The 117842-nt window shown below is 36.5% G+C and overlaps 13 protein-coding genes and 1 long non-coding RNA gene across 19 annotated transcripts; 4 read left to right on the top strand and 10 right to left on the bottom strand.

The window, feature by feature from the left end:
• Positions 1 to 17475: 17475 nt before the first annotated feature.
• On the bottom strand, positions 17476 to 21586 carry LOC130744844 (uncharacterized). The gene is made up of 3 exons (XM_057597006.1): positions 21442 to 21586; positions 20396 to 21399; positions 17476 to 20013 (listed from the first exon to the last, which is right to left on the bottom strand). The coding sequence occupies exons 1-3, from the start codon at positions 21584 to 21586 to the stop codon at positions 17476 to 17478; spliced, it is 3687 nt and encodes a 1228-aa protein (XP_057452989.1).
• A 2318-nt stretch (positions 21587 to 23904) lies between these two features.
• Positions 23905 to 28799, top strand: LOC130746455 (probable GTP diphosphokinase RSH2, chloroplastic). The gene is made up of 6 exons (XM_057599083.1): positions 23905 to 25162; positions 25256 to 25441; positions 26388 to 26848; positions 27250 to 27408; positions 27490 to 27841; positions 28300 to 28799. Exons 1-6 carry the CDS (start codon positions 24440 to 24442, stop codon positions 28591 to 28593), a joined length of 2175 nt encoding a protein of 724 aa, XP_057455066.1. The 5' UTR covers positions 23905 to 24439; the 3' UTR covers positions 28594 to 28799.
• Positions 28800 to 30591: 1792 nt separating this feature from the next.
• On the bottom strand, positions 30592 to 31310 carry LOC130746456 (uncharacterized). The gene has a single exon (XM_057599084.1). The coding sequence runs from the start codon at positions 31098 to 31100 to the stop codon at positions 30726 to 30728; it is 375 nt and encodes a 124-aa protein (XP_057455067.1). The 5' UTR covers positions 31101 to 31310; the 3' UTR covers positions 30592 to 30725.
• Positions 31311 to 32186: 876 nt separating this feature from the next.
• Positions 32187 to 33212, bottom strand: LOC130742806 (uncharacterized protein At2g29880-like). The gene is made up of 2 exons (XM_057594906.1): positions 32838 to 33212; positions 32187 to 32760 (listed from the first exon to the last, which is right to left on the bottom strand). Exons 1-2 carry the CDS (start codon positions 33189 to 33191, stop codon positions 32278 to 32280), a joined length of 837 nt encoding a protein of 278 aa, XP_057450889.1. The 5' UTR covers positions 33192 to 33212; the 3' UTR covers positions 32187 to 32277.
• A 6494-nt stretch (positions 33213 to 39706) lies between these two features.
• Positions 39707 to 44455, top strand: LOC130746458 (E3 ubiquitin-protein ligase SPL2). Its single transcript, XM_057599086.1, has 6 exons — positions 39707 to 40144; positions 40786 to 40887; positions 42246 to 42416; positions 42622 to 42743; positions 43163 to 43282; positions 43527 to 44455. The coding sequence occupies exons 1-6, from the start codon at positions 39803 to 39805 to the stop codon at positions 43810 to 43812; spliced, it is 1143 nt and encodes a 380-aa protein (XP_057455069.1). The 5' UTR covers positions 39707 to 39802; the 3' UTR covers positions 43813 to 44455.
• Positions 44456 to 44855: 400 nt separating this feature from the next.
• On the bottom strand, positions 44856 to 46931 carry LOC130746457 (protein NODULATION SIGNALING PATHWAY 1). The gene has a single exon (XM_057599085.1). It carries the CDS (start codon positions 46824 to 46826, stop codon positions 45198 to 45200), a length of 1629 nt encoding a protein of 542 aa, XP_057455068.1. The 5' UTR covers positions 46827 to 46931; the 3' UTR covers positions 44856 to 45197.
• A 3116-nt stretch (positions 46932 to 50047) lies between these two features.
• LOC130742807 (mitochondrial intermembrane space import and assembly protein 40 homolog) lies at positions 50048 to 51591 on the bottom strand. The gene is made up of 4 exons (XM_057594907.1): positions 51392 to 51591; positions 51257 to 51288; positions 51052 to 51177; positions 50048 to 50540 (listed from the first exon to the last, which is right to left on the bottom strand). The coding sequence occupies exons 1-4, from the start codon at positions 51480 to 51482 to the stop codon at positions 50361 to 50363; spliced, it is 429 nt and encodes a 142-aa protein (XP_057450890.1). The 5' UTR covers positions 51483 to 51591; the 3' UTR covers positions 50048 to 50360.
• Positions 51592 to 56724: 5133 nt separating this feature from the next.
• On the top strand, positions 56725 to 84035 carry LOC130746459 (protein FAR1-RELATED SEQUENCE 5-like). Of its 6 annotated transcripts, none has more exons than XM_057599088.1 (6): positions 56725 to 57108; positions 57207 to 57238; positions 57315 to 57370; positions 79508 to 83220; positions 83322 to 83374; positions 83473 to 84035. In XM_057599088.1, exons 4-5 carry the CDS (start codon positions 80959 to 80961, stop codon positions 83349 to 83351), a joined length of 2292 nt encoding a protein of 763 aa, XP_057455071.1. In that variant the 5' UTR covers positions 56725 to 57108; positions 57207 to 57238; positions 57315 to 57370; positions 79508 to 80958; the 3' UTR covers positions 83352 to 83374; positions 83473 to 84035. The 6 variants fall into 6 exon arrangements, 2 of the variants coding, with proteins under 2 accessions (XP_057455071.1, XP_057455070.1); XR_009022130.1 differs by lacking the exons at positions 79508 to 83220; positions 83322 to 83374; positions 83473 to 84035 and adding exons at positions 58698 to 58820; positions 58938 to 62394; positions 73933 to 74514 and having other exon boundaries at positions 56916 to 57108; XR_009022132.1 differs by lacking the exons at positions 79508 to 83220; positions 83322 to 83374; positions 83473 to 84035 and adding exons at positions 62334 to 62394; positions 73933 to 74514 and having other exon boundaries at positions 56773 to 57108.
• On the bottom strand, positions 70737 to 71542 carry LOC130746461 (auxin-binding protein ABP19a-like). The gene has a single exon (XM_057599089.1). The coding sequence runs from the start codon at positions 71507 to 71509 to the stop codon at positions 70883 to 70885; it is 627 nt and encodes a 208-aa protein (XP_057455072.1). The 5' UTR covers positions 71510 to 71542; the 3' UTR covers positions 70737 to 70882.
• Positions 84036 to 88086: 4051 nt separating the features above from the next.
• On the top strand, positions 88087 to 91156 carry LOC130742808 (ubiquitin-like-specific protease 1A). The gene is made up of 9 exons (XM_057594908.1): positions 88087 to 88550; positions 88645 to 88723; positions 88940 to 89374; positions 89650 to 89833; positions 89922 to 90011; positions 90094 to 90231; positions 90317 to 90441; positions 90525 to 90683; positions 90796 to 91156. Exons 3-9 carry the CDS (start codon positions 89364 to 89366, stop codon positions 90815 to 90817), a joined length of 729 nt encoding a protein of 242 aa, XP_057450891.1. The 5' UTR covers positions 88087 to 88550; positions 88645 to 88723; positions 88940 to 89363; the 3' UTR covers positions 90818 to 91156.
• A 4635-nt stretch (positions 91157 to 95791) lies between these two features.
• On the bottom strand, positions 95792 to 96618 carry LOC130746462 (auxin-binding protein ABP19a-like). Its single transcript, XM_057599090.1, has one exon. The coding sequence runs from the start codon at positions 96567 to 96569 to the stop codon at positions 95934 to 95936; it is 636 nt and encodes a 211-aa protein (XP_057455073.1). The 5' UTR covers positions 96570 to 96618; the 3' UTR covers positions 95792 to 95933.
• A 3989-nt stretch (positions 96619 to 100607) lies between these two features.
• LOC130742809 (auxin-binding protein ABP19a-like) lies at positions 100608 to 101538 on the bottom strand. The gene has a single exon (XM_057594909.1). The coding sequence runs from the start codon at positions 101496 to 101498 to the stop codon at positions 100869 to 100871; it is 630 nt and encodes a 209-aa protein (XP_057450892.1). The 5' UTR covers positions 101499 to 101538; the 3' UTR covers positions 100608 to 100868.
• Positions 101539 to 105075: 3537 nt separating this feature from the next.
• LOC130746463 (auxin-binding protein ABP19a-like) lies at positions 105076 to 105965 on the bottom strand. Its single transcript, XM_057599091.1, has one exon. The coding sequence runs from the start codon at positions 105889 to 105891 to the stop codon at positions 105262 to 105264; it is 630 nt and encodes a 209-aa protein (XP_057455074.1). The 5' UTR covers positions 105892 to 105965; the 3' UTR covers positions 105076 to 105261.
• A 2620-nt stretch (positions 105966 to 108585) lies between these two features.
• LOC130746464 (uncharacterized) lies at positions 108586 to 115547 on the bottom strand. The gene is made up of 3 exons (XR_009022133.1): positions 115427 to 115547; positions 111737 to 115094; positions 108586 to 110847 (listed from the first exon to the last, which is right to left on the bottom strand). It is a non-coding gene; the product is annotated as an uncharacterized LOC130746464 (long non-coding RNA).
• Positions 115548 to 117842: the final 2295 nt, after the last annotated feature.

The raw sequence follows: 117842 nt of genomic DNA on the forward strand, positions 1-117842 counted from the left end.
TTAACAATAAATCTTCTAAGGAAATTGACCTTTCCCAATAGCGACTGTAGTTGTTTCTTGCTAGCTGGTGGACTTGTGTCGAGAATAGCTTTGGCTTTGTTCTTGTTAATTTTGATGCCTTTCTTGTGCACCACAAAACCCAAAAAATCACCTGCAATCACACCAAACGCGCATTTAAGGGGGTTCATTTTTAAGCCATGCATCCTCATTCTTTCGAATGACTTCCTCAGATGCGACAGGTATTCATCCCTGGACGGGGACTTCACCACTATGTCATCGATATAAACCTGCATGAAAGTTTCAATAAAGTCATGGAAGATGGTGTTCATTACCCTTTGATAGGTCACGCCAGCGTTTTTCAAACCAAATGGCATGACCACCCATTCATATGTCCCTAAGGCACCAGGACATCAAAAAGCTGTTTTTGACACATCTTCCTTGGCAATGAAAATCTGATTGTAGCCAGAATATCCATCCAGTAAACTTAAGTATTCGTGACCCGCTACTGAATCCACCATCATTTCGGTTATGGGCATGTGGTACTCGTCTTTGGGTGTGGCAGCATTTAGGTCTCGAAAATCTATGCAGACTCTCATCTTACCATTTTTCTTGATTACTAGAACCACATTAGCTAGCCACTCGACATATCTGGTCGTTCTAATGAACTTGCATCTTAGCAATCTTTCGATTTCTTCTTTGATTTTTACCAGGACGTCTGGATGGAATCTCCTGGGCAGTTGTTTCACGGGTTTTTTATCTTCTTTGATTGGCAATTGTAACTCCACCAAGTCTCGACTTAAACCAGGCATCTCGTCGTAATCCCAAGCGAAACAATCTTTGAATTCTTTAAGTAACTCTATCATTTTGCCTCTAAGTTCTGGGTCGATCAAGGAACTTATGTAGGTTGGCCTCTTCTTCGATCCATCTCCCAGGTCTACTTCCTCCAAAGGGTCTTGAGCCTCCATCTTCGTGGCATCCACTAGGGGTTTTTCGAATCCCAGAGGGACATCATCATAGATGCAATCTAACCTCAAATCACACACGTCCTCTATGGCCTTCTCACTTGGCTCATCTAAACACGAGCTATCCTTTCCGTTTCGAGCTGACATTTCGACAGGCAAAACTGAAGCTTCAATTTCTCCTTTGATGGCCAGGTTTTCGGCCACTTCGTCGGCCTTTAGAGCCGTTCTTATCTTGTTTTCGGCTGCGTATGCCGAAATTCGAGCCAAGCTCGAATTAATCATCATTATGTGGTGTTGCCACATTGGTGGCAGTTTCATCACTTGCCACTTCCTTGGCGGCACACTCGTCTTCTTCACTATGCCAACCACTCATGGCATCCACTTTGCATGACTCATTGAGATGCAGTCCTCGAACTGGGTCCAGTGTCACTAAGTATTCTGCGTAAGGGTTTAAATATTGATTGGCTACCGTATCAAGTGGAGCGATTGTAGCCAAATTCTTCTCAAAGTTTTTCTTGTCGACATAGCCCGCTTCTGCCAAGTAGTAACTTTGATCAGCTTGTACATTCTCGACAACTCCATCTGCTTTCCAAATGGATATTCTCTGATGTAAGGTAAAAGGCACTGCCCCTACTCCATGGATCCACTCTCTGCCCAATAGCAGATTATAGTTGGCCTTCGAGGGCACAACAATGAACAGTGTAGATCTGCTCACTGTTCCCACAGTTATATTCAGCATGATTGCACCCATGGAGTTGCTGGTCTTGCCTTCATAGTCTGAAAGGACCATGTCATGGGGAATTAGATCTGCCTCCGTCTTGCCCAACTTCTTCAACATGAACCTAGGTATTAGGTTAATCGCAGCACCACCATCGACTAGCACCTTGTTGACTCCTTTGTCTTCCACTTTGGCCCACACAAACAAGGGCTTCAAGTGACTTTTCATATGCTCTGAAGGCCTTTGGAAAATGGCCCTCTCATCTTCAACAGCTCTTCTCTACATGACATAATAACATAAAGGGTTATCATCAGCCTCTTCTTCGACATAATAATCTTCGTCGCCTTCAGTGACCTCGGATATTCTGTCGAAATCTGCCGGGAGAATGGATACTATGCAGACGATGTTGAGGTCTTCTCCATCACTCTCGTCGAAGTCTTCTAGCATGTCTTCATCTTCATCTTCATCCTCAGCAGCCACCTTTACCTTTTCCTTGGTGGGGTTCGGTAGGGTCATTCCTTGTTTAATGGCTTGGTCCAGATGATTGATGATGGAAGCCACGCTTGGCTTGTCTTCTGGAGCATCTGATGGCTTGATATCCCACAGAGATCGAAATTTGCCACCTCTTTCTCGTTCCGCTTTCCTTTTCCTTAAGAACCGTCGAAACTGGGTCCTGGTCATCTACTCTGGCCCATAGTAGTTCCTCGAACCATAGGAATAGCTCCTCGATACCTGAGAGTTGTTAACATACGAGGATCCTTGGCCTAAGTCGATTTTCTGCCACCTCTGCCTTGGCTTTGGTTTAGGGGGTGCTGATCTAAACCATTGGTTTTTGGGTACCTCAGCATTGGGGAGGTAAGTCTTGCTTTTCCCCTTTTGGTCTTGGCCCCTACGGCCATAGTGCTCCTGGCTGACCATCTCTTCTGAAGGTATGAAAAACGGTAGAAAGGGGGGGTTTGAATAACGTTTTCAGAATAAAACTTCCACCTTAAAGATTTTAACAAATCTTTCGAGAACAAAGTGCTTAAGATAAGAGATAGAAAAGCACACAAGGATTTTATCCTGGTTCACTTGATAAATCACTCAAGCTAATCCAGTCCACCCGTTAAGGTGATTTCTTCCTTCTTAGAATGAAGGCAATCCACTAATCAGGTAAATGTTACAACTGCTCTTGAAACCTACAAGTGACTAACAATACACTGACTTAGCTCACACTAAGATTCACTCTCTTAGTCTTCTCTAGGATCCGATCAAACTTGATCTCCTAAAGGTAACTAAACAACTGTTTAAGAAGGAATGTTTACAAAGAATTTGCTTCTAAAAAGCTAATAGTAAACACAATGAATTCAGATGAAAGAATGCTTAGAAGGTTTGAGTATAGCTTGCGCGTGTGAGATTCTTCCAACCGCATCTTTCAATCTTCAGCCTCTATTTATACTCCAAGGATTAGGGTTTGAACGCTGCATTGGAATGCTACCGTTGGAGGGCAGTTCTGGAAATTCCAGCTTCTGCTGTGGCTGAGAATGTTAGGTAGGTCGTCAGGATAGTATATTTGCTTTTGAACTTGGATAGTGACTTGACCTTTAAACCTAGTAGACTTCTGATCAGGGGAAGGCTTCATGTTGGAACTTGTGAAGCTCGTTGATCAGAGTCAGAGGGAAGCAGAGATCCTCTGACCGTTGTATCTTCTGATTCTGAACTCAGAGGGAAGTACATGGTCTTCAGAGTCATCTTGCTTCTGGACATCAGAGTTTCCACTTTTCAGCTTCTGGATCTTCTTCAGAGTCTTCTACACCATCAGAACATCTGAACCTTCAGAGTGTCTGGGTTGTCAGAACGTCTGGATCTTCAGAACTTCAAGTGACTGAGTCCATATCAGAGCTTGTAAGGCTTCAGATCTTCTGAAGCTTTTCTACTGTTCAGAGTGAACATAGATGTTGCGACAGAGCCTGTAAATAGCACACTCAGAAAAACACGTTAGAGCACCATAATTGTTCATACTAAAATGTTAACTTGTAATCATCAAAACATAGAGTTGTACTACTCGATCAAAACTTGATCTTACATCTTCATGAGGATAAGTCAATCTTCTGGCTACAGGTGCCTTCTGTTGGTAATGCTTCTTCATTTCAGAGTCTTGATAGGCCTTTGCGGCTGACTTGTCGAAGACAGCGCTGCATCTAGGGCACAGCATGACTTCCTTCTCTCCGTCTTGGCTTCGAGATAGGAATTCGACAAGGGTTTCTCCGGCCTTGGGGTAGACTTCCTCCAGACTTACATTTTCAGCTGGCTCTTCGACTGCTGCTTCTTTGGCCTCTGACTCTCCAAGAGTCAAACCCAAATCAAGTTTCTCAGCAATATTCACCATGCAAATGTGGAGGGGCTCCACGTAATTGGCTTCGACTTTCTTCAGTAGATCTGAGTCGACTTTCGCTTGACCTTTAGTCTTTTCGCCATACTTGAGCCTGCTAGAATCCAGCGCTCCTTGAACAAGGTCCCTGAAACGAACACACTGTGAGGTCCAATGGCCAAAAAAGTTATGATACTTACAGTATTTCTTGCCTTTCTTCTGTTCAGGAGAAGGCAGTTTTTGGTCTTTAGGGACCACAATTAAACCATCAGACACGAGTATATCATAAATTGCATCACATTTGGTCTCATCAAACGTATAAGTTTTAACAGTAGGAACACTGTCTTTGGGAGATTCTTCTCCCGCCTTGTTTTCATAAGGCTTTAGCGCCTTGCAAACATAAGGGTCCCCTGGCTGAAGTTCAGCCAAGTTGATGTCGTTAATGTCGACTTCGGGGGTGACCTCATGATACACACACTGGGTTGGACATACAGATTCCGTATCTATGTGGGTCACTTTCTCTTTTTTAGGCCACCTGTGGGTTGTCTTAGCTTTCTCGTCGTTCTTTTCCGCTTTGAGTAACTCGACATGTCTTACTCTATCCGCGAGCTGTGACATATCTCGAATATACTGCGTGTCGAGTTTCTTCCTGATCGAGTACTCTAAACCACCTGCGGCCAAAACAACCAACTCATGTTCTGGGACATGGGTGAAACATCGAGATTTCAACATCCTGAACCTGTTCAAGTAATCATCGATGGACTCTGCGTTCTTTCTTTTGACGCTAGCTAAGTCCTTCAAGCTCACCTTACATTCACCTCTAAAGAATTGTTCATGAAAAATCCTTTCCAATTGCGTCCAAGTATGGACCGACCTTGGGGCAAGAGTCGTGAACCATGTAAATGCATTTTTGGTCAAAGAGCTAGGAAAATACTTCATTTTCAAATTTTCATTGATGGTCAAGTCTCCAGCTTCAATCTGGTATCTCGCCACGTGTTCCACAGTGGACTCTCCTGAGTCCCCGGAAAACTTAGTAAACTTCGGGACTTTCCAACCTCGAGGGAGCTCTGCTTCGAGAAATTCCTCAGTGAAGGCTGAGATAAAATGGGGCCTGTTCGCAAAACCCACATTAAAACCATGTTGGTTCAACAATTGTTCAACAACGGCAGCAACATTCTGTTGCCCCCCAGCATTCTGGTGTCGAATTCTCTCCAATATCTTATCAGCATGCTCATTCCTATTTACCACATATGGATTCTGTGGTGCAGCCTGTACCCCTCTATTTTCTTCGAACAAAGGATTTTGCTCCATATTTGGGTAAAATTGTGCAGGCCTACGAGCAGGGACCGCGACTGGCGGGATCGGTTCAATCCATGGTAATGGCGCAACTTCGACTTGGCCTCCTAACATTGTGGCCAAACGTCCCATTTGATGGGCCAGTTGTTGATTATTGGCATAAACATTCTCCAAATTCGATTGGAAAAAGTTTAAGAATTTAAGAATTTTGCGAATTAAGGGTTCTTTTGGGAAAACGTCTTGCCAAAGTGTTGTGTGTGAACTTAGAAATCTCGACATAGAAATCTCGACACCCACGTGCCAAGGGTAAACCTAATAAGTGAATAAACTGCAAGTTTAAAGGTGCTGAAATTTGAATTGCACTGAACAAACTGAAAAGTACATCAAATAAGTCGAAAACGTCTAATTACATCAACAGAAATACAAAGTAACAAAATAACAAGCTTGAAGCGCTCAAAGGCATAAAACATAAACGGCTGGTTCAGCAACATACTCCTCCATGATCACGTTAGGCTCGTTGAGTCTCTTTGATGCGGACATGTGAGCTTTTAGTGAGTTTTTAAGAGTTGAGTTGGGAACCCTTTTTTCTGCATAATCTTCTCCTATTTATAGTACTCCACTGTCTCGCATGTCTTTGACGGTTTTTCCCCTTGCTGGGTGAGTTAGCGGGCTTGGCTCCTCCACGATCTCCTGCTTGCACTGGTAACTTCATGCGTAGTGGGGAGGGTGGTGCCTCCTAACCGTTTAATTGCCACGTGGGTGGCCATCGTGGGGGGGGGAGGCACACGTTCCTTCAACTGATTCATTCAAAGCCGCACGTGGTAAACATGCCCGTGTTAATAGCAACGGCATCCTTTGTCGACTTTCGCTAGCGTTTAAACTTAGCCTTTTCCTTGATTTTCCTGGTCTTATCTTCGACAAGCCCATGCGTTTTGGGCCAAACATTCTTGGGCCAACAGAAGCATATAGATGTAGCAATAGTGACATGACTATTTGAGACTTGTATAACCAATTAATAGTGAGATGATATTATTAAGTGGTGATTGAAACCAAAGTTATATGTAAAACTTGATATTAAAGCCATAAAAATGAGATGATAAGGACCAAGTGACCAAAACTAAGGCACTGTTCAGAAGAGCTTATTTGAGCTTATCTTATGGCATAAGCGTTTACGTAAGTGTTTGAGAGAGCTTATGGAAATATGTTATGACCTACCTATAAGTTGTTTTGACCTTGTTTTCAGTTGTTCAAATTAGCTTATGAATAAGAGTTTATGCTTATCCATAATCCATTTTCACCTTATTTCAATTAGTTTCTCAATTTAACTTATGGATAAACGCTCATAGAATAAGTTCTTATGACCCTAAGTATTTAAGTCGAAGCACCATGAATCTAAGTATTAAAAGAGGCCTAAAAAATTATTTTAGCCTTATTTGTATTTTTGAAAATTGTGTATGTAAAAGTTCTTGCTCAATTAGATTAAGACATCAAACACTATCATATAGTGGAGCTTCGGTCTTGTTGTTGAAATGTGGGGTTTTACGAGATTTTGTATGACTTTTAGGATTTTTACTTCATGTTATCATTATCAATTTGAGTCAACATATTTTGTACTTAATTTACTTATTTATTCTGCATTGCAATAGCGTTCTTTGAGATTTATATTTAATTTCTACATGGCACTACAAGAAAACAACACTTTACAAATGGCTTGAAAATTGTCGCAAAATCACATTACCAACGACTAACATGTTTAAAAAAAAAGAGTTGCCGACGACCGAGGTCGTTTATAATTTGGCGGTAATTTTGTTTTTGGCGGGAAACATTACTACCAAATTATAAACGGCTTTGGCCTACGGTAATTTTTTAAAATTAAAATTGTCATCGGTCGATAACTTGGTGGGTTTTTAAAAATTTAGAAGATAACTTGGAAGACTTGTGAACAAATTATCATGGGCTACCGACAATCAATATCGTCAGTAACTTGTAAGGATCCCTAAAAAAATTCGATAATTACTGACGATTAAAACTGTTAGTAATCTATAAATAGACATTTATGAAACCTCTTACTCACACAGTATTCACACTTCCTTCTTTTTGGTAAAGTAGTTCATTTAGAAGTTTTCATGTTATTTATTGTCATAAATGAATTTAGGATGGATTCAGGGATTTTATAATGATCCAAGAGATCAATTATGACATTATAAGGGTCAATTTTTTATAAAGTAGCTAGTTTTTTTAAGATATAAAATTAAATTAAATTAAGTAGAACACTCTGAATGATAGCTTAAGTGGTAAGAGTTAGAGTTTATATGGGATGGGGTTGAGAGGTCCAGGAATCAATAATTAAATGGTGCAATTTATCTTTCTGATTATGATGTAAAAAAAAATTAATAAATAAGCAAAACAATGTTGCTAGTGTATGGGCAAGTGTATGTATGTAGGGCTTTAGATCCAAATAAACAGCCTCTTTTGTTTTTGCCAAAACAAACAATTTCTTTCGACCAAATTAAAATGGTTTTGGTGAAAATCGATCAGAACAGCACTTGAAATGGGCCCACTTTATAATAACTCGCCACAAGCACTACAGGCTGTAGTTTGGTTTTTGTCCAATCCAGAGGCACCAGGTTATGAAGTTTGGGTTCCAATAAATAATTCCAAATTAATTGGGCATGAACGTTTCGGGCCATTTTTTAATATTGTCGTATCTTGAGAAAATTCATTTGTGGACAAAAAACCCGTCCAAGAAAAACCTAAAACCTAGTTTAATAATTTATAAATAGATAGTAAGTAGACTTCAAAAAGAAAAAAAGATTGAAAGATATTTCCATTTTCAAGTCAACAACATATTAAAGTGAATTCTCTAAATGTAGAAGAGCAATATAAGAAATGCTTAACTTACACTGTGACCAAACTTGTATATATATATATATATATATATATATATATAATGGTAAGAGTAAATTATGATATAAGTTTTACCTTATTATCAAACTATAGTAACTTACCCCATTGTCAGACTATTGAGTAGCTGACATTTGAGATATCAATCTTGCTTAGGAAAAATTGTCAAATTGACCATCAATTGTTATAACTTGGTCTTATGTTAGGTCGGTCGGTGAAAAAGTGGAAATTTTGTATTTGGTCGGGCTAGTTGAGTAACTTGATAGCAACTTAAACTTAATCATGCAATTAGGACGACTAAGAATATGGTGGATCGAGTAACATGTGGTTGTTTCGGTAACTGAAATATCTTTTTGAATTTTTTTCAATGGTGGCAATGAGGTATGACCTCTAGCAAATTGTTAAAGTTCTCAAACATGCAGTAACTAAATTATACAGGATTATGAGATGGAGATGGTTTAATTATAACAACTTAACAAGACTCTCCAAAGCGAATTTCTTCACAAAATAAACAGATAAATATGTTTTAATTTTTTTAATTTGAAGTATATCATAATTTGAACTAATCGGAACGTAATATATAATGGGTATATTCTTAGTTTATTACATGCACAATTAAAATGCATTAATTTAAACTTATTTTTCATGGACCTTTTTCCGTTTGACAAAACATAGACGCACTTTTGCACATCACGTATAGGGCAAGCTCTTAAGATTGTGATGGGATATTTCTAGGGTAAATGGTCACTTTGGTCCTCGAAAGTGTCCACCGACTTCACATTCGTCCCTGAATGAATTTTATTCATCTCGCGGTCCCTGAGTGTGGCAAACGCCATTCATATTAGTCCTTCCGTTAAAAAAAACTAAACAGACGTTACATATTTCCTTTTTTTAAGCTGAAAAATTATTAAATCAAATTAAAATAACAAATTTACTAAAAGTTCAATTAAATAAAACACAAAAAATCCTAACCACCAGCCATCACCATCGTTCTTCATCTTCTTCATCATCTTCACCAATCCTTCCATCACAACCCAATCCCCCACCGCAAAGTCCATCCCCCACCCCCACTGAAACCCATTTCTTTCTACCCTAACGAGATTTCCAAACCCACAGATCTAAGTAGAGATTTCCAAACTCATTGAAAAGCTTCAATATTTTCCTCTTTTGGTTTGAAGTTTCAATCAAACCTTTTTCCTCACCACTATAGAACCTAGGTCAGAGTGTGTGAAGAGGATGATGGCTCGATCTGGGTGAAGGGGGATGGAGGCATGGCCAAATCACCTGAAACTGAACTTCCTCTCAAAGCTTTTGAGAACTGGGTCGTTGGAAGTTGGGGTTTTGAGAAATGGGTGCTCGAAAATTGGGGTTTTGAGGAATGTGTTGTTGAAAGTTTGGGTTTTGAGAAATGGGTTGTTGAAAGTTTGGGTTTTGAGGAGTGTGTGGCGGCGGTGGTGATGGTTGTTGTTGATTCCACGCCTATTGTGGTCATTGTAAGTTGCTGTGTGTGGATATTTCTGTTTCATGTTGAATCCTTCCATGTGAATCAAGCAAGCAATTAAAGGATGCTACCATGTTTATAGATCTATGTCTATTTAGTTACTTGAGAGCCAATTAAAATTATCTTTTATTTCCAAGGTGGGATGAAGCGGCATGGATTTGGTGGAGGGCCAGCATCCCATGGTGCATCAAAATCACATGGAAGACTTGGTTCTACAGGTCAAAGGGATTGTATGGTTAATTGGGACTAGCATCCCTTGTAAGCAGGGAGAATATTGAGTTGTGATGGGGTTTGATGGTGATGGAAGAATTGATGAAGAAAAATTAAGAAGTAAGAAGAAGATGAGAAGAGGAGATTATGATCTTGTGTTTTTAATTTTTAATTGAGTTTTTTATTTAATCAATTTTTTAGTTACTTTTTTTTTTAAATTTAAATGATTTCCACGTTGGTAAAAAAAATATAAAAAATGAATCTGTTAACGTCTGTTATACTTTTTTTAACGGAAGGACTAAAGTGACGGACGTTTGACACTTTGAGGGACCGCGGGATGGATAAAATTCATTCAGGGACGAATGTGAAGTCGGTAGACACTTTTGAGGACCAAAGTGACTATTTACCCGATATTTCTAGAATTTCTATATGTCCAATTATTGGTAGATTTATTCTTGAACTTATTCCATCATTAATGAATGCATCAATAATAATAGTCTCTCTTTTTCAGTTTTCTTATTTGTAATGGTAGCAACAGGGTATGACGTGTTATAAATTACTACTACTATGTATTAAGTTCTCAGCCCGAATTCCCGAAACTAAATTATAGAGGATCGTGAGATTATCCATTATACAGGTATAACAAGACTCCTCAAGCGAATTTATTTATAAAATATAAAAATATTTAATTAATTATATGCTCATAAGTCATAACTATATTAATTGAATAAAAAATTAGTACGTTATAATTGAACTAATCTTTGTTTTCCGAAGAAAAAAAAATAATGATTTGAACTAATCTAAATTTAATAATAAGTATATTCTTAGTTTCTTGCTTGCATAATTTGCATGTAAACTTACTTTTCATGGACTTTTTTTTCCGTTTGATGAAACACAAACGAGTTTTGCACATCACGTTCTTAGAAAGTAGTGAATTGAATTAGTAATGACAAAAGTGAACCTACGTAACCCGTTGGACTACACAAGTAGTAGACTAGCAGCCTTCAAAAATCAGATATGAACGTGAATTTGTCAAAGTTCTCAGATACAGCTCTGGTTGTCCATTGATTTGTTTCTTATTGAAGTTAGGTTTGTTAGCGTGGGAACTTGCCTCATGTGTATTTCATGAATTAGATTGGATAGTAGCAGTGTTAATTGTAATACATTTTACTTAACCCACTTTGATATATTTTTCCATTCACTGAAATAAACATCAGGAGTTGGTGGAATCATCAAATAGTAAACGGAATCCATTTGATTTGATATATTGATGACACTTGTATAAATTGTAACAAATAAGAAAAAAGTACATCAAAAGTAGTAAAAATGTGTTAGCTAACGTTTTTCTTGATGATTTGAATTGATTCTTGAGGAAAAAAAATTGATTTTAAATTTTTATTTTAATTTATCATAATTGATCGATTAAAATCTAAATTTAAATTCACAATTCAGTTTAATATGGTGGTATGGTGCACTAGTGAATTGTGCATGACCCCTTTAAAACCGTTAGGTTTATTAGTTTTAATTTTAATTAATGGTCACATTTTTTTTTATGTTACATGTTACTTGCTAGATAAGCAAGTTTTTTGACAATCACATGATTACCAAACTCTATAAACTCTTCATTATTTCTGCCCAACTCAGTCTCCCACATCAAGACAAACCCAATTGAACCGTCAAGTAGTTGTGCTTCGTGACCCGAAATGATTGTTGTTGACGGTGCAGATGGCAAGAAAGAGTGAGGCGTCATTACAATGATGAAGGTGAAAAAGAGAACGATGCCTTAGTGTTTCTTTCACTTTTGAATATAGTTTCATCCTTTTTAAAACATACCCAAATCAGATAAAATTGTTCCAAATAATTCTTCTGCTTGCAATCCCTTAAATTTTTACTTTTTAACCGTGTCAATTGTCATAATGTCATTAAATTAAATTAAGAAGTAAAAACAGCATCCATGGTTTATAAAAAAAAAAACAGCATCCATGAAATTGCGTTTAAGTTTTTTCCTTATAAATATTTTTATACTTGTCTTGTGTGGAGTAGTATAATAATAGTATAATAATTAATGAAAAAACATGCGTAGCGTGAGTGCAAACTGCAAAATGTCCATCGTGTCACATACATACATTCACACACACATCCTTGTGTGTGACTTGCACGTTTTTGTGACGTCTCTTGTGTGTGAAATTGTGAAGCAAAGGCACATGCATACGCCAACTAAATAAAAACTTTCGAGTTTCAATGACACGAGAATAATAATCCTTCCGTTTCAATATAACTATCCACGCATATTAAGAATGCAATAAATTTTATTAACTTTTATGTTTTCATATTTTACCCTTTAAAATGCAGTGTTATCTCATCATTTATTTTACTTATAGGTGCATTATATAGAAAAACACTCATTAATGCTTCATTGGAATTATAAGTTAACAGTTATTATAAAACAAAAATTTTCTCTCTAAATGAACATTTATTTAGAAACAGAGAAAGTATGTTTTTAATGTTGGGAATTGGAACATTGATCCTCAAATCTGTTCATCTTATTTTTATCAACTTTATCTTCCTATTCACTCAATTTGTTATTTTTATAAGAACCAAATTGAATACTATTTTACAGTTTTGTAAAAGTTTAGTTAAAATAGTTTAGTATATTAAATTAGTTTCTAATGGATATCAAACCAAGATTATACTTACCACTAAATGTAAAAACAACTACCACTGAAAACAATAAGTTTTTAGTGTTATCTTCTCGGGATTGACTCATGAGAAAGTTTTGTGTTAAATAACTCATTATCCAATCACATAGAAGATAAGTGAGTTGAAATTTCTATATTTTATTTATTAATTTATTTCCAACTCACTTATCTCTAATGTGATTGGATGATGGATTATTTAACCCAAATTTTCTCATAGATCATTTAGACAACCTTTACCTTCTCCCTTAAAAGATAGATATTACATTCATTATATTTTAATTTTTTTTAGCATTAACTAATGTATCTCCATAATCGATGGTTTTGAGATTAATCTCTCGCTCAACTGTGTCAACGAACAAAGTTGTATAAGACAGATTAAAAATTTACATTTACAAAAGTTGAGAATTGAACATCGAACCTTTTACGATCCAACCTTTTACTTAACTTGTGAAATGTTGAATCATAAGCTATTTCACTCTTTTATATATATATATATATATATATATATATATATAATTCTTGATAACATATGCGTACTAGTCATGATGATCAATATAAAAAATGATGATTAGACATATAGTTGCTGTCGTTATTTGAAGCAAATGTCAGCAATGGTTAATTTTTGCAGCCGCTAACATTATGTCAATTAGACATACAGTTTTTTTTGTTCATAAAAAAAATATTCTTTCCGTTTCGTAATATTAAGATTTTAATTAATCTATGTATTGAAGTACTATAAAACTAATGTTTTGTTTGTTAAGAAAATTGAACAATTACAAAATTACTAATGTTTTGCTTCTACCAGTGAGCTTAGACCCTCCTTCGAAAAAACTTTAATCCTAGATACCAGCATTAAATTAAGAGTATCCTTAAAAAATTAAAATAGTACTAATAGATAAACTCTCTTTTAAAATAGAAAAAATCACATAATTAAATAGAAAAAATAGTAAAATAGTAATATATATATATATATAGGAAGATGGATACATAAAACTCTCTTTTAATCCTAGCTACCAGTATATGTTTATAAAAAAAAATTCAACAATTATATGTAACTCTTAGAACACTGATACACTTAAAATTCATTCTTGTTAGTTGTTACTCTTAATATGGGGTTGTCTAAATAACCCATTATGAAAATTAGATTAAATCACCCATTGCATAGGTGCACCAATCATCTTGCAACATGTGTTTTTATATTATCCACCTCAGTTAATTAATCTTTTTTTATTTTACATTTTCCGTAATATTAATTTATTAAATAATTCAATTGCAAAATGAACCTATAAATTTAAATAATATCATAAGAATCCTTTCTAAAAAAACTCCAATCCCCATTTCCTTTCACGCTTTCTTCTCTGAATCCGATGCATATCAGAGACAGTTGCTGAGCCTCTTCCATCTTCATAATTCAGGTCTGGATCAGGCTTTTATAGATGCCCTCCCAGTCTTCTATTACAAAGAGATAATAGGCTTGAAAGAGCCATTTGATTGAGCAGTTTGCCACCGTGAGTTCTTGCAACAGGACAAGTTGGGATTGCTCCCAATCTGCAACCATAAATTTCACATCCTCGCATATACACACGATTACTGTCTAACTCAATTTGTCCTCTATCCAGAGGGACTCTCCATCTGGTTTTGCATTTGAGAGAATCGTAAGATGAGCTTGGAAGAAAATGAGAATTTGGGATTTGGGTTTTTTTAGAAAGGAGTTATATGCTATTATCTAAAATTATAGGTTTATTTTGCAATTGAATTATTTAATAAATTAAATATTACGAAAATGTAAAATAAAAGATATTAATTACGTGAGGTGGATAATATAAAAACACATGTTACAATATGATTGGTGCACCTATGCAATGGGTGATTCAACCCAATTTTTATCATGGGTTAATTAGACAACCCCTCTTAATATATATAGCGTTAAATTAAACTTTTTGTCTATTTCAAAAAAAAAAAACTTTTTGTCTATTTTAGGTTTTATTTATTTCCTCTCTTTAATTAAGTTGTGGTTTGACTATATATAGAGAGGTGTAGTCACTAGCCAGGCTTGCCCCTTGTACTTCCCTTCAATATATTTTATATTGCCTATAAAAAAAAACTAGCCAGACTTGAAAATTGAAATGGGAAATTGCGAAGGGCAAAGAGGGTGATTGGAATGGAAAGTCAGAATATGAATCAACCAACCAACCCAAAGAGAGAGAGGATCTGGAGTAGAGTTGAATTGAATCTGAGTGAGGTGAGACTTGAGAGAGCAACCTAGTCGGCATTGCACGTGGAGTGAGTGCGACACCATCGATTGTATTCGTGGCCACAAGGGAAGAACACTGCAGAAGATTCGTTCACCAATAGCCGTCACTGAAGAACACGTGTCCAACAACCTCGCTGACCACGAAACTGAATCTGTCAGATAAAAACACAAATCAGCAGCGCAAGTTTGGTTTGAGTTTCACTTCACTTCAAAATCAAGTGGTCCTAGTTTCAGTAATTTCAAACAATAGAAACGTCCACCCTTCCCCTCTCTCTTCCCATTGTTCTGGACACAATACAGCACAGCACACACCTTCTAGATGAGGAAGATCAAATGATCAATCACACAACCAGCTAGCTCATTTCCAATTTCCCATAAATGTCCTTCAATATCAGAGAGTATGAACAATTTCCCCACATTCATATACCATGTTAATTAGTAGTTTATACTCCCAATCAATTTTTTACCCGGAAAATGACACTAATCAATCTTAAGTTTTTGTACTAGTGTGCAACTATTGACTTTATATTAGTACACATGCATGCACATGACAAGTCAAACCTATTATGGTTTTATAATAGTATAACTGAAGTCATATGTTCATTATATTAATATGATACAGTGACATTTATGCACCCCTAGCTACGGTCAAGAGAAAACAATTTGACTATTAAAATCAGTGTGGAAAACTTGAAATGGTTGTCCTTCCCGGACTCAAAGGTTCTGGTGCTCCAAGAGACATCAAGGTTAATTAAGCATGTTCATGCATGGTTCATTTCAAGCAAAAAACCGATCTGAATTGAACCAGAGAACCGGTTCAGCTGAGTTGAACCAAACTGATTTTGTTTTCCAATAACTAAACTAATTGGTTTTTCAATTTGGTGGATTAGTTCTGGTTTGTAATTCAGTTCGAGCTTCATAACCAGTTCAAATACTAAGTTTAAAGTAGATCGGTTCGGGGTTTTTCAAGAAAGGGTTCGACTGTATATATTCAGAACAAATTTAAAGAACTAACTCAAGATGATGTTCGACTGTGTATATTGGCGAAGTCAAGGCAGAGCACGACATGGTGCATAACAATAGGTAAAGACATACGTAACGCTCAAGTTAGATTAGAAAATATATGTGTGAGAATAGAAAAGTAAAATCAGTCACTTGTTTACATCAAGATCAGTCACTAATTTATGACGACCTTTTCTTTTTTTGAACATAATTTATGACCTTTTCTTGTTCCTTCAATTACTAGGTATTAATTGTTTGCCTTGACCATAGTTCCAACAATTTCACGAGGCCATAGTTAAACCATATGCTTAGACTAATGTTTCATGATAATTTTAAGCTATTAGTTCGGTCCAGAAAATTAATAGCAAATACATTATATATGCTTGACTGCTTGATCAAAATAAACAAGATACAAATTAAGATAAAGAGGGAAAATCAAATGTTCTTACACGGCTGTCAACCCCTTCGATCTAGGGATTTGAGCCGCAGATATAGGTTTCTCGTGTCCTAGGATTTCTAGCCGTCAAAATAATAAATGTAAGAGTAAAATGAGAGTTCGTCTTATTCAATGAGGGGTCTTGCCTTTTATAGTGGGGCAGAGCCTTAAACCTAAATCTATTACATTTAGGTCTCATCTAGGCGTCTTGGACCTTTGTTCACTATAGGCCAAATCTGCTAGTCTTCGGCTTTAGCATGCTGGAGTCGACACACCAGGATCTCGTGGTCCTCTGGATAGAGGTCAAGTAGCCCTAATGGGGTGAGACCGGTCCACTACCGAGTCTGACTGCTTGATTCTGGTCAATGCATATGCTCGAACATTGAGCTACCTTCACTTAATTTTGGACTTCAAATGCTATTGATGTCTTTTGAGGCATGTGGTCAACTAGTGCCTGTAAAGCAAGCATACAATTTCACCGTAGATTTTATGTCTAAGTTAACATTCTCGAATTATCTATGTGTGTGGATTGAGGATGGTCTCTTATGCCTTGATCCAATTATGTTGAAGGATCTTTATGCCCTGAGTTGAGTTGAATGAAAGTTTGACTTAAATGTAAAAAATGGCATAAAATTTATCAAGAATAATTCAAAGTTGAAAAAAATAGACCGGACTGGTCAATATGATTGATTATATCAGGAACCGATCGACATAGTAATCGGTTTGATTAAAGGAAAAAATCATAGGAATTCACAATCGCCAATCGGTGAGAAGCTCTCTGAATCTTGTGTGGAAGGAATTGGTTGGTGCATATCTGCATTTGGAAGGTGTTTAATTTTATTTGGGTTCCTTTGACTTGTAAGCCTCTTTGGCTTTTGCTGGTGTTGCTAAGATGTTGTACTATTTTAGGCCTCCTTGGAATCTCCCTTTGAGTTTAGAAAAGGGTACTCTTTTTCCTTCTTAGGTTTTCCTAAGGTGGTTTTTCCTAGTAAGATTTTAATGAGGCTTTTTTCTAAAGTCTTTTTCCTTGGAGGTATTAGTTTAGCTTTGGTAGTAGTTGGTCTCTTGTCTTTGTATAAGCTACTACTCTTAGCTCCTTTCTCTTTCTTCTTTTTTTTTTTTTGAAATTCAACTGCAAATATATTAAAAGCCAGTCGGCAACAGGTTCATTACATCAGCATCAATAAGCGGTGCGGCGGCTAAAGGGACCTCTTCCACCCATACCGTATCGGTATAAGCTTCCGAGTTCTTAGCCAAAAAATCCGCAACAGTATTGCCCGTACGGCGAACAAACATAACAGAAACTAAATCAAAAGCATGACTCAATAAACGACAATCATTAATAATGGAGCTCAAATACGACCGACCATCCTCCTTTGCATGCCAGTGGTTAAACAACTGCAGGCAATCTGTCTCCAGAGAAATCCGACGGAAACCCAAATCAATAGCGAGCTGTAAGGACCACCGCATGGCCATTGCTTCAGCCAGAAGAGGAGTGGTAACATGAACTGGATAGGAGCACGCGGAGGCCATCACCTCACCTCTGTGATTGCGAACCACCATACCCAAACCGGCTGCTCCCCCATCAACGAATGAAGCATCAAAATTGCACTTATAAGTTCCACGAGCAGGTCCACGCCAAGCCACATTTCTCTCTATCGTAGCTGGAGCTGATGCACCAACACGCACCTCCGCCTGCACACTAGCTACTCGCCGGAGGATGAGCTCCGTTGAAGAAGGTCGTTGCCGGAACTGGTGGTGATTGCGGGCCTCCCACATCATGTATATAGTTGTCTGGACTAGAGCCATCGCTTCACTATCATGAAGCTCATGAATGTGTCTCCAAAAATCTGCAAATGTGAGAAAATTATCAACGCGGAGAGACAGAGGGGATGCAAACCAGACCTGACGAGCCGCTGGACAATGCAGAAAAAGGTGCTCCTCTGTCTCATTCTCTTCAGCACATATATTACAGCCTGGGTCGACATCGACATGGCGCCGAAACAGCTTCGCCCTCAAAGGAAGATAACCAGAAACCGCTCGCCAACTCACTTCCTTGCATCGTGGTAAGGCCGTGGATGCCCAGAAGCCTTTCCAGAACCCCGCTGTGAACAAGACAGATGAGGATGATGAAGGAGCTGCACGGGACGCTTGGTTCATTAGGAAGTTGTAACCTGCCTTGGAAGTGTATTGACCCCTCGAATCTGTGGGCCAAAACAGCACATCCGGGCCCCCATTTGTGCTCAAAGGGATTGAAATAATTTCCTCAGCTGTGCTTGGACTGAAAACATATTCTATCAAGTCTCTCTTCCAGCTGTGTTGCTCGTGGTTAATTAAATTGGCCACCTTAGATAGAGCTAGTTCTACAGCAAGGTCTTGCCTATAGATAGGGGAGGACCCACTAGGCAACCATTTATCAGTCCATAGATTTACTTGGGTTCCATCCCCAATCCTCCACATACCCCCACTATCAAAAATCCAACTGGTTTTCATGATACTAGACCATGCATAGCTAGGGCGAAAACCCTTTTTAGCCAACCTCAAATCACAGTTATTAAAATATATCGCCTTGAAAATACGCGCCAAAAGGCTCTCTGGTTTCGTATAAATACGCCACCAATTTTTTGCCACCAAAGCCAAATTGAAAGATTTAAAGTCTTTAAATCCCAAGCCACCATCTGTTTTATTCTTGCATAGGGTCTCCCATTTAGTCCAATGTAGACCTTGTCTAGACGGATCTCCGCCCCAGAAAAATTTTGAGACCATGCGGTCAATATCTGTACATAAACCATCAGGTAAAATAAAGCAAGACATGACATAAGAAGGTATCGCTTGCACTACAGATTTAATCAAAACTTCCCTCCCTGCTCGTGATAAAAATTTCTCTTTCCATCCTTTAAGCTTTTTCCAAACTCTATCCTTGACAAAATGAAAGATTCGAGATTTAGACTTACCAATGATGGTCGGTAATCCCAAATACTTGTCATAGCTTTCCACCGCCTTTACATTCAACAGCTGCTTAAGCTCATGAAAACAATTATCAGGTACATTTCGGCTTACAGAAAGCATAGATTTGTCAAGGTTAATCATCTGGCCAGAAGCTCTCTCATAGATGGTGAGGATTTTTTTCAGGCACAGGGCCTGCTCAACTCTTGCTCGAGCAAACAAGACACTGTCATCTGCAAAAAGCAAATGAGAAATGGCAGGAGCATGCCTACTAATTTTAAGGCCAGTGAGGTCAGATGAAAGAATAGATTTTTCAATTAGAGCCGAGAAAACTTCCCCACACAGGATAAATAAATAAGGAGATAGAGGGTCCCCTTGTCTAAGTCCCCTGTGTGGCTCAAACCTAGGCTGAGGGTTTCCGTTTAACATGATAGAAAAAGACACTGATGTCACACAGTTCATAATAAGACTTACCCAGCTCGCAGGAAAACCCATCTGTTTTAAAACTGACTCAAGAAAAGACCATTCAATACGGTCATACGCTTTGGACATGTCCAATTTTAGCGCCATAGTGCCATTGCGGCCAGTAACTTTCTTCTTCATATAGTGAAAACATTCATAGGCAATCAACGCATTATCAGTTATTAAACGCCCTGGGACAAACGCACTCTGATTTTCACTAATAAGATCCGGCAGAATCAATTTTAGCCTATTTGCAATTGTCTTAGTGACAATCTTAAAAATAACATTGCATAAACTAATAGGTCTATATTGGTTCGCATGCTCAGCCTTTTTAATCTTAGGGATAAGAACCAGCAAAGTATGATTAATAATACCTGGTGATAGACCACCACTCAAAATTTGAAGACAAAACTCTGACACCTCCTCCCCTATAACAGTCCAGAATTTCTGATAAAAAGTGCAGGAAGACCATCAATGCCTGGCGCTTTTGTTGGGTGCATCTGGAATAACGCCTCCTCTACCTCCTCCTTACTGAAAGGCTCACTGAGAATGGTCAAGTGAGCTGTAGAAAGCCGGCCTGCAACCAAAGAAGTTACCTCCTCCACCCCCGAAGGATGTGAAGTGGCAAAAGGTTAGTAAAATAGTCCATAAGGACCCTAGAAATATCCTTATCCTCTTCAAATTTCCTTCCTCGATCATCTCTGAGTTGTTCAATCATATTCCTCTTACGCCTTTGGGACGCTTTCTGATGGAAAAATTTTGAGTTTTTGTCCCCATGTTTCAGCCATGTGGCTCTTGACCTCTGACCCCACCAGATCTCCTCCTGCTCCAACAAGTTGTCTAACTCTTTTGATGCCTCACTAGTTGCCAACCTCACTTGCTCGGTTTGGATTTTCCCCTGAAGGTTTTGCAACAAGGCTTGCTGATCAGCTATTTTCCTGGGTAGGTTTCCAAACTTGGATCTGCTCCAACCATTAAGAGCACTACTTACAGCTGCAATTCTGGCAAGAAAATCTGTTTCCCCTGTGCACCATGATTCAGTTACAACCTCTGCACACTCTTCTCCCTCCTGAAGCCATAACTCTTCAAATCGGAACATACGCGTTCGTTTGAGTTCTTTTCGCCCTCTACTGGTACCACACGTTAATAAGATGGGGCTATGGTCGGACTGGTGCCGCTGGAAATGCACAATAGATGTGACTGGCCAAAGTGCAGTCCATTCATCATTAACCAAAGCTAAATCAAGCCTCTCTTCAATAGTTCCCGGAGCGGTTCGATTATTAGACCAAGTGAACCGCTTCCCTGAGAACTCCACCTCAAACAAGCCACAGTCTCTACACATCTGATTAACCCACTGAATATGTCCCAAGTCGGGAGGGTCCCCACCCAATTTATCAAAGGGGGAGAGGATATCATTAAAGTCTCCGATCACCACACATGCCCTCGGGTCCTGGGGCACCAAATTTTTTATAAGGTTCCATGTCTCTATTTTCCTACCCTCCTCCGGATAACCATAAAGGCCAACCATTGTCATAGGGATTGCCTCATCAGGGTGCAAAATAGTGCACAAAATATGGTGCAATGATGCATTAATAATTTCCAATTGAAGATCACTACGCCACCATAGGCATAAGCCACCTGCTCTAGAATTCCCTCGCCCTGAACAATGGACAGGAAAAATGTTAGGTAAACCACAAATACCTCTATGTTGAAGAGCCTCTGATGTATACAACTTAGTCTCCATAAGGAACACCACGTCGGGATCTTTTGAGTGGATGAGTTTTTTCAAAACCCGTACTGTCTGTAGGTTCCCAAGCCCACGACAGTTCCACGATAGGATCTTCATTGAGGTGAGCGGGACTGCTCAACCGCAGTCTCCGCCATTCCCAATCCATCATCAGTGTTTTTCTTCTTTAGGGGGGGTGAGAACCCCGTGCTCAATGGCCCAAGTATGGAAGATGACACACTCGACCTCTTCATTGGAGGGATATCATGCTTGGTTCCCCCTCCTGCTCCACCTCCCTCACGGATCACCACACCTCTTGCTCTATAGCTTTTGTCACGTGCTCCTACTTTATTCCCTAGTCCAGGTGACGTGAATGAGAAATCCACCTGCTTGCCTTCACGGGAGTGCATCTCCTTGTTCATGTTTTGAGTCTCAGAACCTGTCCCCACGGTGCTTGATCCTTTGGAGAATTTCTCCACAGCACCCGCAACGAACTTTCCCACCTTAGGGGTATTGGTGCCATGAACACGTGAGCCTGTACCTACCTCCTCCTTGTCTGCAATTTCAGCACCAGTAATAGCATCTGTGGGAGCCTCAGAGTCAACCTTCTCTTGTTGTTCCTCCTCTCCATCATAGAGTGCTTCCTCTCTTCTTCCACCGTGGCGTCGATCACCCTCACCTTCAGCTCTTAGCCAGTTTCCAAATCTGTTTGGTCTCACCCTCACCTTCATTTCAATATTAATTCTTATTGCCTATAAAAAAAAACCAAAAACCGGTTAAATTGGGTTAAAACCGACCAAATCAATGTTATGTACTGAAACGTCCAAAACAAGTTTTAATTATAAAAAACCAGGAAAATTATGTTTCCGGCCGATATAATAAAAAAACATGAATTTAAAATCAGTACCAATAAATCGAACTACAAATATGCAACTGGGTAAATTTTTTGGTGTTATTTAATAAAAAATAGTTGGTGTTAGTATTATCTGAATTGGAGCTTTGTCGATCTAATCAGCCGCGCCATGAACACCCTGCTTTTGAAAGTGATGTGCTAGTAAAAAACAGACACATATGAAGAACTGCTATTGCATTAAATTAAAAGCATACATGTAAAGTTAATAACATAAAATTAAATATTCTTGTAATGGTAAAATACATGTCCATTAACTACTTTATAAATTATTCCTGTAATATTTACCTTAACATTAAGAATCATAAAGAGGATAAGCTAGCACGCAATTATAAAATTATATCGAATCAGAAACATGCTAGAAGAGTAGAGGATAAGAAAGTGGCAATTGATTGAATACACACACGCATCAATGGCGTAATGCACTCTATCGACAGTAATTGTCCCCCACTTGCATCTAGTCATCCATTGCAGGTTCTTCCATTTATTATTTGTTTTGTTCATTTGTCAAAGGTGATATTTATTATTTATTATCCCTTTTATTGCATTTTTTAATCCTCAATAAGCAAAAAAAATATTTGAAATTTGAAAAACATACTTTAATCCCCATTTCTCAAAGGTGATATAGGAGCTACACAATTATGGAAATTTTTTGTCTTCACCATACCTAGGTTGAAATTGCATGAGCAATCTAACACTAATATATATATATCTTGTGAGAAAGATTTGTTTATTTAAAAATATGAAAATAAATCATAATATTTTTCTAAGTGATCACATGACTATTAATTTATTTTTATATGAATCATTTATAATTAAATATAACGGTCATGATTTATTCTAATTAAAAAGTATATTATATATATGTCATTTTTTATTGTACAAATTTAGTTTGTTCGACACCTAATTTTGTCAAACACTGTTTTTGTTTTTGCAAATCGAGCTTTAAGCTTTTAGTTTTCACCTATTAACTAACTTATAAATTTTTAACCAGCTTTTCATGTTCAAAAAAAAAACCAGCTTTTCTAATAGCTTATGAACTAGATGTGTCAATCTTTAATCTAATTTATTTAAGATAATCAATCTTGTTAGCATTTGAACAAACATATCTAACTTTGTATTAAAAGGTCATTTTTAATTTAAAATTTTCTCTTTCTTTTTAATTCATTTATTCTTCTCTTTTTTTTTTAAAAACATATTCTTCTCCTTTTACAATTGTTTGTGGCTTTAATTTCCTTCTAGATTCATTGTAGACCGCAACTACGCCCAATTGGTACCAAAAGTAGATGAAATATCTCCGCACCACCTCCTTTGCATTACTCTAATGAACCGAAACCAAATCCCTGACAACATTAAACAAAACCAATCTTATCTACTCCTACTTAATAATCTTAATTTAACTTCCCCTTACCTTTCGCAAACATCATTAATTTCCCCTAACATCCCGAGGACAACACCGTCATTTCACCCCCCATTTCACGCCCCTGAGCCATTTCCTTATTTTCCTCCAACATCTCTCACATAAACAAACAGATTCTGCAGTTTTCTACCAACAAACGAAGCTCTCTCTCTCTCTCTCTCTTTCTCTTTCCTACTCTCTCCATTTTCAAGCGTACTTGACCATCTTTCCTCCAAATCCAGGTCCTTGTTTGTAAATTCTTCCCCATTTTAGGGTTCTTTTCTCCGCCCACCTTCAAAACTCTGTATATATACTAATCAATTTCATTACCAAGAAAAAAAATATTGAAAATCTCTGAATTCTTCAACCAATTTCCATTCCCTTTATTTTTTTTATAAGATCTGTATACACAAGCACAGGGAAAATTCTTTTCCTCTTTTTCACTCCACCAATACAGCAACTTGTGACTTAAAGCTTGCATATATTTCTTCTGGGTTTCTTAGAAAATTAAGAAGAAAAAATCAATCTAATTGTTGGGTTATATTTCTTTTTCCTTAGATTTGTGAAAATTAGAAAAAAAAAATTGTAACTACCATTTATTTGGGTGCTTGAGTTTGGAATTGGAAACCCTAATTTCCCAAATTGAAGAAGAAGCTTTTGTGTTATGGCGGTTTCTACTATAGCTCTATACGCGAGTCCACCGAGCAGTGTGTGTTCACCACCGCATCCTTGCCCGCATGCTTCCTATGACTTTGAATTGGGAGCTAGATCTTCCTCGCCGGCATCGACAGCGACCGCGTCGACGTCGCAGAAGGCGGTAACGGGTGGGCTTTCGTGTTTGTTCTCATCTCCGGCGGCGGTGGTGAAGCACGCGCCGTTGTCGTCGAGCTTCTGCGGCACCGTAGATGAGGATGAATTGAAGGATCTGAGCAGCTCGTTCTCGTATTCGCCGAGTAAATTTGGTGGGTCTTCTTGGAAGAGGGATCAGAGCCCTGTGTCTGTTTTCCATGGTCCTGTTTCCTGTAGCAGCGGCGGCGGCGGCAGCACCGTTCGTTCGGTTGCTAAGGGATCAATCCCGGTGAGGATCGGGTGTGAAAGGGTTGGTGGGACGAGTGGCCTCTTTGATGGGTTTGTGAGGAATGCTTTGGGTTCTTGCTTGGATTATGATTCATCAAGTGTCAAATTTCGTGGTGGTGATATAGATGGAGGTGCCTCTTCTGCCCTGGTGGATGAGTTGACCTTCAATTTGGATGATACTTTTGTGGAGGGTGGCTTTGAGCCCTACGCTAAGAAGTTGCTGCTGGGGGCTCAGTTGAGGCACAAGATCTTTTGTGAAGAGTTCGTTATCAAGGCTTTTTGTGAAGCAGAGAAAGCTCACAGAGGACAGGTGAATAAAACTCTTTTGTGTTTTTGATTTGTGGTTGTGAGTTTGTTGTTTTGTTGAGTTGAAATTTATTGATGAATCATTTGTTTTCTATAGATGCGAGCTAGTGGAGATCCCTATTTGCAGCATTGTCTGGAAACTGCTGTGCTGCTGGCTATGATCGGTGCCAACTCCACAGTAGTTGCTGCTGGGCTTTTGCATGACACCCTTGATGACGCTTTTCTAACTTATGATTACATATTTGGGATGTTTGGCGCTGGAGTTGCTGATCTAGTGGAAGGGGTGAGAAAACATTTTTGGTGTTGACCAATAAATGCACGTGATTTTAGATCATGGAATTTGATGTCTGTAATCTGCATGTTCATAATTAATTAATTAGCATTTGAATCAACCCCTACTATATATATTATAACTGAAATTTTCATAGATTTAGTGCTAGTGGGAATGACTAACCCGTTTGTTATTTGGCTGCTAAAACTTAATCAGAATATAGTGAAACATTGGAACAAGCTTGGAGAAAATATAGTTTTTGTGTGTTGTTTTTGTTGAATGTTTTGGATGAGGTTAGATGTCCTAAATAGTTTGGATAAAGGCTGAGTTGGATGCAACTCACCATAGTGGTCCTCGGCCATGAATGATCTTTTGTACTTCAGTTGAAGGGGTAGTTTTGTTGCTGCACATAGGATTGTTTCTTGTAAATTTTAGCATATACTATAAATCCTCATCCTCTGCATAGAGAGAATTTGATGGGTGAGTTTTCTCTTGTTTTGTTAAAGCATAACTGGTAGTCTTGTGGTGGCCATGTAGAAGTGTAGAGAAGAAACAATTAATTTTGGAGCTGTAGGTTTTTTTTTAATAATTTTAAGTCTTCGACCCATTGTGTGGTTTTTGGAAGATGTTGTCCTCTTTATGTTGCCTTTCTCTAATTTGAGAACTATATTTTTGTTTTGAAGTTTTTCAAGCTTGATATTTGTAGTTATTAATCAATATAGGTTGACAATGACATTACAAATTCAATAGGTTGCACTAAGTTTATTCACTTAGCTTTCTATGGTAGTGTTAATACTTAATCATCTCTGTGCTTTGGTTACATACTGTTTTTCTTTCATTTTTTCTTTTTGTAATGCTCGCTATTGGCATTTTTATAGAAATCTATATTATACTCATTATTTTGATTCTTTTATAGTTTGTTCCTTCAAAATTCTAACTGATCATTATGGCATTGTAGGTTTCTAAATTGAGTCACTTAAGCAAGCTGGCTCGTGAAAATAACACAGCTAGCAAGTCAGTTGAAGCAGATCGCCTGCATACAATGTTCCTTGCCATGGCAGATGCAAGAGCCGTCCTCATTAAATTGGCAGATCGACTACATAATATGATGACACTAGATGCGTTGCCGGTGGCCAAACAACAAAGGTTTGCAAAGGAGACTTTGGAGATTTTCGCACCTTTAGCCAACCGCTTAGGAATATCTAGTTGGAAGGAACAATTAGAAAATTTGTGTTTTAAGCATCTATATCCAATCCAATATGAGGAGCTTTCATCAAAGCTTGTTGATTCCTATGATGATGTAATGATTGCTTCTGCAATAGAGAGATTGGAGCAAGCTCTTAAAGATGAAGGCATTTCTTACCATGTCATTTCTGGGCGACACAAAAGCTTGTACAGCGTCTATTGCAAAATGCTAAAGTATGTTACACTTTTCCCTCTTTTATTTAGCTTCTCCAATATTTTCACTCATGTTTATCTTTCATTTGGAAAATAAAAAAATGCAAACATGTTACTAGGAATTACCTTCATTGGTAAGGGAGGGAAGATTGTTTGAAGTATTGACCAAATTCAGTTTCAGATTAAAGAGTTTTTGTTGAAGTGTTAATGAGTAACTTCATATAAATTTCAGAGTTGTTGTTTTAGTTGTTTTAGATTAGAGTAAAGGTCAATTGCATGGCTTTTGTGGTGGTATTGTTTTGAAACAACTAATAAATAAATTAGTTTAAAGCGTGAGTCATTTTTACCTGACATGACATGCTGGATGGTATTTTTTGTACATTACAAATCCTTAGTTCTTTCATTTGTTTATGTATTTGTAGGAAGAAACTATCTATAGATGATATCCATGATATTTATGGGCTGCGCTTGATTGTTGACAAGGAAGAAGACTGTTATAAAGCCTTAACAGTTGTTCACAAGTTATGGTATGAGATACCTGGAAAGCTGAAAGATTACATATCTTGCCCCAAGTTCAATGGGTATGTTGTAGCTCATAATCATATGTGAACTTGCAAGTGGCCATCTCAATATCATATCTGATTTTGACTTGTAATTCACAGGTATCAATCTCTGCACACTGTGGTGATGGGTGAAGGCAAGGTTCCCCTAGAGGTGCAAATTCGGACAAAAGACATGCATTTACAAGCAGAATTCGGGTTCGCTGCTCATTGGAGATACAAGGAAGATGACTGTCAACATTCTTCGTTCGTGCTCCAGATGGTTGAGTGGGCTCGATGGGTTGTCACCTGGCAGTGCGAGGCAATGAGTAAAGATTGTTCGTCTGTGGGATATGCTGATTCAATCAAGTCACCATGCAAATTCCCTTCTCATGCCGCTGATTGCCCATATTCTTATAAGCCTGATAATGGTGAGGAGGGACCTGTTTTCATTATCATGATTGAGAATGACAAGGTTTGTACAAGAAATTCGTTAATATTTAGTTTCTCATTTTCTATTTCTTCAGTCCATGGTTTGATAGTTATCATGTTGATAGTGTTGAAATTGGTGAGATAAAGTAAAAATTGTCATTTCATGCAAAATCACACTTTAGAAACATTGTGATCTTGTCATATTGAATCTTATGTATTAAGGCCCCGTTTATCTGATGACATAAGTGCTTATGCTAGTATTTGGGAGAGCTTTTGTAAATAGCTTATGACCTACCTATAAGTTGTTTTGAGTTTATTTCCATAGGCTGTTCATGAATATGAGCTTGTTCTTACCTATAACCTATTTTCAACTTATATCAATATGTTTCTCAACTTAGCTTATGACTAAATGCTTATGTGACAAGTGCCATGAGCGCTTAAATATGCTGTGTACACAAACACACCCTAATTATGTTTGTGCCTGAATGGATATATATGCAGATGTCGGTCCAAGAACTTCGTGCAAACTCGACAGTAATGGATTTGTTGGAGAGAGCGGGGCGGTCGAGCTCTCGGGTGATGACATACAGGTTCCCACTGAAGGAAGAATTGAGGCCAAGGCTGAACCACAAGCCTGTAAGTGATCCCTCTTGCAAGTTGAAGATGGGAGATGTGGTGGAGCTTACACCTGCCATACCTGACAAGTATCTCACAGAATATAGGGAAGAAATCCAACGCATGTATGATCGAGGCCTAACTGTATCAGGCACGGGCATGGTTGGTTCAAGAAGCTGACCCTTGCTTGGCTTTCACATCTGTTCCTTCTACATATCTTAGAAACAGTTATGTTGTATATATCTCTGTTGTACATAACAACTATATATGTTACTAGTTTGAACTTGCTAACTAGATTCAATTATCCAATGAATGATTGGTTTATGTAGTTGGGCTAATGGTCCTCATCTATTCAATACACCTAGTGTTTCAAGTTTTATTTTGAATATCTTTCCCAAATAGTTTTATCTTTATTGAGTCTTCAGGTATTTCTGGCAGGGCATGTTATTTCTAAGGATATCCCTTTATTGCAGATAGCGTACTAACTACTAAGAGCGGCAGCGACCCTTGTGATTGTATTTTACGTACAGTGCAATGTATAACAAGATGCAAAAGAACATGTTAAACAGGCCAAGTAGTCTTAAAAACTTTTTGGTATAAAATTCAAATTTGACCATTTATATTTGGAATGACATGCATAAGATTATTATAAACAAAATGTGCCGGCTACTTTTAAGTTAAGGCTTTTAGTCCATGTGATAGGTTAGTCTAAAATGGTCACTTAAATTTATTTTCTTACCCTTTGGACCCTCAAGTTTTTTTTATTCAAAATAATCCTTATGTACTTAATTTTTGCTTAGACAGTATTCTACATGGTAATCCTAGTTAGATGAAGGATTCCACATAGACTTTATGCACATAGTTATTGGATCATACTTTTAGCATCAAGATCTTAAATAACTCCTAGGTTTTGAAATTGCAAGAAGCAAAGAGGGGATTGCTTTATATCAAAGGAAGTATACCACGGATCTGCCGGAAGATAATGGTCTTCTGCCAGCAAAACATTGCTCCACACCCATGGATTCAATAGTCAAATTACACAAAACTTCAGGAGATCCTCTTCCAGCTCCAACAATATATAGAACACTTTTGGGAAGATTGATTTACCTTACCAGACCAGATATATCCTATGCTGTGGGGAGTCTTGGTCAGTTTTTAGCATCCCTTACCACACTTCATTTCCAAGAAGCTTTGAGAATTCTTAGGTATCTCAAAGAAAGCCTTGGTAGTGGCTTGTTTTGTGATATATCCTATGCCGTGGGGAGTCTTGGTCAATTTTTAGCATCCCTTACCACACTTCATTTCCATGAAGCTTTGAGAATTCTTAGGTATCTCAAAGAAAGCCTTGGTAGTGGCTTGTTTTTTCCCACAAAACCTTCTCTTAAGCTCACAAGTTTTATAGATTCTGATAGGGAATGTCTCGGTCCTCTTCTGAAGCTGAGTATAGAGCATTTGCACAACAGCACAAGCTTCATGTGAGGCTCAATGTATCATCTATTTGCTTTGAAATTTCAACATTTGTGACTCTACGCCTGTTGATATCAACCATGATAATCAATTAGCTTTGCTCATTGCTCACAATCCTGTCTTTCACGAGTGTAACTGTAAGCACATTGAAACAGATTTCACTTAGTAAGAGATAAGGTTCTAGAGGGCACTCTTCATTTGTCACCTATCAAGTCATCTTCTCAAGTTGCTGATATTCTAATAAAACCCCTTGCTGCAGCCTGCAGGGACATTTCATCAGAACTTATCCAAGCTAAGAATACTAAACACCCACATTTGACATTTCAGCTTGAGGGGGGTAACACGATTATATGAGCATAACGTCAGATAGGTAGATTAATTAAATGATAGTAGCTTAGTTTACTTTGAACTTATTTCTTTTCTGTTATTTAGCTAAACTTTAAGTTCAGTTTTTCTGTTTTTAGTTAGTTTGTACTGATCCTAAATGTTAGTTAGTCAAGCGGTAGTCAGGATAATCTAGTATAAATAAAGGAGATAACAAAATCAGTTTTAGTGATTCTGATTCATTCAGCTCAATCTCTATAGTTTTTTTCTCTCCACTCTTAACAGAAGTAGATTACAGCTATTATGGTTCGAAATAACCAACCATTCTTAGGCCTGCTATAATTACCAGCTTAAAGCCTATATATGAGATATCAAAATGCTGAAATGAGAACATCAAAATTGGTAATCATAAATCTCAGTTTCTCATACATTATTACATACATAAAATATGGTACACAATAATGTAACATGCATAAAAATTAACCAAATTCAGAGCGATGAACAAACTCATCTCTGGCTCTCTATCTCCAAAAGAACTCTTGAACTGATGCTTTCCAATTATGAACAAGCATGAGCATGACCAAAACCATAGCTAATCCCCAAGAAGAGCTTCCAATTCTAAGCACCCACGAAGGTTCTGGAGATGGAAGAAGTGAAGCTCTTGGAGATGAAACAGAAGACCTTGAAGAAGAGGTTGTTCTGATGGCAATTATGAGTCCAGCAAGAACCATAGGCAGAACAAAACCAGAGCTCCATTTTGATTCATAGTGCCTCCTATCACTCCTTGAATTGGCATATAAAGGGGATAACACCACCGCGGAGACTAGAGCCATCACTATGCCCAATGATCTCTGGGAAGAGCCATACTGGCTTGAGTGAGCATAGGTGGTAGCCATTGATGGGATTGAGCGTCAAGAGAGTTTGTTTTTAGTGGTCCAATTTGATTGTTAATTAACTTGAGGAAAGAATTTATAGTGGGGGAAAAGACGGGGGGGGGTCATGGGCTAAGGAATCCAAATATAGCATTGATACTCGAATACTCGAATATACAAACAGTGTAGACACTTAATAGACATGTCATTCTTCTCTCTATCTTTGTCTCTTTCTTCTTATATATAAGATGTTAATTACTTCTCTCTTATTTACATTTCTCACTCGAGATGTCTGTTGAATGTCTGCGGTGTGTGGGCGTTCACACATCGTTTTCCATCTAAATGGGATTGGATGACAGAAGTGATGGACAAACAGCCGGCCAAAAAGTGAAGATCAGGATTAAAAAATTGTCAGAATTGATAAAAAAGTTGAAACGGATGGGAGAAAAAGCAGATTCAGTGGAATGGAAGCAAGGTATATTTCCTTGCTTTTTTGTGTGTGTTCATATTGTGACTGTGTTTAGGGACTTTTCAAAGTGCTTACTTGGAGAGTAGCTGTGATCAAAGTTACCTGCATTATAAATGGCAATGATTTGCATACTTTTTTGACAGTGTTGTCAAGAGAAACACCAAGCTTTTTTAAACAGCTTTTATAGTCATTCATCTGAAAGAAAAACTAAAAACAATGCTTTTCCTTGAGCAAAGTTGATGGGTCCAGCTAGATTGGACGCGTAATGGAGTCATCGTTTTAATCTAAGTATGCTCTAAAGCTTTTTCTTATTCAAGAATGTTTTACTTATACTACTTTTTCTTGTGATCTTTACTAAGTACATCTCTTTTTTCTTTCTATCGTAATCCTCATTTTCATCACATAACTCATCACATTAAATCATAAAAAGTTACGAGTCCTAAGATAATTATAAGTTATAACTATGTAGTTGCAACTTGCAAGAGTATTTGACCAATATTGCACATTTATTTCTTTCTTCCTATACACAGCTCTTTCACATGTTTTCTTGAATCTAAAATAAGCTACAATAATAATAGTAAGTAATACTTAAAATGAATAATGTCAATAACATAAATAGATTTATAAGTCATGGGCATACACAAGATTAATAAAACCCCCTAGAATGAAAAAAACACCATAAGCAATAAACAAAAAGGACATGGTAAAGGGACATAGTTTCCTATCAAAGTGCTAGATCAACGTTTTAACATATGCAAGGCGGTGAACATCATCACAACCCCAAAATATGTGCAAACGATAAGGCATGGATAAAATTTTCTCTGCTACCTCAAAACGCTCGAGTTCTGTCAAATCCATTTTCTTCAACTCATCTATGAGGCCCCTAGACTCATCAAATACTTGCTTGTCAACTCCAAGACAATTTACAACTTCAGCCCATCTTTCAGAACTTTTTTCAAGCCAGTACCCGAGATTCTTTCCTAGTTCAGAAATGCTATTAGCAATCAAGTTTGTTCCTCTATTTCTTTTTATTGGCTGACTTTCCATATCCTCTTGTTTTCTTCTAACTTGTTCTTCTTCTTTATCCATCTCCTCAACAACATCGGCAGGGGTAACAGCTTCTTTACCAGTAGCGAGATCATTTCCAAAAGCTTGAGCAAGCTTTTCAAGAAGTATACTTTGTGTATAACTATAATCTTTTGCATTTGGATGACTCTACACAAGAATACAAAATGGAAATAAGAAATAAAAAGTGATACAAAGGAACTTACAATAGAGAAGAAAACACTAACCTTCACATACTCATTCCACACATCATCATTAACCTCAATCAATTTTTTTTCATCGTCCCAACCAAATCCACTTTGATTTAGTATATCATAAATTGTATGATAAGTTGTTCTTAACCTCTTCATTGCAGATTCAATGTGTGGTTTCACCTTAATTCCACATCCAGGAAACTTTTGCTCCAATTTTACCTCAGCTGTTTCCAAAGTATGTGCTTGGAATTGTCCATTATCAAGTCTTTGACCTTGATCCACAGCTTCAATCAAAATGTCGAGAAGGGCTTCATCCTCCTCCTTGGACCACTGTCTAAGATCTCTTTGTCTTTTTCCATTTTGTTGCATGCCGTTTTCCGATTCCATTCCTATTTCATTACCAAATTATAAGTTACAAGGTATAATGTAGTAAATTTGTTAAATGTATATATAATGACATGATTGACAAGATAATACAGATTAAGTGGTCTTTCTGCAAGATATACTTTTGATTTGTTCAATTGGTTCCTTTAGTGGATAAGTAAATTCGGCTTTGAAGAATTTAAAGTAGATTAATTTTAAAATTGTTTAGCAGAATATGACAGAATCAAACTAAAGCAATTCCTAATATATACAATGAGTTCAAAAAGAAGGACATTATGAAAAAAAGGTGTTAGTGGATAAAAGAATGGAAGAGACTGCTTGCATTAAACTATAACAAGGAAAGAAGCAATACTTGCTTTGCTTATAGTTCATATGGTCACTAACAAAACAGAGATTTGCATGAAGACCACTGGAAAAGTATATAGAGATCACTGACAAGATAATATATTATTTCGTAAAAGGAATGCTATAAAACTCTATAATTTAAAGATCACTTCAAACAAATTCGATTCATGTATCATTCCAGAAAGAAAAAAGCAAAAATAAACAAAATCTTAAAGAAAGACTTGAATTGTACTGATACTAGCCCTGAGTTTAAGAATTTGTTTAACACTAACATCAACGCATCACTTTCAAGAAACTGATCAAAATAAGTCACTGATAAATAAGCTGTCTAATTAGATATTTAGATCATCATTCTAAACAAAGTCCCCCAGCAATTTCCATAGAATTTATATACAAAATCCAGAACTTTGGTTAATTAATTTCCAAACTTGCTAGTTGCTACTACCTAACTGCTAAACCCTTGTTAAGTAGATCATCCTTCTAAACATATCCCCCTTAGCAGAATTCAGACCATTTTAGGAAGAGTTTGCCATTAATTAATCGAATTCTATCATTTAACATTTACAATTTCAAAGTATTTCCATCTTATCTTATTGGTTAGAGGAGCAATGGTGCTAAGTGCAAATAACACCATTTCAAAATCGTTCCCAATGTGAATAAAGAGAACCATATCACCTTCAATCATTCCCTCTTCTCCACTATACAAGAAAGCTCATTCTTAACATTATAAAAAACTCCTAATGTGTTAATCATCGTAGATGAAAATCCACCTCTAATTCTAATCTAGACCAAAAAAAATGTAACTCCATGTCTCCATCTGACCTATTTCCTACCATTAGAAACGGATACATATCTTATACTAGGCAACATATCCTAATTTAGTTTCAATTCATTCATAAATGTGAAAACAATTCCCCCAAATTATGTCAATATATTCAAGGCTTAATACATCAGAAGGCCCCTGAAATTGTAAAGGGAATCAATTCCAGGGCCTGAAAATTTTTCGCATCAAATTGGGTCCCTAATAAAAAAAATTTAATTCAATTAAGGACAAAGTGTGTTTGATGCTGAAGTGTAGCCTACTCAGCTTTTCCACGTGGCATTTTATTTTTTTTTAATTGAAAAATTCCAAAACTTAATTTATGTGGCTTTTATCTTTTTCTTTAATTAGAAACTAATGTTATTCATTTATTTTTAATTCCATCTCATTTCAATAAAAATAAAACTTATTCTAATTAAATCTTAAAACTAAACCTAACTAACCTAATCTGGAAGGGGAAAAAGCTGCAAGAGACGGAAGAAGAACGCAGAAGAGAAGGAAGAAGGGAAGGAGAGTAATCTCGCCACCACCGCCGCTAGCTTCTACCTCGACATCAACGCCTCCTCCTCTGATCTCCACCACCACGGCTGGCCTCTGCCTCGACCTCAGCCTGGAGCAAGATTATTGATTTTGGGTTTCGATTCCATTGTTCCAAACTCTTCTCCTCTTCTCTTTCTCCTTCTCTCTCTTACTGTGTTCGCTTTCTATCTCTAGGGAAAAGCTTCATCGTCGTCGCAACCATGGAGATCTGAGATGGGGTTTTGGGGTTCTATGGGGATTGTTGGTGATTGGGGGTGGTGGCTTTGTGTGGGTGGGGTTGGGGGTGGTGTGACAGTGTTGTTTGAAGATTTGAGTTTTTCTTTGCAAATTTGGGTTGGGTTTTTTTTTTGATTATGATGTGTTGAAGATGATGTTGGTGGAAGCTTTAGAAGCTTTGAGGTGGTATTTAGCTACTGTACGACAACTTCCCCACTCTATTGGATCAGAAGTGCAGAAGGTAGTTGTAAATGATTTTGTAGAAGCAAGACAAACATATAAGAGCTTAACTCTCCAAGATTTAAGCAGATTGTTAACTATGGGTCGCCTCATGTCCTTAAGCTTTGGCAAATGGAATAAACATTAGTCAAGCTATGATGTTAAGTATGAGAGATATGAACCCAAGTAAGATGGGTTCAAGTGTAGAGTCTTTGTCTCATAGTTTCGTTACCCTTCTTCAATCCTTCGCCGCAAACAGAATCTGGGTTCGATCCAGATTTATGAGGTGTGGAACGTCTGGGTTCTCTTGGTTTGATTTTGGGTTCTTTTGGTTTGATTCTGGGTTTGGTGGTATTTGCAGGTGGGGTTTGGAGCTTAATTAGGGCTGAGATGAGTTAATTAAGGCTTAATTGGAGCTGGGATGATTTAATTAGGAATTGATAATGATTTTCAATTAATCATAACATGTGGCATTATTCAGATTTAAAAAAAATAAAAAAGCCACGTGGAAAAGGTGAGAGTGAAAAAATTAAGACACATCATCGGCTGACCTACTTTGTCCTTAATTAGATTAAAAAATAAATTAAAAGGACCCAATTTGATGCGAAAATTTTACAGGGACCAAAACTGATTCCCTTTACAATTTCAGGGGCCAATTGACCCTTTAAGCCTATATTCAAATAACTATACTTGGAAAAATTCACATATATAATTATATGTAGACACTAGACACCCAAACACAATCAAACACAATCAAACATCATATCAACTCAAGTTAACAGCTCAATAAACCACCATTCAATCAAACTGTATGCGAAAAAAAAATGATTTTGAAAATAAAACCTAGGGTAAGATGAAAAAGGGTGTCGAAGATTTTTTGAAAAAAATGTCTAAGCGGGAAATGTACCCTACGTACCCTATTGCTGGTTATCTCCTTCACAGTCACACCTATTCTGGGACCAGAAGAAGTGATGTGGTTATGGAATAGAACCAATAGCTAAGATGCAGTAAAAAAAAATCAGCAGTAAAGAAGAAAGGAGACAAGATAAAAAAGTTTTACCAGGTGAATACACTGTACTGAGAAACCGCAGGGAGACAAAGAAAAAGAGGGAAGAGGTTAGTGAGATCAGACAAAGGGTGAAATTGGGGGGCCGGAACACATACTTTTTTTTTTTTTTTTTTTGAAATAGCCGGAACACATACTTGAAGCTGTTTATTAGGGCATAATAGGGAGGGAGTTGGGTTTGGAGCCCCACCCCTTAGGCTTTGCACCCCACTAAAACAGATACGGAATTTAAATTTCCATATCAATACGGAAAATAAAATTCCGTATCTATTTTAGTATATAATGAATGGTTGAAAATGTGACACGCATACTTAAATACAGTACGGAATTTTAAGTTCCGTATTCAATATGGAGAATACGGAACTTTAAATTCCGTATTTGATAAAGTGGGGTGCCAAGCCCCATAAGTGGGGTGCCAAACCCAACTCCCGGCATAATACAGTCAAAGGAAGAGTCAAAATTTAAAAACATATAAATACATGAATTTAATTTATATGCAAAATATTTTACATGCATCCATTCATTTTTTATTGTGATTTTTTTAGATTCAAATTAATATGATTGATTGATGAATTCTAATTTAATGACTGTGTAATTTTTTTTTAAATATCAATACATAGTAATTAATCTCAATAAATCTGCTTAACATTTTCTGATGTATCAAAAAAAATTGCTTAAAGTTCTTCCAATGCAGCAAAAAAAAATTGCTTAAAATTTTAATAGAACTAAAATAAAGACTCAAATTTGGAAAAAAAAAACTGAAAAAAATACATTGAAGTAGAAGAAATAAAAACATAACCAAACTTAAAACTAAGAACACCTATAAAAAGAGAGGAGTAAACAGTCATTTTGGTCCTTGACTGTGTTCACTTGAGACGGAGTGGTCCTCATATTTTCAAAATGGTCGTTTTTCATCCCTCAATGTGTCGCCGTCGGTCAAGTTAGTCCTTGGTTCAGTTTTCCGTTAGTTCATGTCACGGAAAATGCCAATTGTCACTATTTTTGCCACATTGGCTTGACAGGTCATCAATGAACCACATCTTATTATGTCAATTTAGTCCCCTCAAAAAAAAATTAATAAAAACTCTGAATTTATTAATTCAAATTACAAAAAATACCTAATCATCTTCAACCTCATCTTCATCTCCATCTGCAATCTCACCTCTTTTTCTATCATTTCCAAAAAACAAAACACAAAATCCCCAAATCTTCATCTCCATGAAAATAAACTAAACTAGATCAGCAAAATTAAAAACAAAAAATTGTGTCCAAATCTCATAAACTCACGAATGCAATGTTTGCCCCAAGTTTTTTTCTTATTAAGCCAATATGTATATATGAAAAAAATAAGCATAAGAAGTGCAAATAAAGATTCCAGTACAGACTCAAGGAAAAAGAAAGAAAAAGAAACACTACTCTCTGCCTCTTCTTTTCTTTTACTCTCTCTTTGCAACCGTAACCTCTTCCATGTCTGTGTAATGTGTTTGTTTCTGAGATCTGGTAACTGTTAGCTTTTGAAACCTCGCAAGCTTTATTTTTTTGGCTTCACTCTCAAACTCGTCCTCACCACCCACTGTCACTGGTAAATAGGTGAAAATCGTGAATCTGGAAATGGAAATCGAAAATCCTAGTGCTAGAGAATCGATTCGTACATGTATCGGTTCATGCCGCTTTGCTTGAGATCGACGACTTGGTCAATGATTTCGGGGAGATCTGAGGAAGAGTCAGAGGATGGCGTTTGGGCTGATGGATTTCGCCATTGGAGGAGAGAAAGGGAGAGGAATTAGGGTTTTGTTTAGGGAAGAAAGGGGGAAGTGGGAGAGAGTGAGGGTTTTGCACGCAGGGTGAGGGTTTCTGGGTTCTTCCTTAGTTTTTCTTGGGTTTTCTCTTTTTCTCTTGAAGTTTTGTGTATCTGGTTTCTGTATTTTCAATGTTGAAAGTGCTAGAAATTTCAAGAGGATGAGTGAAAGATTTGTTTCTGGGTTCTTGTTTTGAAGGATGAAGATGATGAAAGGTTGTTGAAGATGAGGATGAATAAATGTGATTTTCTGGGTTTTTATTTTTATTTTTCTTACCCATTTTATTGTTGAAGATGATAATGAAAGGTTGTTGAATTTAATTATGTATTCATGTTCATTAGAATTGGAATGGGCGTCTGGAATGAGATGATTTTTTTGTAAGTGGAAAGTTTTTTTTTTAATTTTCTGAGTGGACTAAATTGACATAATAAGATGTGGGTCATTGATGACGTGTCAAGCCAATGTGACAAAAATGGTGACATTTGGCATTTTCCGTCTCAGGGACTAACGGAAAACTGAACCAAGGACTAACTTGACCGACGGCGACACATTGAAGGATGAAAAACGACCATTTTAAAAGTATGAGTACCACTTCGTCTCAAGTGAACACAATCAAGGACCAAAATGGCTGTTTAGAGAGGGAGAGAGGGCTAAGCGTCATATTACTCATATAGAAAAGAAAAACATGTAAGAGAGTAACTCAGAGTAGTGCGATAAAACTTTCAAATGGTAGTAGTGTGAAATTAAAACATAATATTGATCACTTAAAGAAACAATTTATGCAGAGTAGAGAAGTAGTTTGAAAAGTAAAATCTTCACCCTAGAAATTAAAAACCCTGCTTGGTGAACGTGTAAAGAGCCATATTGGAGTCATGTAAGAAATAGAAAACATATAAGATGTGTTTAGGGGACCATAAAACGTAAGGAACATAATGTTTCCAAAATGATTAAGAACTCGGGCACCTATGTTTCAGGCAGTTTTAGGACTAAATAAACATTTTTTTTTGTTATTCTTCACTCTTTTCACTTTGGGCAGTATATCATCCACCGGTGGTCAATGAATCACCATTGGTTATGTTTAGGAAGATAAAAAAAACTCACAAAATGTGCATGGAAGGGAGTTGAGTCTTTGTTATGCCAATTGTTTCCTTCATTAACCTTTTTCTTTTGGTTTAACAACATATATCTTTTTTGAGGCAACCTCATTCAACCAAAGTGTGGTTAAGGTCAAATATTCTTCTAAGAACGCGTGTCATAAAGATCAAACTTTCGATTTTAGAAAGTCAAACAAACACTTTTAACTACTGCAACCGACACTCATTCGGTGTCTACTGCCCACCATTAACTTCATGAATTTATATCTAATTATCATTATATATTTTAGGATAAAAAACCTTATTCAACTAAAAAAAAATCCTTTCCCTCCTCTAATCTCATCAATCATCATACCAAACATTGTATAAAATTTATTTAGTGTCTAATTTATTTATTTCTCTCATAAACCAAACAAAAAGCTATAAACGACAATGTGGTTGTCATTTGTGAAGTTCCTTCAAGCTTCACAACTAACAAGAGATGGTTACGAAGAGCGCGAAGGAATGAACGAACAATGTCTTCACAAGAGCAAGCACTAGTCTCCCTTCTCTCCCAACTAGCCCTATCCTTCGACGGCGCCGTTTTGGGTTTAGCCATAGCCTACGCCGCCGTCCGCACCATCGTCAAATTCACCGCCACCTCCGCCGCCCTTCGCAAGATCAACCACGCCCCTTCCCTCTCCGTCTCCGACCTCCGCTCGCTCCTCACCGACGACGACGATGGCAAAATCGTTATTGTCCGCGGCACCGTTGACGCCAAGGCCGCCGTCGACGGCAGCTGGAAAACCTTCCGCCCCGGCGTCTTGGTTTCACGTGAGACCGGTGACAGAGGTGTCATCCTTCAAAGAACTGAAACGGTAACTGTTCTTCAACTTGTTCGTCTTGGTTTGGCTCACAATTGTTGAGATTATCGTGCGATTGAACACAGGGAGGGTTTTTCGGGGTTCATAATTCACCATTTTTGTGGTTTGGTTGGAAATTTTGGGATTGTGTTTTAACACTATTTAGGTTTTAGGGTTTAATGTGTTAAGTGGAAAATTGGAAATTGTGGAATGAAAATCATTTTACACTTGATTCAAAATAATTGGAAAGTAAACCAGAAACTGTTTTAACCCTGCTCCACAACTTTGGTTAAAATTAATTTTCAGTTAGCTCACCCTATGCCTCATTGATTGATTTCGCTTTTCGCTGGATACAGTATAATGGCTAATGATACTTCACTGGTCTGAGCTTGTTTGTTTTGTTTTAGTACTAATCTTCTATGATGGAGTGGGAGAAAATGGGTAGGTAATGAACACTAAAGATATTTGTAATTTGAATAATTAATCTTGTTTAATTGTTTAAATGATATTTGGCCATCCGTTAGGCATTATGGTTTTCATGTCTTAGACACGTAAATTTTTTATTGTCGTTTGAATTTGATTCCGACTCAAATGTCATGCTATCTAATTGTGATTTACAAGAATAATGTTTTAATTTTCTTTTTATTGTTATGAAGTGTATATACAATGAATGGAAGGGCTTGTTTGGGTGGACTTCTGATCTTCGAGCCATTGTTACAAGATCGTGGAGACAGCAAGAGTCTACATCCTTAAGAAAGGTACTCCCTAACTTTGGTACATATTGGGTATAATCTTATCAAGGTGTTTGAGTTTGATGGGATAAAATTTGATGTTTTGAGTAGTGTAAAAGTCACCATACTTTACAACAATGAGGAAGTTTCTGTCTCATCCTGTGCAGTACATGTGGGGGCATGCTCGGATATCCCTATTATATTTGTTTACATCCATAATTAATCGATGGTTTAAATAATATATAACTTGCAATCCCTTGTTGCATAAATTGGTGCACCATGGGTATTCTTCAGCTGAGGGTAGCCAAGGTCAGTAAAATCAACCAAATTTTTTTAGAAGGATCTGATCTCAGTTGTAATGGTTAGAGGGTGAGCTGATACAAAGTAATGTTATTTTTATGACTCCAAATCTTAATCAGATAATGGAGAAAATTTTGAAGTACTGAAATCACTTCTAATAGTTCGTCTGATACTCTAAAATGTTCTAAGGTATAATGAATATTATGAAATATTTTTAACATATTTTAATCCTCCCCTCAAAATAATACATACTAAGCTTAAATTTGTTATAAATTTAAAAATTAAAATACAAGAAGATAAACTCAAAGGTAGAAATATGATGTAATGGCAAACAACAACGCTTAGGATTGGAGATGTAACATTATCATTCTCAAAATAACCAGGGCTAGTGTAAGTCACAGTCAATATTCCGTCAAAATAATCATCTATGGGAAGAAAGACCACCATTGGGACAATTGTAAATGGATTGTTGGATGATCAATTTGCTGGAAAATCTAAATATAGAGATGTAACATTATCATTTTCACCCTCCCCCTCATTGCCATGCTGGCATTGAAGAACCAATAATAATAATATAATGCCAAAAGGGAAGAGTGCAAAAGTAGAGATTTATTAAGAACCTGAATGGGGGGGGGGGGGGGACAAACACTCTACCCCGCAAAAAAAGTTGAGAAAAAGCTGGACTAGACCTGAAAACACAAAGGATAGGCTAGGAGATGATCATACTGAGAACACAACCAAAATCCTTTGGAGGGCGTGGACCAAGATGGCAATATTGGATGTGTAACAAGAGGGAGCAGGCCACAAAGGAAGACACCACTTTGATATCTTGTTAAATTAAAGGGATCTAACTCTGAGTAATAATATTCAATATTGATCTATGATGTATAGTGATGAGTTAGAAAATACAAAATTGTAAGTCCTATTTATACTTGTAAGAAACTTCTAACTGTAATCAATTAACGAAACAAATTGTGATATATTGAAACTACTCCTGAAAAGTCCTTTAAGATACACTAGAATATTCTAAGATACAATAATGGCAATTTTTTTTTCTTGATATTCTAATTATATTCTTAATCTAGGTGCCTTTTGTTCTCATTGATGTTGGCCGGCAGCCATATCCCGAGTATGTGGTTGTCAACTTGGATGGCTCAAGACACCCATTACCTCTGATAACAGTTTATCATAAATTGCAACCCATAAGTCCGTCTCCTTATTCATTCTTACAGGCACTCTTTGGGCATGAGTATCCGGTAAGTTAATATTCCCTATTCTTTTTTGCAACAATATGGACTTATGTTCAAACTCTATACCTGTGCTATTTTACTCATCATTCTTTTTGGAGTTTCTTCTTTCTGGCCCTGTCTCTTGTGAGATTGTTACTTAAATGTTTACATATGAAATGATTTTGATTTTTGACATTATGAAATGTTTACATAGGATGTTTCCTTTCTGCAGGTTGGACTACTAGATGAAGAGAAAATTCTTCCCTTGGGGAAGGATATCAGTGCTGTAGGCCTTTGCAATTTAAGAAATGGAATTGCTGAAATTAAGTCATGCAAAGATCTACCATATTTTCTGTAACTTCCTACTCCTTGAAATAAGCTATTATATTGTTGATTTAAGGTTTAGGGTGTAGTAGTCGGGATTTGTTTCATTTTAAGGTAGCTTAATGTTGTTGCTTTTTAATATTGTAGTGATTCTGTCCTATTTTTTTTTAACTATTTGATTTATTTCTATACCGACACTGGTGACCATGAAAGGTGGGTTGGGACTCATCAATGTGAGGTTTAGGTTTACATTGCACATATTGTCAATAAGTAAAGGTACTTCCTTTGAAGTATCAATTGCTTTTGATAAAGGATCCTGTTTCAAGTCTATTACTTTTTTGTCCATAAGACTAATACTGAATAATTGATGCTTTTTTCTTTCTTTCTCCTAGTTACAGATTTGAGTGCGTAGAGCTATGTAAACATTAACTAATTCATGTTTTTTGTAGGTCTGACTTGGATAAAGATCAGATGATAGTAGATCTTTCCTTCAAAACAAAAATACTATTTTGGAGTGGTATTGTTCTTGGTTCAATGTCAGTTGGGGTCCTTAGCTATGCAGTTGTGAGGTATATTGTTTTTCCTGACCAGTGTTTTTATTCTTATTGTTTATACATGATGCTTTGGATTTTGTTAATCATGCTGGCTTTAGATTTTGTTTGAATTTGAGAATATGAAATTGAAATACGTTGGGTTTCTTGGTTTGATAAACTTGGTCATGATGATCAAGGTTATAGAGATGATTTGAAAATATTGATAATTTTTGGTTATTAGAATTGTTTTGGAGATAATTAATCTTTCTTCCGTTGTCAGGAACTGGAATAAGTGGAAACAATGGAAGCAGCAAAGGCAGCTCCAGCAACAAAGGCAAACTGTCAGTGTTAATGTTGATCCTCATCTGGATGACGAGACTGAAGATGTTCCAGATGGACAGTTATGTGTTATATGCCTGATGAGGAGAAGGCGTTCTGTTTTCATTCCATGTGGGCATCTTGTATGTTGCCAAGGGTGTGCCATATCAGTTGAAGGTGAAGTGTCACCCAAGTGTCCTGTTTGTCGTCAGGAGATTCGGGATTCGGTCCGGATCTTTGAATCTTAAATAGATAGAGGCTGATTGTTCTGTTCACTGCAACAAGAGTCTCTCATGCCTGCTGATGAACAAAATGATGGTTTTGTTGTTGGTAGATCTGGCGTTCAAGGGAAAACCTGCCCTGCTCTTATTTTCAATGAACAAAAATTTATCAGGTGTACATATATTTGAATATGGCTTAAATAGATTGGTGGTAGTTAATTGGCAGCTCTCCCGGGAAAGTCATCTATAGGGAGGGACTGCCAGAGTTTTCCGAACAGGGTCTACTACACCTGTCAAAGACAAAAACAAAAAAAACAAAAAATTGGCAGCTCCTGTTCTCACTCTGTGCGGCTTTCCGGTGGAGGGGGGATTTAGTTCCTCTAAAATGGGTAGCTTGACAGAAAATTGAGGCATCTCAACCATTAACGGCAGAATCAATGGTGTAAAATTTAATAATCATAATTGGTTATGTACACGCATGTAATATCAACTGTTGATTTTTTCATTATTGGTTGAGATTCTTTAATTTTCCCTTAAGAGCTTACTTTACAGGAAACAAATCTTTTTTTGTACAACCTTGTAGGATTTCGAGTTCTCATAGTTGCATTGTACATATTTAATTTCAGCAGACACATATAGAATGAATCCTGAAATGGTCTTGTGTATGAAATCTTCCTTGTTGCTTGTACTTTACCTCCCAGCAGATACCTTTAATCGTAGACCCAAAAAGAGAAGGTATCTGTAATCTTACTAGTGCACTTGTAAATGCCACTTGAAAATTAAGCACATTTTTGGCATGGATATGCAGCTATGTAGTCAATCTGTGGTTTGTTGGTGCTAAATCTTAATTATTAAAAACATTGTGTAATTTAGTACTTAGACCTTATGGGAAAGATCTTGATGTTTAGTTCCAAGCAGGTATAGTGTTAGCACTAACTTATCGGTTATTCTCTTCATCACTCACCACTTTTGATCTTCAGTGCAATATTTATTTGCTTATCATTCAATTTTAGATCTTTATTCAACAAAAAGAAAAGAAAAAAAAAGATTTGTAACTGAAATGCAGCAGCTCCCGAACTCTGAATCAATTCAATCCTCTAAATGGCTGTCAATCATTACAAAACACACAATAGACAAAATAATTTCTTCCAAAGCCTATCTTACAAACAGTTTTTCAATCAAGATTTTGACACAAAATCAGTACATTGTGGTGAGATTTTGCAGTGGAAGAATTCAGGAACTCTGACTACTCATGCTATCTTTTTCTCTTGAACTTCTTGGTTGTTAATTAGCAATCCACAAACCCTCACTAGTGCTCTATAAACTTCCACTGATTGGCAAGTTATGGTTCCTCATGGTGGCACATGTAACTTCTGTACAGAACTCCCACCCCAAGCTATTGCTGTCATTGTTCAGCTTGTGCCACCCTGGTCATTCCCATCCAGCTTCCACAAAGAACAGAAAGAAACAGGTTGCCCCTTCCACCATAGTCCCACACTTGTGTTCTTTTCTTCAACTTTCATCTCCCAATTACTGTCATACTTCCTCAACAAAGCTCGACCTCCATCAACGGCATCCTCTCCGAACACTTCCCCTGCAAACCCTGCTTCTTTCATTCTTCCACACCATTTCTCTTTCTCTTCATTCATCTCCCGCTGGTTTGTCAGTGCTTTCGCAGCCTCACCTTCCATCACTCTCCTTTCATCACTCTCACGACCCTTGAACGCTGAGCTGGTTGAATCCAAGAACCTCCACAAGTACTCCACTCTCCGAGTGAACCCAGCCGCGAAGTTCCCACATCCACTGCAGCAACACTCTGTATTGTTCTCGCTTAGTATCACCCCTCTGGGCTCCATGTTCCTCAACACCTTCAGAAACTCACTCCTCTCGTCAGGGCTGTTATGATTCAAGTGATGCAGCCTGAACTGGGCACAGACAATTAAAATTTCATCCGGGGAGGCACTGATACTCTGAGCATTCAGTGTCTGTAATGAGTGATTTTCTATCCTGTTTATCTGCAAATTGATGTTTATGGACTGAGCATAACCAAGGAGCCTAGGATAGTAGTTATAACCAGGTGGAGCTTTTGAAAATGGGGTCTCCATGTTTTGGTCATTTTCAGCTGTAACCACCGTGAGGCGAACTACTGAAGGCGGTCCACCGGATCGACGACTCAAGGCATCGAGCAGAGTCGGCCATTGCACGCCATGTGAGACTCCAATGTCAAGGATGTGGAGGGTACGCGAAGTGATGTTCGCCTCTTCAGCAAGAACTTGCAGGATTGAAGCATTTGCTATGTTATTGGGAAAGGAAAACCAAGGACTAACCTCATAGAACTTCAGCAGTGACTTCTGGAAGAACCTTGGTTCTGTAGATGCAAAAGTTATAGTCCCTGAAGAGGTAGGTGATGAAGAAGAAGAGGATAAGTGGTGTGTCAGTGCTCGGAGACCATGAGCCGCGAGCCGGTGGTTAGGATCACCGGTAGGCGAGGCTAGCTCGTGGAGAACATATAAAAGATGCTGCACACGGTTCACGTTTCCGCCGGCTATGGCTGCAGCACAAGGGTTGAGCAATTGCTCTGCCCATCTACCTTCTTTGCTATTTCCACTGTTGCAGTTGCTTCCATTGGCCTTAGCTCCACCTTTCTTGTTTTTTCTAACTGCATCTCCATTCTCAGGTTCATTCATTGGACGGGTCTTGATTCTCTTGTTCTTGTTTTGTGGCGGTTTGAGGCTTGATTCATCAGTGGCATTTCGTTTCTTGGGCAAATCAGAAAGTGGTTGGTTGTTGTTAGAGCCACAAGGCTCAAGGGATGTTGTGCTGGTGGCACTAGTAGCAACTATAGTGGCGGTGGTGCTGTTTGTGGCATTAGGTGAAGAGCCAGTATTTGCATCAGTTTGGTACTGATCCCACAAGTGGTACTCTTGGATGTAACCAGAGTTGTTACATGGTTCATCTAAGAATGATGGGAAGAAAGAGACAGAACCTTCAAGCCAATCCAGTATGTGATCTGAAGTTGTTGAGTTTGGTTCCATGGTCATTGTTGTTGTAGTGAAAGAAACTGTTTGTGATATTTGAACAAGGATTGAAGGGTGTGAAGGGCTAAGTAGTAGTGTTTGATCATTGACCTTCAATTGATAGTGTTGGGGAAATTCACAAGTGGTGACAAATGAGGGAATTTTATAATTGTTCGTGTGCTGTTTGTTTGGATGATGTGATGTTTTATTCATGTTTTTATATGGTTTGGATCGGCAACTAGGGGACGCTGATGCCTCTTCTTTATGTTGGGTGGTTAACTTGTTCCTTTGTTTTATAATGAGATATAGAAATTGAGGATTGTCATCGGTTCTTTCAAAACTCTGGCCGGCACACACCATTTGACTAATTGACATTTCTTGAAAAGTTTGTATCTGGCTAGGCTTGTGCAACGTTTTGTGCTGTATTTTGTTGTTAATGGTTTTGTATTAGGGAGTCCTTCGGTACCTTTTTAAAATGAGAGAGTTAATCTTTCGGTTCATTATAAACATTTATTATAAGAAATCAAGATAAATTAAGCCCAAAGGATATGAAACCCTTTCACTTTTAGATGAGTACCAACGAAATGACATTGTAATATAATGAGTTATGACTAACTCTAACAAAAAATACTAAGAGATGATAATTGCATTCCAATTTATGATTCACTCATTAGTCATAGGCTCAATTTTGAAAGGTGATGATAATTGATAAACCTCCCGTTTATGATTCATTCATCAGTCATATATCAAGTCAATTTTGAGACTAAACACTTTGTATTTTTTTTTCTCAATTTCTTTTGTAATTTTAGAAATGGTTATAATTATTTGGAACTAATTGAAGTTTACATTTAATTCATGATTCAAGCTTCTTTTTTCCTAGCAGACTAATGTTTAAACTTTTTTTTTCTTGAAGTCATGAATGAATTAGCTATACCGGAGTAGGTGACATGATATGAATGAAAGGAGTACTAAAGACTTCATAATATAGGAAACTCAAAACTTTGGGTACTCTAGTAGTACAAAAGTGTCAGTACTTCCTATGTACAAAATTAGTCTTAACTGTCAATTCAAAATAAAAATAACTAACAATTCATAATTGTGTGACATGATATAAATGAAAAGAGTAATGAAGACTCCTTGGTACAAATGATCATGTTGGTGTTCTTGCAAGTCCTATTTTCATGCACAACTGTGCTTGAATCTGGATTGATTTCATTATTCACTATGTGGATAATCGTAGGTTTGATACTGTTATTCACTTATTTGTAGGTTCTGGCGTTGGAGAAATAATATGATCTTTGATGAACTTAAATGGAGAGTAGAGTATTTGAATGTGACACTACTTACTACAACTGTATCTGACTTTCAGAAGTTCCTGGGGGCTTCTTCAATTGTAGGAACAAGTCTTGTGTTGCACTGGACACCTCCGATGCAGGGGTATGTGGAGCTAAATGCAAATGACTGGTTTCATAAATACTCTAACTGCATTGGGTTAGCTAGCGGGTGTAATTCAGTTGAGTAATGTTGAATGGGTGGCTGATTTTTCTAGCTTTCTTATTGTATACGCGGCTGTCTTTTACGGCTAACAATAGTGACTAATTCTTTCATTGTAAATGTTTGCACCAATAGGCTACTAGCTAAATCCTAAATGAATATTAACTCGGTATTTCCCTAAAAAGACAATTTGGCGTAAATAACTAGAACCAACCACATGCCGTGTTACAAATAGTACTCTAAATTAAACTAGAGTATTCATTTAAAAAATAAAATAAGACAAACTGACAAAATTTTAACACAATGCACTTGAAAAAACAAAACAAACACTTAAAAATAACGTTAATTAATGTTAGTGTGCCCTTAGTACCCCATATACATGAACCCTGCACGAAACTCACTGACATAGTTTTCTCTTGCTGATATTTGTTGAGAAATCGATGGAGATTATAAGTAATCATATTTTTTGGTGTTACTTCAAAAGTGATATTAATAGATAAGTTCCGTGATATCACGAGAATTTTTGTTTTATGTAGTAACAGATAACATAAATATAAAATAATGAAAACAATGGTACACTTTCGTAGTTTCCCTATAAAAGAGGAAATAACTGTACATGTATACTTCCTTTTATTTATGTTAAAAAGAAATACTAGTTGCATACTTTATGCGACCTTCAATCTTATTTATATGTTAATTCAAAAAAAATCTTATTTCTATGTTTATTCAGATAAAAAAAAATACACAATTTAATAGGCACAATTTTCTTAGTTTTTCAAAATTTATATCTCATGATTTAACCTTTGAATTATTTAATAGTTGAGTCTTCTATTATACTTGAAAATTAATAGGTGAATACAAAAGTATAATTGAGAAAATAGTGATTGATATTTTGATAAATAGGACATTGACCGTAAAAAAAGGATATTGAAACTAGTACATGCCATTTATTATTGACATTTATCAGTTTCAATGACAAGAAAATTATTAAGGTGTATAAATATAAAATGAAAGTTTAAAATACATAGGTCGTATTGGCCTTTTGGGTAGATAAAGATAAAGATTAGAGTATTTTTAGGTCACAGTCATCTGCAAACGAACTGGTAAGCAACTAAACGCGTCCCTTCTTATAAGTTAGTATTAATCTTCTCGCTTACCTTTACAGATATCTTAACACGTTCCTTTAAGTTCATCTCATGATATCTCATATTTTATCCAATTATATTCTCCCAATTACTCAAACAAAACATGATATTATACAGATGATAGTCGACAACAATAATAGTTGTTCAGATCAGTATTATAAAATTTGGCCAGGTAACTGATTTGGCAAGGTATTGAGTTAATGAGTTATTAGTCGAATCAGAGGCGGATCTTAGTTAGGACTAGGGTAGCCATGGCTGTTGCCTCGACAGAGCCAATATCACCAAAGAATCAACCCCCCATTCTAATAAACAGCTTAATTTAGTGTATATGACAGTAAGTTCTTATCATACAAGAGCTTATTTATACATAAGCTAATTTGAGAAACTTGTGGAAATAAAATCAAAATAGCTTATTTAAGTGCTTATTCATAAGTTAATATGAGCAACTTATGAAAATAAGCTCAAAACAATTTTAGGTAGGGTCATAAACTATGTTCATAAGCTTATTCAAACACTTGCATAAGTGATCATGCTATAAGATAAACTCAAATAAACTCTTCTAAATGAGGCCTTAGTACAAGCATCACATATCATTACACCATCATCTAGATTGTAAATATGCATCCCTTTTTCTTCTAATGAATTTTCATGTGGTTCACTTATGGATTAAAGTCTATACAGCATTTTAATTCGTTCTAGTCTCAGACTAAACATCAATCATATGACATTTAGAGGCAGTTCTCTTCTTTCACCGCCATGCAGACATTGAATCAATATCAACATTCATAGACTACATACTAAAACTATGAACCTAGGATGTCAAATTATTGTGATAAAAGGTTTAAGCATTTGACGTGCAATCCCAAAACTGTGAGGAAAAAGAAATTTGCCTTGTTAAGGAGAAAGTTCAACTCTTCCTTTAAAGTTTGGACACTGAACTTTGAGATTCCTTAGACCAATTGGGAGGAAGTATTTTGTAATCTTGGACAGGCTCCGACTCTGTGCTTTCATCTTCGCCTAGAATGTCCTTCGAGAATGCATCTGGATTGGCCTTGATGCAGCTCTGCAGAGCAACAAATGGACTTACACAGTCCGAGCCCTACAAAATTGGAGTAAATTGCATATTTCAAACCTTGCCAGAACAATATAAAAGTTCCAATATCCATCAACAGAAGAGCCAGATTATGGCATTGATTCCAATAAGGAAACATAACCGTAATTGCTAAGCTGTTAAATCTGTTACCGTGCCATTTGATTCATAAAAAATAGGGAGAAAAAAAGAAAGAAAAAGAAAATGTTTTTAAAGACTTGTCAAGTTCTCTACCAGGAAACCGGAAAAACCAGTAGAAAGAATCTATGAGGTGCAACCAGTTTAAACTAAAGTAACATAACCAGTGCACTACTAGACTTGTAACCCTTTACAGTTCAATAACCTAACATCAAATTGGCTATTTGGAGTTGTCATCAATCACCTAACAGCAAAATCAGTTCACATCACACTTGTATTGGTACCTACCTCTTCTTACATGAAACAAAGACCCAAATTCAACCCAATTTCAGTGACAAAATAATAAAGTAAAAAGTATGAAATAAGACATTATTAGACAGACCTTTTCTTCACTGTTACTCTTGAGAAAACAGAGGAATGCTTCTGAGAATTGAGACCCACAGGGACCAGTTCGCAGGTCAGCAATACAAGGGCATTGGAGAGCTTTCTGAGCCATTGCCTCAACAGACTGAAAATTCCACAAAATTTTCAATTTCTCATTCACTCAACTTGCCAAGCTGATTAATAAAAAAATGAAGAAGACAAACCTCAGTGTCTTGGTTTCCATATGCTGCAGCCTCTGTAACAAAGGAAATAACAAACACAAGTTGAGCTAGACATTTACACAAACAGGTGGTGCGCATGATAAATGAAGCTAAACGAAATAAATGACTAGGACTAACCTGCAAGAACAGATTCAAGGGAAGCAGGGTGAGAAGAATTGGTTGTTGGGGTGGTTTGAGTGGGGATTTCTGCGCTTTCAGCTTGACCCATTTTCCTGAACCTTGTTCTTGTTGTTGTGCGATGATCAAGATTCAAACTTGTAAACCGAGTCCCTCTTTTTCTTAGATTCTTCTGCCAAACCTACACGGCTTCACTAACGAAAATATTTAATATAATAACTATAATTCTATAAATAGCATTAAAAATTTATCATGAGCAAATGACTACTAAATATTCATGAGATAAATCTTATTTGGGGAAATTTTATTTAGTAACTCATGGAGTATTAATGTATTATCGTATGAACTAGTATTTTTTACCCGCGCGTTGCACGGGGAATATGTTTATTGTATATAATACATCAATCAATTCATTGATTATTAAAATTATAATAAACAACAAATGAAATAGAAGAGTCAGAAATTATGAGTAAAGTGGACAGAAAGTCTTAAATTGAAAATTTTGTTGCATAGATTGAAATTCGTATCCCCGTATGATAGCTCAAGTGGTAGGAACTGTCCCTTTAAAAGGATAAGCAGTAGAAAATTGTGTACATCCCCAGAACAAATCTTTCTAGTGTTTTTACAGTGAAATTTTCTCTTGTGTTTGAAGCATGAATCAATACCTTGGTGTATACAAATTTGACATGCTAAAAACACTATTTGTTGAGATTCTTACCTGATGGAATTAAGAAACTAACAAAGATAATCATTCAATAAAATAACTCCATAACACAAATGAAATACCACAGACCTCGTGAAATCTCACATAATTTTGATGTATATTTACTCCTAAAATCATTAGAAAAACTATGAACAATGTACTTAAATCATATATGAAATGTTATTTTCTTATTATGTTTGACATTAAAGCATTTTCATGCTAAAATGTTTTTTCCCGTAGGAGCTTTTTGCCCTGTAATTTGAACAAAATAAAATAAAAATAGATTATATATGAATCTTCTAGCATCACCAAAAAATGCTAGAGCTGAAAGTATTATGATCCATATAAGTAAAAATTCCTGAACAATTATTTATAGACAAAAAGCCATCTGAAAATTTGTACACACCAATTAATAAGTAAAAGGACTAAAATTGTTTAAATATATATATATATGTGTGTGTGCAGCTTCCTCTTTCTTACACTCACATAAGAGCGATTCTAAGAGTTCTCTTCTATCTTAAGCACTACAATACACTATACGCAAAAGAAAATTTAGTCATCACAACGATTTTGGTTAGCAAACACTTGGGCTCAACTGCTGCCCTGGCTTATTCTTCAACAGTTTGGCATCACTTTAATGGAGTCTCAAGCCTCTGAGTCTGCAGTTTCATAAAACAAATTATAATTACAATAAAAACTGCAAAGTTAAATACTTCATCCTTAGGCAATGCAGGATATCAGATTTAAACTTACCCATGAGTACTTACTAATCATGTTTATAAACTCATTAAGGGAGACCAAGATTATCAAAAACAAAATTTTCATTGCTTGTTTTACATTTGATTTACCTATAAATTCAAAATTACCAATACCTGCAAAAAATCCAGCTCAATTATTTCCTTGGGCGTGATAAAGACTCACAAATATTCAAACTTCATATCCTTCTCCCTCTCGTTATCTGAAATGGTAGCTCGAATACCGTATGGATTCTACATCTGAAAACACTCAAAAGAAATTGTATTAACTGTAAGACTAACTATTTTTAACAACAAATGTGAGTGATTTATCCTGAAAGCTGCTAAATATTGTTCATTCCAACCACTCTATGTATAACAACTTATTTGTACTTTGTAGTACCTTTATTGGTCTTTGGAATAGGAATTGTAAACTCTACATAACTTCCACCAATCATTCTGCACTTCGCTTAATACCAATGCCTCCTGCAAAATTCCAAAAGTAAACTCCATTTAGTGGCGATTTTGGCTCGAGAGATCCAGAAATGATATAAAAGAGTATTTTCTTCATAATAGAATTAGTGAGATTTAGAAAATTGTTTGGTGTGAACTGAATTTCTAGAAAAGCATATAGTTGCCTTCATTGTATAGTCAAAGCATGCATCAACTTTCATGAGAGAACTGGAAGTAGAAAAGGTCAAGAGAAAATTGTGCTAAAATTTGCAGTAGAAAGGATTCGAAAGAAAGTCTAATGCTTAAAATAGAGGGCAATGAATAATTAATTTTGAATAAAAAGAATACCGACCTTTATAAAATTTTCTATTGGAGTGCTTAATGTCCATAATTTGTCATTCATTTCCTTTCTTCAGTTCTTTTCTTCCATACCTCCTGTTTTTCTTGTTGACATGTAAAGTCACACTACAAATAACCAATAACAACAACAACAAAGAAATAAGTTGATAGAGACAGCTAGTCAATGAAGTTTGAGAACGCCTCTGGTTCACCATTAAAGTAAATCCATTATAACTCCATTGATTAATAGTTTGGCTGATCATATTTTGAAGCTCTGACAAATTCGGTTTTGATTTTATGCTCAATAATTATTCAATCTTGTATTCAAATTTTGAATTGAATTGCAGATCACAGATATCTTGTTTGATATCAATACAATTCGCACAACAAATATGAAGTATAGAATATAAATAAAATACCTAATTTAAAGAGAAATTTAAGGGATAAATAAATTACATAATTTGAAGAGAAATTTAAGGATAAATTACCTAATTGGTGGGACGGGAGGCAGGTAATAGAACACGTGACTGACAACGACACTGAAGAACCATGGCGGCGACTCAGTGTGGCTGTGAGCAGCGGTGATGAGAATTTCAGGTGGAGAAAAGATGATTTAGGATGAGTGTTTGATGGGTATATATTTTTTTTTGAAGCCCAACGGAAGTACGTATATATTTTCCTTAGCCATAACTATAAGGATAGAAAATCATTCTAACAAATATATCAAAAGAGGATGATGAAAATAATCTAATTACTCAACCACATTTATGTCAAACACTTACACAATTATCAACTTACACAATTATCAACACCACATGAAGCAAGTTGCATACTCGAGTGATCTTCGTCATTTTTCCTCCATGTCAACCGCTTCACAGCAGAGGCACATAGGGGAGGAGATGCCTGATACAGTATTAGTAAGGAGTAATCTAGGTAAATCTTAGATAATTAAGACAAATCTTTTGAAATTTTAATATTTTATGAAAAAGTTTCTTACATTTAAAATTACCTTAAAAAAATCGGTTTCAAGATTTGTTATGGAAATAAATTTTAGGTGAAGAAAAAGTTTATTTTTAGAGTATTAATTAAATTAAATTTTTAGTTATTTATATTGAATTTTCGAATTTTTATTTAATTAAGGATTTTATGAGTTTTTATTGTGATTTGGTACTTTTTATTAATTAATTGTTTTGGTATTTTTATTGATTTTTTAGTTTTTTATTTAATCTAGGTAAATCTTAGATAATTAGGACAAATCTTTTAAAATTTTAATATTTTATGAAAAAGTTTCTCATATTTAAAATTACCTTTAAAAAATTGGATTCAAGATTTGTTATGGAAATAAATTTTAGGTGAAGAAAATTTTTTTTAGAGTATTAATTAAATTTTATGGTATATACACCCTATCAACTACAAAATTAAAGCCGGGTAAAGCTATAAGCTACTAAGAGAAACATGCATAACCTTGAATGCCTTCAACTGGGATAAAATGTGATCAGCTTCCATATTTGGTTTGAAAATTTTCTTCAAAATTACCTTTAAAAAATCGGTTTCAAGATTTGTTATGGAAATAAATTTTAGGTGAAGAAAAAGTTTATTTGTAGAGTATTAATTAAATTTGATGATATTTTTTTTGAATAAAAAAATATTGATGCTATAAATTTTTTTAAAAATCATATCTATTTGATTTAGAAAATAAAAAAATTTAAAATTTAAAATAAAAATAATAATGATGTTGTTAACTAAAAAATCAATATTTATTTTCCCATCATACAGCTTTTAAAACCAATCAAATATTAAATAGATTGTAAAAAATATTATATAGCTATATAAAAAATTGACACGTGAAATTTGCTATCTAATTTATTTATTTACTCTGAAAATAAATAATAAGATAAATTAGGATAAAATCATGAAATAAACAACATAAGTACTAATCAAATCTAAAATTTTAAAAGGTACTAAATAAATATAGATAAAAACTATCAAAATCTAGAAAATCACAATAAAAACTCATAAAATCCTGAATTAATTACAATCCGAAAACTCAATTAAAATACCATTAAAATTAATTAATACTCTAAAAATAAATCAAAAATAAAATCAAGAAATAAATAACCTAAATCCTAATCAAATCTAAAATTTAAAAATGTATTTTTTTATGAGAATTAACCTGAGAATGACACGTGAAATTTTTTTTATGAGAATTAACGTGAGAATGACACGTCACTAAATCAGCCTGATAAGAGTTCTTCTTTTCTAATATATATTGATTGATGTGCATTTTAACCGTGAAATACATTTCGAACTATGAAGGACTTATGCAACTGTAAAAAAAAATAGAAAAGGAGGACTTATGTAAGAATTTCCCTTTTTTTTTGAAAGGCATGTAAGAATTCCCTATAAATTCGAAAAATGCCCAAATTTAAGGGAGGTATGGGTGTCCCTCCTAGTTCAATAGGTAAGTTAGCTCAAGGGTAATTGAACTAACATTGACCCATAAAAAAAAATAATAAGCTTTTTATCTTTTAATACAAATTTGTCAGGAGGCTGTATGAGTTATTTTTATTCTATTTATTATTATAGATGAAGGATAGAAGATTAAGAAGGGTTTGAATTCTTGAAAGAGTTGAAGAAGAAGTAGTGCTAATAACAAAAAGAAGTGAGGATGATATTGATCAGACGAATCTGACCAAATCACTGAGAAGAATGTTGATTGAAGAGGAACGATTAAACTCCAGCGAAGAAGGGCAGTGGCAGTGAGACGTTGATCTTCACAGTGGTCCATTGTCCGTCGAGTCCGAGAGGGATCCATGTGATGGTACCCTGACCCTCAAGTTAGAACATGGGTTTAGGGACTTGGGAAATGAGATAGATAATGTGTACCTTATGTTCTTAAGCCTTAGCTTTCATAGAATTTGAGATTGTGCGGTTCGAGGTGGTCATGAGTGCTTAGTACATCCTTGAGTTATGTGCCTTTGTCCTGGTTGTTGGTCCATAGCTGCTTAGGTTGGCCGGCGAGGGTTGATCATCCTTGTAATTGATCGGGTAAGGAGATAGCGTGATCGACCCAGGGAGTGATTGGCTGTAATGTCTTCCGGAACAACTATGTAAACAGACGACATTGAATTTTGGACGAAAAGATGGTGTGATGAAAAATTGAAAATCAAAAAAATTTCATATTTTCATTAGCTCTAGGTCCAGCTCGTTTTAGAAAAAAGATCATAATCACACAATCGTATTACTTCAGGGACCAAACTGCAATCAAGCCTAAAGTTATTCATAAATATTTGAGTTTTATATTTAAGCAGCGAGCGCCAGAATTGACTGGTAATCTGGTATCTAGTATCATCTACCCATACGTTGAGGTTTCGTACTATAATGGTCGTATCTAGTTTACCTCGCCCGGATTACATGTGATCATTGAAAAGAAAAGTTGTACTTTCGTTGCCAACAATTCCTCTCATCCCAGGAATCCGTGCTTGCAGGTTTTTCAATTCTCTCTTTTCGTTTTATTTTCCCATGCACTCCACCTGTTTGTGTAAATGTCTAGGTCAACTTGTGTTTGTTGTTTCCTTTGTTACAGAAGCTGCACCATATGGAAACCAAGACACTGAGGTTTGTCTTCTTCATTTTTTATTAATCAACTTGACAAGTTAAGTGGATGAGAAATTGAAGTTTGTGGAATTTTCAGTATGCCCTTGCATTATGGACCTGCAAACTGGTCTCTGTGGGTCTCAATTCTCAGAGGTATGTCTAATCTCTAATGTTTTGTTTCACACTTTTACTGTATCATTCTTAAACTGAATCTGGGTATGTTTCATGCTAGAAGAGGTGGGTACCAATACAAGTGTGGTGTGGAACTGAAAAGTGAATTACATTCATTTTCCTTAGTTTTCATAAAATAATAGGGTTATAGGAAGTGGTTGTTTGGGAGCAGGTTTTGAAGGGAAAGAAAGGAAAACACATGTTTATTTTCAAATAAGTAGTATCCAATTTGTTAATTTTAAAAAATAAAAGCTATAAAATGATCAATTACCATAAACATAATATACTAATCACTTGTCCCCGAGGGATAACTCAAGTGGTAAGAGTTAGAGGACATAAGGGTTGGGTGGGATCAAGGGTGAAGGGTCCAGGTTCGAACCTTGAGGAGAGACTAATTTACTAACATTGACCTATAAAAATAAAACTAATAACTTATTTATTATAAAAATATATTATAATTCTAATTTAAAAATGACGAATAAACTCCCCTCCCAAAATCCCCTAAAGAATAGAGATTGAATCCCTCAGTTATACATACACACTCACAAAACTTCAAGGGTATATAAACCTGCCTGCCCAAAGGTCCCAATCCCAACACTCAAATGTTTATCTACGTGCCTTATTTCTTCTAACTATCTTAGCTCACCTAAACTATTAGCTAACTCTCTCATTAACTATCACCAACACTATCAGACACATACGAAATAACACCTTGACAAAAGAACTATAATTATCACGAGTTTTCAATGGATTGTTTACATTGAAGTAGCGATATAAATTAAAATGACATGCAATTGATCAGTGACATACATAAATTTAAGTGAAAATAACAATGCCCCAGTTTTAGAAATCAACTCTGATATTCAAACACTCCAGTAGTAGTTCCACATCTCCACCCCTTCATATCACTTGTTTATCTTCTCTTCTTATCTTTTATCCTATTTGGGGGTGAAAACATTGCATAGGGTGTCTGCACATACTTTTTGTTAAGAAATACATGTAGAGCCTTCGTGAAGTTGTGTACTCACTACTCAGTAACTTGAAAGGCCTTCACTTATTCTGAAAGCTAGCTTGAGAATGGCATATAACAGCTTTGGAAAACTGAAAATATTCATTCGCCAAATGAGAGCAAGCCCGTGACAAGTTGCAAAAAATGAAGTATACTACCATTATGGAAGAATATTGGAGGGGGGGGGTGCGCACCTGGTTGAGATTAAGAGCTTCGATCATGATCAATCTCAACATCATTCAATAACATCTTCTTACGATTGAAGATGTCTGTTACAAATTTTCCTGACATTTTATGCAGCTTAATCATGCGAAGAGTCTTCAAGTGCTTCAACCCAGCTGGACATGCCAAATTTCTGCAGGACCGGGCTTCAAACTCTATGAGGCTAGGCATTGCTCCTTCCTTAACATCCCATTCTTCCAGGTTCCTTAAGTTCCAGAATCTAAGCACTTGTAGTTGTAGAAAACTGTCTGGTGCACATACCATCTTTTTCCCCATATAAGAGTCAGCATAAAAAGACAATGACTTGAGCTTTGGCAGGTTCTGCAACTCTGGCATAGGATCATCTGACAGCTTTGAAGCGGACAAGGTGAGATTAGTGAGATTTTCTGGGAGGCGGGTCATGCGTATTTTATCTTCTAATATCCCAAACAAGTACAGGGATGAGAGATTCTCCATGTTTGACATTTTATTCAATATCAGTTTTTTAGGATCACCAACTTCATTAACTGATCTAAGTCTCAGTGAACGAAGCTGTTTCAGCTGCACAATCTCCTTGGCAAGTCTGTCGTTCTCTGATCCTGACAACTGGAAAGCTAATTTTAACTTTTGAAGGTTCTTCAGCCTGTGAAGGTAATAAAGAAGAGGGTAGCTCCCATACAAGAAGACCCCCCATAATGCCTGGAGATTTTCTTGGAAGTTTCCACTCGGCTTGCCCTCGAGTCTACTTCGATATTTTTGGTTCAGATACAACTTCTTCAGTTTCTTCAGTTTCCAGATCGAGCTAGGGATGACACGTATACTTGTGTGCTTTAAATCCAGTATTTCCAGCTCCATAAGTTGGCATATGCATTGGGGAAATTCTTCCAAGTAAGTCCACCTTAAGTTAAGATACTTGATCTTATTTAACTTACTTAAAGCCTCAGGCAGCTGAGGTCTGAATAGGTTTTCAAGATCAAGAATTTCGATCTCCAGGAACTGCTCACTTGCAATGCCCCTTGAGAGGATCTCCCCTACTTGTTCTCCTGGTTTACTTCCCTCTTGCTTGTCAAAGAAAAAAACTGACATAGGAATTTCTTCTTTGTTGAATACTGTTGTTGAATTTGCATCAAGACCACGACCATCAAAATGATATGCAAATCGTCGCTCTAAATGTGTACCTGAGTACTGGCTATGGCTTGTTCTGTCACTATCTCGCAAGATGATGTCTCTGAGCATAATTGGCAAGCGACATGTCTTAATCTTGGCATCGGATTTTAGTGCCACTACTTGAATCATGTTGCAGTCTCTCAACTCTTCCAAACACCTTTTTTCAGTGCCTTCTTGTGCTTGTTGGTTGTTTGGTAGCGCCAATCCTTCAGCATCCCATAGATTGATTAATCTCCTCGCCGGGATTTCAAAATCTACAGGGAAGTGTGTGAAGTAATAGAGACAGTTTTTCATAGTTTCACTCATGTCTTGTTTGTTAGTTTCCCAAGCTCGCTGCCAATGTGCTTTGTATTGGCCTTGATTGATTCGATCAAGCACCCAAGATAAGTTCTTTTGAGTTATACCCTTCGCCAACATGGCACACCCAAGAGATAAGATTGCAAGCGGTAAGCCCCCACATCTTCCCACTACCAGTTTTGCAAGCTTTTCTACTTTTGGTTCTAATTTGGTTCTTTCACTGCCTGCCACCTTCAGAAACAACGCCCAACTCTCTTCCTTCGTTAGTAGCCGAATTTGGTGTGGGGTCCTACTTCTGTCAGAACGCCAAGCCACTTTCTTAAAGCAAGTTGTCAGCATAATTCTGCTCCCATTTGTCCACCCAGATCCAGATAATAATTCATTCAGTTTATCAAAATCCTCTGTTTTTGAGACATTATCTAGAACAACAAGACATAGCTTCTCTTTCAAGTGATCACGTACCTGAGTGACAAACAATGTCTGATCTTTAGTCCCGTCATTTTTCATCAGCAGAACTTGTGCTTTGTAGGCAGCTCCTTCAATTACTGTCACCCAGACACGGACAGGGAAGTGTTCGACGACATCTTTTTTGTAATAAACTGCCTTTGCCAGAGTTGTCTTCCCCACACCTTTCATCCCCACAATGGAAAGCGTCGAAGGAAGATTGTCACTGCTTGCGGTCAGCTTTAAGACCAAGTCTCGTATTTCATTTTTCAAACCAACTATTTTGGTTGACTCCTGTCTTTCGATGCTGCAAACTTTTATTACCTTCTGAAGTAGATTCACAGCATTTGTGATCTCAACAACTTTGAGCTTAGGTCCACTGATATACCTTTCTAGAAAATTATCTACCTCCTGAGCAATGGACTTTAGTTGCACTAAACAAGCGTTTCTCCCTGCTGTTTCTTCTACTCTCTTAAGCTGCTTATGTGTATTTCCCAATCTATCATTCAGTGTTTTCATATCAGCTACTTGCCTGGAACTTTGTTCCTGCTTCTCCAGCTTGCTGCGGATACTTCTACTTGCTGATTTGATTTCTCTGTCATTTGCAATATTTTGGAAGGTTGACTTTTCTGCAGCTCTATCAATGAAAGTGAAATTATACTTTTCCTTCCTCGTAAGCAGGTCATCAAAGTCAGTGACAATGCGTCTCATGTCCTCTCTGAATTGATGCGTACCTATGGGAATGTTTTTCTTGAATATGCTAAAATTTGAAATCCACCATGAGTAGTTGCGAATGCAATCCACTGCGTGTTTAACTATTTCTTCCGCCTCTGTTCTCCAAAGATTTTCTGTTTCTGTTTCTGTTTCTAGCTGAAGCTGACTCAAATCCTTCACAAAGGCATGCAGTGGAAGCAGAAGATATACAGACCATCTCTCTTCCATGATAGAAAATTGGTCTTTGCTCTTCTTCATCAATTCTTCAAAACTTATTGAAGGCTTCTTCTGCTTTTGGATTTGAGCTGCTGCTACTGATTTATGATCCTCCTCCTCCTCTTCAATTGTATTTTGATCCAGCAAACTTCTGTTATGAGATCTTGACCTCTCCATGGACATATAGATGTCCTTTGCTTTTTCATCTTTTTCTTTGAAATGATCTATCATTGTACTTGTGACAGTATCTATTTGACGGAGAACATATATAATGGGCATTGATCTAAAGATAGCTGTAATAAAAGTATAACTCAATCCTGGGCTTTGTCTATTGTACTCGGCGACACAGATTTTTGCTTCATTGACCACTTCTCTGGTTGATTTCACCCATTCATTCTCAGCTTCGCTTAGCTGCAGATGTATTCCAGACAGGTCTTCTAAATCCCACAAAGAACGGGCAAGTGATTCTACTTTGCCCCGTTTCTCCTCAAGTTGATCATAATCTTTTATCAGAGCTTCAAGTAACCTCAGTAAACTTATTATCCACTCAACTTTTTCTTTATAGTAGATGAGACAACAGTCAAGGTACACCGAAAAACCCAACACCACAGCTAATGCAATCCAAAAAAGCAACTCAATCCAATTCATGTTGTTCTCTTTTCCTCGCTGAACTGTTTCACAGGAGACGATCAGCACCGGCTTCCAGTTGACAAGGAGAAAACTGACTTGCTCCTTTCAGTAAGTTTGGAAATGAATTTCTGGTGAAGTTTTTGGTATAACTGTTCAAGGGTTCAACTTAACTGATTACATAGTTTGATAAAAGGGTTGGGGTTAGTAGTATTCATATCTAACTCGAGTAATGTTGACCATGGATCTTGCTTTTTTTTTTGAAACTAGGATCTTGTTGTTGCATGTGAAGAGATTTCTGGCTGGTGTTTAGTTTATTTCCATACACCAGGTATTGACTTTGGCTTATATTTATTCTCTCACTCGAGATAGCTGATTTACCTGAGATGAGACAGCAAGTTAGCTGAAAAGAACCTTTTCTAAAACAACAATTTTTTTAAACGGTAAAACAATGAATAAAGTAATTTTCACAAAACAAATTCCTGCAAAATTTTATTCGAAATTTTCTACGGATTTTTTTTTGTAGAGAACTGTCCTATAGATTTTCCTAAAAATAGTTATGTAATTTTTTAATATTTCAAGTTTTGAATGAAAATTCACAAGAAAAATTCCCAAAAAGTTTGAAGGAAAATTCACACGAAAACTTTGATGCAAATCACATTAACATGGTATCTCGCAAGTGTTGCTTTTCCAGATCTATCTTCGATTCCTCGATTGGCTTCTTCTATAAAATAATAAGAATAGTGTATTCTCTCGTATTCAGTTTTGAATAATAAGAATAATTGTATCTCTTGGATAGTTGGATTTAACTTTAATGGCTATGTAAGTCAACGAAAGATATATTTATTTAATTTAGTTGAAGAAATTTAGATCTATGAGAGCTTGAATTATTCAATTATCTTATTAGGGATACTCATCTAAGTTGTTATTAAGATATTTATTAAAAGTGCCATGCTCAATGATAAGAGCTATAAACATAAAGGTTGGGGAAATGAAGGGTGAAGGGGTCAAGTTCAAATCCGGGTGAAAGAACTAATTTACTAACATTACTAATAACTAATATTTAACATTTGCTCATTCAAAAGAACATTTAACATTTGCTTATAAAAAAAGAAGAAGAGGCTTAGTTGCAACTTTTGTCCCTGACGTTTACCAATTTCACGATTTTAGTCCCCCACTTAATTTAATTACACGGATGGTCCCTGACTTTGCTGGTTGTCTGCAATGTTGGTCCTACCGTTTATTTGTTAACGGAGGAGGCTTAAGTGGATGTCCAATTGGAGAGAGAAAGAAGGACTGGAGAGAGAGGGAAGCATGTGAGTTGCACGTGAGACCTGCAACGGTCATCTTCTACCCTATTCCTCCTTAAAAAAATATAGCATCGTGAGGAAGATGTTTCGAAGCTTGAGATTGAGCGAAAAAGGAAGAGATAAAGAACGAACGAGTTCCTGGAGGCGAGGAAGAAGGTTGAATCAGTTGCTGCTCTCTTTCTCTCTCCAATTCGACTTCCACATCAGTCAAGTGACTATCCACGTAAACCTCATTCATTAACAAATAAACGGTAGGACCAACGTTACAGACGGCCAGCAAAGTCAGGGACCATCCATGTAATTAAATTAGGTGGGGGACTAAAATCGTGGAATTGGTAAACGTTAGGGATCAAAGTTGTAATTAAGCCAAAAAAAGACATTAATTAAAAAAAATGGTGTTTGTTCTCAAAAAGTTAACTCAGGATTGAAATGTTAAATAGACGTGATATTTCATTGTCAAATTCATCTTTTGACCAAGATCTTCAACAATTTGATTGGTTATTATTGTGTTTTGGACTTTTCTTTTCATCTTTTAACAGTTTATGTAATTTAGCAGTGCTGACTATTTAAAAGGCATGATGATATGAGAGGGAAGGAAGAAGAGAACAAAAACCCAGAACCTCCACGAACACGAACAAAACAAAGGACGTCTAGGACTCATCAACATATATATATATATATATATATATATATATATATATATATATATATATATATATATATATATATATATATATATATATATATATATATATATATATATCAAATCAAACTTGCACTATGAAAAGTTAAAACTTAAAACACATGAGTGATTCAAATACAAGAATTAATGCGACTCTCTTGAACTGGAAATAGTGATACATTCACTTACGTATCAACTTTGCTCTTCCAAACCCCTTAGAGGTTTGAAGTCGATCTGTTATACCAAGATGTGCCATAAGAAGCCATACATGTGTGAGGAGTTCTCCACATTGTCTGAGCTCGTGAGCATGATGAATTCCTTGACAATGGCTAGCAGCATAAGCAAGCATTTCAACCCACACTTGAGTGATTAACTCCCACATCGCTTTTTCTTTCCAGCTTTCATCTTCCCTTAGCTTTCTTATATGTTTTGCCAACCTGCAAGCATCAAATAGCACAGACTTGCTCCTATCGCCTTTCACCTTTGAAGGACTCACTTTCTCAATCTGTCTGCAAAGTCCGAGTAGCTTTATGCAAACTTCCTTCTCGGTATGTATGGAATATTTGTCCTTCACAAATTCAGTTGCTTCAGCGCATGTGTCTTGGAACCTGATCTCACCAATCCCATTAGGTAGCATGGATGGTCTCATAACTATAAGATACAACATGTACTCTGATAACAATTTGCTTGCTTCTCTAAAACTTAAACCTGTTGTTTCCTCTTCGCATGAGACAGAGTTATAACATAGATTTGTTGCAATATGCCATAGAAGAATGCTTTGATCGAATTCTATCTCCACACTCCAGCCAAGTTTCTCCCAATAATTTAAGCTTTTCAGAACTTTGTCACCCCTATGATCACAAAATCTCTTGATTTCTTTTGCCCAATTCTCCTCATCATTGACCTCTTCTTCCGTGATGACCTTCTTTATCTTATTTATAAAGTGCTCAAAGATAATTCCCTTCAGATCAGGGGTAACAATCTCGCGTTTGCTTTTGCTGTGCTTGTATTTCTCATAAGACTGCCAAACACCTTTAATCAATGGAGCAAGACAACAGTACTTGGCTCCTTTCTTTTCAAAACCCTTGATGTACCTGTGGCCAATTTTGAGTCTTTGTTTTTTAGCTTTCAGTAAGCAAAAGCTTATGAGGTTGAACTGACCAATGCTGCCTGACCACCTCTTGCTTTTGAAAAATTGGATTAATGAAATTCCCTTATTAGTCACCTTGTTCTTGTGCATACTCAGCCACAACATTGTCCAGTCTGAGAACAAATGTAAAATCACTGAATATAACTCTAGTGTGATAGCTCCAAGCAGCAACACACCTGTGATGAACACGTCCACTTTTGGATATTGATCCTTCTCTATGGAAAAGAAGGCACACAGCACACTTATATTGCATGATAATGTGATGAAACGGAGAAAACTACCGATGTAAGAATAGATCACACCAGCCTTTGTGTAGAACAGATCATTCATGAACCCAAGCTCAATTTCCATCACTTCAAACACGTCCTTGCCATTTCCATTCAGTAAACATGATCTGCTTTCTGTAACATCTTGGGAGCTCAGGATGAGATCCGCAAATAGCAGCTTGGAAATCCTCAAGAATTTGTGTGCAATCTTTACAGTGATTGCAGGTCCATATGTGTCAGTTTCTGGTAGTGGGATAATATTGTTGCCTTCTGCAACTGCATTATAAGTATGAATGGGATTCCCACTGCTACCACCTGCAGGGGGAGTTTCATTGAGGCCTTGTACTTCAACTTTGAACCCTTCAAGAGAAGCTGAAATGTATGCTTCCATGTATCTGGCATAGTTGGGGCCTGGATCAGGGTCAGGAAACAAGGACTCTTTGAATTGCTGGCTGCTTGCAGACCACAAAACCCAAATCCTCTCACCAATTTTGACAATTCCAACAATGAATATTGGTATTGCCAAAATGTTTAAATCAGAATTTGTCCAGGATCTGAGGAAGAGATAAGTTGCCAACACAACCTGGGCAATGTAGCTAAACAAACGCCTGCTCCACAGTGCATTGTCTTCCATTGAGTAAGCAGTAATGGTATCTGGGCCACCAAGGTGAAGGAGAAGAATTGGAGCCCACAAGGCTACAATCACATCACATAATTTGTCTCCACAAGATCACCTTTGTTCTCTCTTTGTTTAATTGAAAGCACACCAAGTGAGATTGTGGCTAGCCAATCTGCTAACAAGTAGGCAAACCATATGATTCTGAGCCAGGCTCTGGTGCAGTACTTTCTCTTATTGCCAACCACTGTGAGGATGCTCTGGATGCTGAGGCTTAACAGAACCATAACACGGAGCTCCCAGTTGTCCCAGAGGTTCCGCACACTAGCTGGAAAAATACGCATCACCATCCTCTTCTTTGAGAAGGCCAAACTGCTAAAAACTGAAAAAGCAAGACAGAAAATAGTGAACAAATTAGCTTGCAGTTTGAAAACAGATAAGTTGTAGTCTTACTTGTAACCAACATCCTAGACTTTTCTCTCAAAAATAAAAGATAAATCTGTGTCACATGTGTTGCATTAATTACTCCTCAATTTATAATAGAGTAATCCATAACCATTACATAACTACTCAATTAAAATACTAAATAAACATAAAACTAATAGGAAATGCTTAGTTGATATATTATATAGGAAAAATAATAGCCCTTGAACAAGAATAATGCTCTTTAGTGCTTAGAAGAGTCTTCACATAAACTAGCTTCACTTCTTTCTTGGCAATGCATTCTCTAATGAAATTAATATCTTGTGTCTATATGTCTTCTTCGTTTATGAAACACCGGATTCTTAGCAAGCTCTAGTGCGGATTTATTACCAACAAGAATCTTTGTACTATTCTATTGACTCAAGTGAAGCTCCTTCAACAATATTCTTAGCCAAATAGCATGACATGTAAGAGAAGCTGCAGCCACATGCCCAGCTTCACAAGTAGAAATTTGACAATTGCTTGCTTCTTAGAACTCCATGTAAAAGCACAATCACCCATGAAAAACAAAGGCCCTGTTTGGAAAAACAGCTTAATTAAGCGCTTATGGTCATAAGCGCTTATTCATAAGCTATTTTTAAAAAATTATTGAAATAAATTAAAAATAAGCTGTATATAAGCATAAGCTGTTTTTCATAAGCTATCATGAGTAGCTCATGGAAATAAGCTAAAAATAGCTTATGGCAGACCATAAGCTATTTGCATAAGCTCTCTCAAACACTGGCATAAGAGCTTATGATGTCAGATAAGCTCAAATAAGCTCTTCCAAACTGGGCCAAAGTCAATAGCGCTTTTTCTATCATTAATATGTCCCGCAAAATCATTATCACAAAGTCTCATAAGCTTGAACGCATTAGAAGGATAGTAGAATAAACCAAAATCAAGTGTACCTTTTAAGTATTGGAGAGTTCTTTTTGCAGCCCTCATATGAGTAGCGGTAGGATACTCCATAAAAGCATCATACAATATCAACCACATACATAATATATAGTCTTGTACTTGTTAAGTACCTCAAGCTTCCTACAAGACTCTTAAACACTGTATGATCTTCCTTTTCTCCACCATCAAGCTTTGACAATATCAAGCTACTTCTAGGGTGTTTTCACACCATTTCAATCAAGCATTTTAATTTTCTGTAACACCTTTGTGTAACTCTCTTGAGAAATATAAATATCATTCTCCATTTGCTTCACTTCTAATCCCAAGTATAAGACATGGTGGGCCCACATAATTTGCTTAAAATCTTCAAACAGACTTAAGTTATTGCCAGTGAAAATGAAAACCAAAGAAAAATTAACATAAAGAACACACTTATGTTGGCAACAAACAACCCACACTATCTTGAAAGTATTTGCCAATGGACTATTATATGTCCTTCGGTGCTTGTTTTAGACCATACAAAGTCTTATTCAATTTTAAGATCTTATCATTTTCCCGCTGATGCCAAAAGTCATTAGTTGTTCGAAGTAGATATCTTTCTCAAGGTAGCCATTTAGGAACGCTGACTTATCATCAAATTTAAAACTTCTCCATCCATCTGAGCAACCAAAGAAAAAAGAACACATATTATATCTCCACGCAAGCAATGGGTGCAAACACTTTATCATAATCAACTCCATGTTGTTGTATGTATCTTTAGCAACAAGCCTTGCTTTGTATATATGTTTTTCCATTGTTGTCATTTTAGAGCCTCTTATAATTTGTACATGGATTGAAACATCCTTGTGCTTCTTTTTAATAGGCTTAATCCAGTTTTTGGTCCCCAACCTTTGTCATAAATATGGCTTTAGTCCCTCGCCGGCGTAAAGGTGGGGGTTGGTCCCCAGTTTTTGGCAAAATGATTGGTTTTGGTCCTTCCGGACGGCTGGGTCAACGCCGGAGCTCCGCCAGCTGATGTGGCCCTTGCCACGTCAATTAATGAGCTTATGTGGCTTTTCTTTTTCTTTTTCATTTAAATTCTAAAGCTTATTTATAATTAATAATTTAATTATTATAGCAATTAATGATCATCTTCATCACCATCAGCAGTTCAAAAGAAAAACACCATCATCATCAATCTCCTTTTTTTCTCATCAGCCCACACCCAGATCTACCCCCATCAAATGCCCACTAACACCAGACTTGATTTCCCCCTCCCCCTCTTCGTTCAACCTCCCCCCTCTCGCCCTGGGTTTCGATCTGCCATAGCTAGTGTAAGATTTCTAAGTTTGTGTTCTTTTTTCTGCACTGGTTCGGGGAGACGACGTGGGTGTGGTAGCGCGCCACCATGTCGCGGACGATGGCCGGGGTCCTTATGAGGACGGTGTCGCGGTGGAGGTCGTGGCAGTTAACAGCGGCAATGTGATTGATCCGGTGGAGGAGGAGGGATGAGGAGATCGAAGAAGAGGAGGTTGAACTGGGTGAAGAAGATAACATCTAACCGAAGAACCAAAATCTTCAGATCTACCATGTGGGTATGGTAGCGGTGGGTTGGGGTTATGGGTTTTAGAAACCGAATGCATCAGAAAGAAGAAGAGATGAGATTGTGAAGGTTCGAACCTTATCAGATCTTGTTTACCAATTTGGAGGCGGAGGAGGAGGCCGGCGGCGGTGGAATCTTCGGCCATGGCGAGGTTGACCCAGTCATCGTGGTCACATATTTGGTGGGTGGTATTTGTTGGAATGTTTTGAATAAATGAAAATAATTATAATAATAAAGGAAATGAATAAGGAGTGGAAGGTTGGTTTATCTGCGTGTGCTTGTGCTCCTTGGCTTTTCTGGCTTTTTCATTCTACTCTAATGTTCTAGATTTATCTCCTTGGCTTCTCTGGAAAATTGGTGGATGAGTCTGCTGAAAGTGGCAGAGGAAGATGGTGAAACCACATTCAAACATAGTATTTTTTGCTAATTTTTCTGGGTTTGATGAATGACCCTTTATGTACCTTTGTGATTAATATGAAGATGGATGATGAAGAGCAAAATCTGGGTTTTTGATTTGATGAAGAGATTTGTAATTAATAATTAGATGAAGGATTAATTAGGAAAAAGGAATTAAAGGGTTTAATTATGGTTTTTTTTATAGAATTTAAATGAAAAAGAAAAAGAAAAGCCACCTAAGCTCATTAATTGACGTGGCAAGGGCCACATCAGCTGGCGGAGCTCCGGTGTTGACCCAACCGGCCGGAAGGACCAAAACCAATCATTTTGCCAAAAACTGGGGACTAACCCCCACCTTTACGCCGGCGAGGGACTAAAGCCATATTTATGACAAAGGTTGGGGACCAAAAACTGGATTAAGCCTTTTTAATATTATATTTCCTTTCACTTTTCAAAACAACTGAAATCATTATACTAAGTGTCAAACTGCTCTTAATACTAAGTGAAATAATTATTCCAAAAGTTAAATAAAAATGACATGAATAATTTTCTATTATTATTTCAATATCACAATGTTGTGATATCACACCATTTCAATCAATAACCTCATCATATCATTTATGATGACGGAGCTTATTTTGGCTTTGTGTCGTTCGTGTGCCTTCACTTTGTAAACAAAGCAGATCATAACGAATGTACGTACACGTGTTAACATGAACTATAAGGAATTCAAACACTAATATGTCAGCATACACAGCACAAGCTTATAGGATAATTTAAACAAGTTATATAATTTGAAGCATATCACGTTGTACTCATCCCCACCTCCAAAAAGAAAAAGACTCAATCCCCCCATAAAAGTTTAAAAAAGGACAAATAAGAGTCTCTGTCTACTTTCCATTTCTATCGTGGATTAAAAATATCTGATTCAATAATTAAAAGAAGAAAAGATCTAATTCAATAATTCAAAGTCTTTTTGCATGTTATTTTTTTTTAATGTTGCATGTTAATTTTAGCATGTAAGATATGCACGGTAAATAATAAGTTTTTTTTTTTCTTCAGATGACATCGATATTATCTTTATCTTTTTTGTATTTAGTTTGTTACTTATTAATTATTTTTAATTTTATTTTTTATTATTTCTTTTGGTCTACCTATAATTAAAAGTTGTAGGTTATAGATTTGTATCTTTTGTTACATTGAAGATAACACCGGAAAAACCCCTCATGTATATTAATAGTAAAAACATAGTGAAACAGTTTTTAACATGTGGTAAATTGGTCTGCGCGCCTTAAAATTATCCCCAATAAAAATCACAAATCAAACCATATATATATTAGTATATCACAATTGGGATGGACTGGAACATAAAAATGGCAAAGCAAGCACGCACAAAAAATTATTACTAACGATGATTATTGAAACGATTGATGGAATTCCAAGCACTAGTCCTAACTAGTTTTTCCCATTAAAACGAGCTTTAAGCTTCTTCACTTGAGCAAGATCAAGAAACGTAGTTTTCGCCACAATATCAGAATCCAATCCATTAGCAAACAGAAGAAGATCAAGTAGCTGGGCACCAGGGTTCTCACTACTGAAAGCAAGAAAAGCATTAGCTGTCCCCACACCAGAATTCACCTGAAAATGCAACATCCCCTGCGGGAAAACCATGATATCTCCCGGCTTCACCGTCTTGGAGTAAAGCGCGGTAGGTGTCATGAACCCCGCAGTGATCTTACCTTTCACCATCATCAGCAACTCAGTAGCACCAGGGTGCGTGTGCATCGGAATCGAACCGCCTTTCGCTATGTCCAACCTTGCTGCGGAGACGCCGAGGCCGTTGAGGGCTGGGAAATCAGTGACAAACGCGGAGGTTAAGGCGGCGTTGAAGGAGTTTGTGGTGTTTCCGGCAACCAAGCCGTGGAAGACGAAGTCGTCTGAGGTTAAGTTAGCGAGGGGCATGCAGTGGTAGCCGGAAGGGGTGCTTGGACCTTTAAAGTCTGCTACACACAAATCATTGACAGAAGCATAGGAGGTTGTTGAGAGAAAAGTGAAGAGGAAAAGAATGTAAATTGTGTTCATGTTGGATGAATGGAGTTATGTTTTACTAGTAGGAATGAGGAAGCTATTTATAGAGTTATATTTGAAAGTGGACAAGACTTTGCCTCTTCCCTAGCAAAAGCCACAAACATTTTACTAAAGAATTAGGGTGAATTCTACCATACCCTTATTGTATGGTACATGACTGACGCGATTTGATGTGTACCAATAGGAAACCGACATCTGATAGTGTATTTGAATTTTTTATTCATTTTAAAACATATATGGTAAAAAGAAGATATACTCACTTAAATGTTATTGGTCCACATCACATCTTGTATCATACCCCAACTAATGTTGAGGTATCCTAGCAAGTTGATTATTGCTAGAGTAGTCGGTTGTTAGCCGCAAGTGTTGAAAGTAAAAGCCACTGTGTGGACTTTTGAAGCATCAAGTGGTGAAGAAGTAAATGCATATTGGTTGGGAGCTGCTCAACCAAATCTAAATTCCTAGTATCCGAATTGTAGTTATATCACACTTTAAGCTTTTATAAGTTTTATTCTTATACTCTTGTCTTTAATTGTTATGAGGTATTGTCAGATAATAGCTTTGGAGAGTTTGAGTGTACTGAAGTTGTGGGGTGGCTGTGGTTGAGCGAAAAATCTATGTATTGTAACAATTTTGAGCTTCGAAGATGTTATCAGCAAAATTATTTCTAAAGAAAGAAGAATGAAAACTGAAGATGGGACATCATCAAGCTTAGCGTTAGTATCCAGAGGTGAGCATTATGTTAAGAAGAATCACAGAAGGAATATTACATGTTGAGAATGTGGAAGGTCCGGGCATGTTAAGAAAAATCATCTAGGTGCAGCAACATCGGAAAAGGGCTTTGAGGCAAATGTTAGCAATGTCTCCCTCATTTTGGGAGAGAATGATCCTCTCTAAAAAATGACAAGTATATCCTCATAGCATTACCGACCTGTCATGGTAAAGGATATGCTATTGCTAGCGAATCCAGAATAGCACAAATGCATTGATGCAAGGTGTGTGGTGAAGTTATGTCGAATGCTGAAGAACTTCTGGAAAAAGCCAACATCGAAGTTGCATCATAGTTTTTCAGCATAGTTTCAACATGAAGAATTCCTTGAATGGTTTAGTTTCAAGGAAAATATACTCTTTATGGTAGAGTGTGATAGTTCCTCTGAATTATGATTGTCGGGATAGACAATGAAAGTTATGATTGTTGGTGTACACAATGACTATCGGTGAAAACAATGAAAGCGGAAGATATATGTTGAGTGAAATCATAATATAATATGGTGTTGAGTGTTGACTCACACATGAGCGGCATAAAATTTGAAATGTGGAGAATATTTACAAGTACACTAAATGACTTTAAATGGGAGACTGTCAGCCATTTCAACTTGCATCTACTATTCATAAGCTGCAATTTGCATCTACTATTATTAAAGTCATTTCCTTGCTTGTGGTTAATACTTAATGCATGGCAAGTATGGGCAAAGGTCAAGGCGTTTGGATGGCGACTGTTGTTGGATAGACTTCAAACTAGACAACAATTGCTTCGCAGAGGGGTGATTCAAGTTACTGGTGATGCTCGCTGTGCCTTCTGCTGTCTGGAGTTGGAGACGGCTGCCCATTTGATGTCGTCTTGTCAAAAGGTTCGTGAGGTTTGGACGCTTTGTAATAGTTGGATGGGAGGCACTCTAACTCTGTATGATTCACCGCGCGATCATCTGATGCACTTTGGTTGTCATGGCTGGAGTAGAAATCAACGAATGGGAGAGATTGTTGTTTGGCTCGCTGTGGTATGGTCGGTGTGGATCCTTAGAAATGACGTTATTTTTAGGGATGCATTGTTTGATAAGGATTATTTGTTAGATATGGTTCAATTTCGCTCTTGGAACTGGATTCGCCATAAGATGAAGGGGGTGGGGTTCTCATTATTTGAATGGAAAAACTGTCTGGAGGCTTGTATTCACTCCTTGTAGTTGCAGTGTTAATGCTTATGCTGCTACTCTCTTGTATGGGGGCCTGCTGTCTAGCTTTCTGTGAATTATTTTGGGGTGTTGTTTTGTCTTTCTTGGTTGTGGGTGTAAGTTGGGGAGTAGGGAATTTCAATTTGGTCTTAAGGTGAGCATGGCGTGGAAAGGAGGAGTTTAGTAGCTGATTCTTTGCTGCTACATTTTCAAGCTGATATTGTCACGTATTGGAGGGGATTTTTTGCTGGTTTTTGCTGCTTTGGTTCATTACAGTGTCTTGTATTAGTTTGGTTTCAGTGTAGGAGGTGTTTGGGCTTGTCTGTTTGTCTTGCTGGTGTAACTGGCTACTTTTTTTTGTAATTTTCTCTTCTCTCTTCTTCTTTCCTCTCTTTGTATATGGGTTAGCACCCCTTGTGCTTAATCAATATATTCTTTGCATATAAAAAAAAATGGGCAAGAAATCAGAGCAACGACGTGGCCAATGCAAGGATCGATCAAAAGGATGAATACAATATTCACATATTCCCCTAGTTCTCCTCCTGTAAATAGCATTGCATCCTCATTCCTCAGCAATTGTAGTATGAGAGTATCCCAAAATTGAGAGCATCACACTTTAAGTTTTTTTTTTTTTTTTTATCTATTGTTCTTCTATACTCTACTTGAGCGTGTTGAGGTATTATTTAGATAATAAATTTAGAGAGTGTGGGTGTATTGGGGTTTTGGGGCGAGTGAGAAGAATTTATGTGTTGTAACAAATTTCATATAATGTTTATTCTCTAGTTGTCTGTTAGCCAACAACCGTGGTTTTTTTTTCTTTCTAGTTTTAGAATTTCCACGTTAAATCAATTGTGTTGCGATTGTGTCACTATTTTATTTTTCTATGGCGGTTTCTGTAATAGTGGTATAACGGTTTCCTAACATCGGTTGCAAGATGATCATTGGAGGCGGTTGTTAATCACCACAAGGTGAAGAAGAATAACATTGTGGCTATTCTTGAAATTTGGATCACATATTGTACGTATAAAAAATGGGGCTGGCAAAATGACACATGAGGGTTACTTATGCTTTGCTTGGTTGGGTGGAAAGAAAGGGGAGGGAAAGAAAACACGGAAATCGATGCATGAATTTAGATTAAGGTTAGTCTAAATTCATGCATCGATTTCCGTGTTTTCTTTCCCTCCCCCTTTCTTTCCACCCAACCAATCTCACTCCAATGGACCAATAAGATTATTGATAAATAAGTTAGTAAATAAAATATAAAAATTCTATTCCACATATCTTAATCTTAAATGTGATTGGTCTATCTTAAACTATGAGTTATTTAACTCAAACTTTTTCATGAGTCATTTACACAACTCCTAAAAATATATGCATAACTTGTGGCGGTTTTGTAATGTTTGTAAGATTTTTGACTTAAATACTCATCATTGAAATTTCGGCACTCAAGTATATCTCTTGATGTTTTTTTAGTCAAAGTGCCCATTTCAGTAGTCGCATCAGCCACTACTATAGTACTAAATTTGACTCGATAGCCTTGGTTTAGCTGACGCAAAGTTGACGAAAAGCATCGAGAACAGAGAAAACTTGTTTAAACCTAACATCAGTTTTAGCCTACGCATGTTCGTGACGTTTATTTACAAATTAGAGTCGGCTTCAGCGGACGCTAAAATTGTAACGCCCCAATTTCTAAGTCGGAGATCACATTAGTAACCCAAACAAATATGGGAACTAACTCGTTTTTTTTTTCTTTTTCCAAACGGTGATATTTCGAAAACAAAGTCTCATTATCACCCAAGCAATGACCCGAGAAGTTCCCAGGTAAACTGGCCGGGCACAATGCCGCATTAAAAGCCCTTCTAGCCTTAGACAGAACAATCTGAGTTCTTTCTTGAACTCAAATGGGGGTTTTCAATCTTATTTTCAAAATCATTTTCACAACTGATTCATTATCCTCAAGTTCAAAAACTCGTCGTTTGCTTTTATCTTAACCGATTCAAAAACCTTATCATTTGGTCATTTTCAAAAAACTTATCCAACAACGACATTCAGAACTTTAAACGGAATAGTTATAATAATAATAACAAAATTACCCAATAAAACCTAATTAAGAACCACTAGCGTAGCTTCCAAATAAAAATATCGACGTACGACAAAAATAAAAACCATGATTTAAAACGAAATCCACAAATAAAAGTTATGTTCTTCAGCCAATCAGCCCAAGAAACTCCTCACGCAAGTGTCGATCTTTTGGGTCGCCACGTCAATAATCCACACCCAACTCGTCGCTCTGGAGAGGTTAATTTCCACCACTTGGCTCTCCATCGTCTAAAGCGTTAAGCGCCCACATATTCAAGTAGCAACCATTAAGGGTTAGTCTCGAAAATTCAAAATCAAACAAGATAACAAATTCCAAATTCAAAAGAAAAGATAGGATAACAAATTTCAAATTCAAAATTAAAGATGAGATAACAACAATTTAAATTCAAAATTAAAGAAGATAACAAAAAGTCTTATCCTTATCAGTAACAACAAACTTCATAATTTTAAATTTTAAGGATAGGCAATTAACAACTTATCAGCCATTCAAAACATATAAGGTTAGTCTTAATGCCTATATGCTTCTACGAAGATGGATCGATCAAGATCAAGCCTCACAAGGCTAGACGACTTCATCGTCAAGTAATTCAAAACACCTCCACGAGGTGGGACAATCGCATGGGACACATAACCATCACATTGCCACTTCAAATTAAAACCCTAATGCTCAAGTTAGCCAACAACAAATTTCGTAACCCATGGTCATATATATCAACAAGGGATGTCGTTTCTTCAAATTTCTATTCAACAATTTGACAAATTTTCAAATTTGACATCTTAACATGTATCCAACAAATTTTATGTCATAGGCATACATCAAACAATGCAATAGCATAGCATGCAAACAACAACAAACGCCTCAACACCTTCATCTCAAATACCATGCAAAAGAGAGAGAGACATGCAGACTCACGCACTAGTAAAAAGACTACCCTTACCTTCGAATATTGTAGTTCATATGCCAACAAAACCTAGACAAGAACGTAACATTATTAATACAGGTTCAAAAATAAGATGAAAGATGGTGTGTACAAGGATACGATTCAATGAGAGGTTTAGTCTATGTTCTAACCTCAAGGAACTTGATGAATGGAAGGAGTGCTATTCTCTTCCAAGGGAGGGAGGGGGTTTTGGCCACCAAATGAAGAGGGAGCACTTGAGATTGATGGGTCTCAAGTGTAGTTTTTCTAGTAAGGGAAGCAGCTACTAAGTTCTATTTATAGGAGAGGTTCACCAACCAATCCCCCTTAATGAGCTCGACCAGCCCATCATTTGAGTGTGGTTTTTTTTTTTTCTGTTTTTAAGTCCCATTTCCCTAAACTCTAGTCCTGGTTCATTCCTTTCCTCATTTCCTTTGAATTTCTAGATAGAACCCAACAACTTATCTCTAGAATATTCCCCAATTAATTAATTAATTAACCTCTAGATATAACTGAACTTCATTCAGTTTTATAAGGTTGTTACACTTCTCTAGAAGCTTCTCCAAAGTTCTAGAGCCAAGCCAACCTAGCTTGCTTGCCCTTCAAGCTACTAAACCTTATTTTGAAGAAATTAATTAAAATAAAAGGGTAAATTCCGAAAATAAATTATCTTAACCCCAAAACTTGATCACATTCATTCTACCATGTTTCCATTACCTTCTAGAAGTCCTCTAAAAATTTTCAAATCATTATCACTTATTTTGCTTAAGTTTTAAGTCAAAACAAGGTTTAATTAATGAATTAAACACCAAAATTCAAAAATTACGAAATTAATTAATTTTACACTCCAAAACAATTTTTGTTATCTTCATATATTATCTACTATTTTTACTAACCCAAATTTCAAATTTTTCTAAGATATATTAATGATATAGTCTTTAAATTACCTTAATATCATTAATTTAAACAATTTCGAATTATTTATGAAAATAATTTATTTTTTAAGAAAATAATTATTTTTGAGTCACCTCAGACCTAACCTTAATTTTATTAAAATATTTTATCGCCTTTTCGATTTTTAAAAGATTTATTTCATTTTTATGAAAAAGCCCTTAAACAACTCTAAATTAGACTTTCAACCCAATTTTCTCTCTCCTAGTCATTAATATTGGGAACCACGAAATTTATCCCTATAATATCAATTTATTTATTTAAATGACTCCTAAGATTAATTAAATAATTAACCTAAGTCTATTTCTAAATATTATGCATTTCTGTCGTTTACTGACGACTAACTACCAAGACAAAACTTATGTTATTTTCCGACAGCAACCACAACAACCATAACAACAACAAGATGGGGTTGTCCTATGAGACGTTACCATGTATACATGTCATACACACATTCCCATAATCATGACAACAGTAAACAAATCAAAGAAATCCATTTACGGAAAACAAACAACAGACAAGGATCAACAAATTCATATATTATAATAATATACTTATTTCGTAATAACTTATTCAATAATTTTCAGGTCTTACAAAAATCACCGGCGAAATTCTCACTCTCAAGTTTAGCGTCAATTGAAGGTCGAGGAAAAAACCACCATCCACCCAAGCATCGGTTGGAGTCGACCATAAGTTATCAAAGCGAGGGTCATTTCAAAGGTTTCGAGGTTTAGCGTCGGTCAGACCGATGTTATGCGACATTGATAACTATGTTTTGTCTTGAATATATGTCTCTCTATCCTTCACTCACCAAGAACTAGCTCTCACTATCTCCCTTTTTCGCCCCTTTTCTCCCCCGCGCCACCCTCACTGTCAGCCCTCCCTTCTCTTCTACCACCCTCAGCGTTAGCCACTCCCTTCTTTAATCACCCTCATTGTCGGCTCCTCCATCACCCTCACTATCGGATCCTCCCTTCTCCTTCTCCTCTACCAATGTCACCTTCTTCTTCTCCCTCTTCCCTTCCCTCCTCATCCTCTGCCCCCATCAATGTATCATCTTCTTCTTCCTCAGCTCATCCCTCCTCCTTCTCCGCCACCGCCCCTTAATCCTCCTCCTCCTTTGACACTGTTACTTCTCCTCCCTCTCTTCCATATTCCTCTACCGACACTTTCAAATCTGCCTCCTTGTCATGCGTCCCACTACCACTGCCGCCTCAGCTCATTCCTCTGCCATCGACCACCGCCTTTGTAAGTACCGCAAATAATGTTATTCATGACATTTTTTGTGTTACACGAATTATCTATGAAATGAATTTATTTTTTAGTAGTAGTTAAGATTATTTGCAGAGTAATAGAAGATCACAATAAAGGAACTTAAGAAATTTTGTTGGGGCCGAAACCGTAGCTGGTGACGGTCATGGGAGACAAGCAGATGAAACTCTCAACTCTTGAGAAACAAATTATAAAGCTTGAAAAATGATTAATAGGTTTAAAAAAGTGAGATCTACAAATAAAAGATGAAATGAAAGTGTTGAATCATGTGACGAATCATAGTATTATTATTTCTATTGGTGTTAGTTTTTACTTGTGATTGTTACTACTTATGATTATTTGCCTATAAAAAAAACTACTTATGATTATTACTGCATATATCTTATAGTTGTTACGCCAAATTTATGTTGGATTGTTATTAGACTCTTATTTATTTTTTATGGTAGATATATAGAGATGAATAGTTTGATTTTTGAAATTTATATAAATGTTTTTTATGTACGTCGAGTACCAAATATCGTCGTTGAAATCTTTGAATTCAGTCTGTAGTTTGGCCAATTAGTCACTCTGATTTTTCAAATTTATGTCTAGGTGATGACATATGATAGGTAGGTAAATCACATTAGTTAAGTGGTCAAGTTATATTACCGCATTCAAATTAAAGCTTATAAAGACGATGCATGATACTCGGTAACAAATAAAACAAATTTATATTTTAGATCAAACTATGAAGCTCTATGTAATATTGGAAAACAAAGACGAGATAAATTGCATAATTACTAATCTCCACATGAATTTAGTGTTGCTGCTTGGAAGTTTGCATCGAGCTTGGCCGACTCTTACCAGGACAAATCAGCATCGGACTACACAGTTGATTCAAATTATTATGATTTAGTGGCGATCGTATGCTCTGACGATTTGCGTCGGCATTGATCAGCTTAACCAACACAAAGGTTAGTATCAGCTAAATAAGTCGACTCAAAGAGTTAGCTTTGACCCTTTTAGCGTATGTCGCGTCCCTGACGCTAAGTCCACGATAAATCGTCTATAATATTAATTTTTTGCCCGTTAGCGTTGATTTCTGACCGACGCTATTAAGTGTTTTTATTGTAGTCATAATGAAAGTTAGAGTTACTAAATAAGCTAATATTTAAATAATGTGATAGTTGTTATTTAATATATATCTCTATTATCTATATATGATTGATTCACTCAATATACTCTTTCTATATATATGTATGAGAATGGTAAACATATCTCAGAGTGCTTTGCAGAAAAAACCACATAGGAGATCAGGAGTAAGACCTTATAAATCCAAGTCAACCAATCAAGTTCTGTATTCTTTACAGATGTAAATCATCTGTCTCGGCTCTCTGTCCTCAACCCTGTCTCACCAGTCAAAAAATGAGAGCTCAATTAAAATTTCATCACTCTCATTCATCAAACTCTGTTATCACAAACCCACTGTTACGCTTGTAAAAAAATAAAAAGGCAAATTCTGTGATGCCTCCCTATTTTTAAGGGTGTGGTGCCTCCAACCCTTTTAGCAAATAATATGATGCCATGTGTATTAGTATTTTCAAATTTTCTTTTTCTGTTCAAATTTGAATTGTTTTTTAGAAAATCAAAAATGTTTTATATTTTATTTTCAGAGGGGCCTTTTAGCAATTGTTTGAAAGTTGTATATTATCTTTTAACCATCATTGAGAATTTTTACCAAGCTTATTCGTATTCTGAGTTCAACCCATTTTCTTCTTCTTCTTCCTTGAACCCTAATAGTATCAGCTTCTTCACCTTCCAGCTTCTTCACCTTCCAGCTTCTTCATCGTTCGTTTTTCGCAGACGAGGACCATTGTCGTCATCAGCTTCTTCATTGTCGTTCGAGCTTCTTCACGTTCCAGCTTCTTCATCAAATAGCACGGTCCGTTTCTGAATCTGGGTTTAGTGTGTTTTGGTTCTAAAATCGCATTTTCCTAATCTATTATTCGTTGTTGTTGTTTGATTTCAAATTAAGGGGTTCTTATATTTGTGGGTTTTGAATCTGGGTTTATGGTTTAAATCGCATTTTGGGTATTGTGCTTTTGGGTTTAGGCTTTTGAATCGGTGGGTTTAGGGTTTAAAAAATCTGAATGAAATTTTTTTCGTTTAAGGTTTACCAAATTGATTTCGTTGTTTTCGAAAATCAGGTTTTGTTTACTTAAAATCTTTGTGTTGTACTTATTTATTGGTTTCGTTGCATAGGTTTGCTGCCATGGCAGATGTGAATGAATGTTTCTCTATTGACTTGTCTAATGATGGAGGTATGAGTGAGGATGATGATTCTGTGGCAGTGGCTGATGATGGCAATGGCAATAATGAGAATTCTAATCCAGATCGTTGCAAATTAATCCCTGACTTGACAGCTGATGAGATAAGGGAGCTGGTGTTTTGTTCTGAGAAGGATGCTGTTGAATTTTACCAACACTATGCCCATTTCAAAGGTTTTGGTGCAAGGAAAGATGATGTCCGTCGTGATCGAAAGGGTAATATTATTAGTCGTCAACTGGTGTGTAATAGGGAAGGTGAGAGACATGAGAAGCATTTGAATAAGGTTAGCCGAGTCAAAGAAGCAAAGCCTATTACCAGCGTGGCTTGCCCAGCAAAGTTCTGTGTCCGTTTTCATGCAGACTCAAGCAAGTGGAAGGTTGTGCTATTTGAACCAGAACACAATCATGGGTTGACACCTGCATCCCACGTTCATTTGATGCCCTCATTCAGGGGATTGACTGATGGTGACAAGGCTCAAGTAGACAGTCTAAAGCTGTATGGGGTGAGAAGTTGCAACATAATGGGGCTTTTGATGGGTCAGAAAGGTGGGCATGAATCGGTGGGTTTTCTGAAAAAGGACTTATATAATCATGTTGATAAGAAGAAAAGGAAAAGTTTAGGTGCTGGAGATGCAGCCAGTGCATTGAGTTATTTGCAGCGCAAGGGGGAGAAGGATCCCATGTTTTTTTTCAAATTCACAAGATCAGGTGAAGAAAATCTTGAAAACTTGTTTTGGTGCGATGGAACAAGTCGCCTTGATTACCAAGCGTTTGGAGATGTCATTGTTTTTGACAGCACCTACAAGAAGAACAAGTACAACAAACCGGTTGTTATCTTTTCTGGCTACAATCATCACAAGGAGACTACAATTTTTGCATGTGCCTTGGTTTGTGATGAGACCATTGAGACTTACAAATGGGTCCTGAAAGCCTTGGATGAAGCTATGTTTGGAAAGCAACCCAAAGCTGTTGTGACTGATGGAGACAAATCTATGCGTGAAGCAGTGAAGGTTGTGTTTCCTAATGCTACTCATAGGCTTTGTGGATGGCATATTCAGCAAAACTGTCTTGAGAAAATTAAGATTCCAGATTTCTTGAATGAATTTAAGACTTTTATTTATGGGAATTTCACTCCAGAACGTTTTGAAACTAAATGGCTGCAAGTGATTGAAAAGTATGGTATTGGTGAGGAAAAATGGATTAAACAGACGTATGAAACTAGGCAGATGTGGGCAACTGCGTTTATGCGAGAGAAATTTTTTGCCGGTATCAGGACTACCTCTCTATGTGAAGGCATTAACTCATTTATTAAGAGGTATGTGCAGTGCAAAAATAGCATCCTTGATTTCATTTATAACTTTGAGAGAGCTGTGGAGGAGTATAGGCATAATGAGTTAGCCTCTGATTTCAAGTCAAGTTATGGTGAGCCTGTCTTGATTACTGCTTTGAGTCACATTGAACAAGGGGCAGCAAAGTTGTTGACATTGAATATGTTTAGGGAAGTGAGACATATGATTCAACGAGCACTTAACCTTAATCTTGTTGAACGATCAGAGATTGGTACCACAGTGATGATAAAGTTTAGCATTTGTCGTCATCCAAACACTCAGTTCTTGGTCATTTATGACAAGAATCAGAACATGTTTAATTGTGATTGTGGGTTTTCTGAATATGTTGGCATACCTTGTTCTCACATTATATGTGCAATGAGAACTGAGAACATGAATGAATTCCCTGCTAGTCTTGTTTCTAAAAGGTGCCTGAAGACTGCAAAGGCTGATTCATTACAATCTATCCCTGCTATGGAGGTTGATACTGATAGAATGGAAATGCTGCGTAGAGGTGCAATTTCTGCTGCATGCAACTTTCTGAGTGAATATGGTGCTGATGACTCTTCTGATTTCTCAAATGTTATCGAGGACATATACAAGCTTGTCATGAAATTTCAGAAACGTCGCCATCCCAATTCTGCTGCAACCAATTTATTTGTCATTGGTGACCCAGCTGTTGTCAAAACAAAGGGCGCTCCACGGAAGAAGAAGTATAAGAAGACGAAAAGGCTATGCTCTAATTGCAGAAAGGGTGGCCACACAATCAGGACATGTCCTACATTATTTGAGGGTAATGAAGTTGGAGAAAGTTTTGCAGATGCTGAAGAAGATGAAGATTCATCTGTTGAAATTGATGGTGATAACACTGCTGATACTGTAAGTTGTTTGTATAATTTTTCTATTGGATTATTTTGCAGCCAATTACCATGTGTATGACATTAATATTTTAAATTGTATACAACCCGTGCCATCATTAGGAGGAGATAATGGAGGGCCCAGTTCAATGAGTACAGTCAAAGCCAAAAGAAAGGCATGTTATATGTCATATTTACTATGTTGTATAAATTTGAGTGGCATGTTCTGTTGTAAAATTGTTGTTTATGGTTTATATTTGGCTGTGAATTTTAGGTGGGAGATAGAAGAACCCAAAAGGATGTTAAACGCAACACTGGAAGTTCCCAAGCTATGGTGTCACCAACTATTGAGCAACCTCAAGCTGATATTGAAGCCCCTCCAATGAGTTTCCCAAGTGGGTTCAATTTGTTTCCCCAATTCCCTGCGAGCCAGATTTTACAATCTTTCCATCCTTTTGCTTCATACCAGCAATCGCCTTATGGCACTCAGTAGAAGACTGAATATTGGATGTGGCTCTGAATTTTGCTTGGAATTGCTATTGCATTGTGTTGCTTAAACCATTAATGGACCTGTTTTTTTTCATGTAATTTTTGCTGGGAACTAATATGGCTATGTTATTGAAGTCCTCGCTGATTTTGAAGTATTTTTTGTTTATGAAGTCTTGAAGTTATTATGATTGAATGTTGGACCAATGAATTTTATTGCTGAATTATTAATTCATAGTTTTTGAGTTCTTTCATCCAAATGCTTAGTTTAGAATATTTCAGGTACCATCTTTGTGCCATATTTATGCAATCCAGTACTTGTATAAAAAGAGACCAATGTTATAATCTGTACAAAATGGGTAAAAAAAAGAAGAACATGAGATTTGAACCAGGGACATGTAGAACCAACAGGAGGATATTTACCACTGGGATACCACTCATTATGACTAACAAACAGTTAAATAATATATTTAAGACGGATAAGCAAATAAAAAAATAATTAAAAACTGATTATAGGAGTATTCGAACCTAGGACATGTGGGAAATATAGGATGCTACTAACCACTAAGCTAGAAGTAACTATTGAAATGAAACTGTAAACATAAATATTTAATTGAGTTAATGCGAGTATTTAATTGAGTTAAGATTAATAAACTTAAACTTAAGGTCGTGCGAAGCTTCATATTAATAAACTTAGACTCTTATTGCTCCGCCACTCTCCATATTAGGTCAAACTTAAAGCTTAAGTAAGACCGAAGCTTCATATTAGGCCTTTATCCTTCTTAAGCTCTGCCGAGACTCTTGTTGCTCCGCCGCTCTCCATATTAGGTCAAACTTAAAGCTTAAGTAAGACCGAAGCTTCATATTAGGCCTTTATCCTTCTTAAGCTCTGCCAAGACTCTTGTTGCTCCGCCGCTCTCCATATTAGGTCAAACTTAAAGTTTAAGTAAGACCGAAGCTTCATATTAGGCCTTTATCCTTCTTAAGCTCTGCCGAGACTCCTGTTGCTCCGCCGCTCTCCATATTAGGTCAAACTTAAAGCTTAAGTAAGACCGAAGCTTCATATTAGGCCTTTATCCTTCTTAAGCTCTGCCGAGACTCTTGTTGCTCCGCCGCTCTCCATATTAGGCCAAACTTAAAGCTTAAGTAAGACCGAAGCTTCATATTAGGCCTTTATCCTTCTTAAGCTCTGCCGAGATTCTTGTTGCTCCACTGCTCTCCATATTAGGTCAAAATTAAAGCTTAAGTAAGACCGAAGCTTCATATTAGGCCTTTATCCTTCTTAAGCTCTGCCGAGACTCTTGTTGCTCCGCCGCTCTCCATATTAGGTCAAACTTAAAGCTTAAGTAAGACCGAAGCTTCATATTAGGCCTTTATCCTTCTTAAGCTCTGCCGAGACTCTTGTTGCTCCGCCGCTCTCCATATTAGGCCAAACTTAAAGCTTAAGTAAGACCGAAGCTTCATATTAGGCCTTTATCCTTCTTAAGCTCTGCCGAGACTCTTGTTGCTCCGCCGCTCTCCATATTAGGTCAAACTTAAAGCTTAAGTAAGACCGAAGCTTCATATTAGGCCTTTATCCTTCTTAAGCTCTGCCGAGACTCTTGTTGCTCCGCCGCTCTCCATATTAGGCCAAACTTAAAGCTTAAGTAAGACCGAAGCTTCATATTAGGCCTTTATCCTTCTTAAGCTCTGCCGAGACTCTTGTTGCTCCGCCGCTCTCCATATTAGGTCAAACTTAAAGCTTAAGTAAGACCGAAGCTTCATATTAGGCCTTTATCCTTCTTAAGCTCTGCCGAGACTCTTGTTGCTCCGCCGCTCTCCATATTAGGTCAAACTTAAAGCTTAAGTAAGACCGAAGCTTCATATTAGGCCTTTATCCTTCTTAAGCTCTGCCGAGACTCTTGCTGCTCCGCCGTTCTCCATATTAGGTCAAAGTTAAAGCTTAAGTAAGACCGAAGCTTCATATTAGGCCTTTATCCTTCTTAAGCTCTGCCGAGACTCTTGTTGCTCCGCCGCTCTCCATATTAGGTAAAACTTAAAGCTTAAGTAAGACCGAAGCTTCATATTAGGCCTTTATCCTTCTTAAGCTCTGCCGAGACTCTTGTTGCTCCGCCGCTCTCCATATTAGGTCAAACTTAAAGCTTAAGTAAGACCGAAGCTTCATATTAGGCCTTTATCCTTCTTAAGCTCTGCCGAGACTCTTGTTGCTCCGCCGCTCTCCATATTAGGCCAAACTTAAAGCTTAAGTAAGACCGAAGCTTCATATTAGGCCTTTATCCTTCTTAAGCTCTGCCGAGACTCTTGTTGCTCCGCCGCTCTCCATATTAGGTCAAACTTAAAGCTTAAGTAAGACCGAAGCTTCATATTAGGCCTTTATCCTTCTTAAGCTCTGCCGAGACTCTTGTTGCTCCGCCGCTCTCCATATTAGGCCAAACTTAAAGCTTAAGTAAGACCGAAGCTTCATATTAGGCCTTTATCCTTCTTAAGCTCTGCCGAGACTCTTGTTGCTCCGCCGCTCTCCATATTAGGTCAAACTTAAAGCTTAAGTAAGACCGAAGCTTCATATTAGGCCTTTATCCTTCTTAAGCTCTGCCGAGACTCTTGTTGCTCCGCCGCTCTCCATATTAGGCCTTTATCCTTCTTAAGCTCTGCCGAGACTCTTGTTGCTCCGCCGCTCTCCATATTAGGTCAAACTTAAAGCTTAAGTAAGACCGAAGCTTCATATTAGGCCTTTATCCTTCTTAAGCTCTGCCGAGACTCTTGCTGCTCCGCCGTTCTCCATATTAGGTCAAAGTTAAAGCTTAAGTAAGACCGAAGCTTCATATTAGGCCTTTATCCTTCTTAAGCTCTGCCGAGACTCTTGTTGCTCCGCCGCTCTCCATATTAGGTAAAACTTAAAGCTTAAGTAAGACCGAAGCTTCATATTAGGCCTTTATCCTTCTTAAGCTCTGCCGAGACTCTTGTTGCTCCGCCGCTCTCCATATTAGGTCAAACTTAAAGCTTAAGTAAGACCGAAGCTTCATATTAGGCCTTTATCCTTCTTAAGCTCTGCCGAGACTCTTGTTGCTCCGCCGCTCTCCATATTAGGCCAAACTTAAAGCTTAAGTAAGACCGAAGCTTCATATTAGGCCTTTATCCTTCTTAAGCTCTGCCGAGACTCTTGTTGCTCCGCCGCTCTCCATATTAGGTCAAACTTAAAGCTTAAGTAAGACCGAAGCTTCATATTAGGCCTTTATCCTTCTTAAGCTCTGCCGAGACTCTTGTTGCTCCGCCGCTCTCCATATTAGGTCAAACTTAAAGCTTAAGTAAGACCGAAGCTTCATATTAGGCCTTTATCCTTCTTAAGCTCTGCCGAGACTCTTGTTGCTCCGCCGCTCTCCATATTAGGTCAAACTTAAAGCTTAAGTAAGACCGAAGCTTCATATTAGGCCTTTATCCTTCTTAAGCTCTGCCGAGACTCTTGTTGCTCCGCCGCTCTCAATATTAGGTCAAACTTAAAGCTTAAGTAAGACCGAAGCTTCATATTAGGCCTTTATCCTTCTTAAGCTCTGCCGAGACTCTTGTTGCTCCGCCGCTCTCCATATTAGGCCAAACTTAAAGCTTAAGTAAGACCGAAGCTTCATATTAGGCCTTTATCCTTCTTAAGCTCTGCCGAGACTCTTGTTGCTCCGCCGCTCTCCATATTAGGTCAAACTTAAAGCTTAAGTAAGACCGAAGCTTCATATTAGGCCTTTATCCTTCTTAAGCTCTGCCGAGACTCTTGTTGCTCCGCCGCTCTCCATATTAGGTCAAACTTAAAGCTTAAGTAAGACCGAAGCTTCATATTAGGCCTTTATCCTTCTTAAGCTCTGCCGAGACTCTTGTTGCTCCGCCGCTCTCCATATTAGGCCAAACTTAAAGCTTAAGTAAGACCGAAGCTTCATATTAGGCCTTTATCCTTCTTAAGCTCTGCCGAGACTCTTGTTGCTCCGCCGCTCTCCATATTAGGTCAAACTTAAAGCTTAAGTAAGAGCGAAGCTTCATATTAGGCCTTTATCCTTCTTAAGCTCTGCCGAGACTCTTGTTGCTCCGCCGCTCTCCATATTAGGTCAAACTTAAAGCTTAAGTAAGACCGAAGCTTCATATTAGGCCTTTATCCTTCTTAAGCTCTGCCGAGACTCTTGTTGCTCCGCCGCTCTCCATATTAGGTCAAACTTAAAGCTTAAGTAAGACCGAACCTTCATATTAGGCCTTTATCCTTCTTAAGCTCTGCCGAGACTCTTGTTGCTCCGCCGCTCTCCATATTAGGCCATTAAATATTATTTATATAGTATTTATTAATAAATAATGTTAATAAATAATTTTTATACCTATTTATAAATATTATTTCTAAAATAAGTTAAATATAAAAAATTAAAAAACATTTAACTTCCAAACCATGGTGCCATAAAGCTTCGAAAATGGAAGGTGAGGAGATGGTGAAGTTAAGCACTTTCTGTGGCTCCAAAATTGGAATATGGAGAGGCCGCATGCTTGATAGGGTTATGAGAGGGGGAGTAATGAGGAAAATTGATTGCAGCTTTGTTGTTTGATCTTCCAGCCTCAAAACTCGTGAAGGGGTTTAGGGTTTCAATCAATTCCCCCTAGTACTATAAAATTGCTTTAATTATGAATGGGATTCAGAGTCTAACAAGGAGTGGAAGATTTACGGTCCAAAATCATCTGATTGATGTCTACCATGAAAACGAAAGGAGCCCCAGTTGTTCGACGAAGCCACCGGAAGCGAAATCGTCGAGAAGTGGATTGCATCTCCGTCAATTCGCCGGACTTCGATTTCACCGTCCCAAATCAGAACGCTAACCCTTCTTTGGTACTCATATCTTCGAGGTAATCAGTGTTACTCATCTAAAACTCTGTTTCTGTTCTGTCGTGTTTATGTATTAGGTTTCGTAGGTTTTTGACATTCATATCTTATTTGCAGTAATCAAGATTCTGGGCCGCAGCTGAACATGAATCTTCCATATTATGGTGATCAACAAGAAGATGACAAGAAAAAAAAGGTATGTTTTGAAGTAAAATGAATTACTTTTCACTTAAATAGCTTAAATTGCTTCAGTTGAATTTTCCGTATCTTATTCCCTTGCTTACCATAGTAGTATGCCAAATTAAACTTCATATAATGGATTCAAATTAGGAAACCTTGAATCCCTGCTTAAATTACAGCTGTGAAACCTATAGCCAAGGTTTAAATTTTTTTTTTATATTTTACAATGCAGGGAGTGGTTAATGAAGAGAAATTTAATACGTTGGAGGCAAACATGGAAGCTATTATGGCTAGTATTGGGTGGTTGACACAGACAATGATAAAGTCCAAATGTGTCCATATTCTTCCCACAGAAGGAACACAGTTAGATCCATCTTCATCAGTTGAACCAATACCTGAAGCGATAGAGAAAATCATGCAAAAGTTTGTTGCACCAACGGTTGAACTCCCAACACCTATTGCTGACCTACCAACACCAAATACTGAAATCCAAACTGAAACCGTTGAGATCGCACCAACATCTACAGAAAATCACAGTTCACTTGTTAGGAAGCTTTTCAGCCCACCTATTACGTCACAGGACACAAATCCAGGAAACCAAATTACCAATGCTGACTTTCAATCCCCCAAAAACCTGAAAATAGTTACCCCTCATTATGTTCCACCGGTAAGTTTTAAAATTTTGACCCATTAATTAAGAACTTTACTTGTTAAATTGACTGTCATACATGTGTATCTTGTAGTTCCTGAACAAGATATTCAAGAATGAGAACACATTCCAACTATCTTATGCTGAGACGGCTGTGGCATCTTATATCTTTAAGAAGGCCAATAAAGATGACATGGCTTGCTAAAATGTCTGAGTTTTTATTTACGTAGTTAAATTATTTTTTGATACTCAGTAGAAGAGCTAATTTAATATGCATGTTATGTTCATGGCAGGAAAGAGGCCTTGGTGAAGCCTGAAATCCCTTTCTCGGATGGAACCCGTGGTGTGCTGCAGTGCCTGAAACCAAAAGGAGAGTTGGTGACGGATTTGCTTAACTTGCTAGCTTGCTTGTTGACCAAGAAGGAGAGGTCTTTTAATCAAAATCCACCCATATGGTTTTTCCCAACAAATGTTTCGGTAATATCATCTGCTCATTCTTAATGGCAAGTTCTGTTTAATAGAAATGAAATATAAAGTTCACTGAAGTTGTTCTTTTCCACTGTAGCAAGCTATTTTGTCATGGACTACAAACCCTAATTCTATGAAGATTTTAATTAAGGCAAATTTCATGGGGAAAGTAGACCTTCTTGAAAAGGTAACTCAATAATTGTGTAACATATCATTTCATTCAAAATGTAGCTTGTTTGAGCTTTATCTACATGGTTGCTTTCTGCCAGATATTTATTCCTGTTAACGACGACAATAAGCACTGGTACCTTATAGTCCTGGACTTTAAGAATGAGCAAGTAGTGTATCTCGACAGCTATCCGGAAGAAGGCAGGATGCTTGCCAGAATTAGGCGTACCAAACTACTGGTATAACCTTATAATGAATTTACTTTTTTGATTACATGATTTGTGTTATTAATTTTGTTACTAAGAGAAAACTTGTTGCTCGTAGTGTATTTATTTGGAAGAACTTCTGCAAGACCAGTCATTTTATCTCATCGATGATAACCCTAAGCCTATTGTGTCTGAATTCAAAATGGTTATCCCAGAAGGGCTTATGGTTCAAAAGAAAGATTCGTAAGTTACATATAACAATTTAATTCTTTTATACTTTTGAAACCATGTAACTTACTGATTGAAAATTGTTTTCTGTCATGCAGAAACGACTGTGGAGTTTTTGTTGCAACTTGGATGAACCAGATGGGGATAAATGGATACAAGATAGAGGTTGATAACTTCACAAGATTGAAACTTGCTGTGGACCTTGTTCTCCATTCACATAATTTGCTTCAAGGAGTTATGCTATCAAAATCATTGGTGTACTACAACAGGATACTTGCTGTTTTTACAAGTTTTTTCTTAAACATGTATAACATTATTATTTACAAAATATTTTTCAGTTCAATGACATTTTCTTATTTTAATTTGAAGGTGGATGAAAGACATGCGGTGATCAACTTGAAGATCTGATGCAATGATGTCATTCTTGAAGATGAGGCTGGTTATGAAGGAAACAAGTAGATCAATATGAAGATGTGATGTTTTTTTTATTGAGATTGGCTTGATGTTATTTGTGTTGTCAACTATATTAAGTATTGTGTCTGTTTGTGTTGTGACTCTATTATTGTTTTAGTTTCCTTTTGGACTTCTTTAGTTATGATTCTGTTGTCATGCTCGTGTTGGTGCAGCAGGTGGTTATTTTCTTGTTCTGGTTTTGGAACCTTTGAAGCTTTATTAATATTTTATGATCTTCCAAGTTTATTATGACAGGAAAGAAGCTAAATTTCTAATATACACTACTAAAAAAAGCTATTTAGCGACGGGCAAAATCCGTCGCTAAATAAGCAAAAATCCGTCGCTAAATGTTTAGCGACGGAATTAGCGACGGGCCTGAATCCGCCGTGCAAAAGGGCGTAGCTAAAAAATTAACGACGGAATATGATATCCGTCGCTATTAGCAACGGAAATATACCGTCGCAAACGTATTACTTTCCGTCGCTAATGTGTTTACATGACTAACGCATGTTTCCGTCGCTATTAGCGACGGATGGTTCCGTCGCTATTTACGACGGAATATATATGATGACGCTATTTGCGACGGACCGTTCCGTCGCTAACTTCCTGTAAAGTTCCCTCTCTAATTTATAAATGTTAGAGAGGGACAAAATACGTCGCTAATTAAAGAATCAGCAGGGCTGTGCAAAACTAACAGTAGCTAGACCAAAAACAGGCAGGGAACACAAAAATTGCAGCAACTTATAACATATAATTGCAGCCCACAAAATGTTAGATAAAGATGGCTAATTAAAGAACAAAGATATAGTAACTTACCGCAATCTTCTCTGCTACTGGGGAAAGCCATTTTGTGGGATCATTTTTTAGTTTGTGAGTGATTACAAATAATTCCCAATTATCAGGTTTCTTTTCACTCGATTTTTCCTGCACAAAAAATGTAAACTTGTAACTTATCGCACATATCCAAGAGACACTATTTGTCTCAAAAAAAAATTAAGGTAAGAGTTACTTACTAATCTCCTAAAGTGCTCAGATGAAGGAATGGATCCTCCTGTATGAAGGAATTGAACAGAACCTCTACCTTACTTTTTTTTAACAGCACCCAAATGAATCAAAATATGAGCAAATTAACACTTGATAAAGAGAGAATCTAAAACATAACAGTATGATAAAAAAAACTAAATAAAGAACAACTCGAAATTCTTATAACAGTGCTGAAACAAAAGTTAAAAACTGTGCACTAAAACAACAAAATCAATCTGATGTCCAAATACACATGTTTTTGTTCTAAAAAAGAACAAACTCAGCACTAGTTTAGCACAGTTTGAAACACGGGCACAATAATAATAGAAAAACAACAAATCCAATCTGATTCGGTCTCCTAAGTCTGAAACAAACCAAAGAAAATCTCAAAAAACACCATAAATCCCTAACAAGTTAACATCTGAGAAGTGTGTAAATTGACAACAAATACCTAACGCTTGTGGCACCAATGTCATCTGATGGTTCCAATGTCTCTAAATACATGTTTTCCTCTGCAACATAAACGTAACTCAATCAGTAGAAGGATGCAGGCCATTGTAGCAAGAACAGAAGGGAAAAAGAGTACCTCTATTCCAACTACGTTCATTTTGAATCAAAAAACTCCCCATTTGATCTAAAGAGCCTCCACATGTTCTTTCACATCTCCAGCATGCTACTAAAGAACTTAAACCCTGCATAAAATCAGTCCACCTTGTGTTCAATCAGATAAGGTTTTGTGAATGAAAAGTGATAAGTGTTAAAAAAAATGCATATAATGCCTGATTAATCTTAGAAGCTTGGAGCATTTATTTTAAGGTCTGCACACTAAGACAGTGATGCCAGCATTTTAATACATAAACTTTTGCTCATACCAGAAAAAGAAGAGCAAATATTCAGTCTGTTTTTGCATCTAAATTTATCTGATCACCAGAAAAATGGTCCAAGCTAAGGGCTAACTGAAGAGCAATTATTCAGTCTGTTTTTGCTCTAGTGTCATGAATGTCATTTGCAGTTTCAGTATGCAACCTTTTGCAAAGCTCATCATATTAGCACCTTTTTGTACTATTTTTCTTGACAAAAAAAATGCACCATGTAACCCAACCTCTTATTTGTTTGGTTAAATACCAAACTTTTGGGTTTCACAATCACCTTTACCCCTTTAGGTTCCATGACCTCCACTGAGTAGATGAAGTTAGGATTCTCCATATTTGTGAGTCTCCTGCTGAACATCTTTCTCCTAATCCCATCCTTAGAACGTAATTGAGAATGAGAGATAGCTAAGGCTGAAAATTAAAGACCATGTCCTTCTAATTAAGCACATAATCAAGACCAAAAATGAGTTTTGATAAGATCCAGCACACGAAATAGATCAAAATGACAACTATAAAATATTTTGAACCTTAATCTACAATGTTATAAAGTTATTCATCTGATGCAAACTATCAAAATTACAGTTGAAGCCTGTGCAAGACAATGGCAATGGAATCATCAAAGATGCATAAACTTGGAATCAATCAACAGCAAGGCTATGGCTTTTCAAATATACAAATCAAAAGACAGAGCAATAAAATTAAAAGAACACTGACCAATTGGTAAGGTGAGATCTTGAAAATCATAATTATTGCTCCCTTAGTCTATGAGAAGAATTGACCCCCACCCATCAACCTAACAAATGCACAAGTTAGTTTTCGTTTCTAAACACACGCCATCAACCTAACAAATTGAACTGTTTCTGCATTTAACAAGGACCACGATTCTTCCCAACCGCCAAACAGTACAACATGAGCAAAACCCAATCTAGAGGTCGAAACCCTAGTTTTCTAAAAATGCCCAGAAACACAGCCAACACTTCAGAGAATTTGAAACAAACAAACAAAAAACCATCAAGGGGCAAAATTTCCATACCTTCTTCTTCATCCTCGTCGTCATCGTCCATGTCACGACCCTCCAATTCTTCCCCATCAACGAGTTCCCTCTCATTCTCGTCGAGTTCAACCTCGTCTGCACGCATTGCAGAAGCCAAAAAAGAAAAAAACCGAATTAGGGTTTCAATAAGCTTCAAGATGCAATATGAAGTGAAATTAGGGTAATAGCAAAGAGGAATTGGGGGGATTTCTAGGGTTTACCTTCTTCTTCATATATCACGCCTTTGGCCATGATTGGAGACCGAGAGGAGAGAGAGATCGAGAAATCGAACTCAGAATCAGAGGGAGAGCGATGTGAATTGTGAAGGAAGAAGAAGAAGAAGAAGAAGTACCTGCTAAAGAGAGATAGAGTGTTAGGGTTTTTTTGAGAGAGTATGAGAGAATGGATTATTTGTGTTTGGACTTGAAAATTTTTAACCAACTAGTATTTGTATAGTTAAAAATGTATATATATTTAATCGTATAACATAAAATGTATACTAGTTCAAATGGCTAAGGCTTCTGTTCTGAAGACAAGTCCCGGGTTCGAATCAAGGAACACAATTGTTTATTTTTAAAAACAATATATTTAGCGACGAAATTTCCGTGAGCTTCCGTCGCTAACATATTACAAAATTCACCGAGGGAATTTGCGACGGGAGGACATCAGCGACGGTTAAAATCCGTCGCTAGATTGCAAGATAAAATATTTAAATAATATTAGCGAGGGAATTACCGACGGATTAACAGCGACGTTAATCATCCGTCGCTAAATCCGTCGCTATATTATAAAATAACGTTTTTAGTTCCAAGACCATGCATCTGTCGCTAATTTCGTCGCGGTTCGTCGCTAATAGCGAGGGATTTGTTTCCCTCGCTAAAATCCGTCGCTAAATCTCTTTTTTTTAGTAGTGATATTATGCTGCATTTTGTGCTTGAATTGTGCTTCTGTTGGATTGTATGTTGCTGCTGTACAAAAATGAGGTTGTTCAATGTTGGTACTTGATGTTGGTTCACTTATTTTGTTGATTGTGTCTTCATAAAGAATTGTAAAGTGTTATTGTTCACCATTGGGATGCTATCTTATTTTGTGAGGTGGTTTATATTGTTGCAGAATTACATAAATAAATAAAAAATGAGATGGTTATATTTGTATAAAATATATTATGAAATAGGCTATTAAATAGGCTATCAGGCCAGGCCAGGCTTTCAAAAAGGTCAGATCAGGCAAAAAAAAAAAGCCTATGATAGATAAGAGGTCAGGCTAAGGCCTTAAAATTTTGAAGTAGGCCTGGCCTATTTATGCAAAGCCTGACTTGGCCTGGCCTATTCCAACCCCTAATTGTAGCCACTAAGAGTGGCTTTAGGATAAAACCAAAAAATGTGCCACCAACACCATTGGCAACACATGAAAAAAAAAAAAAACTATGAATTGGTGAAAATTACATTACTCGAGTAAAAAAGTCCCGCTATTGCTGCCAGCCAAGATGGCAATCATGAAGTTTGTAGTGGTTAGAGCTCGCATTCTAGATTGTGATGATCAAGTATGTGGTTGGGTCAGTTTTTTGAAAGCCCCCTCTACATATAAAAAAGAATAGAAAGAAAGAAGATGAAGAAGAAAAGGGGTGGGTCGGGGTTAGATGAATGAGAGTGATGATGTGGAATTTTAATTGAGCTGTCAATTTTTAACTGGTGAGACAGGTTGAGGACAGAGAGTTGAGACAAAGGATTATTTGCATCCTAGTGGCACACCGTGTCAGAACCACGTCATTAATAAAGTCTACATCAGCAAGATTCATCGGCTGACTAGGCAAAATTGACGGAATGACGAAAATCACACCATCGCGTAACCAAAAAGTTTAAAATAGCTTGTTTTTAAAATTGCAGACCAAAATCACACAATCGTGCAACTAAGCATTTAAAAAATTAAAAAAATCAAGCATGGTGCTAAAGCTGTCATTAATTTGGGACTTGGAACTGAGAGATGGAAAAACAAAACACAAACACTTTATTAAATATTACGGGCAGTGATTACTGAAATTCAATGACTAAACAAACAATACACAACTAAGAACACAGTTTGGATTAAGCAGCAACAACAACAATCCATAATTAGCAAACCCAAAACTAGCCACGCCCTCCAAAAACAGCCTTAAGCTTCTTCACTTGAGCAAGATCAAGGAAGGTAGTCCTCGCCACCAAACCAGAATCCAAGTTGTTGCCAAACAAAGCAACATCAACCAGCTGCGCTACAGGATTCGTGCTACTGAAAGTGAGAACAGCAGAGGCTCTGTTCCCACCAGCATTCAGCTGAAAATGCAACAACCCTTGCGGGATAACAATGATATCACCCTTCATTAGCGTCTTCTGATAAACGGTGTTATCTGTTGATATAAACCCAACAGTGATGCGACCTTGCAGAATTATGACAAGCTCAGAGGCCCCTGGGTGAGAGTGAATGGGGACCACACCGCCGGCGTCTAAGTCTAGCCGCGCTGCGGAGAGTCCGAGCCCATTGATGCCTGGGAATTGGTCGACGAAGGCGGGGTTTAGTGCGGCGTTGAGAAAGTTGGAGGTGTTTCCAGCTTTGAAATTTGAGAAGACGAAGTCATTTACGGTTAGTGGCGGTTTCTTGCAGGCGTAGCCTGCAGGGCTCACTGAGCGGCTTAGATCTGCTACACAGAAGTCTGAGACCAAGGCGTGGGTATTGGATGATGAGAGGAAAGCTGCTAAGATGAGCAGAAGAATATTGATGCGAATCATCTTGTTGTTCAGTGAATGAATGTTGATTGGTGTGTGAAGAGAATGTGGGATTGGGTAGGTGTTTTATAAGGCATTGTTGATGTAGTGTTCTTGACAAAGATTGAGGCTGAAGATAAGGTGGAGCGTGCATGGTGCATGTACACATGCATGTGCTTCGATGGAACGTTAACTCGAGTCAATTTTTTGACTGGTGGGTCAACGTTTATTAAATGAGATGCGAGGAGAAGAACATGGCTCTGATCTGGCATTAAAACTTGGACACAAAGTGTGAGGCACGGTATAGTGATTCTACGTACATCTTCAAAGTGTGTCACCATGCGTCAATCTAGAGTGTATTAGTGAATTCAAAAGAGATGTTAGAAATTAAATCTCAGAAATGGAGTGGCCTGGCATGTTCACGTTAAGTGAACGGTGATAGAGACTAAGCTAATTAAAATCCTATCAGAAGTAAAGTAAGAGCTTTTAGAGCCTAAGCGCCATATTTGGTATTCAAGTGAATCTGACCCACCATTACATCAAGTTATTTAGATAACTAACCCTAAATATATGAATTTGGAGTTACGTGTAAAATAGTATATACAAATATAATCGGGTTAAAAAGGGATGGGCAGGGGTCATCTTAAATCGGGAAATAATACTTGAACCGCTAAAGAAGTCGTAAATATATATAGATAGTGCGCATGAGATTATCCACATAAAAAAGATGTCATCAATATGGAAGTTGTTTGTCAAGTAAAGAAGTTACTCGCTAAGAAGGGAAGTCACCCACCAGATATAAAAGAGTTGTTATTCAAGTTGAGTAATCGCTAAAAAGTTGTTGGATCACTCCTAATTAATCTAATTACTACATATATTGTCTAAATCACTCATAAAGGTGATACTCTCGTGTATTACTCTGTGAATCCCATTTAAAATAATTCATCCAAGAAATACGTTTGCTATACACTTGATTGATATATAAAAAAGCCTCAAACAACCAAGTAGGCATAATTAGTAAGAAACTTGATTTTGTTTTCGCAAAATTTGAAACGCTAGTTAAAACTGAACTCCAATTATAGTATTTTTTTGGACAATCAATTGTAGTACTTGATAGATCCGAAGCCCCCTAAAAATAGGCTCAAAAAGGGGGTAAACGCAGACATTGAGATCGGAACCAAAATTAATACAGGGAAAAAATACTAGCTCTACGGCTTCGAGTCGTTGACTTGACTGTAACTTTCTTTTTAATAAGCTTGACTTGACTGTAACCGGGTTCATGTCACTCCTTCTAAACAAAATAAATTATGAATTTAATGATTTTTTTATAAGTCAAATGAATTATATTGAAATAAAATGGTAATGCATTGTACAGTGTAAACATTCTTTTAGAAGTGCATATGTGCCGGGTCAAACCAATGAAACCATCAAACCCAATCCGATCCAATGGTAAAAATGCGGGTTGGATTGACAAACGAGTTATCAGATGGATTTTAATACAATCCAATGATCTTTGGATCGGATATCGGATTTCATAATAATTCATCCAACCCAACCCAAAATCCAATTATATAATAATAATGTATTATTTAATATATATATTTTTAATAATTTAATTTTTACCTAACCTACTAGTAGAGTATGTGATTTATGAAGACTTGGAGTCCTGCTACTAGAGTGATTTTTAAGAGTTTTGGAGACTAATTTATTTGTAATTACTTGTAATATTTAAAGACTTAGAATACTTGTTTAAGTACGTGTTGTTGTATAGATGTGTGTAGACGGGAGTTATGAATTTATGATGTAATTGCACTTAGAGACTTGAAGTACTTATATTTTTTTAATATTTTTCAATATTCCATATTTATTTTTATTTTAATATAGCGATCCAATCGATCAATCCATCCAAACCAACCCAAAGATTGTCGGATTGGGTTGGTTCGGGTTCGTAGGTGAAAATTTGATGAGTTGCTGAATAAGAAAATAACCTTTAAATTTAATTAAAATGAAAAGGAACATTAATGCTTATGAATACGTGACATTCAATTATTTGACGTCTGTGCAAAAATATTTTATACTGACAATGCACAACCATTAAACTCATAAATTCTTATAGTCGATCTTTTGAATATAACTGGTCATTTGGCGGAACTCATGCTTCATTTAAAAAAAAAAGTTTAAAAAATGAGCTCACCCAATCAAACATAACATGCATGTATGGTTCTATATTGAAGTCAATGTGTTAAAATTCTGCTTTTTCAATCTATGTTAAATTCTATATGATTAGTTTTAGATTCTCCATTCTACCTTAAAAATACATAAAATTATGTTTGTGTTGACTATTATGACAAAACGAGAGCTATTCGTTTACTTTCGTTACTCGGCAATTTCCTACACCATAACTCGCGCCTCCTTTAGTACTTTGACTCAATATTGACTAGGTCTTATGCACATGAAATAAGGGTTTCCGACTAAAGTAATATCTCCAGTATTTAAGTAAATATCTGTTACAAAATCATATCATATAAGCGCATGATTTCTCTTAGGTTTGTCAACGACCGTATGTATATGCACACACGTGAAGGGAACGTCACTAGTTAGTGACACTCTATTTGTTTAACTCTAATTTTTATTTTCTCAACTTTGCTGGCTTAAACATCAAAGTGTCTTGGAGGTTCGCACCTCTTGTGGCTACCTAAACAATGCTTTAAGTTTTTCATTTCAAAAATTTACCTTTTAAAATGTGTGTGACACTGGTGTGTGGCGCCAGTGTTAGTGAGAAGAGTGTTTAAAAGACTGTTTTTTTATAAGCGATTGGGTTTGCTTATGATTGGCCTGTGCTGATTTTTTTAATATAGTTACTACGGCTGTTCGATCAGGCTGGAGCTCGATCAAATCAATATTGACCGCACCGACCCTAACCAAACTACTCCTTTGAATCGACAAGACCTGCGATCAAACCCGACCCAAGTGATGAAAAAACTGGCAAATTGCACAATTTTACTTTGAGTCAGTGTGTCTCGGACAGTCCTACTAGATATGTGGGACATAGATTCAGTGACTAACTTTTGTACATATTAATGAAGGGTTAAATCAGTAAATCGTCCCTGAATTTTGAGCGAGATTCGAAAATCGTCCCTCGTCGAAAAATTTTCTGGAAAATGTCCTTAGACTACAAGAAATATGTGGAATCCATCCTTGCTGCTTATCTGTCTCCGGCCACCGTGCTTATGTGTCACCAACATGCTTATGTGGCACTGTCACTCATTAATTGAGGGACGAAAATCAAAATTTTTAAACCATTAATAAAATTATTATTTATTGATCATTTCGACAGTTAACAAAAAACTGCCGTAAAAATGATTAACGACGCTAAAATCGGCAGGGGTTATGCAACCGCCAAAAGGACTTACATTAATGAAACAGAAATGATCTAGCTATAAGTAAGAAATGGAAAAAGAATAATGTTATGTACACACCTCTTTGAGAGGTGGAAAGAGGTGGAAGGAAGAGAGAGATAGGAAGAAAAGAAAAAGTAAGAGAGAGAAAGTATGAGATGTGATAGATGATAAGAGGAGAGAGATATAAATAAAAAAAAGGTGTAAATAGAGTGTTTAAAAAATGAGGTGTGTATATATCATTACTGATGGAAAAATGAAACACAAATACAAACAGTTTACTCACATTAATAAGATCTTAGTGTGTTGGGCCCAAAATGTTGAAATAGGTCAACGAGGGTGAGGTGAAGCCTAGCCCAAAATATCTTAAGTTTAATGGGAGTGCTACCTGCCGCTTGTAAACTACTATCTCCTTCGAATGTTATTGTTGTATAATTAGTTTTTATGTCTTTTTTCAAAACTATTGTCGTTTTTATAAATTCAAAGATTTTTATTTCATTTTCTTTTATTCATGCCCTCATTTAATATTTCATCTCTAAACTTCACTTTATATTTTCACCTGTCATAATTTTCACAAATTAGTTGATTAATAATTATCATTTTCTCTCTTCTATGTAACTCACATTAAGTAAGAGTGTTTAAATCAAATTATAACATTAATCAATGAACTATTAACTTTGTGAATAACCTTAAACAACAATAATAATTTTGTAACAGATGTATACGTAGTATTGTATTTGTGCCTAACTAAGCAAGACACTTGGATCTTACTATTTCATGAGTTTTATTCATTACAGGTAGAGTGATATTACTAGCTAGAATTGGAAGAGCAAGCAAATTATACAACACCTAACCATAGAACACAACTAAGAACATATATGGTTCGGATCAGATAAAATAACAACTAATTTGCAAACCTATCTAGCTAGCCACTTCCCCCAAATTTAACCTTAAGCTTTTTAACTTGTGCAAGATCAAGGAAGGTAGTTCTTGCCACCAAATCAGAATCTAAGCTGCTACCAAACAACGCATTATAAAGGATCTGCGGCTCAGGATTTGGGCTACTGTAAGTGACAAAACAAGTGGCTTTCTTCCCACCAGCATTCACCTGAAAATGCAACAACCCTGGTGGGATAACCATGATATCACCCTCCTTCAGCGTCTTCACAAAAACAGAGTTGTCTGCAGCAATGAACCCGGTTGTGATGCGGCCTCGCACCATTATCACCATCTCGGTAGCGCCCGGGTGAGAGTGCATCGGGACCACACCGCCGGCATCTAAATCTACCCGCGCCGCAGAGAGTCCCAGCCCGTTCACGGCTGGGAATTGCGCGACAAACGCCGGGGTTGGTGAAGCTTTGAGAATGTTTGAGGTGTTTCCAGCTTTGAAGTTAGAAAACACCAAGTCGTTCACTGTTAGTGGCGGCTTCTTGCATGGATAGCCTGCAGGGTTTAATGCTCCCTTTAGGTCTGCTACGCACAAGTCTGTGATAGAATTAGCAAGTGAAGTGGATGATGAGAGAAAAGCTAAGAACAAAAGAACATGGCGAATCATCTTGTTTAGAATGTTTATTGGTGCATGTGTGAAGAGAATGTGGGAACAGGAGCAGTTTTATAAGGCATTGTTGATGTACTGTTCTTGCAAATTAAGTTAAGTATGAGGCTAAAGATAAGGTAGTGCATGTACGTACACATCCAATTAGTACTTCAAGGGAACGTTAACTCGAGTCAAATTTTGACTAATGCGAGCCAACGTTTATCAAATGAGTAACTTTGTAGACTAGGAACTGGCATTACAACTTGGACACAAAGTGGAGACAAGCTTGAGCCACGGCATATTGACTCTTGATGCATCTTCAAATTTAAGAAATCATTTATAAAATTTGAAATCAATTTGTTTTAGGTAAGGGATTACCGAACTAGCTTGATGTGAAGATAAGGTGTGTCTCGTCATAGTTTGACTTCTAACTGATGTAAGTGGTGGGGTGTGATTCTTCGACTTACAAGGATCGATTCGGTATGATTCTCTAAATTAAGAACTAATATAACTTTGTAGGGAATTCAAGCACCTCGATTGTACGAAGTAGTAGAGCGAGAAATTACAGATAAAGCACACAATATCTTTGGTCACGCAGTTCGACCAAATTGCCTACCTCTGCGGCTATAGAGTAGCTATAGCTCCTTTGTATTACTTATGGCATGAAGCATGTGGTACCAAGTACAACTTTTAGGGTTACATAACATTGTTATCCTATTTGTAGTGGATTCTATTGATCTCTATTTTACAATAAATCCTATAACAATCTCTTAAAACCTTTTACAATCCACATTAAATCAAATCCTAATAAACTAAAGATTTTAGCCCAAAATATAATGAGCCAAATATCAACAAACTTCCTTATAGCATTTTGTAAGGAAGTCCCGCAATGATTCATTCTTTCCTTGCTTCGTTTTTTCCAAGGTGTGTGAAGTTTTTAGCAATCCTTGACAAGTGATAAAATGATGAATGAACTAGGTTAAAAGTTAATCTCATCCTCTGATTGAAATAGAAGGAAGAGATTGAAACCATGCCAACATAAATCTGCTCTGTTGAATCGATTTCTCCAATATCTATTGACATGATCTCCATCGAAAATAAACTTTGAATGTTGGCTAATTTTTTATATCAACACTTTGAGCAAATTCTTCTTCAAAGTAATTTGTAGTTCTTACATTGTTGTATTCAGTTTTGTCTTGCTTTGTGTTGTTTTAGTTTCTTTCTTGAAGAATAGATTCCTCAAGAGATTTGTCAACATGACAACTTTGGTATGTATTTGTGATGCATGAACTATAACTTCTTTAAATTATTGGTGCATTAGTCTATGCGCCTGAAAATTCATTTGGAATTATAGGATTTCCAATTTGATCTCGAGAACTCGAATGCTCAGTACGTGCTGGTTGAGGCAATCCAAATGAATGTTGCTTTGTAGGTAACTAATTAATTCTCCATTAGAATGTTGTCTACGTCACGATCCAACCATAGCGATAAAAATTGATTTACAAGGTTCCCCACATACCACACCAAATGTTTTTTCAAATAGTATATTGGATGTACCTCATGCCAATGTGTGGCAATGCATGATGGTGAAAGAGGAGAATAGGAGAGTACAGTGAAACACTAAATATTCACATCGGTTGAGGTACTTGCAAATTAAATGACACACTCGTTTCTCACATCTAATTAACTAAGTTATTTGTTTGACCAATTTATATTTGGACGAGCGTTTGCTTGGTCTTTTCATATCTTGGCCAATTAACACGATATTCAATTGCTCATGAGCCTTTTAGCCCAATCGTGACGACTAGGAGCAAGTGACCATTTGGGGCCGACTATAACCATAACAAGTTTATCATTTAAAATTGTAAATTACAAGTGAGAAAAAAGTTAAAAAAATCATAAACATATTGAAATATAATAAAAAACAATGATAATAATATTATTATCATGACAAGGGTAAAATAGTAATTAAGCTTATCATTTGTTCTTTGCTTTTCTTTCCTGAATTTTCATGAATGGAAACAACTCTAAAACCTGCTATTATTTTCTTTCATTTGGAATTTGACATTTAATACAAATGAACCCTTCAAGTTGAGTCTAGTTGTGTATTCTTTTAGGGAGTTTATATCCCCGGAACACAATCACACACCAATAACTGGGGACACATTCCAGTCTTATAAGATGTGACAACCATAAGGAACCTTGCCCCACAGTGATTGGCTCAATTGGCGCCACCGTTGAGTAACATCAACACCTTGATTGCATGCAGCACCAAGACCCTATCCACGCTGAGTGGCAATATACCCTTATCTAGAGCTTAGAAGGAGATCATCTACACTACTATTCTCTCGAAGAAACTTTTTGCTGAAATTAAGTCCCACTAGATAATTGGAAGGGATAATAAGTGTTTATAAGCTTAATTGAGTGTTTAAGTCCTATAGTTTTAAGCTGCATATCACACAATTATGACTTATATATAGTCGCTCATTTCACTCACTTATTTTGGATCGTACTTTCAAGTGTTGGCCTAGCTTCCGATAGAAATCCAATTGTATCGAGATCCTTTCCCACTGCTGTGCCATGTATAAATGGAGGAGGATATACATATAATTTACCACTTGCTTTTTGCTTAAATCATTCTAAACCGTTGGATTGCAAAACCAATGGCTCTAAATGTGCTAGAGGAAGAGTGGCTGGAATCCAATTTTTTTTTTTTTAAATTGGAAAGAAAATCCATATTTAGTCTTATTCCAACAATGATAATATAATATAAGAGCAAGTCTGAGTGAATATTGAGGTTGTAAATCAGGGAATAAAATTTGGAAACTATATATAGGTGATGAGACCGGTTGGAATGTTAGATATTGAAATATATAATATTTTGTTTGTTTTATATTGGTTATATATTGTTAAGATAGATCAAAACAGGATATATATAATGTCAAAAAAAAACAGGATATATATACCACTTGCAACGTTACATTTTGATTTAGTAAAAAATGGTGCAACCTGAAGAATAGCACATAAAGCTTTATGAAATAATTTTACACTTACAAAATTATTCCAAACATTTAGCGCCAATGATTGCCCAATTATTTTAATTTAATTTAATTAATATCTATATTACACAGAAAATTCATTTAAATATATATTAGGATATTTAATATTTTATTTTTTCACATTTACATCGTATTTCCCATTCATCACTTGTCTTTTTTTCCCCTCTTCTTATTTGAAGCACTGTCTAACCCCAATTGTATGTCCACCGGCCATTACTCTAAAATAGACAAGTTAAATTGAAGAAGACAACTAACACCTTTTAAAAAAGAAATAGCTAGCAAAAAAATAAAGGAAAAGTTTGTCTTCACAAATCAAGTTCACTCCCACTTTAATCTGAGATAGCGGGAAAAAATGAGAGCAATTAGTGAAATGATATCTAATGTAATAGGAAACTAAAATAAATATGAAGAAAAATATGTGAAAATAAGATGGATGAGAAATTAAAGTGCAGATCTATCAAAACTCTAGCTCAACGTTGTGTTGACATGCAAACTATGCATCAATACGGAAAATGGAATGAGATTCTCATGCAACATTGACAAATTAAACCCTTAACATTTAGAGAAATCAACAAAATAAAACCAAACACTGAAATTTATGACATCACATAGACACAAGGAATGCATTATTGCAATGACTAGGAAACCTAGACAAAATCTAATGAATTGAAGCAACACAAGAATGGAATCAGTAAAGATAACAACTCATAAAAGAACAAGGCTTAGCCACTGCCACCAAGAACACCCTTAAGCTTCTTCACCAGGGCAGGGTCAAGGAAAGTAGTCTTTGTGATCAAAGGAGTAGAGAAGTTGCTGGCAAACAATGCAAAATCAAGGATTTGAAGGCCAGGGCTTGCGCTACTGAAAATAGCAAAACCAATAGCTTTTGTCTTACCAGCAGCTACTTGAAAATGCAACAACCCTTGTGGGAAAACCATAAGTTCCCCCTTTTTCAGTGTCTTGATGTAAACAGTGCTAGCTGATGAAATGAATCCAGCAGTGATGTGACCCTGGGTCACTATTAGAAGCTCATTGGCACCAGGGTGGGTGTGGAGTGGGATAACACCACCAGGGCCAATGTCCAACCTTGCTGCTGAAAGTCCAAGCCCATTGACACCTGGGAATTGACCAACAAATGCAGGGGTAACAGCAGCACCAATTATGTTTGTGATGTTTCCTGGTGCAGATAAGCCAGCAAACACAAAGTCATCTGAGGTTACAGTAGCAGGGGTCTTGCAGGGGTAGCCTGCAGGGCCATCTGAGCCCTTGAGGTCTGCTACACAGAAGTCTTGGACAGCGGCATGGGAAGTGGATAGGAGAAGGGAAAAGAGGAAAACAATGTGAGGAAGCATCTTGGTGTGGTGTGTGTGAATTTGGTTTGAATTGGAATGTGAGAGTTAAGAGTGCATAGTGCTGTTATATATAGGAGCTTTCTTACATGTTGGAGCTAGAGATAGGTCCCCCGCGCATTGAATAATGACAAATGCAGAAAAAGAGCCGCACAAACACTTTATGGTATTACTGCAGCTCATAATCCCTTTTAGCATTGCCAAAGTAGAAAGAAAATGATTTGCACACATGCAACAAACATCAAAATTGAGAAAGAAAGAGAAAAATCAAAAGTTTTCGATATAAAAACTGAGGTGTTTATTGAATGTCTGCATTATTTGTATGTTGAAGTATAATTAATTGAAAGAAAAAAAAATTGATAAGAGGTTTGTTATTTAAACATCTAAGTAATACAAAGTACAAACACAATACAAACATTCTGCATAAACTCTACTTTTTATCATTACTTGTTGATTATTATCACATCACATAATATTTTATATCCAATACTTTTATTTCGGCTTTGTTTGGTTGGAGGGAAGGATAGAAAACACGAAATTCGAGGTGTGAATTTGGACTACACCTTAATCTAAATTCACACCTTGAAATCCATATTTTCTTTCCTTCCCCCTTTCCTTCCCTCCAACCAAACAAAACAAAGCATTCTTCTCTTCTTTTTCTCATTTTTGAGTGTATATCGTCATTGCATGGGCATCCATCATTTTCCCTTTCATTATTAATTGTTGGCAATTTGGGTCTCCAACTGAAAAGTCAATCAAATAGGAAATATGTTTAGGCTGGAAAAAGTGCTAATCAATCAAAGTTACTATCATTCTGAAAACCCTTGATTTTGATCACATTGTTAGTAATTTTAGCATATGAATCAACCGATAACAACCACAAATTTGTCATGTCAAGCAGGTTGTTATCAAAACAGTTCACAGACAGCAATAATTTCCATAATTCTAGAGATTTTATTTTTTTCATTTACAGTACTAATAAAAACTATAACAGAATGACAAGAAAATGAAACCAATTAGGATGTGGTCCTAAGTCATCACATGGGGTAGAAGAGGAAGCTCATGAACAGACATTTTGACAGCTAAAAGGATTGATGTTCTTTCAACAAGAACCATATGAATGTGTGGACTAAAGGAAAACGCTTCATGCTAAGATATCATATCTCTATAGAAGATCGGCCCATTGCATAATCAAAAAGGGTAATAATGAAAGAAGACCGCATAGCTAGTTGCCTAGTTGTTGTTTGTAGTGAAATTTTTATGGCATGGTATGGTCTTTGCAAGTGAATGAGGTTTTAGTGTTTTACATTCCATTTTGGTTTTAAAGAAGCATTGGAGAATATTGGAACAATTTAAGAGAATAAAGGGATCTTTCAAGTTATTGATTGAAAATTTTCAAGGATATTCTTCTGGTATCAATATCATATCAAAGAACTAGTCTGCTCTAATTTTAACCAATGGTCGAACTTAAGATATAAAAAAAATTAACAAATGTTTGAACTTGAAAGTCTAGACAGGGTTATTGATTTATGTCACTTTATATGCAGGGTTCCTAGGAAAGTACTAAAAAGTTAAGATCTTTTGATCGTTTGAATATGAGAAAACAAGCATCTAGATGTTTTCTGAAGTTCTAGTTCACTATTCACTCTAACTCTGCCCTGTGAAACAAGATATTTCCTGAGGTTCCTTTGTAATTTTCCGCTTTAGATTTTTATTGGACAGAGACAAGGCAAGGCAAAATATCTAAGATATGCAGTATGAATGATGATTCTGCCTCATATTCGTCTCCATTTTATGTCTTAGTGTACATTCTGCGGTTATATTTCACCACCAAGACAATAGTGTACCTTCTTGATAAAGGTTTTTTCCTCATTGTTTGTACTGCTTTTGGCTAAACCTTTATGATTCAATCATAGCGAAGCAGATACGGGTTTATTGTCCTCAAGGATTGTGTGAACATCAGTTCCACCAGTTAAACATTGATTTGAGCGGATACAAAGATGTTTGATAAATTGTTTTTGTGATTTTCAATATAAAGAAAGCGGTAAAAGAAAGTTTACAGAGACAACGAAGAAGAAAACATATTTAGAATGCATTCACATAATCCTCTAATTGTTTCCACTCAATCACTTATGTAAAGATACATTTCATTTATGATGTCGAGAGCTATCCACCTAACTATCCCTAGCCTAGGTGAATCTATCAGTTGGAATTCCTAAACGTAATCCCTTACCATCTAGAAAACCAAAAGGAACATTAAAACTCAAATTCTCTCTCAAAGACATTCCCAATAACAAATTTATCCTAAGACAAGGTACCCTAGGCTTGTGAATCTCCGTTGTTACCCCGGAAACTCCTGTTAGAACTCAAAACCCCACCTGTCACGTGGAAGCCCACTATTGTTCCTACCTAAGATAATCTCACCATAAGACAACAAGTTCATTGAGTGGTTTCTCTCTTGAACCGGACCCGCAATTATCTCTCGATCTCATGTTAGTCCATAAAAATCTAACACAAATCAATGATACTTGAAGTGTAGAAAGCAAAACTTTAACACACGGCGTGACCTAAGACATAGGCATTCTACTTTCATTGATCTAAGCATACACCAACTCATATCAACCTCTCGATCTATTTATAAATTAGTGAAGCTCTTTTGATTATCAATTGATTGGTTAGAAGCATGAAGTACAAAGAGAAACACCATACATGAAAGATTTCCATTTACATCAATAATTGAGTTTACAACAATCAAAGAACTAAGCTATAACATTCTAGATACAAAAATAGAAAAGAACATATACAAGAGATAAGAAAGGAAGTGATGAAACCCGAAGAACGGAGACGAATCCACGGCGATGGAAACTTTCTCAAGCTTTCCATAGCCACCAAGAGGTTGTCACCATGCTCCAAAGCTCCACTCTATCAATTCCTAGCTCAGGGACCCTTCCTCCATGAAGCCCAGCCTCCTCTGAATGTTTTAGGGAGGAAAAATGGTGAAGAATCGAAGAGATCCCCAGAAAAATCGTGTTCTGGCCTTTTATAAGGGTCTAAGGCGGTTTGGCTCGCTTAAGCGAGCTTCAGATTCGCTTAAGCGAGAGCCTTTTTTTAACACTGAAGTACTCTTCTCGCTTAAGCGAGCATAAGTCTCGCTTAAGCGAGGGTTCACTTTTCTTCTATGCCACTGAATGGTTCGCTTAAGCGAGAAAGAATTCGACTTAAGCGAGATTGTCTTCCAGAATTGATACCCTCTGCCATATAATTTCGCTTAAGCGAATAACATTTGGCTTAAGCGAGATTCTCCATTTCTTGGCCTTTTGACATCTTGTGGCACAGATCTTCATAGATTTTCACCTATCATTGAAAATAAAAGATTAAATGTGAAAGTATAATATTTACTCTATTTATATACTAAACTTAACTATTTACTAAATTAACTACTTATGGGGATAAAATAATCAACAATCCAAGCATAAAGGTCTAATAAGTGCTTAAAATTATATTTAAAAACACGTAAAATTGTCACTTATCAACTCCCCCCAACTTAACACTTTGTTTGCCCTCAAACAAAAGGTAATGAATTTCATTCAAGCAGACATGGTATCTGAATCAATAAAGCTCAAACTGCATGATTTCTCTATTTTTCAAATAAGTGATCCAAGTCAGAGATGTGATGCCCACAAAAGAAAGCATAACAGTGATACAAATGCACATCCACTATGAAAATCAATAAACATACAATTCATTCCTTTCCAACCAGGGATACTCATTCACTCAACATTTCATTATGTTCAAAGTAAGGCGAGTGTTTCACTCATTTCACTCACTGAATCACATAAATCAATTTTGTTTCCTATCTCCGCAGTTATCAAGGCTGAATGTTCGATCAAGGATCTCTATGGTCTTTGAGGGTTGTAATGTGGTTAGGCTTCAAAGAAATTTGGTTTTTCTGGATATGCAAGATACTCAACAAGCTAAGAGAGCAATCACAGTTCAAACCATTCACAAATAATAAATCACTCTCATGCTCTTACCAACTCTCTCATTCACCTTTTTCAATTATGCTCACCCTTTCTTTTCTTTCTTTGTCAATCTCTCTTATTTTCTTTTCTTTTTTTCTTTCTCTTTTTTTTTTCTTTTCTTCTTTTTCATACTTTTGTTTTCATTTTCAAGTATGTACAAACAGATTGATACACAAACCACACAAAAACACTATTATCCTTCTCCCCCCAACTTGAATACAACCATATCATGAACAAATGCTCTCTTAACCTATTCAGCTTATGTGAGATCATTGTCTTTCTTTTTAAGCTCAAGGTTATAAACAAGAAGAAGTCACATTTTTAGGCTCAAAGGGGAAACAATGGAATTTAAATGAAAAATGTAGGCTATTTGGCTAAGTAGATATATATGCAGAACAAAAAAAATGCCTTGATCATTTCCAAGAAATTCCATACAACAATGATAATTTGGAGACTCAAACAAAACCAATCATGTAACACAGTGAGAATTCTCTCAGCTCACAAGTGTATAGGCTTCACTCCCTCACATGGCTTAGGTTCAAAGTAGTCCCTGATTTTCAAAAATTTCTTGTTATGCCTATGAATTACATGTGAATTATACAATCATATCAAATTATGCTATCTTTTAGTGCAAACACTAGTTAGATCATGGAATCAAACAATTCAATTCACATTTTAACACATATCATGCAATTCAATTGATATTTCATCAACCATGCCTTAGAAAATCAGTCATTTTATCTATGAAATTCATCACAAAGTGTTAATTATTCACATACTAATGTACTAAAAAGAAATTAAAAACAAATGAAAGAAGGACAAAAAGTACTCCCTCGTGATACTTTGCTTTCAGTTCAGGATTGCTCATCAAACTTCTCACACCCTCCGAGAAAATTGGACTGTCCTCAGGTCAAACAATACCAGCAACAAAAGATTCCTGCTAACAGTCACTTAAAACCAAATTAGTCACAACATTGAGCACACGTTATACTTTAAGCACTCAGTGAATCTTCTAAATACAGTATTAATAAAAAAACCCACAAACACCCTCATTTTACAAACTTTTGGTCAAAGAGTTAGGAAACTTGTATTCATTCCACTTGAAATGAAAAAAAAACTTGGCTCTTTATGCTCTCACTAACTCTTTCAGGTGTTCAACATTTGATATTTAAATTTTCAAACACATTACAACTCATGAAACATGTAAGCAAATAGTCCCTGAAAATAGCCCAATCACATTCACATAAGGTACAACTCAAACATGTTCAACATATATGATGTGAGCCAAGACAAGCTTGCAATTATGTTCAAAGTACTCAACGCCACCTTGAAGTTAAGTGTTCAATTCCTAGTTCCCAGATCCATCAAACGTGTGGTTGCAACATTCTTCCACAATGATCAAAACAACACTCAAAAAGTCTTTAAGATAAGATCAATCAATATTGTTCATTCTCATTCAAGATCAATTACTTAAAACAATTGAGAGTTTATGCAATCCCATAAAGTATTCCATCACATAATAGCACATGGTAGGATATAAACTCATATTAACAAATCATTCATCATGTAGAAGTATCTAATTGAACGCAACCTTCTCTTGAACATTTTGTCAAACACTTGGGGTGCAAAATTAATTCACTCTCTTTTTAGAACCAAAGAACATGTGTAGCATGTACATCTCATTCAAATCAATAACCCCAACAAGCTATTCCATATAAACAAAGTTCATTCAACTCAAAATTGCACAAACATTCATTCTTTTCAATCCCAAAATTGCACCATCCAGGTTTTTTTAAAATTAATGAGATGATGGAAAGAGAACATACCTGGATCGATTTGAAAAGCTCAATGGTCTTAATAGGCAGTTGTAGTGTTTGAATACTTATTGTGTGCTAGTATTACTGAGTGGGAGAAATTAAATTGATTTTAATGAGTGTGTGCGTGAGTGCTTGTGCAAGTGACGTGAAGTGATTGTGTGAGTGAAGTGAGTATGTGCAAGAGTATAAAAGAAGTTTTCTCTTGAGAAATGAGTGTGTTGTGCAAGAGTGGGGTGTTTCATTTTGAGCAAATGAATGGTGTATATGATAAAAATGTTGTGCAATGTTTTCTTGAACAAACCAACATCTCTCTTAAGAAATATTTAAAACTTAGGTGAAAACTTTTCTGGGGTAGTTCTCGCTTAAGCCATGGTCATTTTTGCTTAAGCCAAAATCTTCACAGAGCCAAACTTAGTCAATTTCGCTTAAGCTAACAGAATCTCGCTTAAGCGAAAATCTTTGACAGAATCACTGATCTTTCTTACACAGGTCTCACTTAAGCCAGATAAGTCTTCGCTTAAGCGAGACTCACTAAACTTCTGCATAATTTTGACAGTACATAACAGGGAAAATTACCATCTTTTTATAACCTCATCCCCCAATTTCCATTTCCATCATAATTCAAGCTTCAAATTCATTCAATTGCATGTGAAACATCAATCTAAACTTGAGAGAAGCTTCAAATTAAACATGTTGTCATTAAGAACATAAGATTCAATTCAAGTTAATTTGCATGCAATTTTCACACGTGCCATACTTAATCATTTCACTTTCTAGGCCTTATAGATGAGCAAACATTCTATATACATCAAGGGAAATATGTGGATAACTTAAAATCACAAATTCAAGCGCTCAATCTACAATATCAAAATATCACTTCCTAAGTACTAAAACTTTGATGACATGAACTTGAAACACAACAAACCTAAACACTAGGATACCAAACTACACATACATAATTCAAAGACACAATTACATCAAACCAACACTTATATTAAATAAACATGTTAAAATTCAAGAGTTATGGGAAGCAACCTGCATAATTATGCAGAAGTATACAAAAGGGACTTACTTCTTCACAAAATTCATACAACCTCATACCTCAAAATGAGCTAAACTTAGCATACATTCTTTTCATCATTCCATATGCATGAAAAACACTCTTTGGACATGTCTCAAGTCTCAATTGCAGATTGTTAGCATCAAAGCACATAATCCAATTCATATTTCATTCTACATGCAAATTCAACAAGTCACACCCCTAAATTTTGATTTTATCATATTTATTTCTTCCAAACTCATTGAACAATCTCAATATGCTAAATAACACTTGTGAAGCTCATCAAAACTCAGATTTTGGTACAAGTTAACAAAATCACTACACTGGTTCTAAAACACACAAAAACTCATGGTTTCCAAAACTTATGGTTATATAGCGATTCAAATAACTCAAAAGAGGATATTCATCATGAAAACTTGCAAAAGATCACTCAAGAACCAAAAGTGACGAATCCTTAGGAAATTTAAAAACAAAAACAATAAAACAAGAATAAGAAAACAACAACTATGCACAATTGACATATATACAACAAACCTATGTATCAAAATCGTCATTTCATGACTAATGGACCTAAATGGGATTAGATTCAATAGTTGATTCATTCTAGGTATGATTTACAAAGTTCTAAATCTCATATCATGTTATAGGTGATCAAGCTACAACAAGCATTAAGAACAAGAACAAATCAATGAAATTGACACATAATAATGAAACATAGAATATGTACACTATATACAACTCAAATCAACATTCCACTAGTTTCACCAACATTTCAAAACACAATCCCCGGCAACGGCGCCAAATTTGATAAAGGTTTTTTCCTCATTGTTTGTACTGCTTTTGGCTAAACATTTATGATTCAATCATAGCAAAGCAGATACGGGTTTATCGTCCTCAGGGATTGTGTGAACATCAGTTCCACCAGTTAAACATTGATTTGAGCGGATACAAAGATGTTTGATAAATTGTTTTTGTGATTTTCAATATAAAGAAAGCGGTAAAAGAAAGTTTACAGAGACAACGAAGAAGAAAACATATTTAGAATGCATTCACATAATCCTCTAATTGTTTCCACTCAATCACTTATGTAAAGGTACATTTCATTTATGATGTCGAGAGCTATCCACCTAACTATCCCTAGCCTAGGTGAATCTATCAGTTGGAATTCCTAGACGTAATCCCTTACCATCTAGAAAACCAAAAGGAACATTAAAACTCAAATTCTCTCTCAAAGACATTCCCAATAACAAATTTATCCTAAGACAAGGTACCCTAGGCTTGTGAATCTCCGTTGTCACCCCGGAAACTCCTGTTAGAACTCAAAACCCCACCTGTCATGTGGAAGCCCACTATTGTTCCTACCTAAGATAATCTCACCATAAGACAACAAGTTCATTGAGTGGTTTCTCTCTTGAACCGGACCCGCAATTATCTCCCGATCTCATGTTAGTCCATAAAAATCTAACACAAATCAATGATACTTGAAGTGTAGAAAGCAAAACTTTAACACACGGCGTGACCTAAGACATAGGCATTCTACTTTCATTGATCTAAGCATACACCAACTCATATCAACCTCTCGATCTATTTATAAATTAGTGAAGCTCTTTTGATTATCAATTGATTGGTTAGAAGCATGAAGTACAAAGAGAAACACCATACATGAAAGATTTCCATTTACATCAATAATTGAGTTTACAACAATCAAAGAACTAAGCTATAACATTCTAGATACAAAAATAGAAAAGAACATATACAAGAGATAAGAAAGGAAGAGATGAAACCCGAAGAACGGAGACGAATCCACGGCGATGGAAACTTTCTCAAGCTTTCCATAGCCACCAAGAGGTTGTCACCATGCTCCAAAGCTCCACTCTATCAATTCCTAGCTCAAGGACCATTCCTCCATGAAGCCCAGCCTCCTCTGAATGTTTTAGGGAGGAAAAATGGTGAAGAATCGAAGAGATCCCCAGAAAAATCGTGTTCTGGCCTTTTATAAGGGTCTAAGGCGGTTTGGCTCGCTTAAGCGAGCTTCAGATTCGCTTAAGCGAGAGCCTTTTTTTAACACTGAAGTACTCTTCTCGCTTAAGCGAGCATAAGTCTCGCTTAAGCGAGGGTTCACTTTCCTTCTATGCCACTGAATGGTTCGCTTAAGCGAGAAAGAATTCGACTTAAGCGAGATTGTCTTCCAGAATTGATACCCTCTGCCATATAATTTCGCTTAAGCGAATAACATTTGGCTTAAGCGAGATTCTCCATTTCTTGGCCTTTTGACATCTTGTGGCACAGATCTTCATAGATTTTCACCTATCATTGAAAATAAAAGATTAAATGTGAAAATATAATATTTACTCTATTTATATACTAAACTTAACTATTTACTAAATTAACTTCTTATGGGGATAAAATAATCAACAATCCAAGCATAAAGGTCTAATAAGTGCTTAAAATTATATTTAAAAACACATAAAATTGGCACTTATCAACTGTCTCATATTCGTCTCCATTTTATATGTCTTCTAGTACATTCTGCTCACTTCTTACAAACTACTCTCTGTCTAAAACAATAGTTACTTTGCATATAATGTCATATTGTCATCCTACACATACCTAGTTACCAAAAAAAAAACTTCACGTACCAAAAATGACACATTCTAGAAAAGTGTGCGAAAACAAGAGCATGCAAAATTGGGGGAAACAAGAGAACACCTTCACAGACCACAATGGACAGAACACATAAAGAGTGCTGGTTCATAACATGGATCAAAGCACATATATATATGACTAAGTGATTTGGAGTTGGTGTATAATCGCCCTTCTTATTTCTAGTAAAAAATAGTTGAATTAAGTTTCCACCAAAACTGATATACACATAAAGAAATGTATTTATATATTGTTACACAAAACTGATGACAAAGCTTGCACCAAATCTACTAAGAGATTTAGTACATTGTTTATGCAACTAAGTGCATTGTGTATGCAATAAGACAATGGGGTATTCAAAGGATGCAACTTCCATCATGTTGCCCAATAGATTAAGACTATTGGGCTCTTACGACGCATGAATATAGAAATGACTTTTATCTATTTTTCACTATAGTAGACAATGTGAGATTTGTTCAAGAGTTTTCTTGATGTTCGTTCTTCTCCATTTACTATTTTAGATAATGTGTGATTTGTTCTACTATTATATTCAATTTCAGCATTATAAATAGTATTTTGTAATTCGAAAAGAGGGTTGAACATTTTACTACTAAACATTTTAAAAAGTATCACGCGTATATTGTTGCAATAATGGCAACTTAGAGTCACAGCTAAATATATTTCCTTTCATTTTTATCCTTTCTTGCAATTTAATCCAATTGTTCTTGTTACTTATTGCAAGTTTTTGCAATTTCTTCTAAAGTTTGTTGTTTTTCTTGTTTGAATCAATACTCTGGACCTTCAAGTTGTCACTTGACAACTTGTTTCTTCTTGAATTGCACGTTTGGTTAGTGTTCACTAGAGCATTATATTGTTCTTCCAAGTTATTTCCGGATAACTTGTGTTATTCATCTAAACTTGCTTAAACTCAACTTGAACTAAATGACAAAAGACATGTAACACTTTAATCTAACTGGAACACTAGAAAACAAAATTTAGTGTTTAAGGGTATTAAGATGCATAACTTCATCGCGTATAAACCACTAAGCTTAAAAAACCGAAAAGATCTTTATTCAAATATCTAAATTGATCTTTTAAATACATCTATTATTTCATACATAGAGACTAATATGCTAAAATATATAAAAGAAAACATATATGTATATATATATATATATATATAAAAATATATGTACATCACTAAACTTACATATAAAATAAAAAGGCCTATTTCAAAAGTTTAAATAGCTCGGACACACAAAGAGAGTCTCTAAATGACCATAGAGACACAAAAACAATAATATAAGAGAACACTGAAAGAACAATTTCTGTGCTCTGTCTTCTCGGCTAAACTATCGGCCGATCATTGATGAGGTTGCAGAACAAAAAAGTGATTTTTATGGGCTAGAAATTAGACTTTAGAAAGAAAAAAAAAGTTGTGCTATGGGCTTCAACTCAATTATGGGCTCCCACAACGGATGTCTCAAGTCTCAAACTTACAAGCTTTTGAAGTGCTTTATTATGGATTCAGGGGTTTTTCTTTTTCTTTCGAGACAAACTGAGAGAGTGAGAGTGATTACTTTTGTATTTTTATGCAGTGGATTGAATCAGTAAAAAGGAAACAACATAGTTATCAAGTTTAAATAAGTAACAGGGTAACAAAATAACTATCATGTTTCCATAATGTATTGTAGAAATGTTTAATTATTTTTATTTTATTTTATTTTAGTCATGTATATTCTTGAACATAAAATTTGTATTTTTATTAAATTAATACATCATAAACACACCCACCTACCAGACTCTTTATAAATCTAACTAGTTGCTTCTTCAAAAGTTTTAATCTAGTCTTTTTATTAAATATATCCCGTTTGGAATATTAAAATTGTTGTGAATCAAGTGTGTTAGTAAATCCCACATTGGAATATAAGGATAAGTTTGAGTGGTTTTTTTTTGTTGGTACATGAGCTAAAGAAAAGAAAAGCCTAAGGCCGGAGGGAGGGGATGTCAGCATCATCCCTGATAAGGATCTCCTTAAGGCCCGGGGGAGGGGAGTCATAAATCACCAAGTCCTCAGCACATGAAGCTCCACTCTTGGCTAGGAAGTCTGCTATCATGTCGCCTTCGCGGGGAAAGTGGCTTAAGCTTGCCTCCCAATCTAGCTGGAGGAGACCCTTGATGTGATCAATAATAGCTGCGAATTGATGCCAAGACGAGGTGGAGCCAAGCACAAGGTTCACTGCGTGGAGAGAATCCGATAAAACTCTCACCCGGTGGAAGCCTCTGCTCCAACACAGACGAAGGCCATGGTACAAGGCCAGAAGTTTAGCTTTGAGGATGCCCGAAAGGCCAATGGATCCAGCGAATCCAAAGCACCAGGAGCCAGAGTGGTCGCGGACAAGGCTGCAAAAG

The sequence above is a fragment of the Lotus japonicus genome, chromosome 3, assembly GCF_012489685.1.
Source record: "Lotus japonicus ecotype B-129 chromosome 3, LjGifu_v1.2".
Lineage (NCBI taxonomy): Eukaryota > Viridiplantae > Streptophyta > Magnoliopsida > Fabales > Fabaceae > Lotus > Lotus japonicus.

Coding starts and splice junctions, on each gene's coding strand:
- LOC130744844 (XM_057597006.1), bottom strand. CDS start 21,586: ATGAAGATCCTATCGTGGAACTGTCGTGGGCTTGGGAACCTACAGACA. Junction 21,400..21,441: donor AGAGGCTCTTCAACATAGAG/GTATTTGTGGTT, acceptor TCCATTGTTCAG/GGCGAGGGAATTCTAGAGCA. Junction 20,014..20,395: donor AGGATAAGGATATTTCTAGG/GTCCTTATGGAC, acceptor GTTATTTTTAAG/ATTGTCACTAAGACAATTGC.
- LOC130746455 (XM_057599083.1), top strand. CDS start 24,440: ATGGCGGTTTCTACTATAGCTCTATACGCGAGTCCACCGAGCAGTGTG. Junction 25,163..25,255: donor AGAAAGCTCACAGAGGACAG/GTGAATAAAACT, acceptor TGTTTTCTATAG/ATGCGAGCTAGTGGAGATCC. Junction 26,849..27,249: donor GTCTATTGCAAAATGCTAAA/GTATGTTACACT, acceptor ATGTATTTGTAG/GAAGAAACTATCTATAGATG.
- LOC130746456 (XM_057599084.1), bottom strand. CDS start 31,100: ATGGCTACCACCTATGCTCACTCAAGCCAGTATGGCTCTTCCCAGAGA.
- LOC130742806 (XM_057594906.1), bottom strand. CDS start 33,191: ATGGAATCGGAAAACGGCATGCAACAAAATGGAAAAAGACAAAGAGAT. Junction 32,761..32,837: donor TGTGGAATGAGTATGTGAAG/GTTAGTGTTTTC, acceptor ATTCTTGTGTAG/AGTCATCCAAATGCAAAAGA.
- LOC130746458 (XM_057599086.1), top strand. CDS start 39,803: ATGTCTTCACAAGAGCAAGCACTAGTCTCCCTTCTCTCCCAACTAGCC. Junction 40,888..42,245: donor AGTCTACATCCTTAAGAAAG/GTACTCCCTAAC, acceptor TTCTTAATCTAG/GTGCCTTTTGTTCTCATTGA. Junction 42,744..43,162: donor AAAGATCTACCATATTTTCT/GTAACTTCCTAC, acceptor TGTTTTTTGTAG/GTCTGACTTGGATAAAGATC.
- LOC130746457 (XM_057599085.1), bottom strand. CDS start 46,826: ATGACCATGGAACCAAACTCAACAACTTCAGATCACATACTGGATTGG.
- LOC130742807 (XM_057594907.1), bottom strand. CDS start 51,482: ATGGGTCAAGCTGAAAGCGCAGAAATCCCCACTCAAACCACCCCAACA. Junction 51,289..51,391: donor CCTTGAATCTGTTCTTGCAG/GTTAGTCCTAGT, acceptor CCTTTGTTACAG/AGGCTGCAGCATATGGAAAC. Junction 51,178..51,256: donor ATGGAAACCAAGACACTGAG/GTTTGTCTTCTT, acceptor TGGAATTTTCAG/TCTGTTGAGGCAATGGCTCA.
- LOC130746461 (XM_057599089.1), bottom strand. CDS start 71,509: ATGAACACAATTTACATTCTTTTCCTCTTCACTTTTCTCTCAACAACC.
- LOC130746459 (XM_057599087.1), top strand. CDS start 80,959: ATGGCAGATGTGAATGAATGTTTCTCTATTGACTTGTCTAATGATGGA.
- LOC130742808 (XM_057594908.1), top strand. Junction 90,232..90,316: donor TTAGGCGTACCAAACTACTG/GTATAACCTTAT, acceptor TGTTGCTCGTAG/TGTATTTATTTGGAAGAACT. Junction 90,442..90,524: donor ATGGTTCAAAAGAAAGATTC/GTAAGTTACATA, acceptor TCTGTCATGCAG/AAACGACTGTGGAGTTTTTG.
- LOC130746462 (XM_057599090.1), bottom strand. CDS start 96,569: ATGATTCGCATCAATATTCTTCTGCTCATCTTAGCAGCTTTCCTCTCA.
- LOC130742809 (XM_057594909.1), bottom strand. CDS start 101,498: ATGATTCGCCATGTTCTTTTGTTCTTAGCTTTTCTCTCATCATCCACT.
- LOC130746463 (XM_057599091.1), bottom strand. CDS start 105,891: ATGCTTCCTCACATTGTTTTCCTCTTTTCCCTTCTCCTATCCACTTCC.